General features: G+C 46.1%; 2 protein-coding genes across 5 annotated transcripts; both read left to right on the forward strand.

Annotated features, from left to right (window-relative positions):
• The first annotated feature begins 34,707 nt into the window (after positions 1–34,707).
• Positions 34,708–85,913, forward strand: DCP1A (decapping mRNA 1A). Of its 4 annotated transcripts, none has more exons than XM_059663281.1 (10): positions 35,419–35,555; positions 36,435–36,567; positions 37,187–37,227; positions 38,300–38,427; positions 61,046–61,112; positions 67,453–67,591; positions 72,142–72,255; positions 77,157–77,909; positions 81,429–81,647; positions 82,138–85,913. In XM_059663281.1, exons 4-10 carry the CDS (start codon positions 38,346–38,348, stop codon positions 82,216–82,218), a joined length of 1,455 nt encoding a protein of 484 aa, XP_059519264.1. In that variant the 5' UTR covers positions 35,419–35,555; positions 36,435–36,567; positions 37,187–37,227; positions 38,300–38,345; the 3' UTR covers positions 82,219–85,913. The 4 variants fall into 4 exon arrangements, with proteins under 4 accessions (XP_059519266.1, XP_059519263.1, XP_059519264.1 ...); XM_059663282.1 differs by having other exon boundaries at positions 35,428–35,555; positions 36,418–36,567; XM_059663280.1 differs by lacking the exon at positions 36,435–36,567 and having other exon boundaries at positions 34,808–35,555.
• A 9,663-nt stretch (positions 85,914–95,576) lies between these two features.
• On the forward strand, positions 95,577–120,809 carry TKT (transketolase). Its single transcript, XM_059663285.1, has 14 exons — positions 95,577–95,783; positions 105,981–106,098; positions 107,115–107,228; positions 108,020–108,117; positions 111,963–112,154; positions 113,106–113,224; positions 114,462–114,655; positions 115,403–115,567; positions 116,540–116,696; positions 116,831–116,961; positions 117,645–117,728; positions 117,834–117,927; positions 119,613–119,735; positions 120,546–120,809. The coding sequence occupies exons 1-14, from the start codon at positions 95,677–95,679 to the stop codon at positions 120,719–120,721; spliced, it is 1,872 nt and encodes a 623-aa protein (XP_059519268.1). The 5' UTR covers positions 95,577–95,676; the 3' UTR covers positions 120,722–120,809.
• The last annotated feature ends 14,223 nt before the right edge of the window (positions 120,810–135,032 follow it).

The raw sequence follows: 135,032 nt of genomic DNA on the forward strand, positions 1-135,032 counted from the left end.
GGCAAATAAACAAGTAAGCAAGTAAGTGTACATGCATGCATAGGCAGAAATTGTGTGTACATGGGAATGCAAACACGTGTGTACGTGTATGCATCAGTGGATTAGTGCTTTGGAAAAAAAGCAGAGAAAGTGGCATAGGGAATGGGGGGAGGGGTTGGGTACAAGGTGCTATTTTAAATAGTGTGGTCCGAGAGGGCTTCCTTGATTAGATGTCACAGAACTGAATGATGAGGGATTGAGGAAGAGCATTCTAAGCATAAAGAATAGAGTGAAAGAAGGCCTTGAGGTGAGAACAGTGTGTGTTGTAGATGAGGAATAGCAAGGAAGCCAGCGTGGAAATCAAGGTAAGAGTAGCAGGAGGTAAGTGTGATGGCATGAGGGGAGGGCACATTACATAGGGCTTATAAGAAACTGTAGGACACAGTGAGACATTTTGGCTCTTATTCTGACTAAAATGGGAATCCATTTAACAATGTTGAACAGTAGAGACATAGGATCTGACTTATATTTGAAAGTAATCTCTCAAGCTGCTGAGAATATTCTGCAGAGGGGTGGTAGCAGGGACAACAGTCAGAAGTTCGTGGCAGTTATCCAAGAAGTGATGAGAGCTTAGTCAAGGGGGCTTGGCTATGAAGGTAATGAGAAGGAACTGGATTCCGGATGTATTTTTGAAGGAAAGTCCAGCAGGTCTTGCTGATAGATGCAGTGTGGGAGTGAGAAAAATCAAGTCAAGCATGATGACAAAGTTTTTGATCTGAGCAACTAGAAGAATGGCTATGGGAGGAACAAATTGGAAAGCGGGGAGGAGGGTGACTCAGGAATTCATTTTGGACATGTTGTTTTTGCAATGCATACTGACCTCCAAGAAGAGATGAAGAATAAAGATCCAGGCTGGGGAAGCAAATTTAGGAGTTGATGACATGTATATGGAATGAAAACTCATGAGATTGGATGAGGGCCCCTTGGAATGAATGTAAAGAAGAGAAGAGGTCTGATGACTGAGCCTGGGGCTCACCAACATTAAGAGGACTGAAAGATAAGAAGGAAGCGTCTGAGAAGAATGAGATGTAGCCAGTGGAGTAGGAGTAACATAAAAGAGAAGGTGCTCTAGAAGTCAAATGAACAAAGAAGCCAATCACATCAAATGCTCCTGATGGTCAGGATGAGGACTCGTGATTCATGCTCCAACACTGATAAGCCTTGAAAACTTATGGTAGTAAAAGAAGCCAATCACAAAAGGCCACATCTTGCATAATTCCATTTGTATAAAATGTCCAGAATACATAAATCCATAGAGATAGAAAATAAATTAGTGATGACAAGAAGCTTTGGGAGGGAGGAGTGGAGAGTAACTGCTAAAAGGTATGATGTTTTTTGAGGGGAAGGTGATGAAAATATTCTTGGATTAGAGGGTGGTGATAACTACACAACTTCATGAGTAAAATTTTAAAAATGTATACTTTACAGCCCTAACCAGTTTGGCTCAGTGGATGGAGCACCGGCCTGCGGACTGAAAGGTTCCAGGTTCAATTCCGGTCAAGAGCATGTACCTTGGTTGCGGGTACATCCCCAGTAGGGAATGTGCAGGAGGCAGCTGGTCAATGTTTCTCTCTCATCGATGTTTCTAACTCTCTATCCCTTTCCCTTCCTCTCTGTAAAAAAATCAATAATATATATATATATTTTTTAAATGTATACTTTACAAAAGTTAATAGTGCCCTAGCCGGTGTGACTCAGTTGGTTGGTGTCGTCCAGTGCATAGAAGGATTGCTGGTTCTATTCCTGCTCAGAGCACATGCCTGGGTTGCAGGCATTGTTTATTAAAATGCATTTCATTTCCAAAATTGAGCTATCAGCTGTTAAAGTGTATATACATGTTTTGGGACATGTATATACACTTTACATTAGTTCATGATACTTGAAAAAAATCACAAAAAGTAACCACAAATCAGATGAGGAAATGCTAAGGAACTCATTATTTTGAAACTAGTAAATAAAAGAATCAAGAATGTATCCTACCTTTGGATTACAAATTGTACCATTAATAGTAGATACACATAAATTTCATTCTAAAAGGTATCCCAGCTAATAATTGAAAAAGCAATGATAAAATTCAAATATCACCATTTTGGAACCCCTAATGAATCAATGGAAATAAACACTGATCATCAACAACTACTAGCACCTCAAAAAGACAAACAAGCAGATTTTATAAGTGTCATCAGGGAAGACACTACTACCGCCTTTGAAGTAGTCCTGGCCCCACATCCCTAAAATCAAACCTGCATCTGATCACTCCTCTAGATTCACCTACCAATTCTTAGGAAATACAGAGGGTAGAGAAATCTGTTACACTACAACACAGGGGTGCAATCGGCAAAATCCAGACTATGAAAAACTAAAGGGCAAGCATCATGGTTTCTTCAATACACAGATTACAAGTGAGGGGAAGATGGAGTGCGAGGAAGAGAGAGAGAGAGAACAGAAAACAAAAGCGACAAATGGACATTATTTAAATTCTGTTTCAAACACTGTTAAGAAAAAGTTGTGACATAGATGAGACAATTAGAAAGTTCAAGGCCAAATGAACATCTAATGATATTTAAAAATCATTAATTTTTAAGGTGTTGGTCATGTACAAGGGTCTTTATCCTTTATAATACACTCTGAGATATTACTGATAAAGGGACATGGTATATGAAACTTACTTCAATATATGAATAAGGAGACATAAAAAAGGATATAGGTGAAGCAAAATTAGCATGATTGATCGTTAAAACTGGGTGAGAAGTATCTGGTAGTTCATTCTACTATTCCCTCTGAGCTGTTATATCACTTTAAAATTCATCATAAAAAAAAGCTGAAAGACAGAATGGGAGGGAGGACCTGGAGAGAGCAAGCACAGACTACGCTTTAAAGAAGCCAGTAAAGGGAAGCAGAAAAACAGGGCAGCAGTTGGGAAAGAACATGGGGGGGGGGGGGGGGGGGCAGGGTTTTCCGAAAATGGCCGACATTTGTGAAGGTTTGTACTCTGAGAGCCTGGTCCAGTAGAACGGGAAAACATCTGGGAGAGGCACAGCTGCTGGAGTGATGCTCTAGAACAGGCGTTGGGTCGTTACCTGCAAATCAGTCCAGCCCAATTCTCACAGCCACCTTATGCCAGGGACACAGGTTTCTTAGCGAGGAGAACTGTCTCTGAGTTGGTTCTAATTAAGGGACCTGCAGAAGTGAACCTGGGGTGCTCCCTCATCCTTGGGGAGCACCTTCCTGAAAATACCCTCCTTTCTATGACCAGCCATGATTAGTCTTCATTCATAATAATCCTACATCTACACAGCACCCTTTTCCCAAGGATCTTTCATTTTAATGTAAACAATTATTTTTAGTTTTTAAAGAGGAAATAATAAAAACAAAAACAATCCATAATCCCACTGCTCAGATATCCCTGTTAATATTTTTAATAGCAATAATAAAAAGTAGAAGCCTGCCTCCCCATTCTGATTCCCTAACCAGTGTTTTATTTTTCTAGTAAAATAACAGTAATAATAATAACACTATATATTATTAGCATATACAAAAATGTGATTAAAAATTCATACACTGCCGAAACCAGTTTGGCTCAGTGGATAGAGTGTTGGCCTGCGGACTGAAGGGTCCCGGGTTCGATTCTGGTCAAGGGCATGTGCCTGGGTTGCGGGCACGTCCCCAATGGGGGGTGTGCAGGAGGCAGCTGATCGATGTTTCTAACTCTCTCTCTCTCTCTCTCTCTCTCTCTCTCTCTCTCTCTCTCTCCCTTCCTCTCTGTAAAAAATCAATGGAATATATTTTAAAAATAAAATAAAATAAAAAAATAAAAATTCATACACAAAAAAAGCACCATGCTTTGATTACTATTCTGCAGCTTACTCTTTATATTTAATAATATATCTTGGCAATCTTTACCAACATATTTATTTTAATAGCCACGGTACACTTTTTAAATAAAAAACACTTTTCTATCTATCACATTTTCATCTCACTGAAACACATTGAGAACAGATCTCATTTTTCAGATGACAAAACTGACCCAGGATGGGATTAAATGACCTGTCCAAGGTCTCAAGTTGAAAGCTGAGGAATATTAGATGCTGGGTTCCTTTCACTCCCTGTGCCACAGCGCCTCCCAGTGGTGCTCAGGTAACATTTTCCACCCACAGCACCAGGGCTTCCATCTTCCCTATAGCTCACCAATTCTCAGGAAAATTTTCATTTGAATTATTAAGATTATACCACACTGTAAATCAAGGTCCTTCTTTTTAAATAACTTCTCTATTTTTGAAATAATTTTTATAACCATGGCATTTGGATTTAAAATTATTAATAGAATGTTAAGTAGAATATCCTATGACATGTAAAACATTCTCAGCCTTTCATGTGGAAAGAGAAGGTAGAGATGCTCAGAGAAGTTTCTTTTTATCTTTTTTAAAAATTTACTCCAATGTACTGAGCATTTTCAAATGTTTGTGGCCCTTAATCTTTTGAGGGAAACATGTACCTTTTTCGAGAATCTGGTGAAATCCTCTCCTGAGACAAAAGGACAGACATGCAAAATCTTGCTTTTAATCGCAGGGCCTTCATAGAATTTCTAAAGACCACCCATACGTCCTGGCACCAGTGTAGCTTAGTTGGTTGGGTGTCATCCTGTGCACCAAAAGGTCACTGATTTGATCCCGGTCAGGGCACATGCCCAGATTTCATCAGTAGGGAATGTGCAGAAGGTGGCAGCTTGATGTTTCTCTCACACTTGTATGTTTCTCTCTCTCCCCGCTTTCTCTTCTCTCTCTCTAAAATCAATTTTTAAAAATATTTCTTTTAAAGACCATCCACAGGTCCCAGGTTAAAAATCCCTGCCATAATGATTTCACCTCCTGATTTTGCTAAGCCCAAGTACACCTACAACATTTTAATCAGTGACACAACATGCTTTTAATTCGCTCTAACTTTTACCATATGTATGCTAAATCTTTCAGCCTGGCTGGTTATTTAGAGATAACTCAGTATAAGCCTAACTATCACAGGCAATCTAAAAACCCTAAAATATTTTGTTTCAAATGTTTTTAAAAGAACAGAATTAAATTAAAATTTCCATTGAAAACAAGTTTTCAACTGAAAAGATATTGAAATCAAGATTTGACCTAGATTATATAGTGATAACTTCATGTTTGGTCTTTACTCACATTGAAAACAAAACCAAACAAAACAAAAATCCAGGCTTTGGATATGGAGGAGAGGAGTCAAGGGAATATAGAGGGTTCATCACAACATCAATCCATCATTAACCTCAGAAATATAATGAACCTCGGGGGCACAGAAAATTTAACCTTTGGCTTTGGGGCGGGCAAAAGCACTCCCTAAAGAAAACCCTTTCCTCCTCCATCCTTACAATCCTCTACTTTATTCAGGGTATCTTTTTCTGAGCTATCTTAGGCCATCACCTTACACAGGCTCAGGACCTAGTTAAAATGGAGTCTGCATATCACACCATAATTAAGTAACAGGAAAGGACTGTGTCAATTTTCTCTTCACATAGTTAGAACTACCTTTAATTTCCCTTTTCCAGCAGGTGACCATTCAACTCTCCAGTTCAAAGTCCACTCTGATTAAGAGTTTAGTCAGCTGCATAAAACATGAAAAGCTTATTTTCAAACATTTCAGAAAAGTGATCCTTTTTATGACTATTTAAAGTAACATCATTTTCTCAGTCTAAAAGGTTCTCTAAGGCTTTGTCCCCAACACCAACCCTAACCTCATCTCCCAACGGATAAACACCCTCTCCAACATGAATCCAACCCCTCCCTACTGGCTAGCTAAGAGTTAGAGCAAGGACTGGAAAACAGAGGCCCCCTGCAGACTTGGAAGATGGTGGCCTTGTTGTGCAGGAGATGGTTGTCCAGCAGAAGCAATTCCTCAGAGCCACCAAGGTCCTTCCCTTCCAGGGTTAGTAGCAAATGTTAAAACAGATGGTTTTGCCTTTTAGGGCTTGGGGGGATTTTTGGCCTTGGATTTGTTTCTCTGACTGGAAACACTGCCGTTTGCTGCTATCATTCTTTCAAAATATTATCAAATTTATTGGGTGACACTGGAGCATAAGGACTTATAGGTGTGTATCTGTTTCACTCTGAAATTACATTTAGCTTTTAAATGGGTGTTATTTAGCTTGCTGGAGGGCCTGTGATTGTGCAAACTCCCCTTTTTTTCAATTTCTAGGGTTAGAACAATTTCCAAAACCAGATTCTCCTCTCATACTGGCTACTTGCCCAGTATGATGTTTCAATTAATAGAGCATAGAGGTCATTTCTTCCTCTCTGCTAGTAGAGAGCAGGTTTAACCAGTGTATCTGCCCCATCTGATCACACTACTATCCTATATAATAAAAGGGTAATATGCAAATTACCTAACAGCAGAACGACCAGGAATGACCAGTCACTATGATGCGCACTGACCACCAAGGGCAGATGCTGAATGCAGGAGCTGCCCCCTGGTGGTCAGTGCACTCCCATAGGGGGAGCTCTGCTCAGCCACAAGCTGGGCTGACGGCTGCAAGCACAGCAGTGGTGATGGGAGCCTGTCCCGCCTCCACAGCAGTGCTAAGGAACTCTGGGGATATCTGACTGTCAAGGGCTCTGGGGCTGCCAGAGGAATGTCTGATTGGCAGCTTAGGCCCACTCCCCGGGGGATCGGGCCTAGGTCAGCAGGTGGACATCCCCTGAGGGGTCCTGGATTGCAAGAGGGGCGCAGGCTGGGCTGGGGGACCGCCCCCCCCCCAAGTGCATGAATTTGCATGCGCTGGGCCTCTAGTCTATATATATAAAAGGCTAAGTTGACTCACGCATGCACAATACATATAAAGCTCTCACTGGCGCCAATTGCACGCATGTGTTTCTGTCATTGTCGATGTGAATTTGGTTGACACATCTATTATAGAGAAAGGGTGAATAGCAATATTAAAATATTTCTTCTAATTAATTTCTTTTCAATGTGCACAAATCTGTGCACCGGGCCACTAGTAGGATTATATAGAAGGCCACCCAGGGAAATATATGCAAAAAAAATTACTGTAGCTCTGTGCTAGATCAGCTCACTGGGAAACCTCTGATTACCTAGCAGTACACACTTGTCCATGGCTAACAAATGCCCTCACTTTTTAACGTATATGCCTGGTATCAGCGCATTCCAATCCTAAGCAGCTAACATGTGTCCCAGGGCTCTTCGGGGTTGTGGATGGCAATGTACCAAGAAGTGTACCACCATCCATTTCCCAGATAGAAATGAGGGTCTTTGGGTGGGTGGCTACCAGTGAGAAGGCAGGATTTGGTTCCCAAGAAGATTGACCCAGATTCCAGAGACAAGCATTTCAGCAGAGGTACCACATTCTTCACATGCTGCCAGAAGCCAGACTGATAAAACAAATCTATCACTTAGGGCCAAGGAGGAGGGAACAGGACCTTGTTATTGTTGAGCCGTTACTACGCGTAAGGTGCTGTTAGTTAATTTGCCCACATTTCCTCAAGGTAGGTATTATTAATTAACCCTTTTTTCTTTTCTTTTTTTCAGATCCAGAGAAGTTAAATGACTTCTCCCAGGTGGTGGAGTGAGGATTGGAATTCTCGTTTGGATTTCTGATTTAGAATGCTCAGATGGTGGGCGACTTAAAGCTATTGGTGCGGTGCAGCTTTAGCATAACACAGCAAATGGGGGGAAAGAGAACACTTTTTCCAAAAGTGTTTTAAGAAATAGTACTCAAGAATCTAACCCCAAAGAAAATCCATGATATTCTCTCTAATAAAACATACAGAAAGATCCCTAGCCGGTTTGGCTCAGTGGATAGAGTGTCGACCTGTGGACTGAAGGACCCAGTATTCAGTTCTGGTCAGAGCACATCTTTCTCACATTGATGTTTCTCTCTCTGTGTCTTTCCTCCTCTCTTCCACTCTCTCTAAAAATCAATGGAAAAATATCCTCAGATGAGGATTAACACAAAAAAACATACAGATAGAGAAAGGATTTGGCATCGTCACCTAACATCTCAGCCTATCCTAACCCTATCTATCATGAAGGATCAATCCAGTCCTGCCTCTCATAATGGTTTCTCTGAGTGCCTCCATCTGGAACGCAGCCCTAGCTAACTACCATGAATTGCTTTAGGTTGCTAGTTTCCCCTCTTCTAACTTCCATCCCCAACTTCTAATAACCTGATGGAAATTTTTATGAGCAGAAAAATGCTAAGAAAAAAAAAGTGAAGGAAGCAACCTAAGTATCTATCAGTGGATGAATGGATAAAGAAAATACGGTAATATAGCCCTAGCTGGTTTGGCTCAGTGGATAGAGCATTGGCCTGTGGACTGAAGTGTCCCAGGTTCAATTCCGGTCAAGGGCACATGCCCAGGTTGCAGGCTCAATCCCCATTGTGGAGTGTGCAGGAGGCAGCCAATCAATGATTCTCTTTCATCATTGATGTTTTCATCTCTCTCTCTCTCTCCCTCTCCCTTCTTCTCTGAAATCAATAAAAATATATTTAAAAAATATAAAATATGGCGTATAAATGAAATCTTACTCAGCAATAAAAGAGAAGGAAATCTTTTCATTTGTAACAACATAGGTAGACCTAGAGGCCCTTAAGTGAAATAAGGCAGAGAAAGACAAATACTATATGATCTCACTTATAAGTGAAAAGAAAAAGAACTCATAGATATATACAGAAAACAGATTGGTGGTTGCCAGAGGTAGCTGGTGGAAGGTGGGTGAAATGGGTGAAGGCAGTCAAAGAATACAAACTTCCGGGTATGAAATTAGTCATGGAGATGTAATGTGTAATATTATGACTATAGTTAATAATACTTAAAAGATAATACCTGACTATAATTAATAATTGAAAGTTGCTAAGAAAGTAAATCTTAAAAGTTCTCATCACAAGGTAAAATTGTGACTATATATGATAGATGTTGACTTATTGTAAAATCATTTCACAATATATACAAACTAGAGGCCTGGCGCATGAAAATTCATGCACTGGTGGGGTGGGGAGAGTCCCTCAGCCCACCCTGCCCCCTCTTACGGTATGGGGGCCCTCAGGGGATGTCTTATTGATGACTTAGGTTCGCTCCCCGTGGGAAGCGGGCTTAAGCCGCAGTCTGGCCTCCCTCTACAGGAGGCCACCAGGGCAATCAGGGGAAGGCGCCACTCCCATCACCCCGCTGCTACTGCCACTGCCAGCCACTGCAGCCTCAGCCCTCTCTTCTTAGTGCTAGCCCCGCCCCCTGCCCACTGGTTGGTGGGGGTGATCTGGGGCCAGGCCGGCTGGGGGCGGGGCTGTGGGAGGTTGAGGCACAGCAGGTCACATCCCGTCCAGCCTCTGCAGAGGCATGACACCAGGAGTAGGCCCGTGCCGCTACCTCTGTGGCTGCCTCTGCAGAAGGGGCAGCACTGGGACTAGGACCGAGCAGCCCCCTCTCCAGCAATGCCTCTGCAAAAGGGGCCGCGGCTCTGGACTGGCCCATGCCGCTGCCTCTCCTATGCCACCAGCCCTCGGCCCTCACAGCCACTGTGGCTTGGTCCAGAAGGATGTCCAGCAGGACATCCAGAAAACGTCTGGTCTAATTAGCATATTACCCTTTTATTTTTTTTTTATTTTTTATTTTTTTAAATATATTTTATTGATTTTTTACAGAGAGGAAAGGAGAGAGACAGAGAGTCAGAAACATCGATGAGAGAGAAACATCGATCAGCTGCCTCCTGCACATCTCCCACTGGGGATATGCCCGCAACCCAGGTACATGCCCTTGACCGGAATCGAACCTGGGACCTTTCAGTCCGCAGGCCGACGCTCTATCCACTGAGCCAAACCGGTTTCGGCTCCTTTTATTAATATAGATATGAAATCATTATGTCACACATCTGAAACTAATATAATGTTATATGCCAATTATATCTCATTTAAAAAAATTTTAAAGTAAAGATCCTGGACATTCCACAGATTATATCACCAGCCACCAGCCCCTGAAAGCATCCTAGCACCCAAGCATCTTGGCCTTATTTGCCCCAACTGAAGAGAAGGAGGGGGAGCAGAAACATCTTCCTAAGTCCAGGCCTGTGGGAGTGAATGTCCTGAGCTGTTCAGCAGGGAAGGAGTGAGAGACAAGGAAGCCTGTGGCCAGCTCCAGAAAGAGAAAGCTCAGTCACAAAATTAAGAGGTAAGCCAAGCATGAGCGGCTTGCAAAAATGCTCCCCAAAATGTTATGGGCACCAACATTTTTATTTTTCCTTCCTTCACAACCCAGCCCCATCGTCTTACTAGGATAAAACTATCTTTCCTATCTTCCTAAAACATCCACCGTGTAAGCTGCCAGTGACATAGCTCAGGTAAAACGCATATTACCTGGGCTACCACTGGTACATTAGCATTTACTTATCAGTGATTCCTTGCATGCCAAAGGGCTGAGATCCCAGATGAGTCCCAGGACAGTGAGGCAGGGTGGTCTTGTGGATGAACACTGTGGTGATGGGTACTGGCTCTACCTATACAGAGGCAGGTTCTGTCACTTGGTTTATTGCAGCACCCATTTCCCCCCAAATGAAACAAGGATAAACATCCTTGCTCTGTCCTGGGTTGAATATTAAAGGAAATAATATGTATGAATATTCAATGTAAGCGACAATTATTTCCACGGCAGTGATGGGGCTCAGAACATGCTACCAAAATATGGCACCTTGGCATGTTTAATATTTCAAGTTGTCATGTGCAGAAAAGACTTTCAGACCTTCCCTGAAGCCAGTCATAAAACCTTCATATGAGAGGTGCCTTTTCTCTATCCAGAGGAAAGGAGCATCCTTCCCGAGTTTCCCCAATTGACTACACTTAGCTTATACTCTTCGTCCTATCCTATCTTTCCTTGACTTCCCATTCTTTTTTTTCTTTTTTTAAATATATTTTATTGATTTTTCACAGAGAGGAAGGGAGAGAGAGTTAGAAACATCGATGAGAGAGAAACATCGATCAGCTGCCTCCTGCACATCTCCCACTGGGGATGTGCCCGCAACCCAGGTACATGCCCTTGACCGGAATCGAACCTGGGACCCCTCAGTCCGCAGGCCGACGTTCTATCCACCGAGCCAAACCGGTTTTGGCTTGACTTCCCATTCTTCATCAAGCCTATCATAAATACACTCAGGTTTAACCATTTATTTGGATCTTAATTTCCTTACAAAGGGTCTTGTGTCATGTAAAACTTATATTAAATGAAGTTGCATGCTTTTCTCTTGTTAATCTTTGTCAGTTGAATGTTCAGACCAGCCACAAACATAAGGGTTAAGGAAAAGTTTTTCCTCCCCTATACCAAGGAACATATTAAAAACTCAAAGTGCCAGAAGTGTGAAGCTTTGTCCTAACAGTGTTCCAATGTAGTTTTCCAATGTTCTTATCCTGAAACTGTCCAGTCAAGATTCTTTGCGTAATTAATTCTATGCAAAATTGAACTGCCTAAATATTTACTGAAAGAAATACTATTGAGTCTCAAAGGATTGTTGTTTATCCTTTCAGTTTAAAGTGAAAAGTAAAGTATTTTAGTACGCATACATCTGATGGCGATGGTTTTCAACAAAACTAGATTCAAAAGCTGGGTAGTTGGTCAAAAGAAAGTCGAGTCTGTGTTTTCTTCGGCTTTTAAAATGCTGTTTTCTCCCAATCTGCATCTCAGAGAATAGGTGATCATAAAGCAAGAGGGCCACACCATGAGACTGCGCGGTCAGCAGTTTGCTTTGTTCTGCTCAGTCACACGCACTATTAATAGCTCTAAAAAGAATAGTTCTAATGAAATGATATGTCTGATAGTTGAGGGCCTAATGCATATTTTCGTAAAAGGTTAGTTCTCGTTTGTTTCCCAATGTTAATACATTTACCCTCTGCCAGACTTAAGAAGAATGACAAACTCATTGGCTTTGCCTCTGAAACCTATTTTGCACGACCAGCCTCCAAGACGAAAATCCAAAAAACTGCTCCTTTTTTTATGGTCAATGATACCTTTGAAAAAGATCTTTCTAGCTCACATCAGGAAAGATCTATACTATTCAAAACTTTAAAAACCAGTCAACTTATTCAAGGGAGAGAAAAGACGTCTTGCTTATTCTGTGAAGACACACCGAAATATGGCATTAAGATGACCCATTAGTTGGGTTCAGTTGATGTATTTCTAGCAAGTGCAAGCTACATGGCTCATTTCTTTGGTATGATATGCCTTTCAACAGGTCTCCTGGCTGCTTCCTACAGATGATGTACTGAAATCCTCAGGGATTCACTGACTAAAGAATTTGAGATGTTTATTCACAAATATTCTATTACATAGGCTGAGGACGGGCATTCTTTCCTCCCAAGCCTCAGTTTTCAGTACATTACTTTAAGTGCAAGAAACTGTAGGAAGCAGAAAATGCCCGTCTGGTAATGTTTCACCTGGGTAATCATATTTCCATTACCTTTACTAAACCACAAGGCAATTTAGCTCAAAAACAGATAAATGGAAAGTTTGAAACTGTGTATATTCTCAGGTGTTTCATTATTGAAGAATAAAAAGCCATCAATGGAAAAAACCAAGATAGGAAAGGGGTCACTGAAAGAAAACTAACACCTTTCTCTATGAAAGCATCCATCAATACTTAGGAAATACATGATTTTTAGACATTTACAAGTAAAAAGACCCCATTTCCCCCAAATTCCTTAGAAGTAAGTTACATCTGTCACCAACTACCCCCCTGAGATTCTTTTCCAGTGTTGATTATTATATAAACACACCAGGCGTTAAAATACTCTAAACAAACAACACCAAAAACTTAGAACTGTCTGAAATGTTAAAGACACAAATACCTTTTCAAAACTAGATATAGTTTTTTAAGAAGTAACTTTGCCAGCTTTTGCTGCTGTAAGATTTCACATAAAAGTAACTGCATCGTTAAAAAAAGAAAAAAAATACATCGCATTTTTCATACAATTTTACCAAGAAAAACATTTATTTTGCATGACATTTTTAATAATACTTTTTATTTTACTTTTTTTTTTTTTTTGCTTGAACTTACCAGCAATCTAAGTAAGATAAAATTACAAATATATAAAATATACGAAATGAAATTCTATTTGGTTCACATTCTAACATTACCTTTCTATGCCATCTGCCTCTGGATTTTCAATGAAAATCTTCTGGCTTGAAAATCTTCATCTTCGCCAAAAGACAGTTTCTAGAGCTTTGGAAAGTTGTCACACTAATAGAATCATAAAATGAAATGGCACAGGGCAGCTTGGGAAGACACAGGAGAGTGGGTATTTTATTACATTTCTGTACCCGATCATTGTTTCTAGGAGGGAATCCATAAATTTTTAATCCTTCTAGTGTTCTTGAGCAACGGTAGAAAGAACCGCTCCTAACCTAGGCCAACCTCTTTTATCACAGCAGTGGCAGTAATTTTATTGTGAAATTGGTTATTCTATTATCTTTTGAGTTAATGATTTTTAATGGCAAAGTGTAATTTATAACCTCTCTTTATATAATGAATATTGAGCTTCTCCTTCAAAGTCTAGAGCAGGTAATATTCCTTAAATTCAAGGCTATAGGCAATATACAGATGAGTGAATGCCTTTTCATATTGTGACAGTTAATCTCCATTAAATTATAGCGTTTCAGTAATTCAGAGTGATCTTTAATGTATCCTCTTTTACATCAATTTCTAAGTTATATGTACAATTGAGTCGGGAAAATAGTATTTCTAATATGTGAGCCTTCAAGATAAATGAATTTAAGTTTACCAAAATAACATAAACTATAACTGGACCACGTTTGTTATTCCACAGGTCATATGATGAGTTTTATTAATTTAATGTCAGTTTTGCCTTAAATAGACCACAAGTTGAAGGCCCAAATTAAGATAATATGTAAACAAACAAACAAAAACAAAAAGCATTAAACCCTTTAAGTATGTAACACTGGTTGTATCTCAAGTGGAAGGTTACAATGGCAATAAATAATTCATTCTTAAGGGTATTTTTGTGCAAATTCAATCCATTGGAGGTCAACAACTTATTAATATGCCCTAACCAGTGAACAATTAAATTTCAGATTCAAGATAGCTAAAACTCATTAAATGAATTAAATGCATTATGATATAAAATGATTATGTTAATTTTGCCAGATAAATGAGTATTAGTAAATGGATATAATGATAAGACTAGAAGCAACCCAGAACTGAAACTGGAAAGATACAGAAAAGAATCCACTGCCCTGGCCAGTTTGGCTGAATGGATAGAGCGTCGGCCTGCAGACTGAAGGGTCCCAGGTTCGATTCCGGTCAGGGGCATGTGCCTTGGTTGCAGGCACGTCCCCAGTAGGGGGTGTGCAAGAGACAGCTGATCGATGTTTCTCTCTCATCGATGTTTCTAACTCTCTATCTCTCTCCCTTCCTCTCTGTAAAAAATCAATAAAAATATATTTTTTTAAAAAATAATCCACTAACAGAAAAAGTCTATAGGTTATCAGTACTTCTTACGTTTTCATATTAATCTGAAGAGTCAACAAAGAAGCTTTCAGGTTTCAGAGAGTTGACTCAGCAGGTAGATCCCTTTACTCACACTCTTGTTATTGTGTTGGCTTAAGAAATACTTGTGTTATAATATGCTGGAGGGTAAAAGGAAGGCACATTCAAAGAGGTCTGAGAATATCTGTGGAAAAGCTCAGGGACAAGCACATTGTAAATGACAGCCTCCCTCCTTGGCTCAGTAGGTTACTTCATGATGCAATTACAAAATCAATCACCTAATGGTATAGGCAAAAATATTTTTGGTCTTCAGCCATTTTGTGACTCTGCAAATTTGTGATTATAACTGATTGTAAATGCAGAGCTCTGGCTGGAGTTCTTTTAAAATCTTGACTTATTGTCAAAGCACTAAGCAGTGTTCTGGTAAATCACTGGCCTAATTTTAATTCTACTTCAGAAGACGGAAGGTTTATTGCTGACTTTCTACTAGTAAATAACCTGCAGCAGTGTAATTAGTTAAAATAGGCTGGACTTAGGTAACAGAACGACTCCAAAGCACATAATCCTTTAAACCAGCGTTGCTCAACCTGTGGGTCGCGACCCCTTTGGGGGTCGAATGACCCTTTCACAGGGGTCACCTAAGACCATCGGAAAACACATATATAATTAAGTATTGTTTTTGTGATTAATCACTAATGCTTTAATTATGTTCAATTTGTAACAATGAAATTTGTGGTCACCACAACATGAGGAACTGTATTAAAGCGTCGCAGCATTAGGAAGGTTGAGAACCACTGCTTTAAACACAACAGAGTCCACCTATCATTCACATTATAGTCTGAGAAGCACACCCTTGTCAGCAGGCAGCTCTCCTCCATGTGGTGATTCAGGGTCCCAGGGCTTTCCATCCTGTGACTGCCAATCCTCGTGGTCTCAGAGTTGCCTGCACCCAGCCACAAAGGGGGGAAAGAATGTGCAGGAGCAAAGGACTTCTTTAAACCCTGGCCTGGAGAAAGCGCATAGCATTTCTAATAACATTCCACTGGCCAGAAGTGAAGTGTAGAGCCATACCTAACTGAAACCCAGGGTCCTGATTTAATGTATGATTTTGATTTAACATGTAGCCACAGCACTCAATTCAATTTCTTCACAGCATGCCCCAGACCTTTCCCTTACATTTGTGACTCACAGAGGCAGCAAGAAACATGGCCAGGTCATAACTAATGGTCACAAGGTATGGGTTTCCTTAAGCTAAAAATAGCATCATGCCCTAAACTGTGTTTCAGCTCTTGAGCCCTCAAGCAGCTCCTGACCACATCCCAATTACTCTAAAGCTGACCTAAAGACCTAAAATCATGACCATGGCCAGGCAGCACAGCTGGTTAGAGTGTTGTCCCTATGACCCAAGATCATAAATTTAATCCCTGGTCAGGGCACATACAAGAATCAACCAATGAATGCATAAATAAGTGGAACAAGTCATGTTTCCCTGTTTCTCTGCCCCCACTCCCATCTCTCTCTCCCCACCCTCCCCCCTTCTTCTCTCTCTAAAAAGAATAAATAAATAAATAAATAAATTTGCCCTAGCTGGTTTAGTTCAGTGGATAGAGTGTCAGCCTATAGACTGAAGGGTCCCAGGTTTGATCCCGGCCAAGGGCACATGCCTGGGTTGCAGGCTCAATCTCCAGTGGGGGGCGTGCAGGAAGCAGATGATCAATGATTCTCTCTCATCATTGATGTTTCTATCTCTCTCCTTCTCCCTTCCTCTCTGAAATCAATAAAAAAATATTTTTTTTTAATTTTCCATTAAAAAAAAATTTTTAAAGACCTGGGGAAAAACAACAAAAACCAAAAGAAAACAACCAAAGAGACCTGAGGGGGGGAAATAGATGTGAAATCACTATTTATTGCCCAAAACCTCTTACTCATGATGACTTATGATTTTTGCTCTATAAAGCCTCTTGCCTAAGCCATTGGGGAGTTGAATATTTTGGAGCACAAGCTCACCTATCCTCCAGATTGGCACCAATCCTAATCAACAAATTCTTTTCTCCATGGTAAACTCCTGCTCTTGCTTTGCTTTGGGTTTGTGCGTGCAGGCGGATGAACTCTTCAGTTTGGTAAAATAACTGAAAGTATCTTGGGATATGAAGCCTAGCCTAGCCATGTGCCTAAGGCCATTGAAAAAGACAAAAGGATTGTGGGTGAAATGCAAATAATCTCTGCTGCAGGCAAGTCGACTAATCTTGTGCCTCTGTGCTCCTTCATTTATAAAGGGGTAACAGTCATCTACATTCACCTACCAATCTTGAGAGACTGTGAATATGTATAACATGAAGTACTTTAAGTTCCATGGGCAAGCAGTGTCAGTTGAATAGATTGCTATTGTTTATGCTAATGTTATGCTGTTGTTAATTTGAAACATTACATTAGATTAAGTAACAGTAAAAAACAGAATTTTCTAACAGGAAGCATTATCCAGAATGCTAGTTAGCCCTGTCAGTGTGGCTCAGTGGCTGAGCGTTGACCCATGAACCAGGAGGCCACATGGTTCCATTCCTGGTCAGGGCACAGGCCTGGGTTGCAGGCTCGATCCCCAGTAGGGGTTGTGCAGGAGGCAGCAAATCAATGGTTCTCTCTCATCATTGATGTTTCTATCTTTCTCTCCCTCTCCCTTCCTCCCTGAAATAATAAAAATATATATATTTAAAATTTTATATATATATACATATATCTATATATGTATATATATATATATATGTATTTTTTTTTTTTAAAGAACACTAGGGAAATGCAATCTTGGCTGGCAATAAAGGGATGAACTAAATGATATTCTAATCCCACGTTTATTCTAGTTCAGTGGTCGGCAAACCTTGGCTCGGCAAACCGCGGATCGCGAGCCACATGTGGCTCTTTGGCCCCTTCAGTGTGGCTCTTCTGCGCATGGGCCACGAAGTTTCAATCGCACTGTACGTGTGTGCCCGCACATGGTATTTTGTGGAAGAGCCACACTGAAGGGGCCAAAGAGCCGCATGTGGCTCGCTAGCCAAGGTTTGCCGACCACGGTTCTAGTTACATTACTCCATGTGGAATAGCTATTTCTTTCTTCCTAGTTGAAAGCATTGAACCAGAACTGGCAGACTAAACTAGTTTCATATCAGAAGTATAAGTCTAGAAAACATCTAGCAACTTTTAAAATACTTTCATAAGCCCAGCCGGCATGGCTCAGTGGTTGAGCATGGCCCTATGAACCAGAAGGTAGCAGTTTGATTCTCTGTCAGGGCACATGCCCAGATTGCAGGCTCAATCCCCAGTGTGAGACTTGCAGGAGGCAGCCAATCAATGATCCTCTCTCATCACTGATGTTTCTATCTCTCTCTCTCCTTCTGCCTTCCTCTCTGAAATCAATAAAAATATGTATTTTTTAAAAAAATAAAGTACTTTCATAAAGTAACATTTTTTGATTATATATGATTTATTATTTTTAATGCTATGAAATTTTAAAGACACATTTCAACTTTAATTTTCTTTTTTTTTTAATTTATTGCTTAAAGTATTACAAAGGGTATTACATATGTGTCCATTTTTTTCCCCCACCCTAGACAGTCCCCTAGCCTCCCCTATACCCCAGTGTCTTATGTCCATTGGTTATGCTTATATGCATGCATACAAGTCCTTTAGTTGATCTCTTACCAACATTATTTTTTTAAAGTAACATTTTAATTACAGAGGTCTGAGACCTTTCTGAAGAAACTGAAATACAACCATCCTAAGCATCTGGTAAGGACCAGATAATTAATTTTATAATAAGTCTGCAACATTTTGGATAGTAATCATGTAAAATAAATATCAGCCCTAGAGGGTTTGGTTCAGTGGATAGAGCATTGGCCTGCAGACGGAAGGGTCCCAGGTACGATTCCAGTCAAGGGCACGTACCTCAGTTGCAGGCTCCTTCCCCGGCCCTGGTCAGGGTGCATGCCAGAGGCAACCGGTCAATGTGTCTCTCTCATGTCAATGTTTCTCTGTCTCTCCCTCTCCCTTCACTCTCTCTCTAAAAATCAATGGAAAAAATATCCTCGGGTGAGGATTAAAATAAATATCAGCAGTGAAACAGCAGCACCCAGATAACAAGTTTCACTCACGTGCAGCCAGTGTAATTTAAGTGTGTGCCAGGCAAATGGTAGCAAGATACATGATCGACCTGGAAGCCAAGGCTAGAAGATGCTAATCCCAACTCAACAAATGAATCATTATATGACCTTGGGAAAATGAGTTAGCTTGGTTTCTCTGCCTAAAAAGACCAGTAGTGATAGGCAGATACTTCTAGAATATATCCTTAAAATATGAGAGAGAAAGGAAGAGGGAGGAGAAGAAGAGAAAACCGACGTGGGGAAGGTTGCAAGATTGAAAAGGTGCTGAATGACTGTTCTGGGCTATCAAAAAACAGTGCATGTGCTTCAGGAGGCATAGAGCCTCAGAATCAAAATATATTAATGTAAGCAAATCAGGTTTGATTATTTGTTTAGCAGTCATGACAAATGCTTTGTTAGATATGGATTTGGAATAACCATCCCTTCTCTCAGGTTTATGCAATAGAGAACATCCCCACAGTCCAATTAATCCAACAAATAGGTATTAGGCCCTGCCTCTGTGCCAGGCACTGAGAATGTGATGGTCAACAAGACAGACATGGTTCCTGTTTCATTAACAAGACAGACAAAACTGTTATTCTCTGGAGCACTTAAGATCTTGCTTCCTATACTGTTGTGAGTTTGGCTCAAGTAAATTCTTATGAAAATTCTCTACAGGTTTGAACATTCTTACTTGGACAAGAAAGTGAAGAAATGAGCTACAGGATATCATATATCATAGGGATATCAGAGAGAAGAATGTTCCAGAAGGGGGAAGAACAACTGCAAAGACCCTGAGACAAGACTCATTTGGCACCTGTGCAGGAATAGCAAGGAGGTTCTAGGGTAGGATCAGGTGGAATAACTGAAAAGTGATTCATAGAAAATGGAGATGGAAAGACAGCAGGAGGCCAGAGAGCAATGTCTCCAGAGCCATGGCAAGGACTGGATTTTACACTAGAGAAATGGGAAATCTGTGACTGATAAGATTACATAGCAGATAGGTATGAAACTAAAGCACTGATCTGACTTCTATTCTAGTGTCCTTTACCATAGACCCATGATTTTAAATGGCAAGTTTTATTTTCTACCCCAAAGCCACTCAGTGGGAGAGAGGTGAGGTTGGGTGATTGAAATTTAAATTTTTGTATTTTTAATTACTTGTATTTTTTAATTTTTTAAAATATATTTTTATTGATTTCAGAGAGGAAGGGAGAGGGAGAGAGATAGAAACATCAATGATGAGACAGAATCATTGATAGGCTGCCTCCTGCACGCCCCACGCTGGGGATCAAGCCCACAAACCAGGGAATCGAACCATGACCTCCTGGATCATAGGTCAATGCTCAACCACTGAGCCACACCGGCTGGGCTCTTTCTCATCATTGTTTTTATCTCTCTTCTTCTCCCTTTCTCTCTGAAATATATATATATACATAATCAAGATATATATATATGTATAAAGAAGTCACAGGAAAGGGAGCCTTAAGGACAGGTTCAGGGGATTTGCCCTGGACTAACTGCTACTGCCCATTGCTGTCCTGTGGGGGCTCCTTAGAGTTTAAGAGATGCATATCTGTAGAGTAAGAAAGGGGGGAGGTGCAAGAGTACTCCTGGGAGGGAGAGTGCTTGCATTTTTCCAGGATTTTAAAGGCTGAGCCTTTAGGAGAGGTCTTAGGGAAGGATCAATAGAATATTCAGCTTTATGCTGATGCACCAAAATGAGATTTATTCTCTTAACTTTACCTGTACTACTTGGGTGTGGTTGGCAAATGGCACTAACTGGATTTCTGCTATCTTCAAGTAGGGTAATTTAAGCTACTTCCCCTTTGGTTGGGGAGAAATGTAAACTATGTACTCTTTTGTTGTTGTTGTTAATCCTCACCCAAGGATATTTTTTCCCACTGATTTTTATTTTTTTTTATTTTTTTCTCCCATTGATTTTTAGAGAGAGGGAGTGAAAGTGAGAGAGGGAGAGAGAGAGAGAGAGAGAGAGAGAGAGAGAGAGAGAAACATCAATGTGATTGGTTACCTTCTGTGTGTGCTGGGAATCAAACCTGCAACCCAGGTATGTGCCCTTGATGGAGAATTGAAGCTGAGATTCAGGTGCCCGGACCTACACTCTACCACTGAGCCATACTGGCCAGGGCTAAACCATTTACTCATTGGTTTAGGGAAAATAGATAGGATTTACTAGATGACTGCAAACTTCTGTGTAACTATCTCAGTTTCCCTAGCCCACTTGATTGGCCTTACTAGCCTGTCTCAGCAGGAGTCCCTGGATTCTAATACCAGATTCCCCCTGAATAGTGTGGAACTTTAACAGTGATTTCTCACCCAGCTTCATTAAATAATCTGTCAAAAAAAAGGACGACCACATCTTCTCCACTTCACCATTAGGCTATGAAATGAAAGGAGCCTTGGCTTTTCATCTCTGAACTCCTATTCATCCCTGAAGCACGAACTCAAACATCACCTCCTTCATGAGGCCTTCCTAGTCTTTCCTGACCAGGTGGAGTTGGTGGTTCCATCAACCAGTGCAGTTTCTCCCAGAACCAGGCAGTTGTCTTAAATAGTCTTTGAAACTCCCAAGTAGCTAGCAGTTTACAATCAGGAGTTCAATAAATACCTGCTTAGTGAATACCGATTTCATTGCATTCATACACGCTTCTTGCGTGATTCTGGAAAGAATGTAAGACATGAAATCTCTTTCCATTAAAAAAAAAAACAACCATGCTAGGATGTAGTCATAAACCAGCGGTCGCCAACCGGTGGTCCGTGACGTCCAAAATGTTGGCGACCGCTGGTCATAAACAATGCAAATCGTATGGGGTTTTATTCCTTTCAAAAATTTAAGTTTCATTGATGTGGACAGAAAGTGGCCACATTATAAACCTGATTAAGTTCAGGTAAGGTCTGCATAGCAGCCTTGCAAACTCAGAAACCTAAAGTAACCACAAAAGGTGGTCTGAAATTAACACTTTTTACCTAAAAGCATCTTCCCTGATAAAGGTCAATCTTTACGTAACTATGCTTATCTGTTGTCTTGCATCTACTTTAAGATTCCTTTGAAATGTCAGGGTAACTCCCCTTTTACCAGATCCCACGGAGCACAACCAGTGCACCTGGGTGGCAACCATAAATCCTCTCATTGTTATTGTTATCATGTTAATTGTTGACTGTAAACTGTCCTGTACCCACCTATGTAAAATAAGTATGTCTATCTTTTTACTTTTTATCCAATCCCAGAGGTTTTCTGTCCCTTCTGGCTTTGTTTTCTCCCGCCTCCTAATCTAGCACCAATGAATTTCAGATAATCTACATACGCCTCTGCTGATCGTAATGTATAAATAAGGTGCAAAACTGGCATTCTCCGGAGCATTCTCTCTATCCCCTGAGATTTTGCTTCCCAGCAATCGTCAGTGTAGCTCAAGTAAAAGTCACAAAAATTCTCTATAGGTTTTAATGTTTTTCTATGCTGACATTTACTTGGTATAGTGTGTCCGGATTCCAAAGCTCACCCAGGACCACCCCGTCGGACCCGGACCTGTGCTAGGATCCAACGAAGGGCCCATCAAGCCTGCCAGCTCCCTGCCCATTGGGTGAACTTGGGTGAGTTGTCTCTTGGATCCAGGACCGTCCCTTGCTTGTGGCAGAGACTTAATTTGAGCTGTATTTTTAAATCCTCCAGGTTAAGGGTTGACAGAACACAGGCTAAAGCGAGACAGAAAAAATGGGTGGCTGGTTTTTAACTTTGGTTTTTCTTATTTTTGTTTTTATTTTTCATCCTCACACCAGGATATTTTTTCCATTGGTTTTTAGAATGGAGAGGGAGGAAGGAGAAAGAGAAAGAGAGAGAGGGAGACAGAGACAGAGAGACAGAGAGAGACAGAGAGACAGAGAGAGACAGAGAGAGAGAGAAACATTGATGTGAAGGAGACACAGCAATTGGTTGCCTCCAAATACCTTCAAAAGTTTGCTCAAACTCTGCAGATATATTGGAAAAAAACAACAAACTAAAATTGACATGGGAAGTAATATCTCCAAGGCTGAGAACTCCCAGACCCCATCCCTCATTAATACTAATAGGAAGCCTTTACTTGCAAGTGATTTACAGAAATGGGAAGATTTAACTAGAAATTGTTAGGTTTGATGGAGCAATTGAGTTGATACCCTTCCCCGGGAACTGGCTTTTCAGGCCATTTCACTATGGACATTCCCTTTGTGGTGACCACATTTCATTCTCTCCCCTCCGGGTACGCATAAAGAAGTCTCCGCCCAGAGTCCTTTAAAAGCCGCTGACTCCCCTCACTGGGTGCTGGAGCCATCCAGGCTCAGCCAGCTGGTGTGCGGATGATCAAATAAATTCGTAATCCCTCACCACTCTGGCCTCGTGCATTCCTTCTGCTACTCGGAGGGCAGTAGGCAGCGGCAGCTCGTCCTGGGCTTACCTCCGAATCCTACTTGGGTGACTCGATGGTCAGCCTCGATCAGGCCTCCCTCCCTTATGGGGTCTTCCCCAGCCAGCCAAGGAGGATGCCGGACCGGGAATCTCTCCTTCTCCATTGCTGACCCTCCATCCCACACCGGCCAATCTTCTCTAGGTGAGTGACGTTCCACAATTCCCCTCATCTCGGGTCTTCTGCCCACTCTCTGACTTCTAGGAAGTCTCTCAACTCGAAAGTCCTAGCGCTAGGCCAGAAGACTTCTCAGCCATTCGGCTTTGAGTCCTTCTGGATTGGGGACGCCCAGTCCAGAGGGTCACCTCTTGTTTCTCGTGGTGATTTGTTTAGCAGCAGGGACGCCTGCCCTAAACAGTCACCTTTGGATTTGTGATCTGTCACTCACCCTTCCTCTCTTGTGGGCCACGCCACACTCCCTCTGCACACTCGTTGGGGAGATCATGCCCAACCACCTCACTTTATTTTGTAACACTGTTTGGCCACACCATAAACTAGATAATAAGTCTCAATGGCCTGAAAACAACACTTTCAATTTTAACACACTGAGCAACTTACATAATTGCTGTCAGTGCAATGGAAAATGGTCAGAGATTCCCTGCGTCCAGGCCTTTTTCACCCTTCAGTCCCAATCCTCTCTCGCAGTCCTGCTCTACTCATCTTACCCCTAACAATTCTGATTCTGAATCTACTCTTGACCCAGCAGACCCAACCTCCACCCCTTATACATCCTCTTCCTGACCTGCAATAGATTCCCAAAACCCAGACCCTCCTAACCAGCAACCACCTTCTCCCCAGTCCCTGAGAACGCAAATCCTGAGAACGTGAGCTCCAAAACAGCCTTTCCCATCTAACACTCATTCTCAGGCCAGCCAAAGACTCCCCTCCTCAGCAGCCTCTTGTAGTCCCACATCCATTCTACCCCTGAGGAACTGAGGCAGCAGGAACTGAGGGCATAGCCTGAGTCCACGTCCCATTCTCTATGTCCAGCCTCACACAGATTGAGAGGCATCTCAGATTTTTTCCCACTGACCTGACCACCTTTACTAAGGAATCTGAGTGCCTGACCCGGTCCTATGTCCTGACACGACATCTGGTCCTCCTGTCCTCCTGTCCTCCTGTCCTCCTCTACAGAAATTTACCACCTTAGGCTCCACCTCCCCGAGGGAGCCCTTCTTCTGAACACATTTTATGTCCCAATCAGTGCCCAACATACGCTGCAAACTTCAAAAAATAGACACAGGTCCACAAACCCCTCAAAAAGACCTTGCTAATCTGACCTTTAAGGTTTTTAATAATAGAGACGAGGAGACGTAAATCCAAAAACAAAGGCGAGATCAGGCCAAGGCTGAGGCCCAGAAGGAGGCCTTTCAGCTCCTAGCCACCGCTCTCACGAACCCCAAATGAAGTGCCGGTCCTCCAACCCGGGGTAAGTCAGGGGCTCAGCCTCCTCTGGGCCCATGCTTCAGATGCAACAAGGAAGGTCACGGAGCCAAGTCCGGCTCAAACCCGAGACCCCCGCCTGGGCCCTGCCCAAGGTGCGGAAGGAAAGGCCACTGGAAATCAGACTGTACTCTGGCCCCTCTGGGTCGGACCTCAGCCAGTCCAGCACGGCAGCCCTCTGGACCCGGTTCGGAGCTCCCAGACCTCCTCGGACTGGCCTCTGAAGAAGCTGCCCAGGCCCCGACAGGGCCCCACAGACTGACATCACAGGACAGAGCCTCGGGGAACGACTGTGGTGGCAGGTAAGCCGATCTCCTTTTAATTCTGCCCTCTCCAAATTCTCTGGGACCCTTGTCCACTCCTCAGTCTCTATTATGGGGGTTGACGGATTAGTCTCACAGCCATTAGCCACCTCACCTCTACTCTGCATCTTACTAAATTCCCCCATTCGCTCTTTTCTCATTCTACCCCGGAGCCCGGCCACGGCTAACATGTATCCCCTCATAAAGCCCAGTTGTCCTGAACCACAGTCACCTACCTCGGTTTCACTCTCTCACCCCACAAGGCTGAGCCATTCCTGGGACTGTAGATGCCTTATCTCCTTATCTTCTCTATGACTGTCCCCTCCTCTGAACAAGAAATGTTCTCCTTTCTCAGGCTCACTGGGTACTCTCGCCTCCAGATGCACAACTTCAGTCTTCTTGCAAAGCTCCTCTATGACATGACATGGCAAAGGGACCCCCTCACTGAGCCTTTAGATCCCAAGGCCAACATTCTCAACCCCTTTAATGCTCTCAAAAACGTCAATCTAAGAAATGTTGGCTGTTTACCTGTCGGTTATCACTGAAAAATTAAGATTTCTAAGAGTGAAGAATTCTAATACATTTTAAAGAAAAAAGAAAGAATATTAGAGTAGAAATACTTAATGGAAGGTCTGAGGCATGGTTATGCATTTTTGAAGGACATAGAAAGAAGGTTTGAAGGCTAATTTGAAAGTGTGAGATTTCTGAAGCTTGTGTATGTGATGAGAGGGAAAAGAGAAATGTTGAAAGGAAGAAAGAAGTTCTAAAGTTAACTATCTACAAGAATTGTAAAAGGGCCATTTCACTCTAAGCAAGAAAGTGAGGTTTCCGCCTCCAAGGCTGGCAGGACAAGGTTGCTGGATACTTCCTAAACTAAACCAGAATATTCAGAAAAACAGCAAAGATTAAAGTTCAGTAAAAAAAGAAGTTAAACCAACGAGCGGCAGATTATAACCTCAGGAAATTAAAAGTACTAAATCTGGCTGGTCTGAGTGCAGTGTCTTACTTCTTATCCAACCAGCCTGGCCCCTGGCCTCAACGGCTCCTTTTCTTCCCTTTCTCTTTCCCTTGGATAACAGCCCATTTTAACATTCCCTCCCACTTTCACTGCAATAAAATCTCAACCACTCATCTGTCACCCCTTATCGGTAGTGCCATGGCGACTACCCCCTCAGCTTGGAGTGAGGAACTAGAAAAAGGAATCTCATACCCTTTAGTCCACCTCTTCTCCTTAGACCATATCCTACACAAAAGGGCAGTCCAGATAATCGCTCTCCTCATAACCCTGTCTCAGGACCTACAAGAAACATGTGGATGCCCAAAAGGTACAAAACTGAGAAAACAAGAACCTCACCCCCAGGGTAACCTGTTCTCCCCTTTCATATCACTAGTGAGGCAACTGAGACCCCTAATCTTTTCCCCCCTAAAAATAACATCTAGGTCTCAGTTGTATTTCAGCTCCAGGCCCAGAAAAGCAGCAAAACCAGACAAGTGACGCTGTGGCAGCCTCAGGACCAGCTTTTACCTCCCAAGTCACTCAACAGGACCGCTCTCAAGAGACTTCACCAACCAGGCTCTTGGGGAAATGATGGTGCTGCACCCCTCATCCAGCCACTACTATCAAATTCCATCCCCCTGTGATCTCAACGTCCAGACTCAGCAGGAAGCAGTTACAGAAGATATGACCTTCGCCCCTATTCCATAAAACAAAAAGGCTGGAATGTTAGGTTTGATGGAGCAATTGAGTTGATGCCCTTCCCCCGGAAATGGCTTTTCAGGCCATTTCACTATGGACATGCCCTTTGCTGAAGACCACATTTCACTTGCGGTGACCACATTCCATTCTCTCCCCTCCGGGTATGCATAAAGAAGTCTCTGCCCAGAAAAAATCCCACCAAAAGTCCTTTAAAAGCCACTGACTCCCCTCACTGGGTGCTGAAGCCATCCAGGCTCAGCCAACGGATGTGCGGAAGATCGAATAAATTTGTAATCCCTCACCACTCTGGCCTCTTGCGTTCCTCCTTCGACGACCTAACAGAAATGATATCAGCTTTAAATGGCCAAAATGCAGTTGTCTTTGGGTGCCTAAATTAAAATTTTGCATGCAAAAATTCAGAAAACGCCAGTTCTAAACTTAAACTGAATGAATGGTAACTGTATCTTGATTTGGAAATTAGAAGCTTCTAAGGAGAGGGACAGATAAATTCTTAAAGAAATTAATAACAAATTTTAGAGACAGTCTCTGAACTTTTCTGAAGCTAATAGATCACCACACCCCATTTTCTCCCTTCTATAGCTCTCCCACTATATCTTTTGCTCTCTGAGCTTCTTTGTCCAGATTTGTTCTTCCCCTCCCTTCTTTGTTCCCCTTCTATCTCCTCCACTATCTTCCATACTGACTAGAAGGAAAATGAGAATAGGAATTCTAACACCTCCCTTTGGAGAAAAGCTGGTCTCAGCTAGAGAGGAACCAACAATTGTTCCCAATTTTATTGGGGATCCTGATGGGTTTGCAACAAAATTTAACTGTTAAAACATGTAATCCTGGTCATTCTAACCTATTCCAATTATATACCTACTGGTTTCAGGGAGCAAAAGCAACAAAATTACTAAATAAGCTTCTCAAGAAAACTGTCCATTTTAAGGACTCTAGGAAACTAAAACAGGATTTAGAAAAGGGAAACAAGGCCACTGAGGCCCCAGTAGACGCTGGGGCTGCGTTATTTGTTCTTAGCCACACCCAACTAATTGCCTTCTTCAGAGGAAAGCTTCCGTATAAATGACAGGAATATTTAACCAACGTCTGTGTTTAAATCAAAACCTGTTTCCTTCCAACTAGAAATCAGTGATGCCCACATATGCTTTTTCCAGAATAATAATATGTATTTAGAATTACATGAACCAGATACTAAACCAAAAGGGGAAAAGGATGATTTTAAAGGAACCTCCTAAGAGGAAACTAATCTTGAGACTGACTGAATGTTTGCTAACCATCTTTTCTTCATTCTTAACTTCCTTGAGAGCTAGAGAGACAGCTTAACAGGGTACCTGCCCTACTCATAATGGCCCAACAAATCCAGACTTGCAGAGATGCCTCTAACTCTGGGATTCCTACATGTGTCTCTCTGTAGATGGGGAAGCAATCCACAGTGCCTTGAGAGTCCCTTTTTGGGGTACATACTCACCAACTGGGAGAATTTTACCCTGAGTCCCTCAAGAAAAGGCTAATCTTTTGTAACACAGCCTGATCCCAATATAAAGTGAGCATTGGAGAAGTTTGGCCAGTTAATGACACCATTAATTTTAACATTTTCTTGCAGTTAGGACCTGATTTACCATTCCCAAGAAAAATGGACAGAGGTTCCATATATCTAAGAGCGTTACGGTTCCTAGAGGTGAACCTAAGCTATGTGCTGTCTGCAAACTAGAAAAATGTGCCCAAATGTCAAGAAACATTCCAAAAATTGGGTAAATGGATTTGTCAGTCCCTTGTTGAGGTATTAAAGTACTGTCCTTGTTTTATCTATGCAATCTTTACAGGGCTAAAGATATAGTTCCAGAACATCTAAAGCCCACCAAATCCTTTTACCTTCCCCAAACCTCCCCTGTTCATCTCAAGAGGCTTATAGATAATTGGCTTTATGAAACCAAAGTCCCAGGACCTTTGAAATGCAAATATTTGGTCTTCACTAAGAACGCTTGTCTGGGCCATTTTTAAAAATACAAATTTTTAGCCAAAACCGGTTTGGCTCAGTGGATGGAGCATTGGCCTGCGGACTGAGGGGTCCCGGGTTCGATTCCGGTCGGGGGCATGTGCCTGGAGGGCATGTGCCCAGTGGGGGATGTGCAGGAGGCGGCTGATCGATGCTTCTCTCTCATCGATGTTTCTGACTCTCTATCTCTCTCCCTTCCTCTCTGTAAAAAATCAATAAAATATATTTTAAAAAAAATAAAATAAAATAAAAAAATAAAAAATAAATAAAAATACAAATTTTTGGAAGGTGATTCTTACCAAAAGGGAAAACAAACAAACAAACAAACAAAACCTAAGCAAGTAACTTTAATTATTTCAACTATTTCTTTATAAATTAGTGAATATTTTTTCTTTCCTTTTTATTTTTTTAAATTAATGAATTTTAATTAAAGTCATTGAATATCTAAATATTTTGAAATAATGTGTAATACAGAAACATTGATCGCTAAACAAGTCTTAAGGTCATCTGCTTTTGTTTTTTTATTGCCTAAAGTCTGTAAAGTGGATTTGGAGCTGTTGAGGTAGCCTTGTGCTTGGTTGAACATGTATTTCTTAAAAGTGAGTGTGTGGCCCTGACCGGTTTGGCTCAGTGGATAGAGCGTCAGCCTAGGGACTAAAGGGTCCTAGGTTCGATTCTGGTCAAGGGCATGTACCTTGGTTGCAGGCATATCCCCAGTGGGGGGTGTGCAGGAGGCAGCTGATCGATGTTTCTTTCTCATCGATGTTTCTCACTCTCTATCCCTCTCCCTCTCCCTTCCTCTCTGTAAAAAAATCAATAAGATATATTTTTTTAAAAAGTGAGAGTGTGTTTAAAATATGTTCATAAACATCAATCTAAGGAATGCTGGTTGTTTACTTTTGGTCATCATTGGAAACTGAGGCTTCTAAGAGTTAAAAGTTCAAATTACCCAACAGGAAGCAGACAGTGGAGGAGACCATACAAGTGAAGGGAAGTATTTAAAGAATAACCAGAAATCTCATTTTCTAGAATTTATTCATTATGAGGCTGCCTAAATGGGTACAGCTAGACAACGTGGGCTAAATCCCCATGATTTTTAGACTTAACGGAGCTAGGATTTATGTATGGCTAGAATACTGAGGGTCATATGACAGCCAGGGGTTAATTTGCTCCAGAAATTGCAAAGAAGAAAGCAAATAAGCACTTGAGTGAACAGAACCTTAAATGCAGAAGGGGTAAAGAATGTTCTGGCTCAGACATAAATTATGGAGACTTATAGGGACTGATAAATTAGTGACATGCATTTCACAGCACTCCCAGGAGACGAAGACTCCAAAGACCACAACTTACAACCAGGAGTTTTTTGTCCATCGGGAAAGACATTAATTAACGACCCTCTCCAACCGTGTTTAAAGGGACCTTACCTTACCCGGTGCCTAACTGCAAACGGACATCTGCCCCTATTTCGCCTCCATCTACAGTGGAGATCAAAGACTTTCCAAGGAGGAGAAGCTGCCGACCTGGAGACAGACAGCTATCCCAGGATTTCAACAAGGCCTGTATGCTCACAAATTGCTGCTCAAACCTTGTTCTTATATCACCTAGTTGTTATTGATTGGATGTACATAAAATTATTTTTATGTTGTTATCCTCCTTATAGTTTCCTAGTGGGAACAATATGTCTCCCAGACACCCTCCCTTATTAGATATGAAAAATTTAACTTGGGTCCCTGCTCATCTTTCCCACCTACTAGACAATGATATTCTTTTTTCTTTTTTTTTTTTTTTGGACAATGATATTCTTTTTTTTTTTTTTTTACAATGATATTCTGATAATGAAATAGTAGAGAGCCTTAATTCAACTGGCCAAACATATCATAAGTGACAGTGGATAAAAAAAGAAAGCATATAATTAACTTAATAAAAATTATAACACAGGTAAAGCGTTTTTCCGTTGCCTGTGTTAACGTAAAAAAACCATTGAAACCTGTAAAGAATTTTTGTGAGTTTATTTGAGCCAAACTGTCGACATATGCCGGGAAGCAAAACCTCAACGAATTGAGATAGTGCTCCGGAGAATGGCAGGGTTACATCCGTATTTATACATGAAATTCATTGGTGACAGATTTAAGGAGGTGGGATTAAGGGAAGTGGGGAAACCTCTGTGATAGGATAAAAAGTAAAATGATGGACACATACTTAGGTGGGTGCAGGAACAATTAACATGACAAATGAAAGAATCTGCTGCATCTATCCTGGGCCCAGCACACCTGGCCGTGCCCCAGGGGCTCCAGATACAGGGAAATGACAAGTTAGCCAGACATTTCAAGGGTATGTTATCATAGATGCAAAGAAACAGATAGGCTCAGTTACAGTAAAGGTTGACCTTATCAGTGAAGATATCGGCTTAGACAGGGGTGGGCAAACTTTTTGACTCGAGGGCCACAATGGGTTCTTAAACTGGACCGGAGGGCCAGAACAAAAGCATGGATGGAGTGTTTGTGTGAACTAATATAAATTCAAAGTAAACATCTACACTAATAAAAGAGAAACATGGTAATTGGCGTACGACCGCTACCCTTCCCATTGGCTAATCAGGGCAATATACAAATTAACTGTCAGCCAAGATGGTGGCCGGCAGCCAGGCAGCTTGAAACTAACATGAGGCTTGCTTGCTTCAGTGACGGAGGACTCCAACGTTCCCCGCCTGCCGCTGCCGGCCTCTGAGCCTGCAGTTTCAAACATTGTAACAAATACAGACGCTAAACAAAACTCCAGAAACCAGCTTTCAGCCGGCTGGGATCTCAGAGCTGGAGTTGATACAGAGTTTCAAGAACCGAAACAAACCAGATACCTGCTTTCAGGAGCGGAGGCCTAAGAGCTGGAGCCCCAGAGCTAAAGCTGGCCCAGAATAAAAAAGAAAAAAGAAAAAAAGGAGCAGTTGGGAGCTTCAGTCCCAGCCTGAAAACAGCCCTCAGCCCCTCACCCAGACTGGCCAGGCACCCCAGTGGGGACCCCCACCCAGATCCAGGACACTCTTCAGGGCAAACCAGCCGGCCCCCACCCATGCACCAGGCCTCTATTTTATATAGTAAAAGGGTAATATGCCTCCCGGCACCAGGATCAGCGCGACAGGGGGCAGCGCCCAAACCCCCTGATTGCCCTGAGGCTCTATGTGTGACAGGGGGTGGGGCCACAACCTCCCTATCCGCCCTGCTCTGTTCGTGACAGGGGAAGGGGCCCTAACCCCCTGATCGGCCCTGCTCTGTGTGTGATGGGGTAGAGCCATAACGTCCCCATCGGCCCTGCCCTGAGTGTGACAGTGGCGGCGCCCCAACCCCCTGATCGGCCCTGCACTGTGGGTGATAGAGGGCGGTGCCCCAACCCCCTGATCCGCCCTGCTCTGTGTGTGACAGGGGGCGGTGTGCCAACACCCCTATCGGCCCTACTCTGTGAGTGACATGGGGGAGCTCCTCAACCCCCTGATGGGCCCTGCTCTGTGCGTGACGGGGCGGGGAGCTCCCCAACCCCCTGATTGGCCCTGCTCTGTGTGTGACAGGGGGTGGTGCCACAACCTCCCCATCGACTCTGCCTTGAGTGTGACAGGGGGCAGTGCCCCAACCCCCCAATCGGCACTACCCTGAGCGTGACTGAGGGTGGCATCGCAACCTCCCAATCCGCCCTGCTCTGTGCATGACAGGGGGCGGCGCCCCAACTCCCCAATTGGCCCTGCTCTGAGCCCAACCAGGGGCTGCACCTAGGGATTGGGCCTGCCCTCTGCCACCCGGGAGCAGGCCTAAGCCAGCAGGTTGTTATCTCCCAAGAGGTCCCAGACTGCGAGCGGGCACAGGCGGGGCTGAGGGACACCCCCCCCCCCGCTGAGTGCACAATTTTTTGTGCACCGGGCCTCTAGTCATTACATAAAAGGGTACGGTCTTTTTTTTTTTTTTTTAGTTTTATTCATTTAAAACGAGCTGTAGTTTGCCCACGGCTTGCTTAGGACGTAACTGCCCACCATAACTGCTTTTAGTTAAGGTTTAATTTCAGACCATCCTTTGTGGTTACTTTAGGTCTGCAAAACTGCCATGCAGGCCTCTCCAGAGCTTGTCAGGTCAGCATGTGGCCCTTTTCGTCCACATCTGGGATGCTTATATCCCTCAGACCAGCCGTGGGCAAACTACGGCCCGTTTGAAATGAATAAAACTAAAAAAAAAAAGACCGTACCCTTTTATGTAATGTTTACTTTGAATTTATATTAGTTCACACAAACACTCCATCCATGCTTTTGTTCCGGCCCTCTGGTCCAGTTTAAGAACACATTGTGGCCCTCGAGTCAAAAAGTTTGCCCACCCCTGCCCCAGACCCTGCCTTGCCTAGTAGTAGACATATTCTGTTCCTAATTGGTGTTAATTGGTTTAATACTGTTGCCTTTGTTCTTGAATGTAAATGTCACACTAGATGCAGAATACCTACTAAGACAAGCAGCAAAAAGACTTGGATCATTGTAGCTCAAAAATTATAAATGATCCAGGATATTTTTAATAAGGTTATATAGGACCTGACTGCCTCCCATTCACCTGCATTTTATTTTGAATAACACTAATTCGACCGTGAATGCCACCTAAGGTTATGGTCTTGCCCCATCCCCAGCGGTCCACCCTGTTCAGCAAGACAAATGCTGACACCGAGACATCCTAGGAATGAGCCTTTCTAGCACCGTGGGACCTCCTTCTCCAACGAGAAGGTTGGTCATCAAGGCATCCTTTGGATTGACTTATGACCAAAAGGGGGACGTGTGGACAAAAAAGGGGCCACATACCCAACCGGACAAACTCAGGTAAGGCCTGCAGGGCAGCCTTGCAAACTCAAGAGAGACCTGGCGGATGGCCTGAAATTAAGACTTTTTTTTAACTGAAAGCAGTTTATGGCAGGCAGTCACGTCCTCGGCTAGAACCTTCCCTGACAAAGGTCAGTCCTTACGGAACGATGCCTTGTCTGCTGCTTTTGCAGCGGCTCTAACATTGCTCTGGAATGGCAGGGGAAGACCCCACAGAGCACAGACGGGGCACCAGGCAGAGACCACGCAGCCTCATTATTGCTGTTCATTGTTGACTGTTAACGCTCCTGTACCCACCGATGCAGGCAAGGATGTGTCTACCATTTTACCTTTTATCCCCTCTCAGAGGTCTCCCCTTCCCTCCTGCTTTGCTCTCTCCACCCTCCCTAATCTGTCATCAACGAATCTCCTGCACCCCACATACCTCTTCTTTCATTGTAATGGATAAAACGAGGTGCACAACTGCCAGTCTCTGGAGCATTTATCATGTTAATCCCCTGAGCTTTGCTTCCCAGCAGTCGTCAGTGTGGCTCAAATAAACTCACACAAGTTCTCTACAGATTTGAATGTTTCTTACATTAACATTGGGGCATCTTTTCAATATGAGAAAATGTTTTTTAAGTGGAACGGGGGGGGGGGGGGGGCGGGGGGGGTGCACAGAGCTCCCTATAGTCTCCACGCCTTTACTCTAGTACCTGGCTCTTTAAAAAGCTCAACAGATGTTTGCTTAAAAAAAAAAAAGAGCAAACTTTTTAAAGTTTCAAACGATGCGCAGCACAAAAATTTCCTTCAGGCCGAAACCGGTTTGGCTCAGTGGATAGAGCGTCGGCCTGCGGACTGAAAGGTCCCAGGTTCGATTCCGGTCAAGGGCATGTACCTGGGTTGCGGGCACATCCCCGGTAGGAGATGTGCAGGAGGCAGCTGATCGATGTTTCTAACTCTCTATCTCTCTCCCTTCCTCTCTGTAAAAAAATCAATAAAATATATTAAAAAAAATTTTCCTTCAGAAAAATACCAAATCCTGTAGCCTGTGCGCTGCGCCGGCGCCCGCAGTGCCCTGCCCTCCCCCCACCCCCCACCCCCGCCCTGGGGCCTGAGGGCGAGCAGCGGGGACCCCAAGCTTCTGTTGGTGGGTCAATCCAGAGAGAAACATGAATGGAACAGTGGGATTCGGCACTTTTGCACAGGACGTTTTGGGAGCTGTTTACTGTAGTCTGCCTGAAATTGGGACGATATTGAGCAAGCGAGCTTCGTCAGGTGGAATCTTGAGGGTTTGCTGGCGTGAGTTTGGTGCTTGGGGAGTGTGAAAGGTCGTGAGCTCTCCTGTCGGGAGGAGTAAACGAAACGGCGACGCCCCCGCGCAAGTTCCAGGGCTTGTCAACAAGTCCTGTCGCGGGGAGGGTGGCCGCTCAGGGCGACACTGGGTGACCCTTCCGCGCTAGGTGAGTGAGCGAAGAAGCATGAGAAACACATAACATCTACGAGGAGTGAAACTGGAGCCCCCTAAATAAAGGTGTATAAATCAAAACAAAAAAGAAAATACCAAACTGCTGGCTGTGCTTTCTAAACGGCGCGGGAGATTGCCACGGCGAGCTTCGTTCTATCGCCCGGGCGCTGCCCGTGCCCACGCCGCAGCAGGTCCCGCGTCAGTGTCCAACCTCGTCGGGCAGGAGCTCGGAGCGAGCTCGCGGGCAGCCTGGGTCCGGGCGTCGGGGCGGTGCAGCCGACCGGAGGGAAGTCCCTGCCTGCCAGCTCCCCCGCGGGGCCGTGTGCGCCCACCCGCACCTGGGACCTAACGACGCCGGAACCCGGTTTCCGGGGTGTGGGCGCAGCGGAGCATGATAGCTACCGTACCGCCCAGCCGTGAGGCGCAGCGGAGAGGCGGAAGTCGAAGGCGCAGACTCTGCTGGGGGAACTTTGCTGCGAAGGCACCTTCCTGTCCGCGACTCCGCCCCCTCCAGAGGGGCTCGGCTCGAGAATTCAAGATGGAGTCGCTGAGTCGAGCTGGGCAGGAGATGAGCTTAGCGGCTCTGAAGCAGCACGACCCCTACATCACCAGCATCGCAGACCTCACGGGCCAGGTGGCTCTGTACACCTTCTGCCCCAAGGCCAACCAATGGGTGAGTGCCCGCAGGCCACTGAGGTCTACCGCCCGGCCACCGCCTCTTAAAGGGGCCGCGCGGACCGCCCTGGGTGGGAGGTGATGCCGGAGGCCAGGGCGGCAGAGACGAGGCCAAGGACTGGAGAACCTGACCGGCGCCCGAGGGGTGTCGGGGCCTCGGGATTGGGAAAGAGGAGCCGAAGAAATAGGCCCCAGACATCCGGGGGGAAAGCCGACCGAGGGGAGGGTTGGAGGAGGATCAGTGCCTTGGGGTCGGGTCCGGGGAGATGGGTGATCTGCCTTCTTTGCTGATGTGTTAGGGATATGAGACCGGGGAGGTCAGAAAGACACCTGCAAGATTGAGGATTATCGGTAAATTACATACACAAAATCTACGAAGCCAGCTCCTCCTCCCCCCTGCAACAGACATCAATAAGGGCCCCCTTCGCAGAGGTCATTTGGATCTAAAGACTGGAATCCAGTTAGTTTCCATGCTTGGAAGAGAGGTGTGGGTAAGCCCCGCTTTTACCCAACTACACTCAGTTTCCAGAGTTTGGGGAGAGACTTCAAGGCACTTTAAAGGGCTTCCATGTTAATTAAGTTCCCTTGAAGCCTTTGGAGAAGAGCGGCCGTAAAGGTGTCTCGTGCCAGCTGTGCTGCTCGTGATGTCATCCCTGAATGCTCCCATCGGACTAAATACTTTTGGGGTTTGTTTGTTTGTTTGTTTGTTTGTTTGTTTGCACGGGAGGGGGTCCGAAGAAGTTACATTCCGTTTGTTCACTGACTTGGTCCCTGTTTGAAGCTTCCTTCATTGCTTTAATTACATAATTTCCTGTTGTCTGGTAATTGGTCCTTCTTCATTAACTCATTCAACCACATAGGTTTTATTTACACTTAGAACAATCATCCGTAAATGTTTGGTGAATTGGATTTATAAATGACTGATGTTCACACTTCAGTAAGAAACATCCTTATGCTAACAAAACAATGAAAGATTATCATCATCGCACTTTCTTTACGATCTAATACAGGTATAAGTTATATATAACCAGTAATTTTGTGAAAAGCGTTTGGTATTATTAAAGTTAATTCAGATGAAGGCAGTTGTCAAGATTATCTTGCTTTAGATCTTTAATTCACCTCCTTGAAGAGGAGGACATATGGGAAGCCACAAAAAACAAAATTATAGATTTTTTTTAAGTGTAACTGTTTTAGAAACATTGGCTTAGTTTGTAATTGTTCTGAATGGTTTTTCCTTTCTTGGTCTAATTATAAACTTGTGAAATATGGATTGCAAACAGATATTAAAGACTTGTAATAACATTTGAAAGTCAAGAAGTAAACATTCCATGATGATATTTAAGCTAAGGCAATCAAGATGATACATATTTTTTTTAAAGAAGAAAAAATGCTGCAGATATAGGCATGTTGCCGAGTTGAACATCGCATATACATTAATATGCATCAGTAGCATAGAAAGAATGCAAAAGAAATTGCTAAAAGTAGTTGGTGGAGTGAGAGAGTTAGCTTGACCTGTTCAAAAGTGATTAATTTTAAAAAATTATCTTAAACATGAAGTATTTCTTCTCCTTTGGAATATTTGGGATTGCATTATGGGGGTAAACCTAACTGTTTAATTGTCTCTTATAGGAGAAGACTGATATAGAAGGGACCTTATTTGTATATCGAAGGTAAGTTTTTAAAAAAAGGTACATATTTTTAAATGTCATGGTAAACAATGTCACGTGAAGTGGTTCAACCCTGTTGTTCATTTGTCTTTGGAACCTTCCTGCTTGACCCTTCAAGTATTCATTCATCTCTAGCTGTGAGAGTCTCAAGTTACGTCTCGTCTTTGAGCCTTCCTGTGATTCAGAACACACAGAACTAGGACTAATTTAGGATCCTGGCAAAGTCTTAAACAGAAAACATTTTTTAATAATGAACGAGTCTTAAAACAGATGCCTTCCTCCCCACCCACCCCCACCCCTGTATTAAAAAAGATACATAGTTGAAATAAATATATACATGTCCTTAGCTCCATAAAATCGTATAGTTGAAGATGAGTCCTGCTGCTCTGTGGTTACTAAATGAGAGATTATCTTCTGTGACTCTGGTTCTGTCCCCTTTCCCACTCTCTCCCTAAAAGTTCTGGATTGTGTACAATGTCTTTTGTAATGTGTATGTTATTTAAATATATTTTCATTGATTTTAGAGAGGAAGGGAGAGGGAAAGAGAGATAGAAACATCAATGACGAGAGAGAACCATTGATCCCATGTACTGAATCACCCTGGAATGGGAACCGAAGACATTTCTTACTGTAGGATTTGAGGCATTTTCTATCTAACTCGGGAGAACTATGGAAAGACCTGTTTGGTACAAGAAAAATCATTATTGTATTGTCAGTCAAGTGATCCAGGCAGAGAGAGGTATTTAGGGAGAGTGGCAAGAGGCTCGGTGTGGCTGCAGCAGGAAGAGCAAAAGGCAAAGGAGATGAAGGGGGTGAGGGGGGGACAGACATATCTCCTAAGGCCTTGTGGCCTTAATAATAAGGACTTTGGCCTTTACTCTGGGGGACTGAGCCCTTGGAAGCTTCTGAGAGGAAGAGGGTTATGATCTGACTTAAATTTTTTTGTTTACTATTGTAAATGCTAATATTGTGTAATGCGATAATATGTTCATTCTTAGAAATTGAAATAAGTAGATAACATTTTTGCAAACTGACAGTGACTATAGATTATTATTTTTCTTCTATTAAATCTAAGGTCAGCTTCACCTTACCATGGTTTTACCATTGTGAATCGATTGAATATGCACAATCTTGTTGAACCAGTGAATAAAGATTTGGAATTTCAGCTCCATGAACCATTTCTTCTGTATAGAAATGCAAGCTGTGAGTATATCTCTTTGTGGTTTTTTTAAAAAATATTTTTATTGATTTCAGAGAGGAAGGGAGAGGGAGAGAGAGAAACATCAGTGATGAGAACCATTGATCGGCTGCTTCCTGCACACCCTCTACTGGGGATCGAACCCCACAGCCCGGGCATGTGCCATGACTTCCTGGTTCATGGTTGATGCTCAACCACTGAGCCACACTGGTCAGGCGAGTATGTCTGTCTTATTGCAGTTCATATATTTACAATTCAAGTTGGGTGACTTTAGTTTCTATTAGCACATTATTTTTGGAGTTTTAAGTTGTAAAAAAGTTTGGTCTATACTCTTTTATAGTTTTGAATCAGTCTCAGTAAGATAAAATCTTTTAAATTGGGCTTCTAAAATTAAAATACTTTTGTATACAATAACTTATGTTATTTTAGTTAACTGTATTATTTAATATAGTAGCATTACATTATATTCCCATTGTTTGAAGGTAAGTTTCACCCTTTGTTTTTCTTTTTTTTTTTTTAAGGGAGAACTTTCTAGAGTAAGACTTTTTATATATATATATATATATATATATATATATATATATATTTTTTTTTTTTTTTTTTTTTTTTTTTTTTACAGAGAGGAAGGGAGAGGGATAAAGTTAGACACATCAGTGAGAGAAAAACATCGATCAGCTCCCTCCTGAACACTCCCCAGTGGGTATAGCAACCAAGGTACATGCCCTTGACCGGAATCCAACCTGGGACCCTTCAGTCAGCAGGCCGACACTCTATCCACTGAGCCAAACCGGTCAGGGCTCACCCTTTGTTTTTCATGTGACACTGAATTATTGGCTGCTCATGCCTCTGAGCAATAGGACTTAGTTTGAGAGACACAGGATGGGGACAGATTGCTATTTCTGTCCACAAAGAAAGCACTATCTTTGCCCTGATCGAGGTATTTTTCAATCTGTTTGTTTAGTTGAGTGTCGGCTGGGTACAAATGCTGGGCCAAGAGGTACTATACGTTAATGTTGATGATACAATATCCTGTGTAGGGTAGACAGGCAGTTAAGTCAACTGAGACTCGGAGTTGAGTGGTAGGTACTCAGTTGGAGAGTGAGGATATAACCTTTTTTTTTTTTTTTTTGGCTTCATAGTCCAGGGTCCTTTCAGGCATTTTACAGACTCTTAACAGTGGTAGGATATAGTCGGCAAAGCTAGAAGGGTCCATTCAAGATGTAGTGTACTAAAAAGTATGCAGTGCTTGGTTTCTGTATTTCAATGTGGGTAATGAACATATGGGTGAGGACAGAAGGTTATGCTGTAATTATCATCTAAGGAAATTGCTGGAGACAAACGTTGCTTCTGACTTAAAAAGTAAAAGTTACTGTGTTTGAATTTCACTTGACTCGGAGGTAACTAGAACTGGGTGGATGTCTTCAGAACAAAATATAAAAAGCTACTAGAAATGCTAAAGATATGCATCTTTTAATTTCCTGAATGAGAAATGGCAAGGTCTATTTTGAAGCTAAAAGCCCCAAATTCCTCTCCCTAACCCACTTAGATTCCATCTAAGTAAAATGGAATCTCTTTAATAAACTGTTTGTCCAGGTAATTGAATTACCTCTGAGATTTTTAATTTCTATGGACATACTAGACATGCCTTTTAATACCTAATAGTTCTGATGGATTTATTTAAACGAATGTTAACAGTAGAGTTATTTCAGATGGCTGTTTTCTTTGTGCTGAAAATTCTGTTAAAGGGGAAATTCTGCAAGGGAACACATCCAATTTTTTTAAAAAAGAGAAATTGGTTTAATTCTGCTCTTTACTACCTGAAAACTTAATTTAGCTATTGCTTCTAAGAACAGTTTGATCATTAAAATAATCAGTAGGGAAAATTATCAGAGGCCCATTGACTCAGTTACCATTCAGTATAAGCCTAAAGTGAATGGTATTATATTTCTTTCACAAGTAAAGTTTCTTTTAAAGTTGAAAATGCAACTTAACACACATAAAATGGAACCATGATTAACCAAAAGTAACTAATCAGAGCTTCAGTTATCTGGAAATATTTCTATATCCATGTGTGGAAGAAATGAAGGCAAATTATAAGAAAGCAAGCTAATGTTAGATTTTATTTTGTGAAAGTCTAGCAAGTAAGTGTAATCTGGGGTCAGTATAAAAACGTCAATATTCTGTAATCCAGCATAGTATCAGCATCATAGGTTAATTTGTTGTAATGTTAAGACCTTAAATCATCAGTAGTGTTTATTAGAGTATTCTTGAGCAGAAAACTGCACTAATGCATTTTGTTTTAGAGATTTTCAACTAAGGAGATTGAAACAAAGGTTTTCCTAGTTCAGTGGTTCTCAACCTTGGCTGCACATTAGAATCACCTGGGAATCTTTTTTTTTATGTATATATATTTTATTGATTTTTTTCAGAGAGGAAGAGAGAGGGATAGAGAGTTAGAAACATCTATGAGAGAGAAACATTGATCAGCTGCCTCCTGCACACTCCTTACTGAGAATGTGCTGGCAACCAAGGTACATGTCCTTGACCAGAATCGAACCTGAGACCCTTTAGTCCGCAGGCTAATGCTCTATCCACTGAGCCAAACCGGTTAGGGCACCTGGGAATCTTTTTAAAATCCTCATTCCTGGGCCTCATCCTCCTGAAATTCTGTTTCTTTGTTACTAATGTTGTGGCCCCACCCCATCACAAAGAAACAGAATTTCTGGAGGGTGAGGTCCAGAAATCAGGATTTTAAAAAGATTCCCAGGTGATTCTAATGTGCAGCCAAAGTTGAGAACCACTGTCCTAGTTAAACAGAAAACTCACTTAACCAGATCATTTCATTTCCCATTTAATTGGGCTCTGAATCATCTCCTAACAGTCTTAGAGTTTCTGAAATTGCTAATTAGAAATTCAAGCACACGTCAGCTTGTTTTCAGACCAGAGAAAGGCCTGGGAAGGTCAAGTACAACACTGGGTATATTAGAAAGTCTAGAAAAGGAGCTTGGGGGAATATTTAAAGAAATAGCTGTAACGAAGAGAAGTGACAGGATAGCATAAAGTGATCTGGGAGTGTTAAGGCCTCTCTTGAGTAGCCTGTATCTTGTGTCTCATCTTAACAGTAGGTCAGCAAACTGTTGAGTTGTTCAGGGATTTGTTCTTTAAATAAAAAGTTAATTAGTGTCTGATTGTATGTATAGGTAATTACACCTGGTTCTGTAGCTGCACTTCTGTTATTTTCCTGTGGGAAATACCACCAAGACACCTGACCCATTTTACCTTCAGATCCAGCTTCTTTCACTCAAATCAGTTTTTAGATTTAATATAATAGAAAATTGAACTATAATTTTTTCTAATTCCAAATTATTTTATTTTTCTTTATTTATATAAAATGCTCACCACCACCATCATACCCCCCAGAAAAAAGGGAAAAATCTCACAAAGAAAATGCTAACCCTATTCAAGGACTTGGGTTTGGTGACTGTCTTGAATCTTTCAGAAGCAGTTTGTTTTTTTTGTTTGTTTGTTTTTATTGCTTAAAGTATTACAAAGAGTATTACATATGTCTCTTTTTTTTTCCCCCCTTGACATTCCCCTGGCCTCCCCTACCCCCCAGTGTCTTGTGTCCATTGGTTATGCTTATATGCATGCATACAAGTCCTTCGGTTGATCTCTTAACCCTCCCCGGGCTTCCTGCTGTAGTTTGACAGTCTGTTCAATGCTGCTCTGCCTCTGTATCTATTTTTTTTCATCAGTTTATAATGGTCTTTATTATCCATAAATGAGTGAGATCATGCAGTATGTTTTTATATACTGTGCAAGGGCCTTTTGGTAACCACAGGACTGCAGTGGGGCTGCATTGAGGGTTAGGGAGACTGCAGAATCTGTAGTTACTAAGCAAAAATGATATTCCAAGCACCTTATTTCTGATTACTGACTTACAGATGAGGAAACAAGTCCAAGAAAAGTTAAGAAACTTGTTCAAGTCACAGAGTTTGTAAGTGATAGAGGCAGAATTCAAATCTAGGTCTGTTGAGCTTCAAGGCCAAAGTTCTTTCTATCCCCCTGCAACAACGAAATTGCTTCATTCATCCACACCCTAGAGCAGCAGTCACCAGCCAATGGTCCTTAGACCACTGGTGCTCCGTGAGGTGCGAAAGGTTGGCGAACGCTGTCCTAGAGCATAGCTGTCAGTAGATCTCTGATGTTAGAAACTTTCTATATCAGTACTGTCCCATATAGCCACCACCAGCCACATGTGACTGTTGGGCATTTAAAATGTGGCTAGTGCAACAAAGGAAATTTTTTTCTTTTAGTTTATTTACTTGAATCAATTTGCATTTAAATAGTCATGAGGCTCGTGACTGCCATATTGAACAGTGGAAATCTAAAGCAGGCATCCATGTTCAACCATGTGCTTTTGTTGCCATACCTGAATTGAACAAGCACTTGCGAAGCTTTGGATTAGATTTTTATGCTTCCATTTAGTCATTCCTTTTTAAAATTTATAAATGAGTTCTAGATACAAAGACTGCAGAAGATACTCCTGAGGGTGGCTTTGCCATGGTAACACTTGGCATTGGATTTAGTTTGCAGACAAGAATTCTATTCTAGGCTTTGCCATTTTACCGATAAATTACTTAAACCACTATTGTGTCCCGGTTATCTGAAAAAGGCATCATTTATGTGAAGGTACTTTGTCAGGCACTTAGAAATATAAAGTATTATAGACTCTGTGTCCATCTTGGACTCAAGCCAAGTGATCTTATCAGTGGAAGGGTCGTAAAGACTTGGATATTATCCAGGTTCCTCTGTCACCCAGGCCCACAGTGTGCTTCTTCCCGTCCCTTCGGGCCTGCACCGTGAGCTGGGGCTCTGCGTGTCTTCACAGACACTCTGTTCAGATGTTGTGGGGACCGTTACTAGACAGCCTGAGCTATGTGTGACAAGTTGAAAATGTAAATATGTCTTAATGAATGCAAATATAAAATATATATTGTTATATAATATAAATATTTATGTTATAGGATATAAAATATAAACAAAAATGGGAAATCTTAGGGCAGATTTTTTTAAACTCTCAGAAGAAGCATTTCAATTACAGTAGACATACACAATTATATTAGTCTCATATGATCAGACAGTAGGTAACTTATGAAATGATCACCCCAATAAGTCTAGTACCCATCTGAATGGTATTCATTTTTGTCAGAATACTGGAACACAACAGCCTCCTGGCTAAAACTTTATATTTTAGTAAATGTTTTAATCTCCTTAAAAAAACATTGATGAGAGTTCTTATCTATGATTAGTTTAAAAAACAACATAGTTCCTTTGCTGTGTGAACGTGTGCATTACTACCAATCTGCTGATCTGTGTTCATTTATAAACAGTCCATACTACCTGGATTATAAAATCATTCTTTGTAGACTCTGAACGTCTAGGAGTTCTATGGCATAAGTATGTCAAGGAAAATATCCTTCAACTTCTGTCCAGCAACAGCATGACAGAAACTCTTCCTACAAACATTTAGAAATATTGTATAAAATATTAAATGCATAGTTTAGCCAAAAAGGAAATAGCGGACATTGCAGTGGGCTAGCATCAAAGTGAAGGCTGAAAGCTAAGCTGGAAAGCCTGTGGCCTGACACTGACTGCCAGCTGTTAGGGGTGTTTGGAGATGGGGAGCTTTACTTAATACAAGGACTCCGTTATGATTATATGGGATCAGAAGACAAGACCTTGAGTCCTAACGAGGGGCAGAGTTGGAGCTGAGACCCACATACCAGCCTATAGCCAGGTCCCCTAATAAGTTACATAATAATAAATTAGAAAGAAATTGGCCCATCAATCTAGAGAGATGACAGGCAGGTTTATATCTCAGTCTGGGCTGTGAGTTAGAGGGCACATGTCTCCCCTAAAAATAGTAACCATGAGACTCCTCTCATTCAGATTTGGAGTTAAATTATATCGTTCATTTGGTGTAATTTCTTACCCAGGCCAAAAAATTAACATACAATTAACCCTTAACTGGTGATTATTCTAGAACACCTGGCCAAAGCCAATGCAAAACCCTTCTGGAAGGACACATCCTTAACCCAAATTGTCAAGGGGTCTCATTGATAAGTTTCACGATCCAAAGTTACTACTAAATGTACAAGGAAATAATTCACAGTCAGTGAGAGTAGGGTACAACAAACAACAGGATTGGCCGACCCTTCCCAAAAACTTTAGTTATTGAAATGATCGGCCCTGGCCAGTGTGGCTCAATTAGTTAGAGCATTGTCCCGTATATCAACAGGCTATGGGTTCAATCTCCAGTCAGGGTGCATACGGGAGGCAACTGATCAATATTTTTCTCTCACATTGATGTTTTCTCTCTCTACCTTCCTCTCTCTCTAAAATCAATGAAATGATCAGATAGAGCAGTGGTTCTCAACCTGTGGGTCGCGACCCCTTTGGGTGTTGAACGACCCTTTCACAGGGGTTGCCTAAGACCATCAGAAAACACATATATAATTACATATTGTTTTTGTGATTAATCACTATGCTTTAATTATGTTCAATTTGTAACAATGAAAATACATCCTGCATATCAGATATTTACATTACGATTCATAACAGTAGCAAAATTACAGTTATGAAGTAGCAACGAAAATAATTTTATGGTTGAGGGTCACCACAACATGAGGAACTGTATTAAAGGATCGCGGCATTAGGAAGGTTGAGAACTACTGAGATAGAGACTTTAATGTCAGGTGTAGATTATAAAGTAAAATGACAGGTATATGTAAAAAATAACCAAGTAGAACTTCTAGAAATTAAATTTTTAATTATTGAAATAAATTCTCTACCTGGACTCAACAATTGGAAAGAATATTGGGAAATTGGAGACATTGGAGGGTGGTATCCAGAATGCATCCCACAGTAGGAAAGAAATGAAAAATTTGATAGAGAAAATAGAATTGTAAAGTCTACAGATGACAGAGAAGAATTTCAGAATGATAAACTCTAGAGAGAGGTAGTATTTGAAGAGTTTGAGAATTTTTCAGAATCTGTGAAAGATATAAATTTCAGTTGTAGGCAGTAGAGTAAGTCCCCAAGCATAATAAATAGAAATAAATACAAACCTGAGCACATGGTAAATCATCAAAGGCAGACAGCAGCAACCAAAGGCTGCCTGAGGTTGGTTATTTACAAAGAGCAACACCTAGACAGTCTATTTAGTTGCAGCTACTGAGTTTGGTAGACAAAGGAATAATATTTTCAGAGTATTGAGGGGGGAAAAGATCAACTAGCAATTTAGTAATTCAAGAGAACAAAATGGCCTTGGCTGGTTAGCTCAAGGTTGGTTAAGAGCATCACCCTGATATACCAAGCAAGCTTGAAGGTTCATTCCCTGGTCAGACCACATGCAATTAATCAGTTAACCAATTAATGCATAAATAAGTGGAACAAAAAAATCGGTGTTTCTCTCCTCAGAAAAATTTTATTTAAAAAAAATAAAGGGAGAGAACAAAATAAAGACTTTTTTCAACAAAACAGAACTTCTGTCTCCAACAGACCCTGCAGAAGTCACTTCTAAAGCAGTGCTGTCTACAGTGATGACGAACCTTTTGAGCTTGGCGTGTCAGCATTTTGAAAAACTCTAACTCTGGTGCTGTGTCACATATAGAAATTTTTTGATATTTGCAACCATAGTAAAACAAAGACTTATATTTTTGATATTTATTTTATATATTTAAATGCCATTTAACAAAGAAAAATCAACCAGAAAAAAATGAGTTCGCGTGTCACCTCTGACACTCGTGTCATAGACTCGCCATCACTGGTCTAGTAGGTAGCATTTACTCACATGTTGCTATTGGGCATTTGAAATGTGCCTAGTGGAACTGAATTTGTAATTGTATATAATTTAAATTGAATGGTGCAGTTATAAAGACTATAGTTTTAAAGTAAAAAAGCTGAGCACAGGAATAAGAAATGAAATTTAAGAAACAATAATGAGCAATGAGAAGGAAATAAGTCAAAACAAACAGTAACTGTATAAAGCAATAAAATTACTAGGTTGAATCGAGGTAGTATAAAGGTGAAGCAAAAATACTAGATAGCAGCAGCATAAAAGCTGTTCAAATCTAAAGCATCCCAAGTCTGAAGTGAGATAAATTGATTAATCATAGACTTTTAAATCAAGCTATGTGTGTTCAAATTATTCAGGGTAACAACTGCATAATAAAAATAGGATGTCTTGACTTTTTTTTTTTTTAATATATTTTATTGACTTTTTACAGAGAGGAAGGGAGAGGGATAGAGAGTTAGAAACATCGATCAGCTGCCTCCTGCACACCCCCTACTGGGGATGTGCCCGCAACCAAGGTAACATGCCCTTGACCGGAATCGAACCTGGGACCTTTCAGTCCGCAGGCCGACGCTCTATCCACTGAGCCAAACCAGTTGGGGCGGATGTCTTGACTTTTAAGCCAGTACAAACCCAGATTGGAAAAAAGTAAATAGAAGCCATGGGAAATAGCCCAAAATAAAATGGCTAAGATAAATGAATCAGTTATTAGAACAAATGTTAAGTGAACTAAACCTACGAGTTAAAAGACATTGGATAAAGATACAGAATTTGCCCTGGCTAGTTTGGCTCAGTGGATAGAGCATCAGCCTGCGAACTGAGGGGTCCCAGGTTCAATTCTGACCAAGGGCACATGCCAGGGTTGCAGGTTCAATCCCCCAGTAAGGGGCTTGCAGGAGATGGCCATTCGGTGGTTCTCTCTCATCATTGATGTTTCTATCTCTCTACCCCCTACCTTACTCTCTGAAATCAATTAAAAAAAAGTATTTTTTAAAAAACAGAATTTGCCATTTGTACTACTTTCAAAAATCTTAAAACTCGAAAACCTGGAAAAGTTGAAAGGTGAGGGATAAAATGAGGTATGTCAGATAACTGTTAACCAACCAAACATGGCTGATATAGCTGTGTTAATCATGATAGATTCTAAAATAAAAACATCAGGGATAAAATTTACCACATAATGATAACAGGAGTAAATGACCTAGAAGATAAAACAATTTCAAACTAATATGTACCTAGTATATGTCAGAAATACATATGGAATATTAAAAATATATAATTGTAGTTGGAGATTTTAACAGGCCACCTTAGTAATTGACAGATAAAGTAGACAACTCAGTAAGGTTATAGTATATTTAAACAGTACAGTTAAGCTTGATCTAATGGACATGTATAGAATCCTGCTTCCAGGAATTCAAGAATGTGCATTTTATTCCAAGTACATATTAGAATTTTATAAAAATTACTACATGTAGGCCACCCAGCCCAAGAAGTTAGAGAGGAAAAAGAAAAATCTGAGTTAAGTTGAAGGAAAACATAGATGAGTAGAAATTAGTGGAAAATGTAGAAATTTCAATAGAAAGAATCGGCAAAATATTTTTTAAAAACTCTTCCTGGCCCTGATCGGGTAGCTCAGTTGGTTAGAGCATTGTCCCATATGCCAAGGTTGTGAGTTTGATCCTTGGTCGGGGCACATATAAGAGCATAAATAAGTAGATAACAAATCGATGGTTCTCTCTCTCTCTTAAAATCAATAAATTAAATTAAATAAACTCTCCCCTATAACATGATTGATCTAACAGCAACAAAAAGAGTGAGGGAGGCATACAAGGCAGTATTAGGAATTTTACATATTGCAACTAAAGGTAGAAAACACCTGTTTTTTTTTAAAAAAAAAAACCACTATGAAGAAATTTTTTCTGAAAGTTTAAAATTAGATTACATGGACAGTTTCCTGGGAAAACCAGTGTAGTAAAACTTACTCAGGAATAAATAGATCTGAATGGAGTCATGAACAAAAAAATTATTGGATCAGTAGTTTAAAATCTCTCCCATCATAATGATAAAATGTTCTGTTTAGTAAATGGTATTAGGACAGTTAGTTCTCCATATAGAGGCCAGCCTCTGAAAAAGCAGATATAGAATCTGTACATTTCTGACCTTATCATAGGACATGTGTCTCCACAGACCACTTTTCTGCAGTGAAGAAATGATACTTCTACTTTCCACTATTCAGCATTTGGTGAGCACCTGCTATAAGCAACATACCTCACTAGTATGTTCCTCTGGGAAGGTGCTTTCCCCCAAGACCAGTGTCAGGAGTCTCTTGATTTCCATTTCTGTGGGCTCCTTTCAGAATGAAGGTGGTGACCTGGAATCTGTGTGTATGTAGTATCTACTTACGACTTTATTATGAAATGCCCCAAGAATATTTTTGTAAAGTGGATTCTGAGCAATTTTTTTAAAATCCAAAATTCAGTGTTTGAATTAATAAAAAAATAAAAGCAAGTAAATTTGGTCTTTCTGTTACAACTAAAGAGTTTACAATATAACTTGCTTAATTGAAAATATTAAGATAAAGGTTGTTGGTACCGTTAAGCTCTGCAAAATCAATTTAATGATTTTCTTTGCAAAAACTATTTCAGTATTGTCTTTTACTTTGCTTTTAAACAAACAAGATGATTATTACTGTTAATTTTTTTTAAGGAGCGAGAGAGAGGAACATCAATTTGTTGTTCTACTTATTTATGCATTTTTTGGTTGATTCTTGTATGTCCCCTGACCCAGGATCAAACCCACAACTTTGGCATATCAGGACAATGCTCTAACCAACGGGCCTACCCAGCCAGGGAGGAAATCTGTAACTTGCTGTGATCAATTAATTCTAGATACCACTGCACTCAGACCAGCCTTAAAGAATTTTATTTGTCCTTTGGTTCTATTGTATTTTCTTAAAAAATTATCAGCAGAAGTCATAAAACTAGTTAAAAGTTTCAGTGTCAAATTCTGCCTTTCTGGTAAGGGTCAGGATTCTTAATGAAATATGCTACTGTATTAATCCCAGTGCTATGCTTATTCTTAAAACAACCCAATTAATTAAGATCTGTGATTTGAGAATTTTTCATTGTAAATTTGAATGATTAGTCTAGTAATAAGGAAAATCTGATCCACCAGAGAGACAAGGACAACTCTTCATGTTTCTTCAACCCAACACCTAAGGCGTGGATCACCCACTGAATGCCACTTTTTATATTTTAAAATGTTTTCAATAATCCAGAAGTACTTTTGGGAAAATGAACAAAGTATGTTGCTTAACCTGCTTAACAACAACAGAAAATCACCATAGCAAGAACAATTGAAAATAAAAATATTACTGCTTTTTAATATTTTTAAGAACTTACCTCCAAAAGCCTGTGAGAAGTACCCCTTAGTTTCCGCTTCACTTACAACTTTTCCTTTATATCGGCAATCAGTCTCTTGATACAGAGTATTTTTAATTAAAATTAGATCACTAGCAAAAGCAGGGAGATTCATTTCCATAGTGTTGAAAATGCAGCTGCCAAATGGAAAGTTTTAGTAGAAGAAATACTGTAGTGTGTGCCCTTTTTTTTTTCTCTGCTTGTCCTTTCTCAGTTCAAGGGTAAGACTCAGAACAGTAGAGATGATAGGTGGCTGTTGGCATTTGGCAGGGATCTTCAGACTTAAAGCACAGTGCAGGAAATTTCCTTGCAAGAGAATTTTATAATTTGTCAAGTCAAAAAATGTGAGTTCTGCCTCCAAACTGAAAGAAATTTATAAACAGTTTTAAAAGTTCCCCAGTTCGTTCTTTATGATCTTTGACTTTAGCACAGGGCTTGTTCCTGAGCCTGAGGAAAGGCAGGCGGTCTTCTGCCTCAGCCGCAGCTCTGCTTGTGGTGGGTATGACTCTGTAATCAGTGAAGGGAAAGGAGCTGTGGCAACTGCATTAGTCTGGCCTTCTGGGCCAAGATAAGGAAAGCGCCTTGCTGTTGCCACATTTCTAAATTGAAGAGGTAAAAACACCATGAAAACGTAGAGACTTAGACTCCCAGGTTGACCTGCTGCACCGTTAGGTCAAACATTTCAGAAATCGGTATTGCTCTATGTCTGCTATAGGCCGCTGCTTAGTGTGCATGTAGAGCCTCCACCAGGGGCCTTCTGTTAACTTTGTGAGTCCATCAACTTTTTAGAATTTCCCAAGCAGATTCTTTCTTTTCATTTTGCCTCATGATTACTGGCTTTTTTTTTCCTCCCCTAAGGTAATGTTGTCAGGTAAAAAGCAATTTTTAAAAAAATTGTGGTGTTACCTTAATTGTAAAGATTTTAAAAAGTTGCCAAAACCGGTTTGGCTCAGTGGATAGAGCATCGGCTTGCGGACTGAAAGGTCCCAGGTTCGATTCCGGTCAAGGGCATGTACCTGGGTTGCGGGCACATCCCCAGTAGGAGATGTGCAGGAGGCAGCTGATCAATGTTTCTCTCTCATTGATGTTTCTAACTCTCTATCTCTCTCCCTTCCTCTCTGTAAAAAATCAATAAAATATATTTTTAAAAAAAGTTAGCCCTAACCCAGTGGTCGGCAAACTGCGGCTCGCGAGCCACATGCGGCTCTGTGGCCCCTTGAATGTGGCTCTTCCACAAAATACTGACTTCTGCGCATGGGCCACGAAGTTTCAATCGCACTGTACAATGCGCGCCCCCACGTGGTATTTTGTGGAAGAGCTACACTCAAGGGGCCACAGAGCCGCATGTGGCTCGCGAGCCGCAGTTTGCCAACCACTGCCCTAACTGGTTTGGCTCAGTGGATAGAGCATCAGCCTGTGGACTCAAGGGTCTCAGGTTCAATTCCAGGCAAGGGCATGTACCTTGGTTGTGGGCATATCCCCAGTAGGGGGTGTGCAGGAGGCAGCTGACCGATGTTTCTCTTTCATCGATGTTTCTAACTCTCTATCCCTCTCCCTTCCTCTCTGTAAAAAATCAATAAAATATATTAAAAAAATAAAAATAAAAAAGTTAACTATGCTGCACCATTTATCTCTAATACTAGAAGCCCCATGCATGAAATTCGTGCACAGGTAGGGTCTCTAGGCCTGGCCAGCAATCAGGGCCAATTGGGGCCTTCCTTTGTTCTGCACTGCCCCCTGGTAATCAGCGCACATTATAGCAAGTGGTTGAACTCCTGGCCGGTCGAACTCCCGAGGGGACAATTTGCATATTAGCCTTTTATTATATAGGATTTTCTCTTTAAGAACTCACAAAGGAAAGCAACAATTGTTGCTAAGTGGCAGAAATGTGTTCTTAATATGTATGTGTATAGGTTTTCACTTGTGTTTACATAGTGAAGTTCATCGTGGAGGTAAAAATTGAAACACAGAGTAATGCTAGTCCAAGAAGATTTGAAGCTGCTCTGGAGCTGGCCAGATAAGCCTGCAGACTGAGCACATGAGCGTCGGTTCCCTGCAGGATCCAGGCAGGTCTGAGCTACTCACAGAGTCCCTGCTTCCATGCATGCTCAGCTTTTTCTTTTTTTCTTTTCTTTTTTTATTAAAAGGAGACATAGGATAAGCATTTGCTACCAATATTTAAAAGTTTGGGTATTTTACACACACACATACATACCCCTATACTTCGGTTTCTATCTTTTCTTCTTGTGACAAAATGGCATGTATAGTCACACAGCACCTGCATTCCTATAAGTACTAATAGCCAGAGCTCTGGCAAAGGCTGCCCATCACAGCCTCATGGATCCCAGCCCCTGAGGTTTCTTACACCCCTCTCTGTGGGCATTTACCTTACAACCCTTACAACCATTTCTTGGTTGATCTCTTGGTAAATTGACAGGAAAATGTGTAGAAGAAAAGTTAGGGAAAGGAGAGAAAAGAAGTCCTCCCTTTTCCTACACCACTGTCTAACCTAAATGTTTTCCGAGGCCCAGGAAATAGGAACTCAACTCCATGGAGGCCAAGAGCCATACTTCCCACCCTTTTTTGTCCCTTGTGACACATAAAAATGAGTATATTTGAGTGGGACACCAGAGTGAATAGACTACCAGTGGTGGTTGGATGGCTCCAACATTTGGGTACATCCGTTATCACTTGTAGCGTTCACTTAGGGGACACTCTCCTGATTTAGGGAGTGGCAAGTACTGTGTGACAATAATGGCAGTAAATCTGAATAGAGATAAAATCCTCATGTGATTCACAGTTTTATTTGGGTTTGCCTATCATTTAAGAATAAAAGTTTGCCCTAACTGGTTTGGCTCAGTGGATAGAGCATCAGCCTGTGGACTGGAGGGTCCCAGGTTCGATTCCGGCCAAGGGCATGTACCTTGGTTGTGGACACATCCCAGTAGGGGGTGTGCAGGAGGCAGCTGATCGATGTTTCTAACTCTCTATCCCTCTCCCTTCCTCTCTGTAAAAAACTGAATAAAATATATATTTTTTTAAAAGACCCTATAAAAAAATGAATAAAAGTTTATCCCTGGCCAGTTTTGCTCAGTGGATAGAGCGTCAGCTTGCGAACTAAAGAGTCCCAGGTTCAATTCTGGCCAAGGGCACATGCCTGGGTTGCAGGCTCGATCCCCAGAACGGAGTGTGCAGAAGGTAGCCAAGCAATGATTCTCTCTCATCATTGGTGTTTCTCTCCCTCTCCCTTCCTCTCTGAAATCAAGAAATATTTTTTTAAATGAATAAAAGTTTATAAATATAAATAGGAGTTATCAGTTGTGATATTCTTAGGTTTATTTTCTTATCCCTAAAAATGTTCAGTGGTTTCTTCATGTGTCTGGATCCTAAACTGAGTTTATATTAACAGAGACTGTGGAAGCAGTATTGCCGGTAAATATTTTCTAACTTGATTTGATTTAGAGAGGGGTACCAAATTTCAAAATAATAAACTAAAGAGTTTGCAGAATAGCATTTTTTTTTCTTTTCTTTTTTTTTATTGCTTAAAGTATTACAAAGGGTATTACATATGTGTCCATTTCCCCCCCCCCCCCCCCCGCCCTAGACAGTCCCCTAGCCTCCCCTATCCCCCGGTGTCTTATGTCCATTGGTTATGCTTATATGCATGCATACAAGTCCTTTGGTTGATCTCTTACCCCCCTACCTCCTGCACCCACCCTCCCCGGCCTTCCCGCTGCAGTTTGACAATCTGTTTGAGGCAGCTCTGCCTCTGTATCTATTATTGTTCAAAAGTTTATAATGGTCTCTATTATCCATGAATGAGTGAGATCATGTGGTATTTTTCCTTCATTGACTGGCTTATTTCACTTAGCATAATGCTCTCCAGTTCCATCCAATGCATTGCAAATGGTAAGAGTTCCTTCCTTTTTAGAGCAGCATAGTATTCCATCGTGTAGATGTACCACAGTTTTCTAATCCATTCATCTACTGATGGGCACTTAGGCTGTTTCCAGATCTTAGCTATGGTGAATTGTGCTGCTGTGAACATAGGGGTGCATATATCCTTTCTGATTGGTGTTTCTGGTTTCTTGGGATATATTCCTAGAAGTGGGATCACAGGGTCAAATGGGAGTTCCATTTTCAGTTTTTTGAGGAAACTCCATACTGTCTTCCATAGTGGCTGCACCAGTCTGCATTCCCACCAGCAGTGCACAAGTGTTCCTTTTTCTCCACATCCTCTCCAGCACTTGTTGTTTGTTGATTTGTTGATGATAGCCAGTCTGACAGGTGTGAGATGGTACCTCATTGTTGTTTTGATTTGCATCTCTCGGATGATTAGTGACTTTGAGCATGTTTTCATATGTCTCTTGGCTTTCTGAATGTCCTCTTTTGAAAGGTGTCTATTTAGATCCTTTGCCCGCAGAATAGCATTTTTAAATTACCTGGCCCAAGTCTTTAATCAGTGTTCAGTAAATAGATATTTGCAACTTAAATATTTTAAAGTGGGCTCTATCTTCACCATGTTAGTATGTGTTTTTTTAAAATGGGTGTTCTTTTGGCCAAAAGGAGTAATCTACTAAGGTCATTGAAGCATACTGACCAGCCTTTCTTATAGATAGACTAGAGGCCTGCTGCACGAAATTCATGCACTGGGGGGCGGGGTCCCCAGCCTGGCCTGTGCCCTCTCATAATGCGGGAGCCCTGCGATCGATCTCACCAAAGAGGTAGGCCCTGCCCACCCATCCGGGGCTCCTTGATGGATTGCCCCAAAGCGGTAGGCCGGAGCTGCCCCTGGAATCCCCACAAGGAGCTGCCATGACTCACCTCCATGCCATGCACACAGCGTCAAGTCCCCGCCCACCCGTGTGCGCACGCAGCCTCCTAGTGATGGACTGTTACAGAGTGAGGGTGTGACAACCACATAGGCTTTTATTAGTATAGATATACGGCCTCTCCTTGCCTGCCTGCTTGCCACCTGCCACAGTCTCCTGTATGTGTGTGTGTGTGTTCTTACCCTCACCTCAGAGCCTTTCTTCCCCAACCTTCTGATGTTGATGTGGAACCACCAGGCTTATTCCTGTCTTAAATGATCTGTCAAGGCAGTGGCATTTGATGTTTCGCTCCCCAGGGCAGGCTTGTGTTTATATAATCTGTCCCAATCTTATACTGTTTTTATAATCAGAAGGGTCTTCCTTATGTCTAGAGTAAATGGTTCTGGCTGTGTTCAGAGTCCATTTTCTTGTTTTTGTTTCCTTGTAGGGGGTTTTGGTCAATATCATCTTTAGAAATTTTGTTGCTCTGAACTCCTTTGCCAAAAAGCTTTATCAAACCCCCTTTTCTGCGTGGCACCATACTGAGAAAATCTCCAGCTTCCTCAAATCCTTTTAGAAAGTAAGTCAAAACTAAATAATAAATGAATCAAAAAGACAACATGAGAGTGATTCCCAGCTCTGTTTTTGTGACATTTCACAGGATCGCTAGAAGTCTCAAGGGATTTTATAAAGGCTCCAAATTAATTTGGATTTTTTTTACCTTGGGTATGCCATATAACACTCCCGATGAGCAGCTGAGTGAAGGATCGCCTGAAATCACACTGGGCTGCTGGATCTTTAAACAGGCTCTCTAGGAAAATGGAAACCTCTTGCCTCACAGCTTTTAAAAATTTCTCAATATTAAATAATCCAGATACTTTTCATCTTTGTCAGTTTTATTTTTCACACTTTCAAAAGAAAAGGAAACATTTAATTTTGGATATTCTTTCTGTATCTTGCTATTTTTCATGGAAGTACAAGCTAAAGGTAATTAATTACATGTCCTGTCACACTTCCTAACTCTTCAGTGATTTGCCTGTGCAGCATGACTTACCTGGGACAGCTGTTAACACCATGATATATGGTGGGTGTTCAGTAATTAGTTTGCTCTTGAGAAAAGCCATTTATAATACAGCATGCCATTATTATTTGCCATAGCAAAGTAGTACTATATTGCCAATTCCCTAAATCCTCTGTGATATAGTTAATCAAGGGAAATTATTTCAGGTGAATTGTTGACAGAATATATTGGGCCTTCCAGTGTAACTTCTCTTGGAAGAATACTCAGCTTTGGTTTGGAGACAATGTCCTCCGCAGTTTTAGTTATCTGGCGAACTTGTCTATCTGTCCTCACTGGTGACAGTGACAGGCTTAGTGGCAGGTCTTTGGGCCTTCTTGCCAGTTGCATGCACTGAGCAGTTGATATGTTGGCAGACAGAACTGATTCTTGGATGCTTGTCTGAACCTCCGCAGGTCTGCTTTTGGCAGAATCGAGTGTGACTGTTATCCTTTACCCATTAAGCTATCATTATGGCTTCCTTATCTTTATTTCTTCAGCAAACATGCCTTTGAAAGTGGTTGGCTCTTTCTGGCAGTTTACTTGATAATGTACAAGAGCGGAAGGCATGTGTCTTATTTCTAAATTATAGTGTATTTCTTCAAAGGAAAAGGGTAGACCTAAGTGAAGATTTGTCATAAGTTGACAGCTCTGATAGATTTATTTTGATTAGTAATATGGAATTCTTTCCTAAGATTTTGGTTTACAATCTCCTATGAAAACATATTTAAATGCCTCTGCTTAGCTAAAAAAAAAAAAACAAAACCCACAAAAAACGAGTTCCTCTTTGAGCCTGATGTATTGCATACCATCAACTTTTTCTCATCACTATTAATTGTATGGATGTGTGCATTAGAGGAAAACTGGAATCATTTGTAGTTTGGATGTTCTTTAGCCAAGGTTGGAGGAGACATATTTAAAGAAAGGTAGGTGCCTGTGATTGCCATATATGGAGTCTTTTCAAAGCCCAATCTGATTTACTCTATGTTGGAGCAGTCTTTAGCTGCTAAGAACATAGATAATACTTAATAATTATCTCCTCTGTGACAAGGCTGTTTCTGTGCTCCTCTATTGGGCTGTCAAAGCTAAATTTAATCTATTGACTTACATCATGTAAAATATTTAAAAATTACTTATTATTCATTGGATGTGATTCTGTTTGAAGCGTCAGTAGTGTTTTAAAGTTCTGTGAACAGAAGAAGGACTATGAAAGTAGGGTCCAAACAGCAGCCTCAGCTGCCTCATGGTAGCATGCAGTCACCTGCAGGACACATAGCCAGACATGGGGTCAGACAATTTAGGACAGTTTTAGTGTAACGGGTTTCCCTGCGAAAGAAGCCTCCTTGTGAACAGGGTAGGAAAAAAATTCCCATTTGTGCTCTTGATTCATTAAAATGATGCCATTCACTCACTCTGTATATCAATAATGTTTTAATTCACTCTACAGTGACAATACAAAACTCCAGTTAAATTTTTATTTTCATTAAAATGGGAATTTTTAAAGTTGTGATTGGCCATGAAGTCTTGTAGAGAAATATAATTACCTTAATCCAGGGTAAAACAAAATTCATTATTAAAATAGCTTTATTAACGGGGGCTTTCTAAATTGTAGTATCTAACTTACTCAATTATTTATATTTCTTTTATGTGTTGCTTTAATCTTCAAGCATAATTGAAGCTCATTACTGTTTTAATTCTATAAAAAATAGTTATTTAAACTAATGAGGTAGTACATGTGTAGCTGCGTGATTGCTGGTCTAGGACTGAGAAAACCTGAATTCTAGTTCTGAGACTGTTTTTCTCTGATTTTATTAATGAGTCATTTAGTCCTTCCGTGAGCCTGTTTTCCATCAATAAAAGTACATCATGAGACTTCTGATACAAAGAAAATCGCATAGACTTGTTTTCCTTTGCTTTTCCTTGTAATGTATAAAGTTCAGAAATAACACAAGAGACAGTCAGAACTCTGAAAGGTGGAAAAAAGGAGTCTGTCTGGTGTAGGACCTAAAACTGACAGAAACAGCAGCAGGGTGTCTTACACCCTCCCACCCGACAGAATAAGGGGACTTAGGCCTGGTGTTTCTTGCCCTCCATCCAGCCTAGCAACAGGTAGGCTCATTCTTCCCCTAAATCTAATGGAGTCCTGCCAACGATAGTAGATGAGCCCAGCAAAACTGGCAGAAAAGATTGGAAGCCCTAATAATACTAAGTGGCCACCAGGACAGTGCTTTTTCTGCCTTCCATGAAGGGAAGGTGGGTATCTGGAGGAGTCACGGCACAACCAGCCTGGCCTGGGAAGCAGTCTTCATCTGTGAAGGTCAGAGGCTCCCCTTCTCCCAGAGGCACAGGGGAGGCCTAACCATGGGAAAACCCCTCCCCCTCAAGCAACACTGGCTGAGAACCTACTAAATTCCTACCTCAAGAAACTAGAAAAAGAAGAGCAAAATAAACTCAAAGCATAAAAACTAAGGGAGAATAAAGATGACAGCAGAAATCAATGAAATTGAAAATAGAGAAAAAACAAATCAATGAAACAAAAGCTTTTATTTTTTACAAAGTCAATAAAGTTAAGACTTTATTAAGACTAACCAAAAACAAACACACACACACACAAAAGACAAATTACCAGCTTCAGGATTGAAATAGAAGATATTACTGCAAATCTTCCAGACTTTAAAAGATTAAGAGAATGCTATGAATAACTTTACACTCCTAAACTTGACAACTTAGAAGAAATGGACCAATTCCTTGTAAACCACAAATTACAAAATGCAACCAAGATAAAATAGATAACATGAATAGTCCTATAGCCATTAAAGAAATTGAATTCATAATTTTAAGGCCCATGAAAAAGAAATCTCCAGGCACAGATGGATTTAAAGGAGCATTCAAAGAAGAATTAACACTAATTTTACAGTTTCTTCCGGGAAACAGAAAAGGAGGGAACACTTCTCAACTGATTTTTATAAGACCAATAATACCCAAACAAGACAGTTAAAAAAAAAGAAACATAAGAACCTACATACCATTATCTCTCATGAACTTAGATGAAAAAAAATCCTCAACCAAATATTAGAAAATCTAACAATAAATAGAAAAAAACAATATAAAAAATGGCTAGATGGGCTTTATTTTAGACTAGAGGCCTAGTGCACCAAAATTCGTGCACTGGGGATGGGGGGGTCCCTCAGCCCGGCCTGCCCCTTCACAGTCTGGGAGCCCTCAGAGGATGGATGTCCCACTGACAGCTTAGGCCAATGGGAGGTGACTGGCCAATCAGGGGAAGGCACCGCCCCCATTGCTGCTCCTGCCTCTGGCTTCCCTCTGCGGGAGGCGACCAGGACGATCAGGGGAAGGTGACACCGCTGCTGCTACTGCTGCTGCTGCTGCTGCTGCTGCTGCTGCTGCTGCTGCCGCCACTGCCGGCCACTGTGGCTGCCTGAGCCTCGGGCAGCCACTGCAGCTTTATCTGGAAAGACGTCCGGAAGACGTCCACCCTAATGAGCATATTACCCTTTTATTAGTATAGATATGCAAAACTGGTTCAATATTGAAAATCAATGTAACCCATCATATTAATAGGCTAAAGGAAAGGTAGAAGGAATATCATATCATATAGATGTTGTTTTTTAAGTAATTCACTTATTTTTATTTCCTTTTTTTAATCCTCACTCGAGGATATATTTTCTTATTAATTTTAGAGAAACATTAATTGGTTACCTCCTGTAACCTGCAATCTTCCAATTTACAGAACAACACTCCAAGCAACTGAGTCACTCAGTCAGGGCGATATTGTGTTTTTTGATAGCTAAAAAAAAAATTTGACAAAATCCAGTGTTCATTCATTAATAAAACTTTCAAATTTGATCCCAGCCTGTGTGGGTCAGTGGTTGAGTGTCGATCCAGGAACCAAGAGGTTACTGATTTGATTCCTGGTCAAGGGCACATGCCCAGTTTGCTGGTTTGATCCCCAGTAGGGGGCTTACAGGAGGCAGTCAACCAATGATTCTCTCATCATTGATGTTTCTCTCTCCCTCTCCCCCTCCCCCTCCCCCTCTTCCTCTCCCTCCCCCTCTCCTTTTCCCTCTCCCTCTCCCCCTCCCCCTCCCCCTCCCCATCCCCATCCCTCTCCCTCTCCCCCTCCCCCTCCAGGGAGTGATTGATGTTTCTCTCTCTGTGCCAGGGAGTGAGTGGTTGAAAGTATGAAAGGCAAGTGCATCCTGGGACAATCTGTGTCATAGTGGGTGCACATGGTTGCAATAAACCATACCTACCCATATTTTAATTTTGTTGTATATATTCAGCATTTCTATTCTGCCTTATCGAAAAAGTACATAAAATAGTTTTATTTAAATATTGTTATATTAGCCAAAGCCGGTTTGGCTCAGTGGATAGAGCGTCGGCCTGCGGACTGAGGGGTCCCGGGTTCGATTCTGGTCGGGGGCATGTGCCTGGGTTGCGGGCACATCCCCAGGGGGAGATGTGCAGGAGGCGGCTGATCGATGTTTCTCTCTCATCGATGTTTCTGGCTCTCTATCTCTCTCCCTTCCTTTCTGTAAAAAATCAATAAAATATATTTAAAAAAAATATTGTTATATTAAAGTTCATTTATCTATTTATTCATCAAAATTTTTTTTAATAATGAAAGTAAAAAATGTAGTCATATTCAGATACAACAGATAATTCAAATTATGTAACAATTTGAATACTCCTTAGATTCACTCCCAATAAAGGAATCTATATCCTGGTTTCTCATCAAATATTTTTTGTTGGCTTTCTTAGTGTTGATCATACTGGGATAAAAAAGATGGGGGAAAAAGTGTGATGGACAGAGTTGATCATTGGATGGATCTGGTATTTGTTTTTAAAGCTTTGTTTTTGCTGTGACATGTATTCTGTATTTTCAGTTGCAAAGACAAAGGTTTTAGTGTTCAGTTAGCTGGTAAATTTGGTTTTCAATAATTAAGACCTTTTTTTATTTGTAATACATCTTGTCAATATTGATTCTTTGTCACTTTTTTCTTGATAATACATAAAATAATAGTTCATCTTACAATTAATGGCATTTTAGGCGCAATGAGATCTGATAATAATATCTAAAGCCAACTATTTTTGCAGGGTTTTTTTCTTGATTAATTTTAGAGTGAGAGGAAGGGTGGGGAGAGAGAGAGAGGAACATCAATTTGTTGTTCCATTTATTTTTGCATTTATTGGTTGCTTCTTGTATGTGCCCTGACCAGGGATCAAACCTGAAACCTTGGCATATTGGGACAATACTCAAACCAACTGAGCTACTCAGCAGGTTTTGCACTTTTCATCTGAATATTTTACCTGTTCTAGTTTTATTAAACATTTAGAGGAACCTTTAACAATTTGAGAGTCTGATGATAAATGCTGTGGCATTCCATGGTAATACTGTGTTACTTACATATATGTTGAAACCTCATTTCCTCTTATTTTTTTTCTTTGTTTTTCAAGTGTCAATATACAGTATCTGGTTTTATGACAAGAATGACTGTCACCGCATAGCCAAACTCATGTCTGAGTAAGTATATTACTCTACAGATTTATTTATTAATGACATATGAGAGATGAAAAATTACTTTTCTCCCTACTTCTCTTTGTTACTGGAGTATAATAATCTCCCTCTAATTTCCTCTAATTATGTATTTTCCTCTAATTTCCTGTTTATTCTCAAAAATTTGGAAAAGACAGAAAAGTCTAAAGAAATATATAATCCTATATAATAAAAGCCCATTATGCAAATTGACTGAACGGTGGAATGACCTGTGAAATGACCAGTTGCTATGATGTGCACTGACCACCAGAGGGCAGACGCTCAACGCAGGAGCTGCCCACAGGCCCCACGCCAGCCAAGGCGGTGCCACCGGGGGGGATTGGGGGGGGGGCCTCCCCACTCCCTGCGATCGCTCCACAGATCGGCCCTGATTGTCAGCCAGGCCTAGGGACCCTACCCATACAAGAATTTCATGCACTGGGCCTCTAGTCTTTTGTAATCCTACTACTACACTCAGTGTGTGTTGTCCTGTTAGTTTACTTGATAATGTACAAGATAATGTAGAAAGTTCCAAAAACTTTCCTTTTGGTCTTTTTCTTTATGTATATGTGAGGTTGATGTCCTTGATTGTTTCTTACAAAAATAGGATCATACTGTATGTACGGCCTAGTTTCATGTCAACAGCATTTTTTCAAAGCATTAAATAGCCCTGTATAGTGTCCTGCATATAGATTGTAATTTAACCAGAACCTTCTGAGGGTGTCATCTATGTGCAGTGCCCAGTCTAACCACCATATCCAATGTAGATTCTATCCAGATTTTCACTATAACAAGTGGGACTGTGTTCAGTAGCCCAAGGAGAACTCCTGGACACATCCATGTTTACCTTTTTGAGTGAAATTATTTTTGACCCAGATTCTAGGTTACTAAATCACCAGTCCATTACTGTATTGTGTTCCAAGAGATTTTTTTTTGTAAGAACGAAATTTGGAATTTGGAAAACCATTTTCATTGAATTACTATTCTAAAGGGTAGTTTAATGTCCTTTCTCAAAGTAGACAGCAGAAGTCACCCTGCATGGGTTATCTGTATTGCTGGTACTGCCAGTCTGGAGTTTAGGTGCCCAAGACACTGTGGCACTCAAGGGGCCTGAGAGCTCTGGGCAAAATGCACAGTGGGCACACTTATTCTGGGGCACTTCTGGTTTCTTCTCAGTAATGTTGACCTCTCTTCCCCGTGTGTCAAATCAAGATTCTCTTGTTATCAATGTGTTTAGAAGAAAGCAGTCTTGATTGTTGAAAATAATCTTATTTTAAAACTAATTCTTATAAAAATATAAATAAATAATTAACTCAAAAACCTCCTTCCAGGTATGTTTGCATTTTAAAAGAAGCACCCGAGGCTAAGGAGTCCCAGTTGGATGTTAATCAGCTGTGCTTTGGCGGCATTGGCTGTAGCCACAGGGCAGGCCATGTCTAATGGTGTGTGCCCCCTGAGGATTGTTCCATATAAACCTGTGTCACTCATATTTGAACACGTGTTGGCTCTCTAGAAGCACACTTTCTTTAGAGCGTATTTTATCTTAAAAAGATAATGCAAAGCCATTTATTTGATGACATTTTTTGTAGTTTTTTTTAAATATATATATTTATTGATTTTTTACAGAGAGGGAGAGAGATAGAGAGTTAGAAACATTGATCAGCTGCCTCCTGCACATCTCCTACTGCGGATGTGCCCACAACCAAGGTCCATGCCCTTGACCGGAATCGAACCTGGGACCTTTCAGTCTGCAGGCTGACGCTCTATCCACTGAGCCAAACCGGTTTCAGCTGTAGTTTTGAAAGTAACAGCAAAGGCAGCTTCTGTTTACTTAGAAGACACAGATTTGTTGATTTTTTTTTTTTTTTTTTTTTTGGTTATCCTGAAATCCAGAATATATTTTAAATATCTAAACTTTGGAATATATTACTACAGTTGACCTTGAACTACACAGAATTGAATTCTGTGAGTCCACTTAGTTTTGTATTTTTTTCAATAAATACAGTACTATAAGTGTATTTTCTCTTCCTTACGATCTTTTAAAGTAACATTTTCTTTTATATGATAATCAACTATTTATGTTACCCGGCAGGCTCCCAGTCGACAGTAGGCTGTTAGTAAAGTTTTGGGGGGAGTCAAAGCTGGACGCAGGTTTCAGCTGTGCAGGGAATCCGTGCCCCCTTACCCATACGTTGTCCATACACTGTACGTACACTTTCTCCTGCAGATTGAGAGCTTCTGGGACCTGAGTGAGAGAATCCAGCTTTTTTAGCTCTAACAGCCATCCACAGGAAACCTTTCTGAGCTTTCTTTTCTCTGTCAAGTAGTACCCCTAACGTAAAACTTCAGGTAGCAAATGAAGCTAAAGACTAAAGGCCTATCTGGAAATAATTGTATTGAATCTAAAAATAAAACGAGGAAGTAGAAACAGGAAGCAGAGAGGGAAAAGAAGAGCAGTCAAGGTTCTTTCACTAGAATGCCTCCAAAAAGAGACATTTGCTTAACTCAGCTTGTTGTACTTGAAGTGGAGAGGTATTGAAAGTGATTAGAGAATGCCCTTGTGAAACTGTTGATAGGGAGTTTTCAAGAGCCTGGCCTGTTTATGTCTGAAGCAAATACCTTATATGTTAACATTAACTTTGTGATAAATGGCATTCTGGACACCAGAGATAAAAAAGACTACTTTATCTTTCTTTGCTCTAACTGCCTGTGTGCAACTTCGATTTGCTACATATTTCTAAATGTCGCATCTGCTAACCAGGAATTCAGGTAAAATTCTTCTTGGCATATTATGTGTCTAAATAAATATGCCTGTCAGTGTCCATTCTGTCAAATTTAGATCTTCCCATCACTGTTTTGATAGCTGCAATAGAGTAAAAATTCTCCAAGTAAAGAATTGATTTATTCTTAAAGTTCTTTATAAAAACTGAGAAGCTGTTTAGGGAGAGTGAGCAAATTTCTAGACCTGTACTATATCTAAATTTGGAAATTCTCTTTGGTCAGTGGCAAAGTTAAAAATCCACTAAACTTGAAAAACATTGATCCTCCTAAAGAGGAAATCCAGTCTTCCAGAAACTATTTAATAATAAAACTTGTTTTAGAGTTTGCCTACATAGACTATAAAATTTGGAGAACTCAGGGAAGTCAGCTTTATTTCTGATCTTACAGATAGTCTTAGGGGCACAGTTGAGAATTTGTGAGGAAAGGAGAGAAGCAAAGTCCTTCTTCACAGAGTTAGAATGGAAAAGGCCTTAGAGTCTAAGCCTCATTTGAGGGTCCCTTCCATAATACTATCCAGCAGCTCTGCTTTCAGCAGTGGTGAGCTTTGTAACCAAGGTGGCCAGTGGGTTGTTAGAAATGTCTTCTTTTGAACCAAAAGCACAGATCCAGTCCAGGTCAGGGGAGAGGTGAATTCAAGCATGGGCAAGCCAGACAGCATGGTGGGGGGTGGTAGAAACAGACTGTATAACCAGAGTCCTTGGTGAAGGTAGATTCAGGCTGGGGGTGGCCTATAACTGAGGATAAAATAATCTTTTTACTGAATATTAAAGGAGTGCCTGTAAATTAACGAAAATGAAGAAAAGTACAAGCAAAGTGAAATTGCTTGTAATCCACCATCAAGAAATAATCAATGTATGCCTCTCCAGTCTTTTGCTACTGGCCTCACAGTTACGACAGTACAGTATTTCTTTGCCAAGAGATGATTACCAATATGGATATCATATTCTAATTGGTCTGATCCTCATATCACCTGCCAGTCTTTTTTGAGTCTACCATAAAGTCCATGGTTCTACCTTTGTTTTAGAAATAATAACCCTATTAATGACATTATCACCTTAAACCACCCTTCTTTAAATAGGAATCCTGCCTCAGGAGAAGATTCTGTGGTCAAATACATTTGAAAAATGTATAAGCCCACCCTTCTTAGAGAATAATAACACATTTTAGCATATTAAAAACTCAGAATGATTCTGCTATTTTTTTTAAAAAAAATCTGTTTAATATTGTTTAACCCAATGTTTTCCAGGAAAAAAAAAAGAACCATCTCACACTGGAGTTCCTGATGGATTGTTTTAAAGTAGGGAACTGACATAGTGGCCTATTCTTGTCCTATTCCTCTTAGTCCATCAAAAAGCCTTTTGCTACTGAATTGTTTTTTGTTTTTTGTTTTTTTAAATATATTTTATTGATTTTTTACAGAGAGGAAGGGAGAGAGACAGAGAGTTAGAAACATCGATGGGAGAGAAACATCGATCAGCCGCCTCCTGCGCATCTCCCACTGGGGATGTGCCCGCAACCCAGGTACATGCCCTTGACCAGAATCGAACCTGGGACCTTTCAGTCCATAGGCCGACGCTCTATCCACTGAGCAAACCGGTTTCGGCTGAATTGTTTTATTGCCTGTCATCACTGTCTGAAAATTCTCAGGTAATACAGTTGTCAAGTTGTGACTGTGCCCATATCCCTTGGCAGGTAGGCCTATTCATTACAGTTGGGAATGAACCTGAGTAAACCTTAAAAGGAACAAAAAAAGATTGGTTGCCTTGTTGAAATTTATTATTATTATTATTCCAAGCTTGAAGAAAAATATAAGAAACAATAAAAAAATCCTTGTGCTCACTTACATATCTTTCAGTTCCTGGCATTTTGCTATAATTGCTTCAGACCTTTATGTGGGGGGAGCGGGGAGAGGATATTCCTAAGAAATGAAACCCCACAGATGGATATAAAGACCACAACCCTGTAAGTGACATTCTTGACTCCCAGTTTCTTGCTTTATGTATTTTCAAGTACAGAATTAGCGTAAGCAGCACCAACCAAAATAAAGAGCATGCCACAATCACCTCACCTCAGTTACCTACTTAGTGATTTTTAAGGAGAGAAAAGGGGAAACCTTATGTTTGCTTGTAGTGCTATCATTTGCTTTTGAAGATTCACCAAAACCTTTATTTTCAAGAAACTCATCTTTCTCCTGCCAGCCTGGTGTCATTACAAACTTTCCACCATGAGTTGTTCAGCTGTGCAGACTTCCTTTGTTTTGGTAGCATTGTCCATTTTCAAATTACTTTACCATTTAGTTGACTGATTTTAAGATACTTTAAAAAAGAGAGAGATAATTTAGTAGAGTTTTTTTGCCCATAGGGCAGGGTAGACTTCTAATTACTAAACATTTGCTCTTTTTACTGTCCTGCAGTGACCCTTAGAAGTTCCAGGGCACCTTACCTCATCCTTAGCTCCGAATGCTATATATGTTTAATTTTAACTTTCTATCCTTGAACCTCTCATGTATGTAGGGTCTCTGATTTTCTCATGTGTGCAGGGTTCCTATACATAATGTGTGTAATTAAGTTTGCTGATTTTCTGTTGTTATTCTATCTCGTGTCTTTTTTATTATTAGAGCCAACGAATCTTGAGGGTGGAGGAAAGTTCCTCCCACACACCCTCATACTTTCATGTTTTGGAGTTAAAAATTTTGTGCAAATAGGGAAGCAAAATTTGCCACTGTAAAATGTATTACTTTGGCATGATAACTGTTTTAAGGAACAGTAGACTCAGAAAGAAGCTTTTGCCTTCCCACAAATTGACTAAAAGAATTTAAGATAGAAGGCCTGTTCAGAAAGAACTATCACCATAGATAACCACGGTATATGAACTGGTTGGGGCAGACAGGGAGGAAACCTACCTAGCAAGGCCCATTTGATCGAAGTCCTTCTTGGGACCCATTGTCTCTAGAGGGCACAGTAATATTTGTTTACTAAACATTAACTCTTTGATTTCCCTGTGAATTGCCTTACTTTCCTTTGAAGTCTCAGACCCTTACCTCCTTCTTCTTAGCTCAAATGACATGTATACCCATTTTGCCTACTATCTTTAGAATTTGTCATGCTTATGTGAATTCCCCATGCATATGCATTAAATCTGATTTCCTCCTGTTAATCTGAGTTGATGTAAGAAATATCCAAACCTGTGGAGAATATGTATAAGAGTTTATTTGAACCAGACAGACAGTATATGCCAGGGAGCAAGATCTCAAATGCTCTGCATAGAATTTTAATGTACCTATTTCTAACAACTCTGGTATGGAATTCTGTATTTTAGTCCTTCTCACAGTGAAATATATTGGTTGGCAATGCTATACCATAAATAAAATGATGAATTGGTCAGTCATATATTCCAGGGTGAAGTAGCCAAGCCTCTGTGTTTTGTATTGTGAGGACATTGTGATCATGACATTTTTCCTGTATTCTTGGAAAATGAACACCAGAAGAGTTCTTGGGTCAGATTGTGTTTTAACAGGTGTTGCTAAAACCTGGCTCTCGTCTTCTAGGGTGGTAGAAGAGGAGACACGGCGCTCCCAGCAAGCTGCACGGGATAAGCAGAGTCCCAGCCAGGCCAACGGTTGCAGTGAGCACAGGCCCATCGACATCCTGGAGATGCTCAGCCGAGCCAAGGATGAGTATGAGAGGGTGAGGCTGCATGCCCCTGGGAGGACCAAAGGGGACGAGACTTGCAGGGGACTCATGGACTGTGGAAGTCACCTCCAGGGCCAGCAGAAATAATTAATTCAAAAAGAAAACCTGTCTTTTAGTTTTAAGCCTAAGAGATAATAAATTTGCTTACCTTACAGTCTTTGACTTGGCATGAAAGTTGAGAAATTTTTCCCTCTATTCCTGTAAAACTACTATGGGAGAAAGTGGTTGTGGAATGCAGAAGTTAGCTGCACCAGGTAGTTCTGGGAAAGCTTCATGCCTCGTCTTCACCTCTGCAGTCTCTGCTAGGTCTTAGGAATTTACGTTTATTTACAGTCTGTTATTGGTAGTAAGTGCGCCGCCTTCATTAAGCATCATTTGGAATTTTACCCAAATGAGAGGTTTTTCTAGAATTTATTTTTTTTCTTTCTGTTTTGTATTTTAGTTTAAAAGTTAACTGATAACATTTTCTCCCCAAAGTTGAATGAAGTAGAAGCTGTAGGCATTCGTTAGTTTATTCAGTACATATTTATGAGCTGTCCATGGTGTAGCAAGCAGTAGACATTTCCTCCATAGTCATCAGACCTTGTAGCTTTGGAACTTTCTTGGCATTTCACTTGACATCAGCATTTAAAAGCCCCACACTTTATTGGAGTGATACTAAAGGCTTCCACTTTGTTTCAGCAGAATTATAATTGTCACCTTATTCTACTAACATTGAGTTAAGTTCTTTTTCTCATTTCTTGTTTAATCCTCACCAAAAGATCAGGGAACAAAGTGTAAAAAGCACTCTCTAAAACTGTATTTCCCAGTTCTACTCTAACACTGGCCTCTACGTCTTAACAGGCATTCCTTGAGAAGAGGTTCCAGTTGGTCCCGTGAGTTAAAAACATCATTAGGTCCTAGCTGGTTTGGCTCAGTGGATAGAGCTTTGGCCTGCGGACTGAAGGGTCCCAGGTTCGATTCCGGTCAAGGGCATGTACCTTGGTTGCGGCCACATCCCCAGTGGGGAGTGCAGGAGGCAGCTGATAGATGTTTCTCTCTCATCGTTGTTTCTAGCTCTCTATCCTTCTCCCTTCCTCTCTGTAAAAAATCAATAAAATATATATTAAAAAACACACACACACACAAAGACATTGTTAGCATGGCTCCGCTTTCCCCATCTTTAGAGGGCGCTAAGTGCTCAAGACTCTGAGAGGTCCCTGCAGTAAATAAAGGGGTAACACCAGTTTCTAAGTTGATTTGACTATAGCACCATTTTTCACGTACTACCCTTTAAGAATCTAGAGTTCAAGGAACAGTGCTCTGGAAGGTAGTTTTCACCATAAACTACAATAAACCTACATTCAAACACCAAAGGAAGTCCCGCTTCCTGGGTAGAGAAATATACATTCGAGCCCATGAGAAGTTTCAAGTTGTACCAAACTCCTCAATGTCTCATAGAGAATTAGGAGGAACCTATAGATCTGTGAAGATTAATATAGGAAAAGCAGTCTTCTCTATAATGAATTCACTGATTCTTAGGAAACTAGATAGAGAATAAATTTCAAGAACCATTTTCTGAACTTCTAAGTTACCTTATATTCCCAAAATTTCCTTTCATATCCTTAATGAGGTCTGTGTTATCTACATAGATGCCTTGCTCTGTTTTTATAGAGGGCTTTTAAGAATGTGGGGAGAACAGTAATTACTGTTATAAGAAAATTCTTCCATGGTATGAAATAAATAAAATTTGTCTATGGTTAGATTATGGGCCCAGCACGCTTCCGCTGCGCGACTCTGCTCAGACAAAATTTGTCTATGGTTAGATTAAAACAAAACTAAATCTTTGGGTATTTAGTTAAAACTTTGATATTTACTTTTTAATATGTTCGGTTTTTTAAAACAGCCGGCAAATAGGTAGAACTTTCATAAATGACAATTTCGTTTCTTGTCTGTATTTGGCCTGTCATCTAACCAAATGGAATTGGTGTTAGCAGTGACCTCTGAATTCATATCTTAATGTTTGGATGGGTTCCCCTCAGCTGCCACATGGTTCCAGATGGCCCCTTTGTTTATCTTGCACACAATGGAAAAAATATGTTAAGTCCTAGAGACCTTTTAAAATACAGCCCATCTCGTAGCTCAAGTTAAGTTTCAAGTATTGCAGACTCAAATGTCCTTAAAACCATGTGGGCCATGGGAGTGCCTGCTACGGGTCAGGGTGGATCTGACACAGGGAGCCTGTTGCTATATCACAGAGTCAGTTGCAGCTCACCTCCAGGCAATTGTTGCCAAATTCTCCAGCTTCTCTCTGAAAATGACAGGCTGGAATATTTATGTAAAACCTCTCATTTTTTTTTTTAAATATATTTTATTGATTTTTTACAGAGAGGAAGGGAGAGAGATAGAGAGTTAGAAACATCGATGAGAGAGAAACATCCATCAGCTGCCTCCTGCACATCTCCCACTGGGGATGTGCCCGCAACCCAGGTACATGCCCTTGACCGGAATCGAACCTGGGACCTTTCAGTCCGCAGGCCGACGCTCTATCCACTGAGCCAAACCGGTTTCGGCTAACCTCTCATTTTTAACTCAGCCGGTGTGGCCCAGTGGTTGAGCATTGACCTATAAATCAAGAGGTCAAGGTTTGATTCCTGGTCGGGGCACATGCCCAAGTTGTGGGCTCGACCCCCAGTAGGGGGTGTATAGGAGGCAGCCAATTGATGATTCTCTCTCATCATTGATGTTTCTATCTCTGCCTCTCCTTCCTCTCTCTGAAGTCAATAAAAATATATTTGTTTTTTAAAAAAGCTCCCCATTTAAAAAATGTTCCAGAACATTTTATACAGCTGTTTTAAGAACTTGTTATGAGCAGTGTTTTGAGTTTATGTTTTATCTAATACAGTACAATTCCACACATTTTTCATAGCGTGGTGATACAGATTGATGGTGGTGTTGCACAAAGAAATATGTTAGAAGATATTTCATAGGCTTTCACAGACAACTTCATCTCTATTTAAATGGGTAACACTGCATAAATGGTATTCTGAAATAATATAATGGTTAAGGCATTTGAATAGAAAAATGCGTATCATTTATTCAACGTTGGAGTATCTACTCCTATGCTAAGCACATATATTTATAGTATGGCATCAAGAAAAATTCATCTGTCTCTGGAATTTGAAGTTTAAGGCTTTTCTTTTTATCTTGAGTGTCCTGAACTGTTCTTGGTGCTCATTTTGACCTAGATAATGCTCACCAAATGCAGATCAGATGACCCAAAAATTTGTAATTCCATCTCCATCTCTTTTTTTAGTATTCTCTTTCAGAACAAAAATATTTTCACTTTTAGTGTTACATACAAGTTAACAAGAATTTATACTACTTTATGACTTTTGTCATCTGTAATTGTGATGTGTAGAGACCTAAAATGTAGTTTAATTTTTAAGAATATTTGATGATTTCAACAAATGATTGAAAACAATTGGCCATCCATATGCAAAAAGAAAAAAGAACCCTAACCTAAATGTAATACCCATAACAAAAATAAACTGAAAATGGATTATAGATCTAAATGTAAAACATAAAACTAAAAACTTAGAAGAAAGATATATTTACTGTGTGACCCAGGTACCACTCCTGTGTATTTACTCTTGAGAAATGAAGCTTTTGTCCACACAAAACCTGTGAAGTTTCATAGAAGCTGCATTCATAAGCACCAAAAACTGGAAACAACACACATGTCCTCCTATGGGTGAATAGTTATAAACAAACTGCAGTGTAGACATACAGTGGAATACTGCTCAGCAATGGAAAGGAGTGATCATTAATACGCACAGCAGCTTGAATGAATCTTCAGAGGCGTTATACTAAGAGAAAGAAGCCAGTATTCCGTCATTATCAGAAAGACAAAACTAGAGTGATGGAGAACAGATCACTAGTTTCTAAGAATGCAGGAAGGGCATGCCTACAATGAGACAGTACACGGGCATTTTTTTGAGGTGAGAGAGCTATTTTATATCCTGATGATAGTGATCGATACTCAGAACTATATACCCCAAGAAGGTTAATTTTACCACATATTAAAAATGAAGCAAAAAAAGACCTTTTCTTTTCTTTCTATTGTACCTATATGAGAAGATGGGTGTTAGCTAAATCTGTTATGGTAATCACTTCACATTATGTGTAAATCAAGCCATCATGTTGTATGCCTTCAACTTACACAATGATGTATGTCAGTTATTCCTCAGTAAAATTGGAGGAAATGTTTTTTAATGGAAAATAGTATGTGATGAAATAATGCCATTGGTTTTTCCTTAAAAGGGTTATAAAAATAATAATTGTTGCTAACCTTATTGTCTAAAATGAAGTGCTCAACTTGCTAGACATTTTATCGTATAAGTTACATGAGAATCCAAAGCAAAACATTTGTTTGGTTTTTTGGTTGTTTTGGGGGGTTTTTTGCTTGTTTTTTAAAATAGCACTTCTGATAACCTCAATTGCTATTGTGTGAGCCAAATAATAGCAAACTTTTTCACATGATATACTTTTACTTTTAATTTAAGAATCAAATGGGCGACTCGAATATCTCCAGTCCTGGGCTACAGCCAAGCACTCAGCTCTCCAATCTGGGAAGCACCGAGACTCTAGAAGAGACGCCATCCGGGTTACAAGATAAGGTGTGTACAGCTAAAGCTCCAGCTTTGTCCAAGATAACAAAACACAGAGTAGCATTTTGTAAGGATTTTAATGTAGTACGAGTTTGATACGTCATTTATCTTCAAGGCACGTATAGGCAGTGCATAGTGATATTCACTCATGTCATTTCCCCTCATCCACGTAACTGTCCTTTATCTGGATTTTATAGTAGTTTCTGTCTGGTTTCCAGCTTTTGCCCCTGTCACTCCCTTACCTATTCTTAACCCAGCTGCCAGCACAATCCTGGCAAAACAAGTTAGATCATGGCACTCCTCTGCTTAAAACTCCAGTGGCATCCATCTCACTCAAAGCCAAGGTCGTGGCAGTGGCCCACAAGGCCCTACTTGATCTGGCCTCACACCCTGGTCTCATCTTGTATCTCTGCCTGCTCACTTGACCCCAGCCTTGCTGGCTCTTCTGCCTTTCCACAAATGTGCCAGACTTGCTCCCTCCTCAGACTGGCCTTTGCACTTGTTCCCTGGCCTGGAATACTTGCCTTCTGTGTATGGCTTGCTCCCTTTCTTCCTTCAGGTCTCAAGTATCCTCTATATAGATGAGGCCTTCTCTCACCTCTCTATTTTAAATAACAATCCTTCCTGTGCTTTATTTTCTCCCTAAGACTTCTACCCGACTAACATGGTTGTGGTTTTCGTATATATTCATTGTCTCCTCCCACCAAAATGTAAGCTCCATGGGGGTAGGCAGTTAGGTCTGCCTAGTTCAGCATCTATTCTTATTAGCATCAGCATTGTAAATATCTGTTGACTGAGTTAGTTTTCTTTATAACTGATGGCTTGATGAATGAACAGATACCAAATAAAACCCATAGTTTTTTAATTAAACTTTTTATTTTGAAGTAATTATAGATTCACATGTAGTTACAAGAAATGATATAGAAAGATCCCATGTAGCCTTCCCCCACTCCCCATTGTTAACGGCTTGCAGAATATAGTACGATATCACAACTAGGATGTTGACGCATCTACCATCAAGTTCACATTTTCTGTTTTATTTGTATTCATTTGTGTGCGTGTATGTGTGTACATATTTAGTTCCATGCAATTTTATCTGGTGTATAGCTTTGTGTATCTACCACCACAGTGAAGATACAGAAGACTTCCATCACCACAAGGATCCTTAGTGTTGACCTTCTATTATCATACAGACTTCCGTGTCCTACCCTTCCTGCCTCCCCCCTCCTCATCCTTAACCCTAAACAGCCACTAATCTATCTCAGTTCTCTCCAGTTCTATCATGTTGTGATTTTAGGAATGGATTGACTCCATAATCCGCCCCTACACAGAGATAGTACATTTCTTTGGTAACACTGCCATCTAGTGCTGAGGAGCAAAGAATGCTCTCAAGCCTTAATAGTATTAATTCCATATGTTTCGTAATTCACTTATTAGAATTCCTTTGGGACTATTTTTCTAGTTGGTTTTGTTTTGTTTTTATTCCTATGTTAGGAGTAATGCATACCCTCTTGTGTGCTCAGTTTACTGACCAGGTAGGAAATCTGACATGGACACAATAGAGCCAAACATACATGAGATTCTCTAAATACGAAGAGCTGTGGGATGAGGAAGGAACAGTGTAAAACCTGACACAGTATATTAAAATTTTGCCATGTACCATATATGTTGTTGTTCACTGAATTCCATCTCCCAAGGGAAATGGTCAGACTAACACTTGATTTAAGTGAGGCGTTATAAAACTCAATTTAAACCTGAAGCATATCCAGACATGAGGAAAGAGTAAAATTTAACCTTTTCTGTGGACGATGGAAGAGGAGTCCATGACTACATAAGCCCAGTTTCTAGAGGAATGTAGCCAGTTTTTCTTGTCATGGGGTCATCTCAGGCAGAGACTGTAGAGCTGTTGGGAGCTTGTGTGGAGAAGCAGGCTCTGCTTACAAAGTTCAGCCTCTGTGACTGATTCGCCAGTTGTCTATTCCATTAGTTGGTACATCTTGACCTGTAGCCACCTCTTAGTTCTTCAAGGTTTAGCTGCACCTTTGTTTTCCAAAGGTTAATATTACTGTTCAGTTGATTAGGTAACCTATAGTCTGCTTAATTGACACCTCATGTGGTGGCATAACGGGAAGAATGTGGACTATGTTAGAACTAGATTAGAGTCTGGTTATGTTGGACGTGGGCATCATCTATAAAATGGCAACAATAATAGTAGTGCCCTACAGATTAAGAGAGTGACGCACAAGTGTTAGAATCTGTTTCTGGCCTGGCAGAAGCTATAGGGAGGCAGCACTGAGAAATCCGGAAACTTTCTGTTTTTTTTGTAGTCCAGGTTCAAAGTTTCGCTATATAGTTTTATTTTTTAATATGAAGTAGGTTTTAAACCATTAGAAATAGTTATTTTTAAGTGTAAGTGTAGAAACATTCCAAATGTAAATACAGGTTGTTTTAGTTTAAAAGTTGATTGATGGTCCACCAGGCAGGTAAAAATTGCTGCCTAGATCCTGACATTCTTGAAGCGTAAGGTGTATTTCATGGGGAGGCTTCTCCATGTCCTATTGTTCCTTTTCTTATAACATAAAAATAGTATTCTTACCTGGGAAAGACTTAAATTTCTGGAAAATAGCCCTTATATGGTCTATGTTTTTCAAAGCAGCTATATCTAAATGTTGGTTTCTCTCCATATATATAAATCTATATACATATATAACAGAATGTGGTGGTAAAGATCTACATAATTTGCATCAGTGAATAAAAATCAGTGTAGTTTTCCAGCACTTTTTTTGCCAGGCATCTTGATCATTTTGTTTTAAACATAATGTGTATAAAAAGGAATTAACCCAAATCAAAAATGAGCAAAGAACTTGAATAGACATTTCTTCTAATAAGATAAACAAATGGCCAACAAAGATTGGCAAGAATATGGAGAAATTAGAACCCTCTTGCACTGCTGGAAGTAACATAAAATGGTGCAGCAGCTGTGGAAGACAGTTTGGCAGTTCCTCAAAAAGTTAAGTGTAGAATTATAATATGATCCGGCAATTCAGTTCATGGACATATACCCAAAAGAATTGAAAACAATGACTAAAACTGATATATTTACACTAATGTTCATAGCAGCGTTATTCACTATAGCCAAAAGGTGGAAAGAACCCAAGTGTCAATCATCAGATGAGTGAGTAAACAAGATGTGATATATGCATACAGTGCAATATTATTCAGCCTTAAAAGGAATGAAATTCTGACACATGCTACAACATGGATGAACCCTGAAAACATGCTAAATGAAATAAGCTAGTCCTAAAAGGACAAATATTGTATGATTGCACTTATACAAGGTATCTAGAATAGGCAAATTCATAGAAACAGTAGAATTGAGATTATTAGGGACTATAGGTAGGGTGGTGGAGAGAGGAGAAAAATAATTATTTGCCATTGGAGAATTCCTTCACTTAAACCTCTTGTCACATTAATTTCCCAAAATATGTTATGTTAGCTTTTAAAAATTAATAGAATTCTCTTCACTGAGTATATTCTAAGATAAAATTGTTTGATATGAAATTTCAGTTCTTTACAGCTGGGGAGGCTCCTGCCTCTTCCTCAACAACAGTTACTTGGAGCTGCCATCATCTTCCTCAGACCTGCTCCGCCACCTCACCCAGCAGCTGGCACGTCCTCACCAGGGCATTCCCTTCACTTGTAAACTGCCTGCGTCCTCTGTTCTCAGCACTGGCCTCCTTCCCCTGTTGTCTCTCCTTGACAAAGGGGAGAGAGAGAAAAATGATGTGAGAGAGAAACATTGATCAGCTGCCTCCTGCATGCCCCCTATTGGGTATGGAGCCTGAAACCCAGGCATGTGCCCTGATTGGGAATCAAACCGATGACCTTTTGGTGCATGGGGACGATGCTCAATCCACTGAGCAACACTGGCCAGGAAAATGCTTTGGCTTTTTTTGAAGACTTTGTGACTTGGGAGTAGAATGAGAAAGGCTTATTTTTTTTTTTTAATGGTTACATTTATTTTCTGATATTTGAGACCCAGCCGAGGTGCAATGCCTAGGTTTGCATCAAGAGTAGTTAAAATAGCCCTAACTGGTTTGGCTCAGTGGATAGAGCGTCGGCCTGCGGACTCAAGGGCCCCAGGTTCAATTCTGGTCAAGGGCATGTACCTTGGTTGCGGGCACATCCCCAGTAGGGAGTGTGCAGGAGGCAGCTGATTGATGTTTCTCTATCATCAGTGTTTCTAACTCTCTATCCCACTCCCTTCCTCTCTGTAAAAATAAGTAAAAAATATTAAAAAAAAAAAAAAAAGAGTAGTCAAAATAAAAGTAGGATTACTTGATCAGCATTTGGTCCCTCTGTCCTCCTGAGTGTTATTTCCGTACATGTGTTACTGACATGGGGCAATAGGCACAATTAACTTTGTAATAAGGTAATTGTCCCCTCACCTGAAATCAGTCATTTGCCCAGGAAAAAAGTAAACTCTAACGCTGTTATCTGGAGTCCCTAAAATTTGAATTTTATTACTAGTGCTTTTTTTGTTGTTTTTGTTTTGTTTTTTTGAGAGAGAGAGACATTAATTTGTTGTTCCACTTATTTATTCATTCATTAGTTGATTCTTGTATGGTCCTCCTGACCGGGGATCGAACCAGGAACCTTGGCGTATCGGGACAATGCTCTAACCAACTGAGCTTCCAACCAGGGCTACTAATGTAGATTTCTGCCCACCAACCTGGGGAGACTAGATGCATCTTTGCCTTTATCGCTGGTACATGTTCACTTTGTTCCATTTTCTTATTTTCAAACTCCATCCATCCTTGCTTCTGCAGCCTGTTTTTGATTAATGAAAAAGTGTAGTTGCACTGGTTTGCAAGAGATGTCTTTCATTGGTGGTTTTGTTTGTTTTCCAGTCTGCTCCATTAGGACACAAACACCTGACCGTGGAAGAATTGTTTGGAACCTCTTTGCCAAAGGAACAGCCAACAGTTGTGGGTCTGGATTCAGAAGAAGTGGAGAAGCTGCCAGGAGATGCCCCTCAGAAAGAACTCAGCTCATTCCTACCATTTTCCTTTGAGCAGTCAGGAGGGACTCCTCGGTCAGAAAACCCGGGTGCCCATCCCGCTGCCCACCACTCAGCCCAACCTGAAGTCACTGCCCCGGTGCTAATCACTCCTGCCTCCATCTCACAGTCCAATGAAAAGCAGCTCCCAAGCTATGCGATCCCATTGCACCCCGGGCTCAGCCCCACTCTACCAGCAGAAGCTCCTACTGTACAGGTTCCCCCCTGCTTACCCCGAAACACCACCATGATGCAGGCAGTGAAGACCACGCCAAGACAGAGGTCTCCACTCCTGGGTCAGTCAGTCCCCGAGCTGAGCCATGCCAGTCTGACTGCCAGTCAGAGCCCCTTCAGGGCCCCTCTGAGCGTGACAAATACTGCTGGGACAACCCTCCCAAGTGTTGATCTTCTCCAGAAACTCAGGTTGACCCCACAGCATGACCAAATACAGACACAGTCGCTTGGGAAGGGTGCAGTGGCACCCAGCTTTCCTCCAGCAGCTGGCCAGCTGGCCACACCTGAGAGCTTCATAGAGCCTCCTCCTAAGACAGCAGCAGCAAGAGCCTCCACCGCCCTGAGCAGCATGGTGCTTGCTCCCCCTCAGGTACTGCAGGAGGGTGGTGCTTTAACCGAGGGGGTGGGGGCGGGCGGAGTGGAAAGACCATATGCTTTTACCGATTTTAGAGGGGGAGGGATAGAGAGAGAGAAACATAGATGAGAGAAACATTGATTGGCTGCCTCATGCACGCCCCACACTGGGGATCGAGCTCCCAACCCGGCATGTGCCCTGACTTGGAGTCGAGTCAAACCGTGACCTCCTGGTTCATAGGTCGATGCTCAACCACTGAGCCACGCCACCAGGGCAAGACAGAGTCATTTTATTTTATTTCATTTCATTTATTTTTAATCTTCAAGGATATTTTTCCATTGATTTTTAGAGAGGGAAAGACAGAAATATTGATGTGAGAGAAACACATTGATTGGTTGCCTCCTGCACAAGCCCCAACCAGGGCCTGGGCAAGGGAGGAGCCTGCAACCAAGGTACATGTCCTTGACCAGAATCGAACCCGGGACCCTTTGGGCCACAGGCTGACACTCTATCCACTAAGCCAAACCTGCTAGGGCCACACCCAGCAGAACTTACACATACTGTGTTCTTTAGAAAATGGGAGCTCTTATCAGGATGGCAATGGATAACACTTTTGGCAAAGACTTCAGGATCCTGGTTTTGCTGCATAGACCAATGTTTAAAAAAAGAGAGATGAACAGACGTAGCACGTTTCAATAAGGATTTCCTAATTAATGAGGAAAATTGTAGGTTAGCAACAGGAAATGTTAGCAACTAGTCCTAGATTCCTGATGGAAGAGGCTGACAGGAACTTGTGACAGTGTAGCTGATGATGCAACAGGATGAAAGCTTCAAGACAGATTCTGACCCTCTTCATACCGCAAAGAGGTGTGTGCAAAGCCTTAACTGTGTCTCTGAGGAAAAAACTGAAACCTGTGACTTTTGTAAGAGCTGTTGTTTCTATTGCGTCTGCAGATGTGCAAGGTCCTGGCAGCACACCTCTGGATGAGGCGCTTTAAACTTTGGACAGGTAGCACTAAACGGCCTCTATCCAGAGTCACGCTTACACATGTGAAATCTTGTGCTCATTCACTGGGAGAGAAAGAACTTCTAGTTGTAGAGCACACACATTAGAACTCAATGAAGCCCCGGCTCCTAAAATTCGATACTGCCAGGTAATTGAGAAAATACACATACAAATGCTGCCCTTGAAAGGAGGCACTCAGGATTGAGGCTGCCTCCCACAGCAACAGGAAGAGTGGCAGCAAACGCATTTTAGGGCACAAGACCTGTTACATAGGACACTCCTTCCCCCTTGTGCTGCAGAGAACCTCAAGAGAACTGGCCCAAAGTGACAATTTAATAAGCTTCAACCCTGGGATGCTCTATGGCACCCTAGTGTGCCTGCACAAGGTAGACACTGAATGAGGACTGAAGAAGTTGGGAGTTGAACAAAGCTTGGGCTAATTTGCGTGGTCCTGAGTCAAAGGAGGACTTCTGGAACTATCAGGCAAAAACAAACAAAAAATCCTAAAATGGCCCGGCCAGGGTTGCTCAGTGGTTGAGCATCAATCCATGAACCAGGAGGTCATGGTTCGATTCCCGGTCGTCATAGGCTGGGTTGTGGGCTTGACCCCCAAAGGGTCCCGGGTTCCATTCCGGTCAAGGGCACATACCGTGGTTGCAGGCTCCTCCCTGACTCGGGCTCTGGTTGGGGCTCTTGCAGGAGACAACCAATTGATGTGTTTTTCTCACATTGATGTTTGTCTTTCCCTCTCTCTCCCACTCTCTAAAAGATCAATGGGAAATATCCTCGGGTGAGGATTAACAACAACAAAAAGTCCTGGGTGTGAAGTAAAACACTGTACTTGACTGAAAAGTTCATAGCTTTCAAGCTAGACTCGTCGTAGATACCCGCTCGTAGGCCAGGCTCCTCTGAGACCCCAGACAGTTCATTACTGTGGCCTCTGTAGACTCGAGTCATCATTATGTGGATGTCTTCCCTGACTGTGTACACGCGCAGGGTCAGCCACAGGGCAGACATTTGCTCAGTGTTTATGAATGGGTGGGTGACTGCTCAGAACACAGCAGCCTGCTTCTCTGAGTAGGAAATACGCTTTGCCCTGGAAGAGCTGTGATGTCCCAGGTAGCAAAGGGCAGTGTCACTGCCTGCCACAGTGCTCTCCTTGGCTTCCCGTTGCCCTGACAACAAAGCCTCCCAGGCCTGTGCGCTCTGTCTTGTTTATCCTCCCCTGCCCCATTTTTAAAAATTGCCCCCACCCTCAATTACCTGCCAGCCTTGAAAATGCACACTTCTTTTTTTTTTTCATTTCTAAAATTTTACATTCCCATTTGCCTTTGAGCCTTTTCATTTCGCCTCATGTCTCAGATTTTACACTAAAGCCAGCTTCTGACTGGTCTTGTCACCCAGTCTTTTCTGTAGGTTCTCCTGCTACACAGTGATTGGCGGGATCTCTCAGCCTGATGCTGCACACACACAAAACGCTCAGTGGCTCAGACACCAAAATTACACCCACAAACTGACAGGCTCTTTGCTATTTGTACATGAGGAGGGTGACAGGTAGAGAAATGTAGATCTCTTGTTGATTATAGCATATGAGAATTATTAAAACTGATTATTCTTAGCTTAGTATGTTCTGATGGTTAGCCATTACTAGCCTAGAAGCACATCTAAATGGGGAAGGAGGGTAGACGTTAGTTTTATTTTTAAGAAATTCTATCTTTGATACCAGCAGTAGTATAGTAAATATATTGAACACTACAAAAGAAACAAGTGCTATGTAACTGGATTTTTTTAATGCTCTTCTTCTTTTTTTTTTTTATATATTTTATTGATTGTTTACAGAGAGGAAGGGAGAGGGATAGAGAGTTAGAAACATCGATGAGAGAGAAACATTGATCAGCTGCCTCCTGCACACCCCCCACTGGGGATGTGCCCGCAACCAAGGCACATGCCCTTGACCAGAATCGAACCTGGGACCCTTCAGTTCGCAGGTCGACGCTCTATCCACTGAGCCAAACCAGCCAGGGCTCTCTTCTTATTGAAGTAAAATTTACATATACTAAAATGCAGATTTTTATGAGTTTTGACAAACATCTATCCCTCGAGTAACCTCACCCAATCACAATATGTAACATTGCCATCATCCCTAACGTTTTCTCATGTCCTCTTTCAATCATTTTCTTGCCCCCCCCATAAAAAATGTACATTTTAATTTATCATAGGATTGTTCTTACTGTGTGTACATAACATGCTGGTTATTCATCATATTCCCCTTCTTTAGTGATCAGACTTGGCTTCTCTAACAACTCTACAGAATTCTTTACACATAAATGGGCTCTTCATCCTTTAGCTGACACGTTTACTAACCAGACATAAATGCTTCTACTGAATGCTTATCTGAACTCCAAATAGTTAGCGTTGGACTCTGCTCCAGTCTCCTTCTGCTTATCGGGTTATCGGGTGTTGCTTACTTTGAGCCTGGCTGCTGGCTTGTGCACTTTGATACAGAAATGACCATTGTTCCCCTGCAGGTTGCAGGTCCCCCCGTGGTTACTGCAACAACCGCTGTAGTGTCTTCAGTGCTGCTGTCCCCGAGTGTTTTCCAGCAGACAGTGACCAGGGCCACAGGCCTGGAGAGGAAAGCAAGCTCCTCTTCGCCTCTGACAGTTGGAACGTCGGAAAATCAGAGAAAGCCTTCCATCATTCTCAGCAAGTCTCAGCTCCAGGATACATTAATACACCTAATTAAGGTATGTAGTCTTTGAATTTTCGTTCTTTAATTTTAAAAAATTACAAGTTTTAGAAATTAGGTCAGTAAGTTAATTCAGGACTAGATGCAAGTCATGTTATTCTCTTCCTGAGCTTATAGGTGGAATAATATCTGAGTGAATTATTAATCATGGTGTTTCTGGGTGGTAAGATTCTATGGGTAACTAGTTATACAAATCATTTATAAGTAGTTACTCACACAGCTTTTTCCTAAGCTGTTATCAAGGATGTGAGTTCTGCCCTGGCTGGTGTGGCTCAATTAGTTGAGCATCATATCATGCACCAAGAGGTTGCAACCTGGTCAAGGCACATGCCCAGGTTGCCGGCTTGGTCCCTAGTAGGGAGTATGTAGGAGGCAGCTGATTGTTTCTCTTCCTCTCCCTTCCTTTCTCTAAAAATCAATACAAACATATTTTTTTAAAAATAGGACGTGAGCTCTGATAAGGTAACTGACATTACCATCTCTTCCAGAATGACTCCAGCTTCCTCAGTACACTTCATGAAGTCTACTTGCAGGTTCTGACCAAGAACAAGGACAACCACAACCTATGACTGGAGCAGAAACCAGCCTGAAAACAGAATGTCAACCTCAGAAACAAATAGGCCTCATCATGAGAACTTCTGAACAGAACATGGAGTTTCTAGAATCCTGAAATTGAGCCTTTGAGAAAGAGACTCATTCCTTAAGAATGTTTCCCAAGTGACGTTCTCAGTGATAATGGAGGTTTCACTGTGAAGCATCACCAGCAGCCCTTTGTTTTGACAAAAAAAAAAAATAGACCATTGTGTTAAGTTGTGTGGGTGTTTTCATCAGCTGTAAGCACCTGTGAAATAAGGAGTCTTGAGTTTCAACTGCTTTCGCTTTTGAAGTCTTAGGGAGGAGGGTCCCCAGCCATGCTGCAGTCAGAGTTCGGCCCAGCCTGTGTCCCCCCCCCCCCCACTTCCCCCCAGGAATGTGAGCATTAGGCTGAGAGTCAAGTTTGAGCAGCGCAGAAGCCAACTCTGTGCAATGTCGTTTCCAGTTGTAAGCATCAGAATTTAAATGGGCAAGTTAGGACTGGTTTGTTCAAGTGAAGTGTATTTTATATGAGTGCTCCATTTGGGCCTTTAAAGTCCTGAAAATTGTGTTTTGTTTTTAAGAGTCCTTAACGCTGACATGCAGCAGGTTCGTTCCCAAATGGTGGTGAGAGAGCAGGCACGTCACACCTCTGAAGCAAAGGCTGAGGCTGGTAAAGCTCAAATTCTATCAGAAATCTTCACTTTAAGTTAAACTCTCCAGTGGTTTTGAAAACGTTACATTTGTGTGTGAAGCATAGCCTTATTTTCCTTTTCTGTGTAAACACAGAGGTCTTTGTTGATTGTTTTCCTTAACACTTTGACAAAGGACCAGTGGACCAATCTGACAAAGCCATTCTGGTTCCATTCCTCGAGTCTACTGAGAATAATGTTGAAGCTATGCAGAAAAGGGAGCTGTTACTCACACTGCCCTTACCTTATTGTAGTATACGGAGTTCAAGCAAAGCAAATTCAGAACTTTACCAATGTATTCAGGCTGTGAGTACTTTTGCAGCCAAAGTGTGAAAATATGTAAAGATGCTTTGTTATGCTGCTATTAATCTGCCAGGATTTATATTTATTCTTTTATGGCATGTAATGGTGATTAGTAATATTTTAATGTAGATTTGGGTTTATTTCAGCAATAGTAATTTTAAGATATTCTTTGAATGAAAGTGTTTTTGTTTCTATGATACAGGTCATTTTGTAGTATTTAACCAATTAAGATGCACTGCTTACTTTTCTGAGCACTATTTAATGATTGGGTAAAAACCCTAGTGGCTCAACCAGCTAGCATAAGGATTAGCTGTGAATAATGCTGACAGATATGATAGTTCCTCGGGAGCAATCAGTTAAGCTTTAATGGTAACTCAGTCATAAGCCCATAGATTTTGTTTCCTAGTTGAGATTTTAGAAAATTACCTGTGAATTGCATACTTGTTTTAGTTTGGTCTTAGTTTTTTAGCATAAAGAATGCTTTGTTTGATTGGCTTTATTCATCTAAACATTCTTCTCTGATAACTTTTCCGCTTCTCAATTTAGTGTCTTCTATTGCATCTACTTAGTTATTTGTGAATTGTGCAAAAGTCAGGAAAACTTATAAGTTCTCATACTCAATTAGGAATAGTTTGTTTTCAAAGGTAGTGTGTAAGTTCAGCAACCAAAAATGAATTGCTGGTGTATCACAGGGAAAGGGAAAGTTACAGTAGGATACAGAGAGTTACTGACACCAGGAGACTGTCCACGGAGCCACACGACTGTTCTCAGAAAACACTTGCACCAGTAGGTTTGATCACACCCAAGAGTAGTCTCAGTGGGCTTTGGTAAGCAGAAGAATCAGGGGATTCTGGTTATAATTAGTAGACATTTGAATTGACATGGTGATTTGAGTATATATAATATTAGGAGAGTTAAGAGAGAATATCCTAAGAGGGTCTGTAATCAAATCTGTTCATTTTCACCTTTAACCCAAGGGAATAAATATGATAGATGGAAAAGAGAATCTGTGATAAGGTTTCCTTAATGTGAACGTAAATTTTAAGTGCCCAAGTCATGGAGATTTGAAAAGGTGATGCCTGTTTCAACTCCCAAATTTAAATATTCAAAGCATGTATTTAAAGTTCAGAAGCCAGAACTTCACCATTATGATTACCTGGAAGTTTGGGCCAGAATGAGTTCCTAAGAAAGTCGGGCCAAGCCTGGATAGTTGCAGTTAGATGATCCTGGCCCAGAAGTCCGTTCAGTTGCCTTACTCCTTTCAGGCTCACTGTCCAGAACCTCGTGCTAGCTTGGGTTGCGTGTTTACATTGCTACCGTGTCTTTTCTGGAACCTTAGTTGAATCGGAACAGACACCAAACAGAGAGGCTTCTTGCTGGGTTTGCGGGGGCCGCTCTCCCGTTGTGGTTAATGTGCTGTTTTGAATGGACTCCCAGACGACCTTGACTCCTTTAGGCAGAAGCTCCTCCCCACTGTGCCTCTCCCGAGATTTGTAAGGTGTGGCTTGGAATCCTGTTTTCAGATGACGGTCAGTGTCAGGAGAAGCATTCCGTGCGTCTGCATGTGAGTGTCCACAGCTTTCCTTCTGAGGCTTTGGGTCACCGTCAGTGGTGTTTGGAGAGCCGAAGGTGACCTGGGTCCTCCTCTGCCTGAGGATGTGCAGGCTTTGTGTAGGCTATGTCTGCCCCAAGTTTGCATGTCAAGCATTTGTTCCTTTTCCACCTATGTTTTCCTATAAAAATTGTAAACCCTGTCAAATCCTCTAGTTAAATATTTTTAAACAATGCAGCTTTATTACTCTCCTCCCCAAAGAATGTAGTTGGAAATTTTCTCATTTTGGTAGTAGAGGCCATAACTGCCATTGTATTACTAATAATGCAACATGAAATTGAAGGTGCCTAACTGCTTAAAGAAACAAAATCAGCCATCATACTGTAACTCTGGGCAAATGCAGAAACACGGAGGAATGAGAGGCGGTGCAGGCACGCGTGGGCCCCGTCCGCGTGAGTGAAGACCAGGAACCACAGGGACGTGTGTCCTGCATTCTCGCTGCACATTTGCTGTTGAGCATGTGTTTCTCTCTTACCTGTCTTTGGTTTTCTTCGCTTGTATTCAAAGTACCTTGTGCCCTGTGTTTTCAGGTGCCTAAAATGTTAAGATCTGCACCAAGTAAAGCAACTAACACTGGGCTTTTTGAAAGCTGTGTCCCTGAGTGTGCTGGGGCCTCAAGGAGCCTGTTTTTCAGCGAGAGAGATGTGTGCAATGTTTCACTTGGTTTTATATTTGATTTGATATCTTCATTAAATGCTGAGATGCAATATCGTTCACTTAGAGTGGGGAAGATGCAAGATTGTGTTTCCCTTTTACCTGTGTGGTTCTGTGTTCTAAATGGTTTTTATTCTGTACCACCGCTTTGGCCACGTGGCTCTCTGTGACTTTCAGTGTCCCAGAGCCCCAGCTCCCCGAAACACTGCGGGGGAGGGGAGCTCTGGAATTACAGCAAGATTTTTGTTCCATGAGCGCAATACTGCATCATTAACATTTTTAATGGTATGAATTTTATACCATCTGTGTATGTTTGCAAATATTAAGTTATTACATGTTTTCAAATGAGCATTTTTCATCCTAAATTTTATATGTTTGCAAATATATTTTTTTAATAAAAGTTCGAAACCAAGTTTTACCACCTAATAAATTTTAATTGTGTTTTTATTTAATTTAGAGAAGTAGAATCTTTTGAATGAGTTGCTCCACTTTGCCAGAGCCTAATCCTGGTGAGATGGGGTGGGGCAAGAGAACAAAACTGACAAAACCTTTGTCTACCTGCTTCCACCCTGTTCCAGCCGGTTGGATCGCAGGCCACACGATTCCCAGGTCAGAAGCCTTGAATGAGTGGACTCCAGAGAATTTCATCTCCTGTTTCTCTCTCTGATGTGTCCCTGCCCCCAGACATTGCCCCTCCTAAGGCCTCTCCCAGGCCCGGTTCTTTCCCCCAAATAGAGCTAATAGAGAGGTTCCCATCCTGCTGGCACTTCCCCAGATGGAGGATACAGTTCTAATCACGACCAAAAACAGTGTATAAGAAACTTTACAGTCTGGGTCATTTCCCAAAGTCATTGTTTCATGTGTATTGAGCTGTCAATGTGTGCCAGGCATCTAGGAAGGTAAGGAAAGAAAGGGAGTGAGGAAAGTAAAATGTGATCATGGTGGGAAATAAAGAAAAGTTTAGCCCTAACCGGTTTGGCTCAGTGGATACAGCATCAGCCTACAGACTGAAGGGTCCCAGGTTCAATTCTGGTCAAGGGTATATATCTTGGCTGTGGGCACATCCCCAGTAAGGGGTGTGCAGAAGGCAGCTGATCGAAGTTTCTAACTCTTTATCCCTCTCCCGTCTCTGTAAAAAAATCAAATTTTATATATATATATATATATATTTTTTTTTTTTTTTTTTTTTTTTTAAGGAAAAAAAAATGGTTGAGCCCTGGCCATGTGGCTCAGTTGGTTGGAGCGTTGTCCTGTGCACCAAAAGGTTGTGGGTTTGATCCCTGGTCAGATCTCATTGCATTTGGGAGGCAACTGATTGATGTTTCTCTCACACATCAATGTTTTTCTCCCTTCAGCTATCTCTCAAAATTGATAAACATATCCTCCATAAGGATTTAAAAAATGTGTTAATCATATATCTCCCTAACAATTGTTAACATTTAATGTTTCCAAACAAAATTCTCCCTAAAATGTTTGCTACACCTTCCTGCTTTCTTAGAGCAGAGCATATACTAACTCTTGCCTTATAACTTTGTTATAAATACACACCAGTTATCATTTATTCAACTGCTTATTCAACAGGTAAGGATTGCTGTCTCATTTTCTGTTGGTTTTTTTTGGGTGGTGGTTTTTTGTTTTTGTTTTTGTTTTTGTTTTTTCTCTCATTATTTTCTTGATCTGCACAATAACCCATTTTAGGGAGAAGGAAGTTGAAGGTGAGAGTGATTGAGGTATATGCCAAAGGTGGGTCAGGACCTGAAGCCAAGCAAACCAGAGAGCTGGTCTAGAATTCCTTTTTTTTTTAAGATATATATATATATATATATATATTTTTTTTTATTGATTTCAGAGAGGAAGGAAAAGGGAAAGAGAAACACCAGTGAGAGGGAATCATTGATCACTGCCTCCTGCACACCCCCTACCGGGGATCGAGCTCATAATCAGGACATGGGAATCAAACCGTGACTTCCTGGTTCATACGTTGACGCTCAACCACTGAGCACACTGGCCAGGTGGTTTCTGGATTGTTTCTAATAACGTTTTCACTCACTGTTTAGGGATCCTGGATCATAGATTAAATGTTGCTAAACTTAATCTTTAAGTAAGGAGACTGAATAAGAGACTATTGAGGCTTCTGGGAAACTGTCTCAGAGAATTACCAGGAACCAGCCTGCCTGTCTCACTGACTGAAGAACTAGAACTTGCATCGCTGGGTGGTCACTGAGGAAAGCCCACCTTTAGACAAAGCCAGGTCCTTGGAAGGCAGAAGGGAAGAGCAGAAATGGTCCCTCAGACAAACCCTGAAGCTCAGCTACCTTTCCATCTTTCAGGCAGCTACCACGTGCAATGTGAACAAGCCTGACAGGTTTCCAAGGAGCTGAGATCAAGACCAGGTTCTAACGGCTACCTCTCGGAGTTTGCTAAATGGATTAGGCAAGAAGACAGCTGTCACACACAGAACCAACCGGCAGTGAACCTTGCTGTCCACACACTGGCAGGAGGGCAGGGCTCCCAGCCCCAGCCAAGCCTTACCCACATCTCTCCAGGTGCTCCAGGGAACTTCGCTAGAAGGTGACTAGTATGAGATGTAACCACCAGAAGGAGAATGGCTTGAACCGAAATAATACAGTGTGACATTCATACCATATTTGACAAGCATTTTTCAGATGAGTTTAAGTTTGAAGTGAATTCCACAAGTAATCATAACTGACATTCGTCATGTGCTGCATGCTCTTATTTAACCCTCTCCACAGCCCTGAGGTGGAGGGGTGTGGAGACCCCCACATATAACACCAACTTCCCGTCACCCTGGGAGGGGTCAGAGGCACTGGCCCTGGTTAGATTGGTGTCAGTCCTTCCGACTGAAAAGTGCCCCAGAATACGGAGCCAGGAAAGCAGCCACAGTCCACAGGGACTATTTTCTTACCAGGTCACTGTCACTCCAGAAAGATGGATCAGGTGCCACCCGAGTCCCTGCAAAGCTCTAGGAGGCACCCTCAGCAAACCACCCCCCGTTTCCTATGGACTCTCAGAATGTTGGCAATGGAGCCCTGGCTTCTGAAGCAAGTACAAAACACATTTTGCTGCCCAGGCCCCATTTTGTTGTTTCTATCTCTGATGTGTCCCTGCCCCCAGACGTTGCCCTCCTAGGCCTCTCCCAGGCCCGGTTCTTTCCCCCAAATAGAGCTAATAGAGAGGTTCCCATCCTGCTGCCATTGAGAAGGATGGCTTCTGCTTGACCCTCGCTCCCCCAGCTAGGCCCTCCAGATGGGAAGGGGGACTCGAGCAATGGTGTGCAGTCAGTGGCCTCCACTTAACCATGGGATCAGCACCAGGGGTCTCTACCCCAGCAGGTGCCTCGTCCCCTTTTAAACAAATATTTTGTAATTCCACCTTTACTATCCTGAGCTGGAATTTACGGAGAATGTGACCTATGCCTGTACATACAGTGCTAACATACCCTACGTGTCACATGAAGAAGAAATGTCAGAGTACTCTATAATGAAATGCTCCATATTAAATAAAGAAACACACAACTACAGAAACTCTCCACATGCCCCAGGAGAGAAGCCCTGGTCTTCACTGACACTTGTCCCCACCATACCCAAAAGGTGGCTGCTGTCCCACCAAGGGCCTGTCCAGGGCCCAACGCCCCTGTGAATCAGCCTCCCCCACCCGCCACGCCCACAGCCTGGATCTCAGCACTCACCGCCTGGACTCACCTGGGCTCCCACCCAAAAGGAGACCGAAGAGCTATTTGCACTCCAGCCCAAGACGCAGGGTTATTAATTAATGCTCCCGGAGGACTTTGGAGTCCCTAAACGATGGCTCAGTGCGATGCTGGAGGCTCAGCCCCTGATCAGCCAACCTCTCGGGGAGAGGGCAGAGCAAGGTGGGCTGGAAGGTGGAAGGAGACACATGCAGGTGCTGCCTGTTAATCTTCACCCGAACCTTGGGCTGGGGGCGGCAGCTATTCTTTCCCAGACAGTGTGCTTGACACCACACCTGCTCAAGCGCACACCCATGCGCTCGCACACCCCCTCCCACTCCCATTAGATTGTGACCCCGTGGGGAACCGGGACTGCTTTCGCCCCTCTGTGTCCACAGTGTGTACATAGTAGAGGTGCCTGTCACTACTTGGGGAATAGAGTGAATTTCAACATCAGATGAGGGAACTGACAATTGAGTAATTTGCCAAAGGCAGTCAGTCCAAGTTCACCCAGACAGAGCTCAGCAGAGGCGAGAGCTGAACTGGACGTGTTCAGACCCCTCCCTCTGGGCTTGCGGGACGTGGAGGAAGCCTCTAGGTCCCTGGAGAACTGCGAAGAGCATTTGTGAGATGACAGCAGCATTGCTCCCTGTGATGGGGCAATGGGCCGGTCAGGGTTTGCTTCGCCTGTTGTGATTATTCCCAATTACCCCTCGCAGGTGTAGCTCTCAGAGGACTTTCTCAGCCCGAGACCAGAGGAAGGCCAAGTAGAGAAACTGAGGCCCAGGGTAGGAGGTGGGTGGGACCCAGCACCCTTTTCCCCACTACAGCTGTTGCTGCTTTCCAATTCAGTGTTTTCTTTTTTCTTTTTTTATTTTATTTATTTATTTATTTTTAATATATTTTATTGATTTTTTACAGAGAGGAAGGGAGAGAGATAGAGAGTTAGAAACATCGATCAGCTGCCTCCTGCACATCTCCTACTGGGGATGTGCCCGCAACCAAGGTACATGCCCTTGACCGGAATCGAACCTGCGACCTTTCAGTCCGCAGGCCGACGCTCTATCCACTGAGCCAAACCGGTTTCGGCGCAATTCAGTGTTTTCAAATTCGAAATGGATTCACTGTCTCAGTCCCCCTCACCCATGCCAGCCCGCGAGGTACAGTTTTGTTGCAGGGAATACTGTCATTTCAAAACTTGCTATCCATGGTCACCTCCTCCTTGGAGCCTTCCCTGATCTGCAGTCTCAGCAGGCAATTCTTCTGCACAGATTGCAGCAGGCAATTCTTTTGTACACGCAGCCCCTGCCAGCCTGTGACCTGTGACCTCTTCAGAACGAACCAAGAACCCTAACAGGATTGTCCTCCCTGAGCCTCTGGCACAGCACCAGCACCTGGGCCCAAGTGGATGAATGGATGAGTGAATCAAAGGGTCAGTGATGGCAGAACCATTTCGCTGTCCTGACTGGTGACCAGCAGCAGCAGCAGCACCTTTCTGTTTTGCACGGTAGCACAGAGCAATGCTTTACCAGGCCTGGTCCTAGTCCCCAGAATGAGAGGCCAGCTGGATTCCCTTGCTAATTCTGGGGTTGGGGGTGGGGAGAGAGATAGTAAAAGCCATTGGGTTTGGAAGGCAACTAACCTGGGTTTGGGACCTTTTGCATCTCCTGACTAATCCTCCCACCCTTAATGGCCCCGTGTTTCCCTGGAGGAGCTGTTGCTGGGGACAATGAAACAGCCCCTCTATGTACCTGTCTCCAGAGCGCTTTAGTCCACCCTCAGTAACCATTCCCTTCAACTAGTCAACATCCACCCAGAGAAAACCCACTTCATCTCCCCACAACAAAACAAACATGTGCATCTTCAATATCCACGGGAACAAAGGAGCCACCCCACCGCCCTGGCTTGCTTAGGGAACTCAGGCGCGACAAGCAAAGGGGACAAGGGTGAGGATCTCTCCCCACCCCATCCTGCAGACCGCGCAAGGTGCGGCCCAACCGCCGTAAAAGTGCCCTGTCGAGGGCTCTGCCCTAGCGCAGCCTGGCACAGCGCCCCTGGGAAGGAGCTGACAGGGGCTGTTGGGGCGGCTCCCCACTCCCCGCCCAGGGAAGTGCCCAGGCTCCACTACTCAAGTTGCAAGCTACAATGACTAGGCACCTTTTCTTTATGCGCGAGGAAAGTAGGCCTGGCAGGGCTGGGCTGGGCTGGGCCCAATACTGGTGCTCACCTTTCAGGAATACCGAGGCCATCCAGCTCCAGGCCTCCGGGGTGACTCGGAGAGCCCACCACCCAGTCTGGTCCTGGGATTGGCCAAGGACACACAGCAGCGGCTGGGGAAAGCCCTCTCTCCGGGAAGCACAGTGCTGGCTGGGGCGCAGGCCCAAGTATTGTTTGTCACAGGAGAAATGCAGCAGGAGTGCCAACGTCCAGCCAAAGGGGAGCAGCCATTGCCCTTCCTCTACGCCAGGAATAATCCTGGGGAGGAAAGCACGGAGACCAGTGGTTCTCAACCTTCTGGCCCTTTAATACAGTTCCTCATGTTGTGACCCAACCATAAAATTATTTCTGTTGCTACTTCATAACTAATGTCGCTACTGTTATGAATCGTCATGTAAATATCTGATATGCAGGATGGTCTTAGGCGACCCCTGTGAAAGGGTCGTTCGACCGCCAAAGGGGTCGCGGCCCACAGGTTGAGAACCACTGAGGCTCTGTGGGGAAGGATTTAATAACAGCGATGTAAACAAAAGCAAGGCAAGCAGAGGGTTCATGGCCTTACTGAAGATATGCATGCTCATGGATAGAAAGGGAGAGAAAAAATGACTGGAAGGAAATACCAAAAAGTTGTTCATGGTGAACTCTGGATGGCGGGGTGATGGCAGATTGACGTTTTCTACTTTGTGTGTGTATCAGCCAGGGTTCCACCAGACGAGCAGAACCCATAGGTCTACGTTAGGAGGTTTGTTGCAAGGAACTGCCAAGTCACAAACCTGCAGGGCAGGCTGTCAGGGGCACGCTGGGCTCTCGGCATAGGCCAGCAGCTGCCACTCGAAATCGCTCTTCTTTTTTTTTAATCGTCACCCGAGGATATGTTTTAATGGATTTTTATTTATTCATTTACTTTTTAAACCATGGTTTGTTTGTTTTGTATGCTTGTTTGTTTTTGGTTACTCCTCACTGGATATTTTTCCCCATTTATTTTATCTTATTTTTGTAAAAATGTATTGATTTCAGAGAGGAAGGGACAGGGAGAGATAGAAACATCAATGATGAGAGGTAATCCTTGATCAGTTGCTTCCTGCATGCCCCCCCACCAGGGATCCAGCCGGCAACCGGGCACGTGCCCTGATCAGGAATTGAATGGTGACCTCCTGGTGCATAGGTCAACACTCAACCACTGAGCCACACCAGCCAGGCTCCATTGATTTTAGAGAGTGGAAGGGATGGGGAGAGAGGAGAGAGAGAGAAACATCCATGTGAAAGAGCCACATCCGTTGGTAGCCCTGGACATGAGTCAGGGAAAGGGCTCTGAGAACTCAGGCTGGGATACTGGCTCACTGCAAGCCCTGTGCTGGCTTGTGGCCCATGATGCTTAGCGCAAGTGTGCCCCCGAGCACACACATAGGCTGACCCTGCCAAAGCGATGCCCAGCGCTGTCATTCAGGAACGCAGCTGCTCGGGGCCTGTTCATGCCTCATCGGTGCCCACTCTGTGGACATGCAGGAGCACATCAGGATAGCTGTGCCCTGAGTTTCATGCGGGTAGCAAAACAAGGGCAGGAGGAGCCCTCACCCAGGGGCTTGCTCCCAACCCCAAAACACCCATAGGCAGCCCGGCTTATGAAACACAGGGGCAGCTTTACATAACCATGAGAAGTCAAGAGAGAAAGTGCATTCATAAAATTGCATCCTGACTCCCCAGTCTCAGCCGCATTTATTTCAAGATGGAACTTTGGTTTTGCTTTTTTCTGAGTATGTTCACTGGCAAAAGCCATGTTCCTTGGCACTAAGTTCCAACAAAAGAGAAATGTGTAAAATAGCAATTGAAAGTCCCCCTCAGCCTCACCCCCACAGTGTGGAGCCTGCCCTTTATCCTCTCTGCTTTGCCCACGCAAACTTAGAAACAGGCACATATCCGGGCACACACCTGCTTTTATTTATTTTTGACAGAAAGAGGATCACGCTCCCCGCTGTTTTATTTATTTATTTTTTTAATATATATTTTTATTGATTTCAGAGAGGAAGGGAGAGGGAGAGAAACATCAATGATGAGAGAGAACCATTGATTGGCTGCCTCCTGCACACCCCCTACTGGGGACTGAGCCTGCAGTCCAGGCATGTGCCCTTGACTGGAATTGAACCTGGGACCCCTCAATCCGAAGGCCGACGCTCTATCCACTGAGTCAAACCAGCCAGGGCTCCCTGCTGTTTTATACCTTGCTTTTACCCTGTCGACAACAGATCACATCTTCCCACCATGCACTGGACTTTCAATGCTTTACCTGCCACACTGCACTAGGTTCTGCGGGGCACACCGCAGGGCATTGAACTCAGGTCCTAAGGGTCTTCCCAGTGTTTTCCTCTGGAAAGTTCGCAGAACCTGCAACAAAATTGCCTGAGGGTCTTCTTAGGAAGGCAGAGTCCTAGGCTCCACCCCGGAGATATTGATTCAGAAGGTTGGATGTGCTGCCCCAGGATCTGTGTGTTTAATAATTGCTCAGGCAGTTCTGTGGTCATTGGGACTATTAAGGAGCTACATTTCCTCTCTCGCCAGTCCAATTTCTGTCTCCAAGAGCAAGACCATTTCTCAGTTGTTTTGGTCTTCACACTGATGGGGTAATGACTGCTCAGGACCCCGCCAGCCTCTGCCCTCTGCTCTTGTGGACATGTTCGCAGGTGGAGCTGCCCTCGGGATCATCTCAGAATTCCCCGTCGAAGGGCATGAGCATGGTGGGGGCCTTCGGGTCCGAGGGTCTGGCTGGGTGCCCAGGGCTGAGCAGCCGGAGGAGCTGGGCCTGGGCTCGCCCTGTGCTAAGGCGAAGGCACACAGGCTTTGCTGCAGGCCAAGCAGGTGCTATGGTGATGCCACCCTGCACTCTCCAGGATGGACTGGGTCTCATTCACTTGGAGCCCTGAGGTGAGGAAAAGCGACCCCAGGGGTCACCAGAGCCCCATGGTATGGCTGATGAAAGGACATTTTCTTTCCACCACAATGGGTCCCCAGAGCCACAGCGAACGCCGTGCCACCATCAAAGAGTGGGTGCCGAGGGGCAAAGATGAGTCCCATCAGGCAGATGGGGAAATGGAGGTTTGGAAAAGGAAACCACTGCTCCCAGTGCTGCAGAGTTGGAAGGCACAGAGCTTCCAGAGGGCTTCAAAGGTGCGTCCTCTTCTTAGTCGGTGAGCAGCTTGAGGGCAGCAGTGGCATACCCCAGGGCTACCTCACTCTGACCCAGCCTGCAGTGCTGGCCAGCGTGGGGGCCAACCTCTGATGGCTGGGCCAGCAGGAGCCAAGTGCTGGAGGGTGCCACACGTGGGATCTGGCTGGGCATCTGGGAGCCAGGCCAGCAGAGGAGAAGCTGAGGGGCACCTAGGGGTGGGGTAGATGTCCCACATGCTGCAGAGCTCTGAGTATGGGCTATGCAAAGGACACAGAGGGAACACAGGCAGGGCCTGGCCACTGGTGCCTCCCATGGCTTTCTCAGGGGCTCAGCATGAAACAGATCTGATGCAGGCCCCTGCTCAGGCACCGGTTTGAGGAGCCTACCTTTATCTCTCCGTATATCTCTCCGTACTCTCATTTTCATAATCGCCATCCCCTTTCAGGCCTCTACAGTCCGGGGCTCATTCTCTTGGGGCCAGTGCTTAAGGACGGGGCTGGTCGGCCAGGACAGAGCCCCACACCCACCAGCCCTGTGACCTCGTTGGCTTTGCCAGTCTCAGTTTGCTCACATGTAGCAAACTGATTCCCAAGAAGCTTCCCGGCTCTATTCCACCCAGGGCCGGGCGGAGGAAGGAGGAAGGAGACCGAGTGGTCTGCAGTGAGCAGGCAAATTCTGAGCCACGCCTGGAACCTGGAGCTCTTTCTATTTGTGTTTGGTTAATACCGCAAAGCAGTGCCGCCTGAGTCACAGGAGCCGGGCAGCCCATAGCTGCCAGCAAACGTCGGAGCTGGAGGAGGCGGAGGTTAGGCTGGCGGATAGCATCCGGCTGGGTCTCCAGGTGCACCCACTAACCAGGGCTTCTGATACCTGATCGGAGCCCGAGGGCTGAAGCGCGGGCCGCTCCCGGGGGCGGGGCGGCGGGCCGGGCGGGGCTTCGGGCGCGCGGCGGCCTGGGGTGATGCCGGCGCCCCGCCCCCCAGGGCGGGCCCGGAGTCTTAACGCGCCCCCGCGCGGCGCCCGGCCTCGGCCGCTGCCTGTTTGCCGGATCGTCGTGCAGCCTCGCGTCTTCCGTCCTCCAGCCTCCAGCTCGCCGGCCGCGCCATGGACGGGTACCACAAGCCTGACCAGCAGAAGCTGCAGGCCCTGAAGGACACGGCCAACCGCCTGCGCATCAGCTCTATCCAGGCGACCACGGCGGCCGGCTCGGGGTGAGCGCGGGGCTCGGGCCGGGCTGGGGGAGCGGCTCTCTGCGGTCGCGGTCGCCACGGGCACGCGGGCTCCGTGCACGAAGCCACCGCGAGGGGGGCGGCAGGGCCAGGTCAGGTGGTGGAGACGCGCGCCGCGCTCGGTGCGCCGCGGCCGGGCCGGAGGCCCCCTTCTGCTCGCCGCGCCGTCGGCCTGGCTTCCGCCCTGTGGGCCTCGGCTCCCCATGCGCCTCTGGTCGGCTCTTGCCCGGCAGGACTCCGGCTACCCGGCTGCGCTCCGGCGCCGGGGACGCGACCCTTTTGCGGCTCCGCCGGCGAGGCCACCATTACTGCGCTGTCGCGGAGAACCAGACCATGTGCCGTGCGCCCTGCACGCGCGGCCCTCGGGACCCATTCCACACCCTGAGTGGGGAAACCGAGGCCCGGAGTTAAGTCAGTTGCCCAAGGTCACACACGGCGAGCGCTGGAATTTGAACCCGACCTGCCCAACTTGAGAGTATATTGCAGGGATCCTTGGGCCTGGCCTGCTCTCCACCTCACACTGTCCCTTCCCGTCGCCACCTCCCATTCCTGCCACCTAGGTTTAGGGTCCGACTTTGCAGCAGGGGACTGCTGGGACCCGGGGCTGGCGAGTGGGATGGGGGGGTGGGGAGAGGGGGAATGGGGAGGAATGCGGCCACGTGGATGCAGAACCCTGGCACCCATTGTGAGGTCTTGGGTCGGACTCGGCGGGAGGTGGGGGTAAGGGTTGGGGAAGAGAGACTTTCAAGGCTAAGAGAACAGGCCTAGACCCTTGGCCAGCAGCCAGGAGTGGGGCCAGGCCTGGAGGCGGAGAAAGACTGTTGATCCCAAGAATCCTCCAAGGTAAGTGGCTAGTAGCAGGGACAGCGATAATAACGGGGCCGCTGTACAGCTGGAGGCATTCAGTGGGGCAGTGTCTCCTACTCTGAAATGGGGACAATAGTAGCTCCTACACACTGGGCGGTTTCAAGGATTCCAGCCGCTCCCTGGGGGCCTGGTGTGAGGTTGCAGAGGCAGCAATGTGCTGGGTTCATGAAATGGATTTGGGGGCTGGGTGGAGGTGATTGCCAAGAGCCATCCCAACCAAGCTGTGTGCTTAGAACATGGACAAGATTCTAGCTTCTGGCCAATTTTATACAGGACACATTATTAATAAGTACACCTTTTTTTTTTTTTTTTTTTTTTAACCTTAAGGGTGAGTATGTGCCTTTAAGACACCCAGTTCTCAGAGGGATTAGACCTCTCTTGGCAGGTGCTTTCCTTCCACCCCACCCCCATGCACACTTTGGACCTATTATCTGCTTTGGGTTTATATGGGTCCTACCCATTGTGTGGAAATGCCTGCCTAGGCAGGGACCCAGCTTAGTCTCCATGCCCCCTTCCCCAGCCTGGAACACAGTAGGTCTGCACACTGTGTTGCTTCCTGGGGACTACGGATCCCTTCCCTTGACCATTTCAGGGAGTGATTTGACCTGCAGGGCCTTGTTAAGCCCTACTGTGTGCTAGGAGCTGTCTAGCCAGGCTCCTGGGGGTCTAGCTGGAGAGACATAGCAGTTACCATCTAAATAGTGTTACACTTTGAGCATCTTACATGGCCAGATGAGAGACCTGCAGACAATTACAGGATTCCTGAGCCAAACTGGTGTCTCTGCTGTGACAGAGCGTTCTTTATGGCTAATATTGTCGTACATTCTGAGAATGATCCTGTGAGATAGATGCTATTACAGATTTTGTAGAAGAGGAAACTGGCTAGTATATTAACTGAGGTGCCTAAGCTGGTCATTGGTAGCTGTTCCATGCTGCCCGGTGGGGGGCTTGCATGATCAGGATGACTTTTTAGGCGGGCGGGAGAACGGAGAGAAACTGGAAATGGGAAGATCAGGTGGATTGGTGGTAGATATCAGTTTGAAGGCACTTTGGGAAATGAAACGTTTACAACTATGGGGCTTCCAGAGAGAGCGGCTGTAGAGTGGGCCTCCTGGGTCTTTGTTAGGGAATTAAACTCTTGATTTGGGGGGGGGGGTGGGGGGGTGTGAGATACTATGTAGCAACTGAGACTTTACACCCAGGTTTATATTGTAGTCTTAGGGAGGAACTCACTTAACTCAAAATGTCCCTATGCAAAAAGGGAAAAAAAAGTACAAAAGACTGATTTCTTCATGTTTGCGAGTGTGGTAAAATTGCAAGGAGGAAATACTTAGAGAAAACGTATTTTGAAGACGGAAGTAACATTGCTGTGCAACCCCTGTCACAGATTTTGAAAGGTGTTTAACAAGAGCTATGTGTGTGTGCACAAAAATAGTTCTGGGAGGCTGGAGATCAGAGGAGTGTGTGTTTGGGGGCTCACTAATAACTCACCGCAGGGAGTGAGTTCCATCCAGGGAAGGCTCAGTCCTGCGGCCTTGGCCCCGTGTGGGCGGCCCTCAAAGGAACCTGATCTCCCTGTCAGGGTGCCCCTTTTCCCGGGGACTGGTCGAGTCTTTCAGGGCCACCCACACAGGCTGGACTCAAACATTCTACCTACCAGTGAGGACCCACGCAGGCTGTAGGTTCAGAATTCGGTGAGGTCCTGATTTCTCAGTAGCTTTCCCATTCCTGTGCCATCACTGGCCCTGGTCAGTGGACCTCACCAGGGCCCAGGGAGCGAGGACACTGGCTTCTGTGTCAGGGGAGCTGAGGGACAGAGGGCTCTTTGTGCAGGCAGCACCCACAGTGGCCCAAGCTCCTCCGGGGTCATCTTCCTCCACGTGCTGAGGGAACCGTGGCAAGGGTCCAGCTCATCAGGGTTTAAAAAAATGAAACCCACTGGCTTTATCAGAAGGGCCCTGGCTGCTGGGGCTGGTGGTAATGATTTTGTAGTTTTTTGTAGTTCTCACTGACCAGGGCTAGACTGTGGCATTGTCCCAATAGGGCTGAGTGTCACCCGAGGACAGAAGCGGTCCTGAATCGGGAAGGTGCGGGCTGTGCTTTTAACGTGTCCCCAGGGCTCTGACCCACAGCGTGTGGGAGGGTACTTGGGAGCTGATGTCTGGTGGACTCGGAGGCAGGCATCTATCTAACCCCGGCTCCAGCCCCATCCCGAGGGGCTATGCCCTTGTCAGGAAGGACCTTCCCATCCAGGGCCTTGATTTCCCCACCTTTAAGAGAAGTTCACAGATAGGTGGTTTTCAAACTGGGTCCGTCGGGAGCGCGACAGGGGGAGCAGAGTGAGCAAGCTTGGGGTCCTACCCCCTGCTGTTGTAGGTTTCACTTTTTTTAAAAAAAATATTTTTATTTATTTCAGAGAGAAAGGGAGAGGGAGAGAGAGAGAGAAAAACATCATTGATGAGAAAGAATCGTTGATCGGCTGCCTCCTGCACGCCCCACACTGGGGATCGAGCTCCCAACCCGGGTATGTGCCCTGACCAGGAATCGAACCGTGACCTGGTTCATAGGTTGATGCCACCGAGCCACGCCTGCCAGGCTGTAGGTTTCGCATCTCGATGACCCATGTGACTTTGAAGTGGCTGGAAGTACATCCCTGTACTTAGCTCTGGCTTATAGGGATGCTTTGGCCGAGTGCACAGAGCGCCCCTTCATGGCCCAGGCCCCTTCAGGTCTCTGGGCAGAAAACCATGCGAAGTCGGGGGTGGTGGGGGGGCGGGCGGGGGGAGCTGCTTCTCCCTTCTGGCTGCCTTGCCCCCATCCGGAATGAGGCAAGAGTGACGCCCGTTGAGATTGCTCCAGCAGCAGCGTTTCCCAACTGGTGTGAAGACACCTGGCTGCCCTGTGGGGACTCGGTCCTCTGCTCGGGTGGCTCTAACTCAGCAGGGCTGATGGCCAGTGTTTCCTGGAGCTGAAAACTAGGTGCCATCCCCGGGTTAGGGTCTGGCTGAGACGTTCTCATGAGCTGACCTCACTGCGGCCCTGTCACAGCTCTGACCCCTAGACTCTGCTGCTTTAGGCAGGCCTGTTGCCCCTAGAGCCTGCTCCCACAAATCCGGGGCTCCCCATTGTCACAGACCAGAGCCGTGCCCTTAGGCAGTCTCTGCTCTTACCCTGAGTCGTGAGGCGGAGTCCACTCAGAGGGGTGGACGGGCGGGAGTCGGGGCGACCTGGCTCACACTGTTGAGGCTTCCTGCTCACGAGTCAGTGGCACTCATGGGCTGGATGTAACCTCTAAAGCAGCGGTTCTCAACCTGTGGATCGCGACCCCTTTGGCGGTCGAACGACCCTTTCACAGGGTTCGCCTAAGACCATCCTGCATATCAGATATTTACATTACGATTCATAACAGTAGCAACATTACAGTTATGAAGTAGCAACGAAAACAATTTTATGGTTGGGTCACAACATGAGGAACTGTATTTAAAGGGCCAGAAGGTTGAGAACCACTGCTCTAAAGGCTGCACAGCTGGGCTCTCAGCACCTTTTTCTTCTTTTTATTTTTATTTTATTTTTTTTTTAATATATTTTATTGATTTTTTACAGAGAGGAAGGGAGAGAGATAGAGAGTTAGAAACATCGATGAGAGAGAGACATCGATCAGCTGCCTCCTGCACATCTCCCACTGGGGATGTGCCCGCAACCCAGGTACATGCCCTTGACCGGAATCGAACCTGGGACCTTTTAGTCCGCAGGCCGACGCTCTATCCACTGAGCCAAACCGGTTTCGGCTTTTTCTTCTTTTTAAAAACAAATCTTTAACAGCTCTATTAAGGTCTAATGTGCAAATCATAGCATTTTAAGTTTACAGCTCAGTGGCTTTAGTAAGTGAGCAGCGATTTTTACAGTAAGTTTGAGAGAATTTACTACGTCTAATTTAGGGCACTTTATACCTCAAAGATCCCTGTGTGCTCATGTGTTGTCACTCCTCATCCCCACCTTCAATCCCAGCCCCCAGGCAACCACTCATCCTCTTTCTGTCTCTATAAATGGAACTCTTCTGGGCATTTCGTGTAAATGCGGGCAGGCAGAATGTGGTCTCGGGGACCTGGCTTCTTCCGTTTAGCATGAGGTTTGGACAGTCACACAGGCCGTAGCATGAATCTGTACTTCATTTCTCTTGACTGCCAGCTATTCCACCGTGTGGATGGACCACATTCTGCTTATCCCTTCCTCAGTTCCTCGTTTCGCTCTTGTCCTAGCTCTTCTGCGGGCAGACTGTGTGACCTTGGGCACGTCACTTCCCCTCCGTGGACCTTGCAGGGCCCATCCTCAGAATGAGTAGGTTAGACCACATCTCTGGTATGTGAAGAGCTAATATTGACTGAGCAATTGCTATTTGCCTGGGCACTGTGCCGGGCTCTTTACCCACACGACCTCCTCCAGGCAGATTCTATTAAGATCTCCATTTTACAGTGGGGAAACCGAGGCTTCTAGAGGCCACGTCCCTAGAGTCTTGGAGCCGGGATACATCATCCATTCGTTTGTGCACTTGGTGCAGGTGCTGTTAAGGCCCAGGGAGACAGCAGTGAAAAGGCTCAAAGGCCCTCCTGCCCTCTTGGAGCTTGAGTTGCAGTAGGATAGACAGACAATAAGTAGCCACATAAGGTCAGGTGGTGGCAAGTGTGGAAGTGTGGTCCAGGAGGGCTTCTTGGAGGAGATGGCATGGGGCAGAGCTCTGAAGAAACCTTCTGAGGTATTGGAGGCGGAGTTTTTCTAAGCAGGAGTCAGGGCATTTCAAAGCCCAAGGACTGCTTCTGAGGTTCACTCCCTCCCTGGCATCCTGGGACTCTAGCCTGAGTGAGTGTGTTTAATCAATATATGCATACAAATATAAATACTGTACATGTATTACGAGTAATGTACCTGTATGTATCTACCACCAGGCTTAAGAACTAGCACGTGCCAAAACCGGTTTGGCTCAGTGGATAGAGCGTCGGCTTGCGGACTGAAGGGTCCCAGGTTCGATTCCGGTCAGGGGCATGTGCCTGGGTTGTGGGCACATCCCCGGTGGGAGATGTGCAGGAGGCAGCTGATCGATGTTTCTCTCTCATCGATGTTTCTAGCTCTCTAGCTCTCTCCCTTCCTCTCTGTAAAAAATCAATAAAATATATTAAAAAAAAAAAAAAAAAAGGAACTAGCACGTTACAGCCCTGGCCGGGTGGCTCAGTTGGCTGGAGCATCAACCCACATACCAAAAAAGTGCAGTTTGATCCCCGGTTGGGGCGCATACAGGAGGCAACTGATGGATGGTTCTCTTTCTTTCTCTCTATCTGAAAATCAATAAAAACATATTCATATGTTTAAAAAAGAAAAAGGATTAAAAAAGAGAAAGAACTAGGACGTTACAGTACTTGAGGAACTCCTGGGCGGGCACCCTCCTCCCCCAGAACGAATTACACCCTGAATGTTGCATTATCAGTCCTTTGTTTTCCTTTTTTGTAACATCTGTACGTATTGGTCAACAGTGGTCTTTTCTGCTACACAGATCCTTGTTCAGTGCACGTTGTTCACATGTATTGGTGAGATAGTGTTGATGTTGGGGCTGTGTAGTTCGCTATTCCCACTGCTGCCTAGTACTTACTGTTGAAGATATTGTGAGTATCTATTCTGTTGATGGACAGTGGTGGTTTCCAGGTCTGGCCGTCACACACCATGCAGGGACCTTCCAGTGTGTGTCTCATAGCTGTGTGACGCACATTCTAAGAGCTGAGTTGCTGGGCCTTAGGGAATGTGCATCTGTGGCTTTTTTTTTTTTTAAATATATTTTATTGATTTTTTTACAGAGAGGAAGGGAGAGAGATAGAGAGTTAGAAACATCGATGAGAGAGAAACATCGATCAGCTGCCTCCTGCACATCTCCCACCGGGGATGTGCCCACAACCCAGGTACATGCCCTTGACTGGAATCGAACCTGGGACCCTTCAGTCCGCAGGCTGACGCTCTATCCACTGAGCAAAACCGGTCAGGGCTGATTTTTTTTTTTTTTAATTGTATATTCACTCCCTATATTTCTGTTCCTTATCTTCTTTCTACTGTCTTTGAGCCCACTTTATTTTTCTAACTTTTTGAGTTGGATCTTAGCTAATGGTTTTCCGCTCTTCTGTTTTTTATTTACTTTCTCCTTAAGGTACTTATTTCTTCTACATAACAGGTTTTTTTCTCCTTTATTTGTAAGCGTGGAGGGTGACCTCACTGGGGCTGTTGGAGGTGCATGGCCTTCCTGGTTCGTTCGTTTGCCGAGAAGCCATGTGATGAGTCCCTGTGACTCAGCAGAGTGTGTGGTGGGAGCTGTCAGCCTCCATTTGTTAATTTGTTAGTGGAGGCTGACAGCTCTTATATCTTGAGAATGGAGCCCAGCAGAGGGGTGAGGGATTTTCTCTCCACTTTTCCTGCAGGGACACCTGTGAGCAGGCAGAGTGAGTGCTAATGAGATGAGAGACACTCCCTTGGCTAGGGAACATCTGGAAGGATGTGTGCCCTCTCCCCAGTGGGGGTGTCTTTGAGAAATGTAATTTATTTAGGCCCAGCTCTAAGCTCAGCATCACCCTCAGAGACTGAACTAGCTGGCACTGTAAGTGGATTGTTCAGGCCAAGGCAGGGGTTTTGAACACACTTGTAACTCCCATGTGTCTTGGGTAAAGTACCCTGCAGTGCCCCCGCCCTGACTCCACCCCCACTTGTATGCAGCCTGTGTGTGTCCATGGGTGTGGCATACATGGCACTATGGAATGGTGCCTCCAGGCCCTGAGGCTGCAGACTCAATACATTGTCAGGTTGAGTGTAAAGTAACTGTTATACTATTTTTTTATTTCTATAATACACTTACAAGTTCCCTTTTGTCCTTGGTCAGATTTAATTTCTCTTTTCTATTATATTCTTATACCTACTTTAGAGCTTTTTGTTGTCTGGGCTACATTAGAATTATATTGTATGTGAGTTTTCCAGATATTGGCACTACATTTAGTCAGTTTTGTATATGCAGCAATGCATTTCACATAGCTAGTATTTGTTCAATTGAATTGAATAGCATGTTATACTTAAAAAAAAAAACTGCATTTCCTGTGTGCTCAACACTTTACAGTTTATAGAGCCCTGTCTCAATCCTTGGCTCATTTCCTCCCTCCTGCCTGTCCTGTGGTGGGGGTGGGGGTGGGGGTGAGGGTGTCACAGTCCCAGCCTGCAGATGAGGAGGCTCTGAGAGGTTTGGCATCTGGTCCTGCCGCCGATGGTGGAGGCTGGTGAACCTGGGCATTTCAAATGCATTCTTACTGGGACTCCTAGACGTGCGCCCCCCCCTCCCCCAACACACACACACACACACACACACACACACACACACACATCGCTGCTCCATTTACAAGTGAGGAGGCTGAGCCTTGGGGAGGTGAAGCACGTGCTCAGGTCACACAGCTCAGACCTGCACTGGGACACTTGGCAGCGGAAGGTCCCTGAAAGAGCGAGGCGGACACCTGGCCCCTAAGATCCTTTATCCTGTGTGTTTGCATGTGGTGGGTGTGAAGCAGTGTGGCCAGATGCAGGCTGCAGAAGGGATAAAATACTGCAGCTCGCTCTCGCCACGTGCAGAGTGTGCCTGTATCTCGCCGTTTACCTCTGACAGCGGTGCGGACGTCACCCGGGAGCACCGTGTGGACAGGGCAGGCAGAGCCGCTCACCTGCCTTTCCTTCTCCTCGGAGCAGTGTGGCCCACTGTCTGCCCACATCCTTCCCCCACTGCTCTCGTAACGGGGTCAAGGCTTGTGAAACGGGATTCCTCAGGGGCAGGGCTGCTCTTGGAGGCAGGAAGGGCGGGAGGGCGGGCTGACCGGTGTTGACCGTGATGTCCTCCGGCGGGAGTTTGGCTCGGGGGACGCGGCGTTTGGGTCCCTGCCAGGCAGAGAAGTTTCTTGTTTACATTCCTCACCTCCCTCTTTCAGGTCTAGTGTCTTTTCCCCATGACCAAGGAGCTCGTAGAAATGGTTAAGTATGAGACGATTGTGTGCTGGGAGTGTGGGTACTAAACCAGCATGGACAGTTCTGGATTTCTCTACTAATGTGTCTGCGCTGGGAGCGACACTCACCCCTAACCCGGTGCAGGGCGGGGGCGGGGGGCGACTGGCAGGGGAGCAGGGAGGGAGGCATTTGTGAGCTCCAGATGTTGCATGTGCCCTTGGGTTCGGCATTGGACGTGTTTTAACGTGAGGACCTCGTTGAGCTGCATGGTGGAGTGATGTGGGGGCACGTTCCCTCGATGAAACTGTGGGCAGGAGGGCTTCAGGCAGCATTAGCCGGGGATCACCATGTCCCAGCAGGAACCCCGACCTCTGGCCCCATTCCTGGGGGCAGGGACTAGAGTAGTCACGTGGGTCCTGAGAGACCTGAACCTGCACATGCCTCATCCCTGGGATGTCATGCTGGCACATCCTTCATATTGTTCATTCCTTTGCTCAGTAGCCACTCAGATAGCTGTGCGATTAATAGGACGCGAGGGGGGCCCCCTGGCCCCACCACTCCAGGGCTGGAAGGGCAGCCCCGCCTCAGCTCTTGTCACAGGCAGAAGGGATTTTTATATCTGTGTGATTGTAGCTTTGGGAGATGAGACCGTGTGTTTTGCCTTTTAAGTTCTGCACTGAAGCATGGTTCCTAATGGCTACCCCAGCCCTCAGAATGCCATTAAAAAGCTGCCAAGTAGCCGGAGGATGCTATGGGAGAGCCTAGAGCCCGAGTTGTCAGACCGCCAGCCCCGTGAGGCTGCTGGGAGGTTTGTGGTAATTCCATGAGCCTCCGTGCCTTACCCCTTGCCTGTGGCCTCAGGACCAGCACCCCTGGCCTTGGGAGGGCAGAGTGATGGGCAGTCCCACTGGGATGTAGCTCACCGGTTAGTCACAGAGGGAGCACCGTTCCTCAGCTGCTGAGCCCTAACTCCGCTAGGAGCCAAAGGCCAGAACGGGGCTCCCCCGGCACCGGCCACACCTCTGCCTTACACTGGGTCTGTACCAGCCTGCCCAGTCCCCTGGGTCCTCCTTTCTTACTCTAGTCTAGCCCCAGGCGTGAACTGTTGTCCCTGGGAGGGTGCGACCCCAGGCGGCCAGCAGCGGCCTCCTTGAGACCCTGTGTCACCCTCCAGGGAGCAGGGGCATGTGGCTCTCAGTGACTCCTTGGGACTTGCACCCCCAGGCCTCTAACATGGGTGAGCCCTGTAGGTCAGGGGTCCAGGGCCATAATGCACGTGTCCGTCTCTTTCCTGGGTCACAGCCACCCCACGTCATGCTGCAGCGCCGCGGAGATCATGTCTGTCCTCTTTTTCCACACGATGCGCTACAAGTCCCAGGACCCCCGGAACGCTCACAACGACCGCTTCGTGCTCTCCAAGGTAGGCGCCCAGCCCGCGCCTTTCTCCGGGGGTGGGTGTCGTGGGCCCTGAGAAGGTGCTGGCAGTGAGCCATCTCAGAGGGGACCCTCCACCCCCTCAGCCCAGCCCTGGCCCACCCTCTCCCCTCAGGCTCCATTTCCACACAGCAGGCCCAGCTGGTAACTTAACCCAAGTTATGGAATAAGTGACTGAATTCATAGGGGACCGTGGAAGTGGTCTGCCGGGTGCTGTGCCCGTTTGCCACAGGCAGGCCTTGAGTCCAGGTCTGGGTGCAGCCTTGTGGCTTATTTTTTTTTTTTTAATATATTTTTATTGCTTTCAGAGAGGAAGAGAGAGGGAGAGATAGAAACATCAATGATGAGAGAGAATCATTGACTGGCTGCCTCCTTCCTGCACACCCTCAACTGGGAATCGAGCCCGCAACCTGGGCACGTGCCTTTGACCGGAATCGAACCCGGGACCCTTCATTCGCAGGCTGATGCTCTCTCCACTGAGCCAAACCGGCCAGGGCTTGCGGCTTTTTGCACACGTTTTTCTGTGCTGTGCTAGCACCCCTGGACCACAGCCTGCTCCCTTGGGAGTGGTGGTACGCTGTAGCGGGGTTTGGAATGGGACACCTGGTCCTGCCCCTCCTCCTGCACGAGAATCGCAGCCATGCCACAAACCCTGGAATCCACCAAGACCCAGGCCCGGCTCTGTGGCCTCTTGTCTCTTGGGGCATCCTAGCTTAGAAGTCTGTCCAAGCCTGCTCACACGCCAGAAGCCAGGGATTAGGGCGGCGCGCTGCCTGCTGGGGTGTTGGCGTCTGCCGGCCTCACAGCTGTGCTCTCCCTGCACCTGTCCTGGGGCCTGTGCGGCCTTGGCTGGAGAGAGGATGAAAGCGGGGGAAGCGGCCTTCACTTGGTTCCTTCCTGGAAATGCATCCCCCAGCCGGCAGGCTCGCCAGGCCCAGGTTTCAGTGTGCGGTGGGCACAGCTCGCCGCCTGACCCCTCCCTCCATCGTCCATCCCTGGCAGGGTCACGCAGCTCCCATCCTGTACGCCGTCTGGGCTGAAGCCGGCTTCCTGCCCGAGGCAGAGCTGCTAAACCTGAGGAAGATCAGCTCTGACTTGGACGGGCACCCTGTCCCGGTAAGTGTACCCCACCAGGAGCCGCACAGGCCTCTGGCTCCACTTCCTGCTTCCCGAGGCATGTCGGAAGGGGGTGGGGTGCCCACTGAAGAACCGGGGGTATTAAAAGGTAGAGAAGGGCATTGATAGGAGGAAGGAAAGAAGCGGGTGTTTTTGGGGCTTGCTCCATTCACCCCAAGCTGGTGCTGAAGGGTGAGGCCTTTCGAGGTGCTCTGCGTCGACTGCAGAGATAAACTCTCCTGAAGCACCAGGCGCCCAGCTTCCCTTCCCCACGGGCCTCCCTGGCCATATAGACACAGCGCGGGAGAAGAGGTCCCGGTGTCAGGGAGGGGGTTGCAGGATGCTGGTGGTGCACCAGGGAAGGAACCCAGTTTGCTCCTCAGGGCGCTAATCCCTGGAGGTGTTTGGAGTTCATGGGTTACCATGGGAACTGACTCCCCCCACCCCCATCTGGGCACCCACTAAGGCCAAGCATTCTGTCAGTTTTGTCATGAATTCTGGCTGCTGTGTGTGAGCTGGACGAGTGGGCTCCCTTTACACATGAGGGAACTGGGGCCAAAGAGGTTCAGTCTGGCCTGAGGTCACACTGCCTGGTGGCAGAGCCGTATATGAACCTCAGCCCCACTTACTGCTGTTGGTGGAGGCTGCCCTGGGGCAGAGCCTTCTGCAGACCTCGGCGCGTGGCTACGCCTGGGTGGGCGTGTGGCGCTCGGGCAGGCTCTCCAGGATCCCGGGAGGTGAGCTGCTGCCCTCTCTCCCCTGTGAGTGACTGTGGCTCTCTGTTGTGACAGAAACAAGCTTTCACCGATGTGGCCACTGGCTCCCTGGGCCAGGGCCTTGGGGCTGCCTGCGGGATGGCCTACACGGGCAAATACTTCGACAAAGCCAGGTAATGCTCCCGCTCCCCACCCACCCTCGGGAGTTTTGGGAGGGGTCCAGCCCTCACTGTTGGCACCAGGCACTCCCTCTTACCTGAGTCGGCGCTGAGTAATAGTACGCGTGTGGCCTAAGGCTGGCCCATGACCAGAGGAGGAAACAGGCTCCAGGGAGTGAAGGGACCGCCCTCAGTCCCTCGAAGTGACTGATGGGGCCAGATTTGAGCCCAGGGTCCATGCTCCTGGCCTCGTGCTCTTTGCCCAAAGTGCTTTGGCTGGTGAGCTCCTGTGTCACCCCCAAGCCTGGTTCTCGGACCCTGGAAGTCTCCGTGGGCCCCACCCTCGGGGTCTGAGTGCCACAAGCTCGGGCCCTGCTGCTTGCCTTTGCGTTGGGAAAGGAGAAGATGGTGGCTTCTGGAGGGTTCTGGGCTTCCCTGACCCCTCCTGTCAGCCAGGGAAGACACAAACACTGGAGAAGGTGACTGATCACAGAGATTTGCTGCTTCAGTGCCCGGTGGTGGAGGCAGATTTCAGCCACAAGGCTGTCTACGTGTCCCCATAGGACCTGCAGCCCGGTCTCTATTGGGGGGTGGGGAAGTGTTGGCTGCAGGCTTTAAGGAGATCACTTGTCAGCTGGTTTCTACATCATTTCCGTCGGGGGCCTTGCACTCAGTGCTCAGAGCTTGGTAGGTTTTCACTTTGAGAACCCCCCTGCGGGCTGAGTGGGGACTGAGCAGTTAGTCCTCCCACCGATGAGGAAACTGAGGTAAGGTGTGGTGGAGGCTGGATTTAAACCCAGGGCATGCACCCCTGCTTCCTGAGTCCATATTCAGATCCTCAGACTGTTCTGAGGGGCCCGAGCAAAGCCTAGGAGGTTCAGGGAGCCCAGTGGGTAGGACGCTCCCTACAGGAGGGGCTGATGGAGCCTGGCCTGCAGGTGGCAGGAAGGGCCCAGCTGTGCAGCCATGGCTTCCCCAGCGCCCTACAGCCCACCCCTGGCAGTGGGAGGTGGTGGTGACTGCAGCCCTCCAAGGACCAGGAGGCTGCAGGGAGCCTGGCTGGATGCCACGCTGCGGTGAGCACCTACTGCGCGCAGGGAAGGGGCTCCTGAGACTGCCCTTCAGGAAGTGGCTGAGGCTGTGATGTGTCCCAGACCCTCCCAGGCCAGTGTCACCTGGCAGCACAGCCTCTGCCTTCAGTCCCCAGAAGTGATTCACTGTGAAGTGAAGAAAATCACAAGGAATGGGATGTATGTTTAAGAGTATTTTGGTGGCACAGAACCAGAGATGCGAGTTAATTCATCCCAAAAGCTGCTTGAAGTAATTCCCCGTGAAGGGTCTTTTCCTCGCCCTAACGTAATGGAATGAGCCGGTGTAGGGAGAAGGGGTTCGGCTGGATTCCCAGCAGCAGGCCTGGCTAAGGCTCAGGGCCTGGGACTGTGCGTGGAGGGAGGGGGTGTGGGAGAGATAAGGGTGTCGAGGGGAGTATCAGGCCATGCCAGGCTCCCGGAGGCTGTGTCCCGATAGAGCGCACCTGGCCTCCAAGCATGTTGCCCAGCCACCGGCAGGGACCATGCGTCACATTGACTCTTTCGTTTCTTTTTTAATAGTTTTGTTTTGATTGAAATGCTCATTTGAAAAATACAGAAAAGCATTAAAAAGAAATGGACATTTTCTTCACTATTTTTTAAAATATGTTTTTATTGATTTGAGCGAGAGAGAGAGAAGGGGGAGAGAGAGAGAGGGAGAGGGAGAGAGAGAGAGAGAGAGAGAGAGAGAGAGTCATTGATTGGCTGCCTCCTGCTCACCCCCTACTGGGGATTGAGCCCACAACCCAGGCATGTGCCCCGACCGGGAATCCAACTGGTGACCTCGTGGTGCATGGGTGGACGCTCAGTCCACTGAGCCACGCCAGCCGGGCTTCTTTATTCGTAACCTCTCCCCCATTTAAATCTCAGCGAATCGTATTTCCTCCTCATTATCGTGAGAAGAAACTTGCAAATGTGCAGCCCTAGACATTCTGCTCTTTAGAAAAATCTGAACATTGTGAGCCTTTTCTCACAGTGATTGCTTGCCGTTGACGTTCTGTGTTATGGGCCTGCTGTACCCCGTTCGGACAGTCCTCTGGTTGGACATTTGGGGAGGTTTGCAAACACCTCTGCCACAAGCAGCCCTCTGTTGAGGGTCCCTTCCCTGTGTGGTGGTAACTCAGAGCGTGGGGTGAGCCTGACTTCTGTGGGGCTCCAGTGTCTTTCCCCAGGAGCCCAGGTTACCCTCCTGACCTGAGCCTTGGCCCCAAAGGCCAGTCGGGCTTCCTTAGAAGTGGGTGTGGGTTGGGAAAGCAGCCAGCCTGCTTCCCTGGAATTTCTTTCTGGGGAAATGGGTCCCTGCAGGCCTCTGGCTCCGCCCCATCCGGCTGGAGACTCCAGGAGCTTCTGACCCGCAGGGCGCAGCTTCAGATAAGCCCCTGAGTGTGGGCCCTGGGACCTTCTGCTCCCGGCCAGGGAACTGGTGGCCTGGCCTGTTGGAAGCCACAGAAGGGAAAAATATGGGGGACTCCTTCTTAACCTGCTGGCCTGTGGAGGTGCTGAGTCATGCTGACAGTGCCATGGCTGTGCCCGCCCCTTCTCTGGCTCCAGGACCGGTTCCTGCTGCAGCAGCAGGGCAGCTGTGTCCCCTCTGAGCCCAGCCAGGAACCAGCCTCGTTCCCTGGCCTTGCAGCTGGACACGGGGCAAGTCACTTCCTCCGTGCCTGCCTCCCTAGACAGCAAGCAGTGGACAGTCAGACCTGTGTTTGAATCCCCGCGTAGCTGCTCCCAACTGCATTTCCTCTAGACGAGTCCCTTCACATTTGAGCCTATTTCCTTGTCTGTTCTGGGAATAACAACTGTATTTACCTTCCCTGGAGGGTTAGTGAGTATAGGGCCCAGCACCTTGCTAGAGCCCCCTAGGAACCCTAGATACCACATGCCAGCCTGTGTGTGGGGTTCCTGTTTCTGTGCCTGTGGCTGCTGCTCCTCAGCCATTCCCTCACATCTGGGAGATGTTGGGAATGGGAAGGGAGGGGTCAGATCCCTGAACTGGTCTTCCGACCTCTAGCCTCGCCCCGTTGGCCCCACCCTTCCCCAGATCCAGGGACGGTTCGGTCAGCTGGGTAACACCCAGTCCAGCGCTCTTTTGACCATGTCGCTCTGCCTTTGAAAAGACCCTGGTTGCCTCTGGGGTGGAGAAAGCGCAGGCCTAGCCGCTCCTGTCTTGGGCAGGAACCAGCCTCAGACGCTTGGGGAGAGGTCACGTGAGGTCATGTTGCAGCATGAGTCCCCTCGGGAGCTGGTGCTCATTCTTTACCTGAGGCCTCCCTCTAGGGTGCGGCTTGGCACACCGCCCAGCCCCCCGCCCCCCTAGCCCAGCTTCTTCGAGCAGAAAGGCCCCCTTTCCCTCTGGCCCTCCAGCGAGTCCCGGGCTCCCCCAGCACTCCTGGTGCGTGTGGGGGGGGGGGGAATGGGCCCCCTGCAGCGGGCAGTGGAAGGCCCTCCTGCCCGTGCGAGGCCTTGGTCCCGGTGGACGTTCCTTTTCCTTGTGCCCTGACAACCCGATGCCCTGCATCTTACCGACCAGACTGCTGCCTCACGGATCTCTGTCTCAGCAGCCAGTACTCTGTGGAGCTCCTGACAGCTTCCTCCACAGCCACTTCCTCACCCCGTGGACTTGGCGTGGGCAACAGGCACCTGCCGGTGTCATTGCACGTCACGGGGGGGGGGGGGCTCCTTAACCCAGAGCGCAGGCTCCTGGGGAGGGACAGGCCTGGAGCGAGGTGGCCCAGGGCAGGTGCCCGCTTCATCCCTACCACCTGTCTGCAGCTACCGTGTCTACTGCTTGCTGGGAGACGGGGAGCTGTCGGAAGGCTCCGTGTGGGAGGCCATGGCCTTCGCCGGCATCTACAAGCTGGACAACCTCGTGGCCATCCTTGACATCAACCGCCTGGGCCAGAGCGAGCCGGCCCCGCTGCAGCACCAGCTGGACGTCTACCAGAAGCGCTGCGAGGCCTTCGGGTACGTACAGGCCGTGGCCGGGCACCCCCAGCCTGGGAGCCACGGTGCTGAAAGCTTGGGGTGCAGGGGCTGAGGCCGGAGGCGAATGAGTCCCTTTTTCAGGTTTTGACACAATTTCAGACTTTGGGCACCTCTTGGATTTGTGGGCGAAGGCCCAGTTTTAAGTGAGTTCCTCTGTGTGGCCGTGCGGCACAATAGCTCTCAGAGACGGCACGTAACGTCTCACACATCCTCACTTTGTTCCTGGGTGGGTGGGGGGTGCATGGTGTGAACCACGCTTGCTCGTGAGGCTAAGGGGCATGAAGGGGTCTGAACCTGGGTCCGCTGGCTGCCTCCTGTGCCCAGCTTCAGCCAGCCTGTGGAAGAGACCAGCCCCCTCTCCTGGGGGAAGGGGAGAAAGGGTTTGTGAATTCAGGCACGTGTTACAAAGCAGGGAGGTCCATGTGAGTGGGTGTCAGCCAGCGGGGCGCTCATCTCAAGTACAAGGCACTCTGCAGTTAGAGCTCGGAGGGCCCAGGGCCAGGACTCAGTCCTGGCTGCGGAGACTGGAGGACTCTGGGCGGGACTGTGCAGGGCTCTGAGGGCCCTGTGCGGATGGATGCGTTTAAAAGTTCCAGCACCACACCCAGTATCTGTGGAGTGATCAGACAAATGAAAATTAGGCCAAAAAATTCATCAAGAATCTAACAGATTCCAAACCCAGTGCATCGTCCCAAAAGCAGCTCTCAGTAGGAAATGAATAGGTGAGGAACAAAAGAGGCAATAATTGGACTAAGCTTTGAATGACTTAGAGAAAAATCTGTACCAAGTGAACAAGAGGAAGTGAAAGGATGTGAAAAGAGAAAACAGGAATGTTTTAGACTCCCCGGCTCCCCAAGGCCTTCCCCTAGGAGTCCCTCGGGGTCCCTGGGCACTGGTCCTTGCCCCTCACTGCCCCCTCTCCGTCCCCAGCTGGCACACCGTCATCGTGAACGGACACAGCGTGGAGGAGCTCTGCAAGGCCTTTAGCCAGGCCAAGCACCAGCCAACAGCCATCATTGCCAAGACCTTCAAGGGCCGAGGGATCTCGGGTTTGTATGCATGAGTCTCCCTGCCACCCCTGGGAATGGGCCTTATGGCTAACTGAGCGGGTGGGGGTTTCCACGAAAGGGGGCATTCCTCTAAGATCATATGTCTGGGGAGCTGCAGTAGTGAGTGCACCTTGGCTGGGGACTCAGTGGTCAGTATGGCTGAGCTTAGGATTCAAACCCAGGCCAGGCTGGCCTTTGCTGAGGGCATGTGTAGGCAGAAGGAGTGGAGAGACCGGGAGGGCCTGTGGGTAAGGGGAAAAGAGAGCATCCCACCTCCCCTCCTCACTGGCACTCTCAGAGCACCCTCCACAGCCCCAGCTGTCTGCCCTGAGCTGATGGGCCAGGAGGGCCCTGGGAAGACCTGGTTCCCCCAGGTGAGGGTGGGGACAGCCCTCCGGCCATAGAAAAGGGCTGAGCAGAGGCCTGTGCGGGCGGAGAGCCTGGAGGATCTAGGAGATGGTTCCTGCACCAGGCGTGAGCGTGATGCTGGCATGTGGCTCCCTAGCACCCAGGTGGGGAGACGGGGCTAGAAGAGGTCTGGGACTTGACTGTGGACACAGGGAGTGTATGGCACTGGAGGCCTAACTGCAGGCTCTGGGCTGGCTTCCTGTGGCAGGTGCCCTGGCTGTGCCCCCGCTTAGGGGGCGTGGCTCCTCTGGAAATCTCGCTGCTTCCGAGGGGAGACCTGGGGTCCGTGGGGCTGCCCAGTGCTGCCTCAGGGGTCAGTCCGTGGCTCCGCCCAGCTGAGGCGACCTCGGAGGTCCCCGTACGGTACAGCGCCTGGTGGTTCTGGCGGGCCTGCTCCATGGCTCACAGCTGTTCGCGGGACCTGGCAGTGCTTGCCCTGCTCTAGGCCTCAGCTCTCCCTCCTAATGGCCAGGATCCCAGCCCGGCCAAGAAACTGAATAGGATTTCTACAGCACGTGCCTCTCCGTGGGCCCGGGCTGGGGCGGTGGCACAGAAGCGAATGGGAGAGTGATCTTCCTGTGCCTGCTCCCTCCCCAGCTGGCTGTGAGCTGCTGGAGGAGGAGGTGTTGGTCTGTGGGGATGAGGCATGTAGAGTCCTGCCCCCCGTGGTGCCTGGCACGGTGCTCTGCTTGACTGTGATGACACTGTTCCGCCCTCTCCCCTGACTGTCCCTGGACGGGTGGGGGGGCCAGGCCCCCGGAGTAGCTTCCTGGCCCTCTGGGAGTATCCGTCTTACCTGGCCCTCTGCCCTCCTGCATGGCACCCGCAGGGGTAGAAGATAAGGAGTCTTGGCATGGGAAGCCCCTCCCCAAAAACATGGCTGACCAGGTCATCCAGGAGATCCAGAGCCAGATCCAGAGCAAAAAGAAGATCCTGGCGACTCCCCCGCAGGAGGACGCGCCCTCGGTGGACATCACCAACATCCGCATGCCCACCCCACCCAGCTACAAAGTTGGGGACAAGGTAGAGTCCGGCTTCGCTTTTCTAGACTAGCTGGGTGGGGTGGCCGTGGTTCTCCGGCTCCCCAAGGTTGGGGCCAAGATGGGTCTACTCTAGAGGACTGGGAAAGGGAGGAGAGGGGTTATTTCAGGGTGAGGGGGACCCTGCGGGGTTGCTCCTGCCCGTTCCTTCATGGAAACAACCAGCTCAGGAATCATTTACCTGCAGAGGCTCAGAGAGGGCAAGGGACTTGCCCACAGTCACACAGCAAGCTACAGATATCACTGGGATCAAAGCACACAGCTCCTGAATTCCCCCATCCCTGGCCCTCAGCCTTGGCCCGAGCTCAGGACTGGCCTTCGTCTGGCCTGGCAAAGGCTAGGGAGGCCTGCCCTGCTCTGGGGCTTCCCCGGGGGAGTCCATCTGTGCAGCTGGCCTCAGGCTTTCTGACTCCCAGACTCAGTGTATTCCTGCCCAGAGTGGGGCAAGTTCACAGTTTCTCTCATGTGCAGAGGGGGGCAGGGAGGGTGCTATCAGGACAACTTTTGCAGCACAAACCCCTCGGCCGGGCTGGCCAAGGGACTGCAGGGACTCCCAAGTTCGTTGTAGAAGTTAACTTCACAGGGTCGTGTGTTGTTGATATTCCTTTTTCTGCCCCAATTTTTCTTCTTTTCCTCCCTAAAAAGTGTCCCCCAGAGGCTGTGCAGGGTTCTAAGCTGCACCTCACAGGTGCCCGGGCGGGGCTCAGCCTTCCCACTCTCCTCCCCACAGATAGCTACCCGCAAGGCCTACGGGCAGGCCCTGGCCAAGCTGGGCCACGCCAGCGACCGCATCATCGCTCTGGATGGGGACACCAAGAACTCCACCTTCTCGGACCTCTTCAAAAAGGAACACCCCGATCGCTTCATCGAGTGCTACATTGCCGAGCAGAACATGGTGGGTGCTGGGGCGGGCAGGTGGTCGCAGGGCCAGCCACCGCCTTGGGGGAGAGGTCTGAGGGGTGCAGGGCAGGGCTAGAGCCCTTCTGCCCCTTTGGGCAGCTACGGTGGCTGTGCCAGGCGCCTCCTAGGTACCCAGGGAGACCTCAGAACAGCTGGGATTCAGTACTGACCTTGACTTCAAGTAGCCACACTTTGTGGGGCGTGCCACGCCCAGGTGTAAGTGTCCTGGGTGAGTGTGCACAGAAGAGCTGAATGGGCTCAGGTGTGCACAGGGGCGCTGCACGTGAGCCAGGTGGGGTGGATGGGCTCTCGGGGCAGAGGGCCTTCCAAGTGGAAGGTGGGCTGGAACACGATGGGCCCACCAGCCACGTCTGCTGAGCCCTTTTGTGCACAGGCTCTGGGCCCCTGCTGTGCACACAGTTGGGTTAGCAGTGCCTTATCAGGAACGGAGGTGGTGAAATAGGAAGGATGTTTTGTCCTGTTTGTCAAAACATCCGCTTCTCCTGGCCGAGCAGCCCAGCCGGGCCTGCAGGCCTTCAGGGACCGAGAGCTTCCTCCTCTGGAGGCTACTGGCTCTCAGACATCCAAGGTAGAGAGAGAACTTTTGAAATGGTTGTTTCAGCCCTGGCTGGTGTGGTTTGGTTGGTTGGAGTGCCATCCAATGCATGGAAAGGTTGCCGATGCGATTCCTGGTTGTGGCACATACCCAGGTTGTGGGTGGGGGTGCGTACAGGAGGCAACCATCAATGTTGTTCTCTCTCTCCCACTTCTTCTCTCTAAAGTCAATAAAATATATCCTTGGTGAGGGTTTAGAAAAGACAAATAACATGGTCATTTCAAGTGGAAGGAGTTGTGTTTGGAAACAGACTTGGGAGTCCGTGGTGTGCAGGCCTCACTTGGAGAGGAGGAGAATTACGTCACTAGGATGACAGAACCCCTAGCCACCCTCTCCCTGCTCTGCCCCCAGGTGAGCATCGCCGTGGGCTGTGCCACCCGCAACAGGACCGTCCCCTTCTGCAGCACCTTCGCGGCCTTCTACACGCGGGCCTTCGACCAGATTCGCATGGCGGCCATCTCCGAGAGCAACATCAACCTCTGTGGCTCCCACTGCGGCGTGTCCATTGGTGAGTTGAACCAGGGCCAGGATGCCTAGCCCCTGGACTCTCCCTGGACTTCTGGGCCAGGTGGTCAGGGGGGAGGTGGGTCCATGGTGGGGGGGGGAGGGTCTTGCTTCAGCGTGTCCTTTCCCACATCCCAGGGGAAGACGGGCCCTCTCAGATGGCCCTGGAAGATCTGGCCATGTTTCGAGCAGTCCCCATGTCCACTGTGTTCTACCCAAGTGATGGGGTGTCTACAGAGAAGGCGGTGGAACTAGCAGCCAATACAAAGGTGGGTCACATGCTGTTCTGTTTTCTGCTGAGAGGGGGTGGGGGGTGGGCGGAGAGGCCAGCCTGCGGGCACAGTGCTGGTCGTTTACTGCCCCAGAGTGGTGTCTCCTGACCGTCCCCTGGTGTCTGTAGCTTGTAGAAGTTACACTAGGAACAGTGAAGTACTCACCATCCTTCCTGCCACAGGGCAGGCATTGCTAATTGATCACCATGCTCTTTCTCCACTGAGAATCCTGGCAGCCCTGCCAGTGTGGCAGGTGATGCCTGTCTGGCCTCCCTGAGTTGGAGTCACCAAGACATAATGAGCAACATGGTCCCGACCAAGAGCCGCACTGCCCTAGGCCAGAGGGCCGGGGCCCGGGCTTGCTGGAAGCATCCTGGGGAGCGGCCCCACTGGGTGGCCACTCTGCCTGATGGAAAACTCATTTTCCGTCTGGGGCTTGGGGCTGGCAAAGTCGTTGGCCACTGTCCCTTGGGAAGAGTGTTTGGAGAGGTGCACGCTGCAGAGGGCAAGAGTCCTTTTCCTCCTGGAGGAGCAGTCGCACGAGGTGACTGACAGACACCTCCATGGGGGTGGAGGGTGGAGGACGTTTGCGGGTGGGAGGTGACAGCCTTCTAGAACAACCCTGCTGTTTGAGGTGGGATGGCTGCGTCCCGTAATCCTCGGTTACTGCTTCATTCCAGGGCATCTGCTTCATCCGGACCAGCCGCCCCGAGAACGCCATCATCTATAGCAACAACGAGGATTTCCAAATCGGACAAGCCAAGGTCAGTGTGGTTCGTGCCCGGGGAGACCCCGCAGAACGAGCCCGAGGCCAGGGCCCACCTCAGGCCACCAGTCCCCGAGCCTCACTGGCCCCGTGTCACCCCCAGGTGGTCCTGAAGAGCCAGGATGACCAGGTGACTGTGATCGGAGCCGGGGTGACCCTGCACGAGGCCTTGGCTGCTGCTGACCTGCTGAAGAAAGGTGAGGAGGGAGGGACCCACATAGTCTTATATCGGGCGCTGACTGCATTACTAGGTCTTGGGGGTAGGACTTAATTTCATTCAATTAAGTGGTAATAGCTACCCCATGAGCATCTGCTTTGTGCCCGGCATGATGCTAAGTTCTGGGGCTGCAGTGGCCACAGTCCTGCCCTGTGGCCCTGGAGTCGAGGTGCCCAGCACAGTAGTCAGATCAGAGGCCCTGGGGCCTGTCAGTGGGGTTGAACTGCCACTCAGCTGGGCACTAGTTAGTAAGTTATTTAGCATCATTGTGCCTCCTTTTCTCATCCATGAAATTGAAATACTGTCACCTTCCCCGTGGGGCTGTCTTGGGGATTCAGTAAATAATAACCTGGTGTTATTGTTATATTTTTATTGATTTCAGAGAAGAAGGGAGAGGGAAAGAGTAATATCAGTGATGAGAGAGAATCATTGATCGGCTGCCTCCTGCATGCCCCCTACTGGGGATGGAGCCCTGACCAGGAATCAAACTATGACCTCCTAGTTCATAGGTCAGTGCTCCACCACTTAGCCACACCAGCCAGGCAACCTCTTATTATTTTTTTTAAAATATATTTTTATTGATTTCAGAGAGGAAGGGAGAGGGAGAGAGATAGAAACATCAATGATGAGAGAGAATCATTGAACGGCTGCCTCCTGTACAACCCACACTGGGTATCGAGCCCACAACCCGGGCATGTGCCCTGACCAGGAACCGAACCGTTAACTCTGGTTCATAGATCTAAGCTCCACCACTGAGCCACACCAGCTGGGCAACCTCTCATTATTATCATCATTAAGAGCTTGAAAATGTTAGCTACTGGTAACGTAGGGGAGACAGGCATTAGCCTCCCCTACGACAGAATCACAGTAGATGTCACATCTCATGCTGAGCATGAAGGAGAGGCCAGATATGGGCATCCGTAGGGCAGTGACCTCCGATACGCAAAGGACTGATGAGCAAACAGGAGCCAAGAGGCCCGGGCAGAAGGAACTGCGTGTACAGAGCTCGGAGGAGCTGGAGGAAGGCGGGGCAGGAGCAGGATGGGCTGGAGAAGCCGGGGAAGCCCGGCCCCAGCAGGGATGGAAGTCCAGGGGGAGTAAGGAAGTCCTGGCGGAGCTGGACTGGTCCTCCTGAGGTCATTCTGCTGGCCGTCACCTGACCTGACACCGGGCGGCCTGCCTGCAGCCACAGCTCCCGTCCCCGACATCCCATGAGTACGTGGCTTATCTCAGATCAGACACCTGGAGCTCTCTGGCTTCCCCTCCACCTGCAAGGGCGTCTGGAGGAGGAAAGGAAGCTGTGTGGGCCCCACACTTGCCCCTCGTGTTCTTGACCGTCCAAGGCCGAGATCCTCTGGCCCTGGGCGTGAGGGAAGAGGGACCAGCTGCTCCTGGAACAGCGGGAAGGCTCCCGGGAGGAGGGGAGGGTGCAGGGTGCTGGAGTAGTTGGCACCACATGTCAGCAGAGGAAGGGGACAAGCTCTGGGGGTGGTAAGCATGAACAGTGGGAACAGGACCGCTGGCCCCCAGGACAGGGGCTGGCCGCAAGCTGGGACAGCTCTCAGGACAGCCCAGCCAGTCCCCCTCTCAGGGCTCATCAAAGGGCAGACCCACAGCATCCAGCCCATTTCCCTCAGCCCGTCCCTGCATCTTCTGCCCTCACAGAGAAGATCAACATTCGCGTGTTGGACCCTTTCACCATCAAGCCCCTGGACCGGAAACTCATTCTTGACAGTGCCCGGGCTACCAAGGGCAGGATCCTCACCGTGGAGGACCACTACTACGAAGGTGAGGGGCCCCGCCAGAGAGCCAGGGCCGCTGGGGCAGGGGGGGAGTGTTAGCTCCTGGTAACGTAGGGGAGAACTCTCAGCTCAGCTGCTGGAATCGCTCCACGGAGGTCCTGCCACCCAGGAAGCCAGTGGGGAGTCCCATCTCACTGCTAAGAGTGGAAACCAGGTGGTCTGTGTCCCGGAAGTAGTTACCATGCAGAAGCAAACTGGGAAAGCCACACAGTTTCTGTCTCATGAGTCCTTACAGAGCAGTTCTCCATAACCCACACCACCTTCTCCCCACAGGGGAGGAGAGGGGCCTGGACTCTGGGGACAAGGGCAGACGCTAGTCCATTGGTGACAGCTGCCCAGATGATGTTAAAATGACTCAGATGCCACATTTGGGCTTATGAAAAGAAAATATAGTGATTGATTCGTAAAGTCTGTTACGGCTACTATAGGGGCGAAGGGATAGTGTATATGCCGTCTCTGTCATCGTTGGGTTAGGGCCGTGGTTGGCAAACCGCGGCTCTTGAGCCTCATGCGGCTCTTTGGCCCCTTGAGTGTGGCTCTTCCACAAAATACCACGTGCGGGCGCGCACATACAGGGTGATTGAAACTTCGTGGCCCATGCACAGAAGTCGGCACAGAAGAGCCACACTCAAGGGGCCAAAGAGTCGCATGTGGCTCAAGAGCTGCGGTTTGCCGAGCCGCAGTTTGCCGACCACTGGGTTAGGGAATAAACTCAGGCTGGCAGAGGGGCAGGGGACCCCACCCACTGCTCAGCCTGAGACCGAATCCCCTGACTCCCTCCCTTTCCTTGGCCCAGGTGGCATAGGTGAGGCAGTGTCCTCTGCAGTCGTGGGCGAGCCCGGCGTCACCGTCACCCGCCTGGCCGTCAGCCAGGTTCCAAGAAGCGGGAAGCCAGCTGAACTGCTGAAGATGTTTGGCATTGACAAGGATGCCATTGTACAAGCTGTGAAGGGCCTTGTCTCCAAGGCCTAGGAGGGGGCTTCTACACATTCCTGAGAGATTCTGGCAGGTGCTCAAGATGCACTGAGAGGAGTAGCAAATATATCTTTTGTGAAAAATCCATCAGCCTCAGAAATGTTTTCTTTGTGGATGCAGCCAGTGCTGTTCCTGGGGAAGAAGGGTAGAGGGAGAGGGGGGAGGTTGGCACCCTTGGCTGTGAGCCAGGACCTGGTGTCCCAAGGCCTTCTGCAATCACCTCCCCTGGCACCCGCCTCACCCGCCACAACTGCTGCTACCACCGCCAGGTGACACTGGACTGCAATCGGCCTTCCGGCCCAGAGGTTGCAACCCAAACCACTCTCACTCACACTCAGCTGCCTGCCCCAGGAAGGCTGGGCGCTGCCACAGGCCTGGAGTTGTCCGGGTGCCTTAGGGCCACCCCACCTTCCCCAAGGACCCACAGCCCTGCAATCAGAGGCCTCCACGGGTGGGGAAGCACATTTGCTTATTGTCCCTGCCCCTGGCCAGATCCTCTTAACTGGTAACCTCAGAAGCAGAGGGGCACAGGGCAGCCCCGTCCTGGGGAAGAAGGTGACCCTCAGGCTGGCCTCAGAGCTGCAGGTGGCAGGTCAACAAGAAGGTCCAGCTCTCACCTTGCACCATAGACCAGAAGTCCTCAATCCTGAGTGTGGACCGCCCCCCTCACCTTGTTAAAATGCAGGTCCCTGGGCCTTGCTCTCAGAGCCTGGGACTCTGCACTGGACCCCGGGCCCAGGAGCTTCTGATGTCACACGTAGTGTGCAGGCCTCAGCTCCAGCCCTTGCCCACTGCTGGCTCCCTCTCCTGTGACCACAGCCCTGCTACCTGGGCTCACCTGAGTCAGTTCTGGTTGTGGCCAACTGCAGAGACCGTTGGACTAGCCTCGGACAAACTAATGCCAGAGAAGAGGCTGGACACCGCTGACCACTGGTGGGGTCCCCAGGAAGTCTTCAGAGCCCTTGGGGAGGAGGAGACACATTGGAGACATGTCCACCTGACACTCTAGACCAGCGGTTCTCAACCTGTGGGTCGCGACCCCTTTGGGGGGTCAAACGACCTTTTCACGGGTCGCCTAAGACCATCGGAAAACACATATAATTACATATTGTTTTTGTGATTAATCACTATGCTTTAATTATGTTCAATTTGTAACAGTGAAATTGGGGGTCACCACAACATGAGGAACTGTATTAAAGGGTCGCGGCATTAGGAAGGTTGAGAACCACTGCTCTAGACAATGAACCAGTCCAACCCTCAAACAGCAAGCTGCTTCCCGCTCCACTATTGATTGGTCCAGGTTTGGCTGTACCAGGGGCTGTGTGCCTGCACTCAACACCCCACAGCGGGCAGGGGAAGAACGGACGGAGAAGAGCCTGGGCTGGCGTGCCGTTTGCCTTTCACCTTCGGCCAGGGCTCCTTGGCCTGCGAACAGTAGCTGGAAGTGACTTCAGCACTAGGCCTGGGGGTCTGCCTGAGCTCCAGGGAGCCCACAGCGGGAGGAAGAGGGAATGGGCAAGCCCTCTCTTCTGCATGAGCCGCGGGGGGGGGGGGGGGGGGGGGGGGGGGGTGGGAACGGGACAGGACAGCTCTCAGCCAGAGCTCTGGGTCCTGACAATTACGATGCCCCTTGTATAGTCATGCGCTGTATAGTGTTCCAGTCAGCAGTGGAGTGCATATATGACAGTGATCCCATAGGATTAATGGAGCTGGAAATTCCTATCACCTGGTGACATTCACAGCCCAACGAGTTACATGTTTGTGGTGATATGGGTGTAAACAAACAACAGAGCTGCCAGTCATAGAAAAGTATAGCACATAGAAGTACAGTAGTATATCATACTGTTTAGGTTTTGTAAGTACAATCTGTGTTGTTTGCACGACGACGACAAAATCACCTAAGGATGCATGTCTCAGAAGGCATCCCTTTAAGGGCCACAGGACCATAATCCCAAATAACAACAGTAAACCACAGAAGAGGAAGGAAATGCACAAAGGTCTATATAGGCAGCAGTCCTGAGAGAGGAAGCCAGAGTGTGTGCCGCCTGGTGGTCTCCCCTGGTACTGCAATGCCTGGAACAGCCTCCAGGTGGAGCTGAGAGAGGGCAGTGGGCAGGGGCTATTGTCAGGACTGGGCTGCAGCCAGCGGGGAACGGAGCAGCAGGACTGGGAGGTGAAGGTGACATGACTGAACACCTGCGAGCCAGTGCTTTTGTGCACACGTCTTATTTAGTCCCCACACCAGAATTATCCCCATTTTACAGATGAGCTAGAACTGAGGCTCAGGACACACCAGCTACCCCAGCCCAGTAAGGGACAGAGCTGGGATGGAAACCCAGGTCTCTATTTCCCCAGAGAGCCCAGCCTCTTTACCCTATTGCCTTGGGGCCCCTGTAGAAGGGCCTTAGGTCCTACAGGGTAATGGCCATGGGGAATGTGGAGGGAGCTCAGATCCTGTGTAGGACCATCAGGCAAGTCGCCTGTGGTCCCCAGAGCCTCCAGGCCCTCGCAGAGAAGCAAGTGGGGACAAGGGCACCTGAACCATGGGCACAGGCCCCGGCCTGCGTGGAGGTGAGGGTGGGCCTGCTGGGCCTATGTACCCTGGGCAGCCATGGTCCCAGGATCTGGGCAGGAGGGGCAGCTGCCCTCACGCCAGCCTGCCCGCCTCATAGGCCCACACAGCTGGTGAAGGAGAAGGTAAGGCCTGGGAGCGCAGGCCAGGGGGAGTGGTAATACTCCCAAGGCCCGTACGCAGTCACCCGCAGTCCTGGGGCAGCAAGCACACAGGAAGCTGGGACGTTTAGGCATCCAGGGGCTATGATGAGCCCCTGAAACTATCTTCTTTTTTTTTTTTTTTCTGCTGAGAAGACTTAGTGCAGAGTACACCTGGTGCAGAATGTACTAGAAGACAGTCGGCTGGGCCCTCATGGGAGTTGGAGGAACCTGTCATCTCTCCCTCAGCAGGGAAGGCAGGACAGAGTGCCCGGGGCTCTGCATGGCCTGGTGCTCAGCCAGGCCTCGTGGCTGAAGCAGCCGAGCGGGAGGTCAGCATGGCCCGGCAGCAGCCTCAGGACACACTTTCCTGGACCCAAAGAAAGGCCCTCCCCGCTCAGCTGGAAGAGAGGAGAGGTCAGAGAGAGCCCACCTTTTCTCACACCCCACACAGCCGTGCGTGTGACGTGGCCATGGAGGTGTGGGGTGTGGGTACCCTGGTCACTTCTCAGTCCCAAGCCACGCAAGGGAGGCTGAGCCTGGCAGGGAGCAGGAAGGGAGACGGGCAGGGCGGGAGGCACCCCACAGAGCTCCACAGACCAAAGCTCTATGGAGTAACCGAGTTCTGATCCCACCGTCACTGTTCCACTCGGTGCCATTGGGGGAGTCATGTCCCCAAGCCTCAGTTTCCTCATCTGTTAAATGGGAATAATGGCCTCTCATAAAGCTGCTGCGAGAATGAAATAAGGGATGTAGGAATGTTAGCAGAATGGTAGGGAGATGAGGGCTGGGAAGACAGTTGCAATGCCTAACAAGTCATAGGCAAGGGCACCCGGCAGGGCTGGTGGCGTTCAGCACGGGATTCTGAGTGACAACAATCAATACCCAGGAAGCATGGGACTCAGCGGCTCAGAATGCTGCTAACAACTGTGGTTTGTTGTGTTGTTGTTAATCCTCACCCACGGAAGATTGGGAAGGATGCAGGGTGGGAGGGAGAGAGGGAGGGAGGGAGGGAGGGAGGGAGGGAGAGAGAGAGAGAGAGAGATTGGTTGCCTCCTGCATGGGCCCTAACCAGGGCGTGGGATCAAACCTACAACCCAGGTACGTGCCCTTGACCAGGAATCAAACCCGTGGCTCTCCTATGCATGGGCCCACGTTCTAACCACTGATCCACACCGGCCAGGGCCACAGCTGTTGTTGTTTTTTTAACAGCTTTGTTGAGATAGAATTCACTTATTATAAGTGCACAATCTAAGTTTAAACCCCACCAAAAATTTCATTTCAGCTGGTCTCAGGGACACAGGCCTCAACAATTAACTGGTCTCTTCATCATCCTCAGGGGCCCAAGTTGCAGTGGGCAGTGGCCCACGTGGAGGAGAAACCTAACCCTACCTGTAGGGCTAGGGACGGGTGGACTCGTGGACCAGAGACCCTGGCTGAGGTCACATAGCAGGGACATTGCAAGATGCAGTTACCCTTGAGCTCCTGGACAGGACTCTCTCCCAATAACTCCAGGTCCTGTAGATTTTACTTCCTAAACCAGTGGTTGGCAAACCGCGGCTCGCGAGCCACATGTGGCCCTTCCACAAAATACCACGTGTGGGTGCGCACGTACAGTGCGATTGAAACTTCATGGCCCATGCACAGAAGTCGGTATTTTGTGGAAGAGCCACACTCAAGGGGCCAAAGAGCCACATGTGGCTCTCGAGCCGCAGTTTGCCGACCACTGTCCTAAACCATCTCAAATGTGCCTCCTTCTGCCCTCCTCTCTGTCCATATCCCCATCACCTGCCCCGCAAGGAGCAGCAGTTAATGACCTACAGCTGCCTCTTGGCCTCGCCCATTCTCTCTGCAGCAGCCCCAGGGAACCCTCGAGAACCTTATACACGCTCTCTCCTGTTCAAACACATTCCCTCCCCCTGACTCGCTGGATTAAGCCCAATCTCTGCTGAGGCCCTGAATGGCCTCCTGCCCGCCTCCAGTCTCTGCTTGCCGAAAAGGCCCCAGGTCAGCTTCTCTCAGTTCCTCCTCGACTCTCCTACTTCCTCTTCTGCCTCCTATCCCTCCCCAGTCTGGGCTGGTGGTTGACCCTTAAGGCAGAAGAAAACACAAGTCAGTTTGGCAACAGGAAGAACATGGGGACCAAGGGGGATAGCTTGATGGTGGCGGCAGGGGAGGGGATCAGAAGAGACTGAGAAGAGGGCCTCTAGGCCAAGCCTTTGGGTGTAGACTGGGTTTTAATATGTTGTTGTTTTTATGATTTGAGAGAGAGGAGGGGAGTGGGAGGGAGAGAAACATCAATGAGAGAGAATCATTGATCAGCTGCCTCCTGCACGCCTCCCCACTGGGGATCGAGCCCGCAACCCGGGCATGTGCTCTGACCTGGAATCAAACCGAGACCTCCTGGTTCATGAGACGACACTTAACCATTGACCCACACCGGCGGGGCTAGACTGGGTTTTGACGGAGGGTAAGCTGCGTGTGCGTGGGCAGCGGGCCAGGGCCTCCAGGAGGAGGGCACAGCTACCTGGGCGGGAGTGCACCTCCAGTTTGACTGGAGAGGACCTGTGGGGGCTGGGGTGATGCTTCCTTCATCATTTAGGCCCCAACTACGCCTGGAAAGACTTTCATTTTCACTTTTGCAGGAAGAGGAGCTTCTCTTTTTCCTTCTCCGACCAAGGTTTTATTGAAAGCTTTCCACGCCCAGGTCGTGGCCCAGAGGAATCCAAAGACGAACCAGCCCTAATTCGTGTCCTCCAGGCCCGGGGTTTCCCAGACCGGGCTGAGGACCAGAGTGGGAGATGGCCACGGGTCCCAAACCCCACCTTTCTGTGGCTTTTCTTAGCCAAGACAAGACGGGCTAAAATTTTCCAAGAAGGGTCTACTAAACCAAGAGCAAACAATGGAAACCAGCTCCTAGAGGACTTGAACTAGAAAGGCAGTCAGACTTTCCGCAGGTTCCCAGGCCCCCTCTCAAGCCGAAAACATGGCCTTTCTGTGCTCCCCAGAGAAATCTGCAGGCAAGCCCAAGGGCAGTCACGTCTCCAAGGCCACCCCCACCCCCAGCCCCACCCCCAGAGATTGTTCATCTGGATTCCAATCTAGACCAAGCATGTCAAACTCGCGGCCCGCCTCCTTTATTGATCTAGACATTTTATGGCGCAAGGGCTCTTCCTCGGCTCTGCCCTGCACATCCTAGGATCTGAGCGCTGTCTTCCCTCTCCCTCTCTCCAGTTTCAAACACAGCAGAGTAACAGAAAGGGGGGAGGAAGCAGAACTTTTAGTATTATAACCAGAAATTGAATATATTTTTATTGATTTCAGAGAGGAAGGAAGAGAGAGATAGAAGCATCAATAATGAGAGAGAATCACTGATCGGTTGCCTCCTACACGCCCCCTGACAGGGAATCAAACCAGCGACCTGAGCATGGGCTCTGACCTGGTTCATAGATCAATGCTCAACCACTGCGCCATGCCAGCGGGGCCAGAAATGTAACATTTTAATTAGAAGTTGCCAACAAGTGACAAATAAGATGCAGCCTTTCTTCCCTACATACTAGTATTTCTAAATTCTCCGCATTATTAAGTGGTACACCTAGTATTTCTAAACTTAGTATTTCTAAATTCTCATGCTTCTTGGAGGGTTACGGAGAAAAGGCCCTCCTTCCATCTGGTTGAGAGAAGTGTGTGTGTTTCTTTCTTTCCTAAGGCAATTGTATCCACCGCCTTCTGTCATGGCAGTTCACTGTAGATTGTGAAATCCCTAAAACTTCAGGGGTTTTCTGGCTCGTTGGCTCATCTTGATTTCTCCACACAGCCAGCTGCAGATTTCCTGCAATTCGTTATCGCCACAGAAACAGTTTTCCTGCCTGTGGCCACCCCTATGGCAGTCATGACATTGACTTTGACAAAGGAATGTCCCATCATGTGACCTCCAGAGGTGGTCTGCCGGCCCCTGCAATTCCAGATAGGAGTTCGCCCACATGGTGACTGCTTCTGGCGCTTTCCGCTCCTTGGGGCACATCTGCATTTACATCTGGAATCATGTTCCTTCTGCCTGAAGGACTTCCTTCAACATTTTCTGTAGATGCTGGAAATGAGTTATCTCGGGTTAGACGTCTGGAAAACTGACACCCCTGTTGGCCACCTCATGAGTCAGGGCCAACGTGCAGAGTACCCAGCGGGGGCTGCATCCTAGAACAAAGCCCAAGAGCATTTATGGGGATACGGAAAGTATCTGGCGCCCAATCGGGCAAAATTCACAATGTCTGGTGTCCAATCAAAAATTACCAGGCATAAAGAGAAACTGGAGAAATGCCAACCCATTAAAACTGACCCAGAGCCGACACAAACATTAACATTAGCAGACAAGGACATCAGAGCAGTGATTATAACTGTATTCCATATGCTCAAAAAGCTAGTAGAGAGTGACGAAGGGGAGCTGTAGAATTCTGGATTGGCTCTGTGTGTTTTCTTTCAGTATTTTAAAGATTTGCCCCCACTGTGTCAATCGTATTGTTTCGAAAGAAAAATCTGTTGTCATTCTTATTTTTGCTCCTCTCTCTGTAACATGTTTTCCTTAGGTTCTTCTAAGGTTTTTCTCTTTTTCACCATTTTTTTTTTTTTGGCAATTTAATTATGATGTGCTTTGGTGTAGTTTTCCTTGTGTCTATTATGTTTACAATTCATTGAGCTTCTTCCATCTATACTACAGATTTTATAGTTTTCATCAAATCTAGAAATTTGTCTTCCATGATTTCTTCATTTTTTGTATACCATCATCTCTTCTGCCTACAATTTTTTACATCTGTATTAGAATGCTAAAAATTGTACCACGACTCACAGGTGCTCTGTTCATTTTTTAAAAAATTATTTTTCCCCTCTGAGTTCCATTTTGGATACTGTGCATTGCTATCTTTGAGCTGACTAATCTTTTTATTTGCAATGTCCAATCTGCTGCTAACCCCATCTAACATATTTTTTTTATCTCATAGTTTTCATCTCTAGAAATGTGATTGGGATTTTTATATCTCCATATCATTGCTTAACTTAAAAAGAAAAAAAAAAGGCTCTAGCCCTGGCTGATGTGGCTCAGATGGTTGAGCATCATCCTACATACTGAAAGGTTGTTAGTTCAATACCCAATCAGGGCACATGCCCAAGTTTCCAGCTCGATCCCCAGGAGGGGGTGTGCAGTAGGTAGCCAATTGATTTATCTCTCTCATTGATGTTTCTCTCTCTCCCTCTCCCTTCCTCGCTCTAAAAAAAAAAGTCAATAAAAATATAGGCTCTATTTTTTAGAGTTTTAGGTTCGCAGCAAATTGAGTGGAAGGTAGAGTTCCTATATACCTCCTGTCCCCACACATGCATAATGTCCCCCGTTATTAACATTCCTCACCAGAGCGGTACATTTGTTACAACTGAGGAACCTACACTGACCCGTCATCATCACCCAAAGCCCATAGTTTACATGAGGGCTGACGCTTAGTGTGGTACATTCTCTGGGTTTGGACACATGTATAATGACATTTATCCATCATTATATACCCACCGCATGATACAGAATAGTTTCACTGCCCTAAAAACCCCGTGTTCCCCTTCATCGCTCTCTACTAGCTTTTTGAGCATATGGGATACAGTTATAATCACCGTTCTGATGTCCTTGTCTGCTAATGTTAATGTTTGTGTCAGCTCTGGGTCAGTTTTAATGGGTTGGCATTTCTCCAGTTTCTCTTTATGCCTGGTAATTTTTGATTGGACACCAGACATTGTGAATTTTGCCCAATCGGGTGCCAGATACTTTCTGTATCCCCATAAATGCTCTTGGGCATTGTTCTGGGAGGCAGCCCCCACTGGGTACTCTGCACGTTGGCCCTGAATCGCGAGGTGCCCAGCCTGGATGCTGAGAACAGGCACTGTTCCCGCCCCGGGTGAGCTGAGGCTCGCTCCCTCGCATCCAGTCGGATGGCTTTCCTCCAGCCTTGGGTCTCCTCACCTGCTGCACTGATGAGCACTCAGCCGGGCCCTGGAGGAGGCCCCTCTGCAGCTCTCTCCTCGCCACACTGTGGGCTGCACTGTGAAGTCCACCTCCCTGGCTTCCCTGCACTTACGGCTCCGTCTTCTCAATGTGGGGAGGCCACTGGCTCCACTCCCTGGCCGCGGCGTGGACACTGTCTCCAGGCAGGAGAGCTGGGGCACTCCTGGGGCTCCCCTCTTTGCTTCCTGCTCTCAGAGAATTCCTGTTGTTGTCTGATGTCCAGCAACTTGAGAACTGTTGTTTTGTTGTTTCGATTTTATGGTGTGTGTGTGTGTGTGTGTGTGTGTGTGTGTGTGTGTGTGTGTGTTTTGTTGTTGTTTTTTGGCAGGAAGGTAAATATAGTCCCTTTTACTCCATCTTGGCTGAAAGCAGGATTCTACATCACCCTGATGTGGTAAGTTTATGTGATGGAATATCATACAGCCATGAAAAGGAATGCCTTAACCAGTCACAAAAACTACACATTGATTGTGTTTATGAAATGTCCTGTAGAGGCGAATGTAGTGATCAGAACGCAGAGCAGTGGTTGCCTAGGGCTGAAGCTGTAGGGAATTGGGGGGGGGGGGCAGTGATGACTAAGGGTATGGGGTTTCTTTTGGGGGTGATGAAGCAGTTCTAAAAATCTGTCAATAGTTGCACAGCTCTACGAACACACTGAAAACCACCGGCATGTACACTTTCAACGGGTGAAAAAGAAAACAAATGCACTTGAGATACAGGACTTTGCAAAAGTCAGTTTCAAATGCATGCCAAGAGGATGGAACAGACTGACATACCTCGATGTGGGGCCGGGGGGACGAGAAGAGATAAACCAAAGAACTTATATACTTATATGCGTAGCCCATGGACACAGGCAATAGGGTAGTGAAGACCTGGGGGAGTGGGCAGGGGCTGGGAGGAGGTCGGAGGGGGGAAATGAGAGATATCTGTAATACTATCAACAATAAACAACATATTTAAAAAGTAAAAAAAAATATCCCTCCCCCGCAAACAAAACCAAACAAAACAAAAGCATTCCAGGAGGAAATCTGGAGGCAGAAGGATTCCCTGAGCACAGACACCTGTTTACAAGAGGCTTAAAACATGCAACCCAAGTCCTAGATATGTTCAGGGGCCTCTGGCCCGGGTGCAGAGGAATGCTCCCCACGCCAAACAGGGCTGGTTCTCTCCGGAAAAACACAGAGGAAATCAGGGCTGTGTGCTGGGGAGGGGGCACGGAGGGTGGCACGCTGATCGCGGAGGTCTCACTCCTTAGCCCGGCAGCACCAGTCTATGCTTTGCTTCACGTCTAAGAGTTTTCTTAACAAGATCACTTGTGGGATGAATCACTCCGCCTTCCCTGGGCCCGCACAGCGCCCACGGAGGACGACTTCCCACGGCTGATGCAGAAAGCACGCCGGATGGCTTTAGGAACAACTTCCGGAAGCTTGTTCTGGGCTTGTCCCAGAAAAACGCAACTTTCCCACCCCCCTTGCCCATGCTGTGCCACCCCCGTCTTCAAAAGCCCGGGGAAGCCGGCAGCAGCTGCCTGGCCGGGCGCAGGCCACTCCCTCTCTCCTTCCAGCCTGTTGTCCCTGTCACACTGCTGCTGCCTTGTGTGCCCCCATCAGCGCAGCCACCCCCTCTGCTTCCAGTAAGAAATGCCAGGCTCTAACTACCCGCACCTGCAGGCCGCAAGCCAGACACTGACTAAGCCCATACCTCACTTCCTGCGAGAACTCACGCTCTGCCAGCCTCACCTGGGCCTCGGACAGGAGGGGAGCAGAGCGCCTGTCCCAGGTGACAGGCTGGAAGCACAGAGCCTGACCCCTGACCCCTGACCCCAGGCAGGCCAGGGCTGAGACCAGGGCTGCCCTGGGGAACCACATCCCTGGGCTCCCACTCTGGGCTCCGCCCGGCTCCCAGGCCTTGGCTCCTGTTCCTTCCTCTGCCTGGGACGCTTCCCTGACCCCAGCCTCTCGCCTACTCATTCCTTTTAACTTTCAAAAACTGTGAAATGCCATCTCCATAGAGAAAGCACATAGAACAATGGACAGGGCAACAAAGCATTTTAAAGGGGTGCCCGGTACCCAGCAGTTAGGTCAAGAGGCAGAACGCCTACTTGCTCTTTAAAAAGCACCTTTTAAAAGTTATGAAACGTTTTGACCATAAAGCACAGAGACGGAAACAAGCATCCAGGACCCTCCACCGAGCCTAGGAGCCTCTCATGGTTCCCCTTACCTTCTTCAGAGTTTGTCCAAGAGGCAAAACATTCCAGAGGGAGCCCCAGGCCTTTTCTGCACCCCGTGCCCTGCTCTCTTCCCCCGGAAGAAGCCAGAGTCCTGGCCTGGCGTCCTCGCCCTGCAGGTCTGCACACTCCACAGAAGTTTGCCCCCCTGCGCCGAGCAGGCCTTTGTGCACGAAGGAATGCGTGAGTTCGGAACAGAGCCCAGCACTGCTGCCCCGCCCACCGCCTGCACGCCTGCCCCCACAGGTGAAACCAACAGAAAGCCCAACGCCCCTCTCAGAAGGAAAAGGAAAAACACCTCCTGAGCAGCAACTAGGAGGGCCTTCGGGGCATGCATCTCAGGCAGGAAAAGAGAGGCTGGGGTCTTCTAAGGCCCTTAGGAAGCCTGATTCGGGGGCTGTATTAAACATCCAAAGACCTAACTTGCTGAGGCTACAGCTAGTGAGCGTTGAATGCAATCACATGAAAGACCTCATGACGCAGGCCTGGCTCACACATTTGGGAGACTTTCTCTGCCCCCTTCCCCTTCTTTGCTACCAAGTTCCGTGTTTTCAGTTGTGTGCATCTCCCCCTCCCCAGCCCAAAGGAGATGAGGTTCCTGGGAGGGTGGTCAGGACTCAGAGAAACCAAAACCCGCCCAACAGCCTCTGGCCTCACACAGGGCCCTATCTAAGGTCACCTGCTGGGCTCAGTCAGGATGCAGGAGGGGGCCGAGGAGGAGGAGGAGGAGGAGGAGGAGGAGGAGGAGGAGGAGGAGGGGGGGGGGGGGGGAGACAGGTGACTGCTGGGCTGCAGAAGTATAAACCCCCAGCCCGCAGGAGTGAGGCCATTAGTGCGAGTCCTGAAGCCCACTAGCCCCTCCCACCATGGCAAATGCTGCACACCCCCTTATTTCCTGCTATTAAAGCCAGCAGAAAACAGGGACCTCCCAGCTCATATCAGTTATTCCCACCTTAAGAAAGAATAGATTAAGGAAGTGCGACTATAATGTTGGGTGAGTGCCAGAGAATGGGGTTGAGATATGGACTAGCCCAGAGAGCCTCTTAAATGTTAGGGGAGCCGTCTAGATGTGTCACCTCGTGTCTCTGAGTCTCTGCAACATGATCCTCCAGCAGTCCCTTGCAGGAATTTCCCCCCAGGCTCTAATGACAGGAGATAGATGGAAAAACCCAGCACTGTACCTGTGCAAAGCGAGTCCTCCGGGGCCTACGTCCTCCGGCCACCAGAGGGCGCTGCAGGCCGGCCCACACCCTCTCAGCAATCTGGCTAGTGGTCAGCCTAGGGCAGGGGGCCTCGGGTTACATCCTGCCCAGCACAGGGCCTGGGCGGTGATTTCGCCTTCCAGGCTGTGGCCTGCTCAGAGCAGGATTTCTTGGCTTCCCCTGGGAGACTGGGCAGAAGGCAGAGTCCCAGTCTCACCCCCAACTGGTCCCCAATCCTGGTGCAGATTGGGCCCTCCCCGGAGATTTAAAAATACGGATGCCTGGGCCCCCTTCAGAGATCACCATGTTGTCAGACCTGTGCCACCTGGGCACTGGGTTCCAATGTACAGTCAGGGCTGAGTCCTGCTGGCTAGGACCTGGCAGGGTGGACATGTCCGTGTTGCTCTGCCTGGCACACATTTCAGATGGGGGGATGCTCCCACCAGCCCCGCTGGGGCCCAAGCTCACTGTTCTTCCATGTACCTACTCGGCAGGTGGGGTGGGGCAGGCCTGCCTGCTTCCGGGCCTCCGATCCCAGTGAAAGTGTGGCGCTGAGCCAAGCCATGAGAAGCATTTCCTGAGGCAGCCGGTCAGGCTTGGCGCCTGCCCAACTCTGGGAACAGGCCTGGAGCCGCCCAGGCAGTTAGTCTGGGTCCCCGACAGCTGCTTCCCCAGCCCAGGCTGCTGGCCTTCCCTGGGCTTTGCCGGGCACCACAGGGTACCCAGCATCAGGCCTGACGGGCTCCCAGAGCCAGGCGCCCCACAAGTAGGCAGGGGTTAATGATCCTGTTTCACAGATGAGGAACCCGAGGCCTGGTAAAGAAATGTGTGGAGGCCCTAGCTGGTTTGGCTTGTGGATAGAGCGTCAGGCTGGGGACTGAAGGGTCCTGGGTTTGATTCCGGTCAAGGGTACACTCCTCGGTTGCAGGCTCCTCCCTGGCCTGGGCCCTGGTCTGGAGCATGCAGGAAGCAACCAATCGCTGTGTTTCTCTCACATCGATATTTCTCTGTCTTTCCCTCTCTCTTAAAAAAACAACAAAACAAAACAATGGAAAAATATCCTTGGGTGAGGATTTTTTTTTTTTTAAAGAAAGAAATGTATGGAGGTTCCACAGAGTGTGAGTGACAGAGTGGAACTCAAACTGCCAGCCCCTGATTCCAGGCACCATGTTCTTCCCACCACCCTCCACTACCTTTGGCTGATGAAGCACTTATTTCCCCATTCTTCCCGGGAGGAGACTGGAGCCTCAGAGCTGCAAGGAGGGTGGTGAGAGGCTCTGAGTGCAAACACCCACCATATTTCTGTTCTAAACTCTCTGGACAGCCCCAGTGTGTGTGCGGGGGTGAGGGGTGGCGGGGGGGGGGGGGGTGTCTGTGTGTGCTGCAGCACAGGAAGGGGACAGAGGTTCCAGGGGCCTCCTCTGGGCTCCCCCAGTCCCAGCATCGCCCAGGCCATGCTGCCTTCCCTGAGGTTTGCATTGCTCTTTGCACAGCAGGGATTCAACCCGTGTTTCCTGAGGGTGGTGGGTGGAGAGGGGAGGGGGACATTTGATCTCTGGGGAGAACTGGGCTCCCTCATCCTCAGTCTCCTCCCCTAGCCAGCACCAACCCAATTCATCCTGCTCCTCTCCAGCTGTGGAAACTTGTGCCTCAGCCCAGAAAAGCAAACTTGCTGGAAGTCAGCTGCTTTGCAGCTGGGGCCAGCCAATCAGGCGCAGGGGGCACCTCACCCATCTCTAAGGACAAAGGGCTGAGGGCTGGACCAGAGGGGCCGGGGTGGGGGACTCCAGAGGGAACATGCTGCCTCAAGGCCTATGCCCCAGGGACAGAAAGAGGGAGCAGAGAGAGAGGTGGAGAGGAGTAGGAAGCAGGAGAGGGGAGACACGGAGGTGGCAGGAGGGACTCTGTAGGCCAGGGGAGCCTGGAGCATGGCTCTCAGCCACTTGGCATTTTCTCACCTTTTCCTCCTACCCTGCTCCCCTCCTCTTCCCTGTGGCAAGGACAGGGATACACAGTAATGAGATGGGAGTTACATCGAACATCACTTGGCCTTGTCTCCATTTTACAGATGAGGAAACAGGCTTAAAATAATTGACATGCCAACGTCTTTTGGCCGTTCTGCAATTTGAA

Source organism: Myotis daubentonii, chromosome 14 (assembly GCF_963259705.1).
Source record: "Myotis daubentonii chromosome 14, mMyoDau2.1, whole genome shotgun sequence".
In the NCBI taxonomy this organism is placed as follows: Eukaryota; Metazoa; Chordata; class Mammalia; order Chiroptera; family Vespertilionidae; genus Myotis; species Myotis daubentonii.

Bases quoted from the DNA above. Each gene is read 5' to 3' on its own strand.
- DCP1A (XM_059663280.1), top strand. From the start codon at position 35,274: ATGATAGCTACCGTACCGCCCAGCCGTGAGGCGCAGCGGAGAGGCGGA. The intron at 37,228-38,299 runs GTAAGTTTTTAA...ATTAAATCTAAG, and splicing joins ACCTTATTTGTATATCGAAG to GTCAGCTTCACCTTACCATG. The intron at 72,256-77,156 runs GTGTGTACAGCT...TTTGTTTTCCAG, and splicing joins CATCCGGGTTACAAGATAAG to TCTGCTCCATTAGGACACAA.
- TKT (XM_059663285.1), top strand. From the start codon at position 95,677: ATGGACGGGTACCACAAGCCTGACCAGCAGAAGCTGCAGGCCCTGAAG. The intron at 95,784-105,980 runs GTGAGCGCGGGG...CCTGGGTCACAG, and splicing joins ACCACGGCGGCCGGCTCGGG to CCACCCCACGTCATGCTGCA. The intron at 114,656-115,402 runs GTAGAGTCCGGC...TCCTCCCCACAG, and splicing joins GCTACAAAGTTGGGGACAAG to ATAGCTACCCGCAAGGCCTA.